This window comes from Haemaphysalis longicornis, unplaced genomic scaffold, assembly GCF_048455015.1.
Source record: "Haemaphysalis longicornis isolate Haplotype H1 unplaced genomic scaffold, Haemaphysalis longicornis Haplotype H1 scaffold_8, whole genome shotgun sequence".
In the NCBI taxonomy this organism is placed as follows: Eukaryota; Metazoa; Arthropoda; class Arachnida; order Ixodida; family Ixodidae; genus Haemaphysalis; species Haemaphysalis longicornis.
In genome coordinates this window covers 160860134-161004312 of record NW_027526445.1, presented here as the reverse complement: position 1 = coordinate 161004312, position 144179 = coordinate 160860134, and the positions used below count along the sequence as shown (strand labels likewise).

Here is a 144179-nt window from a genome sequence, read left to right as displayed (position 1 = left end):
GCACAGCCCAAATTTTAAAGCGGGCTTTTTTTACGTTTCACCTATGCACAAAATCCACACTCATAGGGCGGGCACAGAGATATGTGTATGAGCGACTTTGGCTGCAAAGGTTAATTGTGCGACAATCCGCCTCTTTCACAACCCCACTGCGCATGCGCAATCCCCTAGCGGCCAAGTCCCTAAGCAGTCCAGTAGGGGCAGCAGACGACATTCCCCACAGCTCCCGCACAAGCGGGAAGGGGTCGTGGTTGTATTTACATCGTTTGATTTTTTGTGTGTGCTCGTTGTGCGCGGAACAATGCCCACAACTTGTGCTGCGTTCCGCTGTAACTCGGAGTGCCGAAAAAGGAACGGTGTCGGCTTCTATCGCTTCCCGTCGGCCGCACGCGATCGGCTACGGCGGCTTGCGTCGCTCGCGTCGGCTCGGATATTTGATCGCTGATATCTGTGCAACTGCGAAGGACAATCCGCAACACCACTTTTCACTACACTATCATCCCCTTTCTCGCATGTGGAACTCTATTTAAGTTATAACTGCCGTTTGAGCGATCGGTGACCAAGACATCTGCGTAGCCTGTTTCGATGCTTCCGCGCAGGTATCGCCATCTCTCGGCCGCTCGGCGCACCACGCGCGCGCCGCGGCGACCGGTCAGCGTAGGCTTGCATCGCGGCAGATATATCTGATCGCCGCTTTTAAAATAAGCCCTGACAACAATCCCTAGCACATTTTTTCACCACACTAACAACTACTTTCTTGCATGTGGAACTTTTTAGCGATCAGATTGATTCAGAAGAGCAGCGACAAGCGCGGTTGCTACCTTGGTCTGCGCCGGTTCGAGCCGCTGAGTGTGCCGAGCTGGTAGGCGCGGCCGGCGTGTGCGCGGACTGTTTCCGAAGGCAGAAAACGCTTCACGATTGCTTGCTTTATCCATTTCTTGCGAACAAACGCGCAGAATCTACAAATTCAGCTCAGCGATCATCGTAGTGGACCATGGAGCAAAAACAGTGGGCGGGGCAACGCCGCCGACGCATCTCATGCGCGCATCGGGCCGTCTCAAATTCACGCGTACGACTAGTCGTGGCGACAGTCGTAACGATCAGTCGCATGCGAATCGCGTGTACCAATCGTACATGTGTCCAGCGCTTAAAGGCATTTTGCGAACTGCCGGCCTTTGTTGAGCTGGCGATCGCACTTCATGCCAGACGACTCCAAGTACTGCTCGCTCTGCTACTCGGACGGCACACGGATCTGTCCGAGATTTCTCTGTCAGCCCTCATTCAGTGATAAGAAGCGGCCTGGTATTATGTGATGACCAGGGGCTGTCATCTTAAGGCGTTATAACACCAACACAGAAGAAAAACTTCGGCTGCTCCTCGCCGTAATGTGGGATTGCCGTGCATACAACGAGAACGCAGCCGGAGGAAACGCCGGCAAACCCTACAGCTTCAACTTCCGCTAGGCACGCTAGGTGGCAGCACACCGCAATGAAAGAGGTGGATTGATAGCGTCCTCGATAAACACGCACCGGTGTTGCCCCCAAAACCGGCGCGGTGCACAGTGCCCCACGACGGTGCGTACCGGCACGGAGCGTTGATCGAGGACAAACGGGGCGGTTCTACACAGGCGCCATCTCTTAATCTAAGAAATCAACTCATAAAACGTTCACAAGTAACAATACAGCACTGTAATGAGACACAGCGCTATTTGAAAGTGGTATTTATTGAACGCCAGTGATTATATGTACGCACAACTTAAATCCGTCACACATACGGAACAACGTACCGCCACCGCTTCCACTAAACAGCTACATACAAGCTGCTTCTAATCTTCGTTTGAGCCATAATGCGAGTGCCTGTTTTGTTCCGCCCTTCCGTTACAGCAAAACAAGTAGGTCTTCATCGTCTGGGCACTCCGGTAACAGTTCATGATAATTCGATCGAACGAAACGAATGCCAATCCCCAACTTTCTGGCAATGCATGCAGCCGTCTTTGAAGTACACAAAGTTCGCGTCCTCATTTACAATCACTGGCCGTTGTTACCGCCCGTTAGGAGACTGTCGCATCGTTGCCCGATGAATTCACAAGCACGCCATCCTTGTCAGCAACAATACACAGCTCCGTCCGCCTTGACACGAGTGCGGCGATGCGCCGTCGCTGCAGCAGACGGCGGAGGAAGCTCCTTCGCCGGCATCGTCCGCGATGCATCTCGGGACTGCACGCTGGCGCACCGTCGACTCTCTCGGTGCGCGGCGGTGCAACCAAAAATTGCCCCGCGACGGTGCACCCCGGTTTATCGAGGACGGACGGTGCACACCGGTGCGGTTTATCGAGGATGAAAAGGCGCACCGGTGTGCCCCGGTGAGCACCGGTGCGGTTAATCGAGGATGCAATGAGAGTTTTAGCATAGCGGCTAGCGGAGGCTCACGCTACGGTGGCGGGTTACCGGGACCCGACCGCGCATGCGCGCGCAGGGAGGGAGAGGGGTTGCTATTTTGTGGAGAGAAGGCGCGGGCATGGCGAAGGCCGGCCGGCGGAACTAATCCCCCCACCGGAACAAATTTTCACCTTCCCAGACGGGCCCCGCTACGCGCCGCCGTAGCGTTAGGGGATGGTACCCGGTATGGTAAAACTCTCTAATAGGACATGTATCACCCTATTTCATCATGGGATCCCCCACCACTTTTGTAAGCCTAGAAGGAATCTTCGGCAAACTACCGGTCGAGTACCCCTGGCAGAAAAAAATCAGGGGTATTATGTGTCCCCATAGTATGTCAGACATAACACGCATAGCATCCAGAGCACATTTAAAATGCGCGATAACTCACGTTGGAATGCGCATCTCTAAGAAAAGGATGCACTACATTTGACCTCAAAATCCACTGTGAGGAGTGTCACGTACTTCTTCTAGTTACTTTACGCTGGACTTACAAACGTCTAGAAATGTCTGGGGCTGTCTATACATTGTTCCAGTGAACAGTTCTAGCTCATAATGTGCATTATTCAAACGCCATTACAAATCAAATGATACCATAGTTGACTGCTTCGACGGCTACTCAGTCGCGTGGAGATTTACCTCAGTCGGCCACATAGATAGTTAGCAGTCGCATTTTAAATACGGTAACATGGAGGTACTGCTTCCGAACCCTTTCGAGCAGCCTCACCAGGTTCGCCGAAACCACTGTGAAAATCGCCTTACAGCATCCACAGTTCTGTCTGCTAGGATAATTCCAAGTTTCATCGATCACACAAAAATAGGTTATGGCTGACTAGAAATGATACAGTTTAGTTTCTTGAGCTACTTTGGTTCATACCTTGATAAAAATTGGAAAAACCCATAAACCGTTTTTGTGTATATCCTACATCGTAATTACTTCAGTTTATTAAACTGCGAAACAAAGGAACGTCGAAACGTCAGCTTTGATGGATGTATTCATGTTATCAATGAATTAGTGGACCGCTATTTTTGCCGTTTGGTTTTGATACCTTCGAAGCGGTTAATAAACGCTCCAAAAGCAAAATATATAGTGGTTTCACCTAACCAATCACCCGTGTGGTTTTTCTTTTTGAACCGTTGAATCTATAAGAAACATGCTAACTGCCCCAAGCACGCACACACACCGACACATTGGTCACAAAAAAGCTGCTATGCTCGACTAGCTGGTTGTCCTTGGCGGGTACCGAAGTGCTATAACGAGGTGTGAACTGAACAGTTGCGGGATTTGGTGATAGGGCTTAGGGGGTTGTGGCAGCTAAATAGGATACGATTCACTGCAATGTGATCGGAAGCCTGTTTCAGCAGGGGACAAGTTTTCCCTGCACAAGGCAAGCAAAATAGCCCGTACACCATCTTGAGCTAAGAGAAAGCACCCACGTTGGTTGGCCTTTTTTCCGGGTGTATTTACTTTATTGCTTTCCCGCTGCGACCTTTTAATACCGAAGAATAAAAAAAGGCTATGAGCCCAACGCAGCCACAGTTCGCTTTGTGTGGCAGCGTAGCACCATAGACAACACTGAGAATTCAGCGGTGGTAACACTGGTGGTGAACGCGACGACACCATTAGAAAGGAAGCAGGTCGTAGCAACGCCGTTGCGGTTGCACGTTTTCGCCCACGGCTTCACGAGTCTGTTGCCCCATCGCCGTAGCCACATTACTCTCCTAAAGGGGTGTTTTGCGCTACCTTTCGAAGAATGACGCTGGTCAAATCGCTTCCTCTTATCTACCCCGCTGCACAACGGCTAGTCTGGGGCGAGTCGAGACGTGCCCATCTTTTCTCCTATTTCTTCTGTGTTTGTTCCTTCCTCTGAGTTCCTCTCAAGATGACATCCTCTGCTCGCTGCTGACGCACGCGTGCGACCTATCGCTCCCGCATTCATCGACGGAGAAATTAAGCGCCGCAAGTACAGAGGCGGTGAATCACAAACATGACCTCTGGCAGAGACATCAAGATCAGTTTCATTATGCATGCTTTCGTCATTTTCGCGAGTAGTTTTGAAAGTTTGAACATACGCAAAGTGAGCGCTCAGCAGAGACGGACCCTTCATGGCCCGTTCATAGCGGCCAGCCGCCGCTACCACGGGGCAAGGGCGCATCGATCAAACAGAATTAAAACTCGACAACCAAACAAGGAGGCAGCTCTAAGGCTATTCTTTATTAGCAACAAGTCCTACCTTTGCTTGCTGCTTTTTGTCAACACTGACGATGGCGTAACGCAGGACTCCACGCTGACGTATGATCGCTCGTACTCGTAGGACCTTTCAGTGGTCGATCGCGAAGAATAAAAATCCTAAATATGCCGGTCTTCTGTCTAAGGAAGGGCGGCAAAGTTATTTTCCCATCCTGCAGTGGGAAACACCACTTCGCGGAACGCGTATGCAAATACGTGCACGGTGAACGGTAGCTACTCCATAGAAACTCTGTACTCGCAGCGTTTTCGCTTCCTTTCTAATGGCGGCGCAGCGGGTGCACAGTGTGGCCAGAGTGGCTTGCTGCTTTTCCGCCAACGATTTGGCCATTTTGCAAAGGGCCGCATATCCGGTGTGTCGCATCGTTTTCAATGTCAGGGCGGTGCCCGGCAGTGTTCCCCTAACTGCGCAGAGTGATTCCCCTAGCGCTGATTTATCGAAGCAAAAAGCAGTCGCGGAGCGAGCGATAACGGCAGGTGTGCTGCACTGCTAGGCCGCACCTGCGCGGTGCGCGGTCTCGACAGCAGGCGCCGCGCAAGCAGACGGCGCAGCGGTATAGTTTTGGCCACCGCTCCCGTGGTCCGTTTACTTGAGCTCAGGGCTGTACGTCTATTTCTTCCTTTCGTTTTTTTTTTTTTTTCGCTAGGCACAAGTTAGTTTGACCAGCTACTTATCTGCTCTAACGTCGTTTCGACTGTTACTTCGCTTTAATTTCTTCGCCTTACGGCGCGAATTAAGCCAGTAAGCAAACTAGAACATGCCATAACCACGCCAGAATCAAGGTTCTCTACACAGCTAGTGTGCACCCGCTCTACTGCCGGGCCGTTGCATTCAGGTGTCAGGCGACACATATTACTCTTCAACTGAAACGTTTCCAGTTCACTGTTCTGTGATTGTTGTAAAGCGCGCACATTAGCATCTCCAACTTCGCATTCTGGTCCAATCTGTCACCCGGACATGTGCTACGAACAAGGAAACAAGAACGACAGCAACTTTTGTTCTAGCGCTCGTAATGCGCCGGAATAGCACAGACGGTAGAACATCGGGCAGCTGCTGGAGAGACCCGGCTTCAAACCCCACTTTACCACAAATGTGTACTTTCTTTACTTACCCTGTACCGCTGTGGACATTTTCTTCCGCGTGCAACAACAACGGCGCTTCTTCGCAAACTGGAACACGTAACGCTTTCGCCTAATATACGTAGTGTTCATTCTGTTCGTTAGGGACACATGCTTGGACGAAAAGCTATATTGCACACAGAGACTAAAAGACTAAAGTATGTGCGCGGCACCGCTCCTGTCCCCTCTTTTTAACCTGTCCCCCTCTCTTCAATCCCCTGAATCCCCTTTCCCAGTGCCGAGTAGCAATCCGGGCCGTAAGCCTGGAAAACCTCTCGGCATTTCCTTTCGCTTTTCTCCTGCTCCTCTTCGTTAAGGGTGAAATGCTTTTTGCAACGGCATAGGGTATCTTGATAACCAAAAACATCTTCAGACCGCGACACGAAAAGACCTCCCGATTTCCTCAAAATTAGAGAGTTCTAGCTCACTATTTTTGACCGTTCGCTCCGCTATCGGCAACCCGGTCAGCGTGACAAAAGCGCCACCAATAGAAGCACTTTTAGCTAAGCGGTAGCGGTATCGCTCTCGACGAAGAATAATTTGCGTGCGTAAATGAAAACTTCAACTAACGGAAATTAAGTATTGACATTTTATTCCCTCAAATAAAGCAAAATGCCTTGCGTATTGCCTTATTTTACCCATTTTATATACTTCACTCGCTGACACGGTATAATGGTACTCAATATATATAAAAGAAACCGTTCAGTTTTCGCATAGCCAAGACGAGGCCGTATTTTACGGAGCTGCATAAGAGTAGGCCCGCGCATCAGTCGACGATTTTCGCTTGCGTTTTAAACGACGTTGGGGTGAGGGAAACCTTTGCCTATACAGAAGCGCTTTCCCGCTCAGTCATTCATGTTTCAATTGAAATCGCTGATGTTTCAATGAGCTGGCCTCGCTGGGACCAACCGTCTTGAAATTCGGCGCGGAACCGTAAGCTGTCGTGGCAGTCCACTCAGTGAGACTGGCGAGCGATGCGTGCGGGGTCTCTCTCCTGTTATGTCCCTTGTGCCGGAGTGCACCAAGCATGTTAAGTGGCACTTCCGCTTGCTATCGGAGCGGTGCGAAGCGTATAAAAGGGTCAGCTAAAATTATTTATTTTGTCGCGTATAAGGAAAGCTAAAGGTATAAAGGTCATAAAGAAAGCTAAAGTATAAAGGTCATGCATTCATGCGAGGAGGTTTAGGTGCATGTCGTAGTGCAGTGTACTGTGTGTACTGTTTCTGTATGCAGTACACATCACGTTCAAACGTTTTATTTTGGTTTTACAACAATACCCGCCGTTACCAGCTGCAGCTGCGCACATGAAGGCATTAGGAAAGTTCATTCAACTTCAGGCACTTCACAACGTCCGTCGCGAAGTGGCTGCAACACTTGTAGTCCTCTACAGGCCCCATTGGTTCGAAGCGGCAACCCTTAGGAAGGGCGGCTTCCACTCTTGTAAAGGCGTTTTGCGGCAAGTTCGCGCTGGTGACTGCCAGCCACCGCAGATTTGGTGTCATCTTAAGCAACTGGAAAACCGATATTTCTGTAACCCGAGTGTTCCTCATACATAGACGAGTGATCTTCAATGTACCGCGGCAACCAACGTGCTTTCGAACAGAGCTGAACGCTCGGCCGCAAATTTTTGTGCTGCCGACAAAGAGGTACTTGAGGTTGGAAGCTTTAAGGAGGATAACCTCCAATCCGTTCTCACTCATGCGCGTTCTTTCAAGGTCAAGAACAAATAGGAATCCCAGAAGAGGAAAAATGTCGCGTAATCCTTTGTCTTTCACACTCCACCAAGCTTCAAGGCCGAGCGCCCGCAGAGAAGGCCACTGGTCGAGACTTCCCAGATCAATGTGTGACGGGGGACTCCAGAATTCACCAAGGTCTAGGAGCTGCAACGCAGGCAGGGCTGCTCGGCCTTCACCGGTGCGAAAGAACTGGGCCGGATGAAAATTACACTGTCGCAGAAATAGGTGCGTAAGCGTAGGCGGCAGCTGGGTGATTGACATCCGAGTAATTCTCTTGTTGTGGAAGAGGTCTACATGCTTGAACTCCAGCACCTGCCAGAACACAAAGAAGAGAAAGACGAGTAATTGAAAACAAAATGGTCGGTTAAAATCCCTCACGACATCATTGGTATTAACAAATAATTCAATGGGCAGTGCTTATTCATTTTAAAAACACACAAGACACTTAGAAACTTAGGTACATACTGGAAAACATACAGGACACTTAGGAACCCTTAAAGCGGTTACCTGAAAACTTTACATCAGTTAACTAACCGTTCTGCAGCCTCCACCCCGATCTTTATTAATCGCATATATAAAAATACCTGGCACACGGGAAGTCCCCTCCGTTGCTAAGAGGAACGACTTGAGCAAACGGCTCAAACAGTAGGACCAAAACACCGTACCTACCGTGCTTTGCGTTCTTTACGTTTCAGTGGGGCCGTTTGCCCGCTTCAGTAGCGGCAGTTATCTGTTGCTCCTTGTGTTGTGCACCAGTGTCAGATTTTCGCCCATGCCATTGTCATTTAATTCTCTCTAATCGCATACTCGGCCCTCGAGTAGCTCCAGGTAAGGTTTTACAAAATGTTTAATGGGTGTCGGTACGCGCCAACAGTCCACACAAAGAGCTCCAGAAAAAGGAATGGGCGAGGCACGCAAGGACTTGACACGAAAGGAGGCACGCAAGGACCCTAGCATCATAGACAGCAGTTGTGCGAATGCAGTGCCGCCGCCTCCAGTGCGGCCTTGGGGGCTCGCTCGGCTTACATTGCCTTTTTCCGTATGCGTGATGCCGCTTTTGGTTTTCTCCCTGTCAGTCCGGAGATCAAAAGCGAAAATTATTGACCAAGTTCCTATCTATTGCTTGGGGAAACAAAATTCATGTTTAGCTGTATTTGAGTTCGCAATATGATGGAGGGCAGCCCGGCATCGCTATAATGTATTATACGGTTACGGGTGACCGAGGACGGCACACCGTCAATGATATCGCTATGAAATTCCCTGCGAAAGATACATGCTTTCAATGGACGGCAATCTGGTACGGGTCGGATGCAGAATGCTCCAAAAAAATACACTCAGTCGCTTGAAGTATTTTAGTGCCGTCCAAAATTACTTACCGTCAGGAACGGGCACTGGTGGGTCAGGCACTTGAAGATCTTCGGCTTGTACTCCCAGAGTCTGCGGTTGAAATGCCCCCCGTCACCTCGAATTCTAATAGCCCGGACATTGGCGTCGGCGTGTGTTTGTAGGAGACTCCACAACTTCGGCACCGTGAGCTCCACTGACGAAGCATCGATTTTTCGTCTGACTGCCGGTTCGCTTGCCAAACGCCGCCAGTGTCTGCAGACCCTGTGAGTTACGAAGAGACGCGTTAGGGCAAAGAATGGCAGAAGACAGTTAACTTAGGACGTCACTCTTAAATTTGAAAGCTGGTTGAATCCTGACTGACCCCGGCGAAGGGAGGATATAGAGATGAGGAAACAACTCTTTTTGCGCACAGCTGCAGTTCACATTATTGTTTGTGCCATCATCCTTTGCCCTTCGCTGTTTCAATTCAAGGCCGCGCCCGGCTGGGTTATCGGTGCTCTAAGCGAAGCGAGTTTCCTTCTTTCTATCTTGTAACTGCCACGCTAACTATCTTCTTTCATGGGAAGAACATATCACCCTGTCGGGACTAGATTAGAATATTCGTGTTTAATTGCCAATGTTTTCGGTCTAATGTGATAGTTCCAGAAAGAATAATTCGGAAAGATAAATGTTCGCAAAGCAAATGCCGCAGTACTGATTTTGCCGACAATCGCCAATGCACGTCACTCCGTTGGCTGCTTCTTCGACGCTCGTGCATTTTGTTAAGTTGTTTGCTGGACACAGGCGTTGACGACGTGACGATATTTCTTGCTGCAGTGTAAACATGACAAATATCCCAGCTTGGAGGCTTACCGGAAGCGCGATACCAAGTGGCGCAGAGGGAGCAATACGTCCCGCTTAGGTCCGCTCACGGGATGTTAAAAATATAATGCCTCAGTATCGTGAAGTCGCCTGCGCGAAGCATCTTCAGCCTAGTTTGATTCACAAGTCTATATAGGACTAGTATGAGTTTACTTTCGCGACCTTTGACTACCGAACAGCCAGACGTATCCCTCTAGTAGCAGCGGCGGCACCTTTGCCTAGCGAACAAAAAAAAAAAAAAAGGTGCCGCCTAGCACGGCTTCAGCTGGAAGCGGCAGCATTTCATTTAATTGTTTAAATGCTTTATTATTTTTATGTGAACTCAATGAGGAAATTTTTTCAACGGTTTATGTGCCACACTCTCCTACCAAATGAGAATGCTGTTGATATAAAATGACCTTGTATCAACATATTTTTGTAATGCCACTTGAATTGCACCCAAACATTACTTCTCAGCCTTGTATTTCTGTGTGGTAGTGGTGCCGCCTTTTAAGGGACTCTGTGCGAAGCGCCGTGCAGGCATACAAGGGTCTTAATGGGGCCATGCAGACAAAAGTTTGTTGTAATGAAAGGACAGATGTTCAAACAAACGTTAGCGCGCTGTTGAGTCTGCACCCGACTGCGGAACGCCTTTGTACCTTCAGTCCTCCTAGATGGCGCCACCATACTGCGCTGGACGCTATTCGCATTTGCTTTGTTTCTTACCGTATTTGCACGTGGCTGGTTTTTTTACGGTAGGAAGTTTTTCTCTCTTGAAACAATGGGAATGCTCGACAAACAGGGTCACGTAACGCAATGCCACTTGCGCAAACTGCCAGTGTCGTGGGAGGCAACCCCGTAGCGCAGGGCTGCTATAGTGCGAGCAGTACGAACAGCAGTACGCACTGGTTCTTCTATGCTCATGAGTACTTTTGTAACTTCTATTGTTCACCCCGCCGTTCTCACTACTATAAAATGAATATGCATTACATTTACGCGAAAACAGGCTGTTCTGAAAGATTACAAGTCCTGCCTAACTTGCTTTTGCTTTAGCCAGCCTCAGCTAATCGCCCAGCCGTGCATATTTCGCCATAGGTTTAAAGCGAAAATGAGCTACTGGGTCGCATGGACATTTTGTTTTTTCTTTATTATATAGCTCCTTTGAGCGAAGTTTACGTTAGAAGTGGCGTTACTGTGATTCTTACGAGGCAATCTTTAGAATGAACCAAAGTGTGTTTTGTCTGCATGGCCCGTTAGGAGGTTTTCAATTAAAGTGCCCTGAGACATCACACATCGACATAAGATTTCCTGTGGTCTCCCTAAAAGGTCTCCCAAAAAAATCCTTTGTTCCTAGAAGTGAAGCCAACTTTAAGGGCCCAATGTATGAAGCTTTCAATAAGGTACACTTGAACCATGTTAAAACGACACGAATTATTGGCTATAGCGAACTAAACACGAGCTGTCGTTGGTCGCGGTTTATTTCAATGACACTTATTCTTTTATAACGAAACTAAAACCGTGGGAGCTGCGCGCGATATCGGACATAACGAAAAATATTTGACCAGGAGGCTAAGAATCCACTTGGAAAAACCATGCTGCATCCGAAACTGCAGAAGTCAGTTTGTGTTAAATTCAATTTTTTGGCTTTATATTTTGAGCATCCCCAAATGCTCATAAACACTCTGAACATGACGTTCTTGAAACCACTATGTATGGAGTTACAGCGAGTTTTCTAGCCCTAACCCTGTTATTCAGAAACGGATACTAAATTGTATTTGTTCTGGAATCAATAATTGTTTACACAGTGCTATTTCGAATATTTTTATTGTCTACGGTCTGTACCGTTATTGACAGATATTTCTGCTCTTGTGTTCACAATTATTAATCTTATAAAATGTAAATCGACCATAAGCTCAGTGAATGTTCTTTATGTTGGTCGGTCATCACTTTTCAACTTTGGGAGGGTCTGAAGTCAGCATGTACTTTATTTGTCATTTGTTCAAATATCTGTACGCATTTAAAAACAAGTAAATCAAAACTTGACGTTAATATTGTCGTTAATGTGGGAGTTACATTGATTTTTCCAACCTTTGCCCTTTGCCCTCGTTTCACGTACCCGAAAATACATTAATTTCCATAATCCGTCCCATTTCTATGAAACGATACCTATTGTTAAGGTTTATTACCGTATTCTGTCGTAAATGCTGCTAACTTGTAAACTTGTCGGCTTTTGTGCATTTTCATTTCCTACAAAACCTATAACAGGCTTTTTCGACATGGTAAAAAAGCGCACTAAAACGAGGACACAAGAAAAAGGCGGTGACACGGGACGAGCGCTAGTCCCGTGTCACCGCCTTTTTCTTGTGTGCTCGTTTTAGTGCGCTTTTTTACCATGTCGAAGTCCCATCACCAACTAGCCCAAATTTCTGCCCTGAATAGACTATAACAGGCGCGACAAGGATGTCGAAATATGGATTAACTTTATTCGCATTAGTCAGACTGGTTTTCATTCTTTGCAAAGAGTAAACTACAACATTTATTTTGCTTCGCACTATGTAGTAATACGTAGTTCAACCTTCAGAAACAAGTTAAAGGAAAAATTACGTTTCAATTGTGATTACCTTGGCAGTTCTAGCTGTAGGCCTTGAAATCGTATTGCCAATATGAAACAAAACGGCGCCAGTTCCAGAAAAAAATTGTAGATTAACAAACTTCCCCAAATTTCTTATTCCTACAGAGGACCAAGCCATATTCTTGAAGAATATTAGCATAATATCTGTGGTTTTCCTTATCATTCTCGCCGTTTCGAACCATTATTTACTTTTCTCTCAAAACAAGATTTTGTAACAACTCGGGTTACGCGAACCTTCATAACTCTTTTAAAAATTTTGTGACTTGTGATGACACTTAGGGTCGTATTCTGAGTCCCTCCTCCACTCCATTTGCCCATCCACTCGACTGAGAGGAGGATTCCGCAATGCTTATGCATGGGGAAATCAAAATCAAGAAAACCCTCCACTGGATGCTCGAGTGGAGGAAAGACCCAGAATACCAGGGTTAGCTATCATTGCGTGACTTATCTATGATTGCTGGCGTGACTTTACTCGGTGACAACTTAAGACCGGCACCAGAAGTTGCCGCTGTGCCTTATCACCGTAGCCGGATGTTTCTCTGCGCGGCGCAAGTAGGGCGTTACTGGGAATATTTTGAACATGGCCTGAGCCGTTCCCGTGATTTTTTTTTTACTTAATATGCATATAAACGACTCCAGTGACGACAAACAAACTGCGTGAGACAAGGCAGACGATATCACGCATTCATAGCAAACCCCTTTCAAAATGCGCGCGCACTGACGTCACGGGTCCAGAGCTTTGACGGAGTGATACACTATATGAGGTGGTGCCGTTCTTGAGTTGTAACCGAGTATAGCAATCTGACGCATATTTCCGCAAAAAATAACTTTTAGAAATAAAGAATAACGCTTCTTCGTATTTTGAGAAGTTCGTCAAGCTTTCGAAATCCATTCTAATAAAACAGAAAAAGGCCGTTAAAATCCTGGATTCTGAATTAAAGCAAACGTTTTCTTATATGGCCTACCACCTTAAAGATCAAAGAATATATCTTGCATTCATTTTTTTATTACACGGAACCTTTTTGCCCGGCCGGATTTTGTTTTCAATAGACATATAAACAACAGCTTGTTAAGAATTTATTCCGCTATTCAGCTGCCGGGCCCATATATTCTATAAACCTCGGGTGGCCGCACATACCTGAAATCGAATCATTAATATCGTTCTTGTTATAGCTGTCTCCGCGATGGTTCGAGGTCTTTTCGGCACAGGGCGTTTCGGTACGGTCTTTTCGGGACAAGGGCGTTTCGTTACAGGACATTTCGGTACATGGTGTTTCGGTACAGGTCGTATCGGTACAAAAACGAATTCCAGCGAGCGTTTGAGGCAGCAAAATTCGCCTGCATTTCTAACATGGGAGTTACAAGCACGCAAATCGAACCTGTTTTAAGTGCAATGCACTTCTTAAGCGACCCTGAACCTGCGTCCACCGGCGATGTCCGCGCACGTGGAGATGGGCGCGCGCAGCCTGGCCGCTGACATGGCACATACCCACGTGGGGGATTGGCCAGGAATCTCCTCGTCTTCCTTGGAAACGGGGGGAGATGGGCGCGCGCTGCCTGGCCGCTGACATGGCACATACCCACGTGGGGGATTGGCCAAGAATCGGGCGTGAGAAGGGCTAATGCACCTGCTTAAAGGAGTACTGACACGAAATTTCAAAGCTGAGATCCGCTCTAGCAATCAAGTACAACGACAACACAAATAGGTGTCTGTGAATAAATGCATCTTTCTTTCTTTGTAGTTGTGTGTGTGTGTGTGTGATCTCTCTTTCGCGAACATTACCGAACCGCGCAAATTCAACTCGTGCATTCGCACTTTCACATTCTTCCCCTCGGGGATATGCGTGGAATTTTTTTTATAACGGTTGTTGCTCGTATTTCTTCGTTATTTTAGGAGAGTAAAAATGTATGTGGCCTTGCCAAGAAATGCCTATCTATTTGCGTAACAGTAGACAGAAAAATTATGCCTCATTCATTAATTCGTCTCTTTAGCGACAGTATCATCATGTATTTTCTCTCGCTATTTTTATCAATAATCAGCGAAAGTAACTAGTTTTCGCACTTTTCAGAAACTACAAAAACAGCTGCGTAATTAAGAGCCAGCGCAGGGGCAATGCAACCTGTATCTTTCCAACGTAATGACAAATCAGATCTTACAATATTTTGGCATTCCGTATTTGTGGGCGTTGCTTTCTTCTGATAACGCCATGCACGCGCCGAGTCATTATCAATTCCTTACTGAAGGCACCTGTTGTAGATTGTGGCACGCTTTCGTTCCGGCCTTATCGTCGTTAGCAGTTACTAGCGTCACTAAATAAAGGCTTTTAGAGTATCGGCACTCTTTTCTCTCATTGTTATGTGCCGCCAGGATTTTCATTGGTCGGTCGGCACCACGTGATATTTGTTTACACATGGGCGCAGCCATTTTGTTTTTGGGCGGCTCTGCTCTCTCTCTCTCCCTGCTGCGTCGACGCTAGACCGGCCCGACACACTCTGCCCGTCACAACCGGCGGCGATTTCGTTGGGAGAGACGGCAACACTGCAAGCCAGAAACAAAATGGCCCCCATACGCTTCCGGGTGCACGAAGTGGCGGTACTCTTAAGCGTAGCTTATTTAGTGACGCTAAGGCAACCCATTCGGGGGGCCAAGGCATAGTTTTTTTTTTTCGAAGAATGTGCCGAAGCGGAAGCGATCGTGCGCGCGACGACGTGGATAGGAAACGCGGGGATGTAGATGAAAAATCATTCCCCAAAAGAGGACGAATAAACGAGTATTTCTGTATTTTTCTTGTAACGTGCGCTGCCCCATCGGCTTCGCCGAAGAGGAATTTGTTCCCTGGTAGTCAATGCCAATGCTTTCCCCATTTTTTTATTATTTTGTAGGAATTTCAATAGGTGCGCAATTTTTTTTTGGCTATACTTCAAACTTCGGTCTTCGTGGCCCTTATGTTACTTACTCGACTGGAAGCCTCGTACCCGGAAGAGCACAAAGACTTGCAAGGCGGAAAATCAACGAACAATCACTCTGTTCAAATTGTTTCGGCAGCACTGAGAATAAAGGACTGTGGTCGTTAATTCGAATAATGAAATTTAAAAAGTTCAACTAAAGCAAATTTTCACCGTTAAAATCATGGGGATGGCTGTTCTAGGTGGGCAGTTTTTCTGTAGCGGAGGGGAGAGGTGTAGCGAACGTTTAGAAAATACTGAAAAGGGAAGCTTCTTGCCATGATTTGTGAAAATTTCTTGATTTACTTTTTGAGGGGATTGACAGATTCGTGGCCTTGACGGGCCCCGATATGTTTGAAGTACCCGCGAATGTATGATGCGAGCTAATCAACACAGCCACAACACATTAATCAACAACGGGTTTATAAAATGCTACCTACAAACGTATTCAATCTCTGCAATAACTTTGGTCGGGCGGGTGAATTGAGGGATATGCAGACCGGCAGACAAACTTACATACAGAGAGGCCAAATTTTCCGCGTTTAATGAGCCCAAGAAAGATTAACGTACTTAAAAAAAATGCTGATGGTGGGGAGCTGCAGGTGCCATTTATCTCGGATAGACCCGACTAAATTATGACAAGTATAATTTCTGGTAGAACCGTCTGAAAATCACAAGCGACCAGTAATTGTAAAAAAATATATGTAGGTTGCACAAAACATTGCAGATAGCTTGGATTATTGTAAAAGCACCTTTCCAACTTCCACTTCACAAAAAACAGTAAACCCAGCATAGTAACTGCTAGCGTCACTAAATAAGCTACGCTTAAGAGTACCGCCACTTCGTGCACCCGGAAGCGTATGGGGGCCATTTTGTTTCTGGCTTGCAGTGTTGCCGTCTCTCCCAACGAAATCGCCGCCGGTTGTGACGGGCAGAGTGTGTCGGGCCGGTCTAGCGTCGACGCAGCAGGGAGAGAGAGAGAGCAGAGCCGCCCAAAAACAAAATGGCTGCGCCCATGTGTAAACAAATGTCACGTGGTGCCGACCGACCAATGAAAATCCTGGCGGCACATAACAATGAGAGAAAAGAGTGCCGATACTCTAAAAGCCTTTATTTAGTGACGCTAGGTTGCCTTGGCTAGCTGAAGCTGCAGCGCGTTATTAGCGGCAGAATGGCAGAGGGGGCGCGATCTAAGGGCGAGCGTTTCAGGCAACCTTCCGCGAAGCAGCCCCGTGTCGAAAGGAATTCGGGGAAGATAGGTACCCCCAGGCCGTACGTTCATCAGGACTCTGCAGACCCTTCGGCCCAAAATCTCGGTCCAGAAAAAAGAAATTACGGGTTTTACGGAGATTTCAGTGCACGAACATATAAGTTTGTTCTTATTTTGATTTTGTTTCGGCAGTATCTTTAGGGTCTATTTTTTTTAAAGACGGTATCTGTGCTCTTATTTGTGATTAATTGAACCACTATTTGTGAATCCACATACTTCTTAAGCGATTTCTCCTGATATATATTTTTAAGATAGTTCCTCGATCCGGTTTCTTTTTTTTTTCTGATACATGTTCTTTGAATCGATTATTCAATTACTTAAAGACATTTTTTCTAATTTTCTTTCTGACTAGTGAAGTTCTTTGCTGCTGGATTGCTTAGTGCGTAATACGTATCACGCACTAAACGCCCTTCCGTGCTGTTAAACTAAGTAAACACCTACCTCCTAAATAAGAATGAAATGGTTTAACAGTGCAGTTAGAAACAAATTATCGGTCGGAATAGTAGCGTTAATGGGTTACACTGGATTTTTCACTTACATCACCCCACGCGATTTGAGTTGCAGTGGCTGATTATATCCTGCAGCATGCCCACGTATAATGTCGCACCGACACCTGCTTCTTGGAGCATCATTTCAATAGGTGATATTGTGCGGCTCAAAGAAGTACTGATTATGGGGTGCTGCAGCTAGCATTGGTCTCAGACCACGACCATATTATGGGAATTGTGCTCTGCGGCAAAACGCGAAGAATTACAGATGAGCAGTCTTTGCGATGATGAATAACTGCGTGCATGCAGCAGAAAACATTGCAGAGTGCTTTCAACGTCATTACATAGCATTTCCAACTTTTGATTCACAAACACAATAAACCCGGTGAAGTCCCTTCTAACTACGAATAAGGCGGGACGGAAGCGTGCGGCAAGATACAATAGGAGCATGCAGTAATCCATTGCTAATAATGTATTAAGTACCTGCGTTATCAGAAGAGAGCAACGCACACAAATGCAGAATGCCAAGAAATTGCAACCTCTGCGTCATTACGCTATAAAAGCACAGGTTCCTTTCCCCGTGCGGTGGCACGGGGAAAGGAACCAGTGGGAAAGGAAAGGATTTACGCCGCCGTTGTCGTAGGGACTCAGCAAAGAGCAAAAATATGATAGTGGAAAATAAAAAAAACAATTGATAGAAAGTCGTCAAAAAACGAGTGAAAGAGACGTACAGTCTGTGATTTGTTATATAAAATACTGGGTTCCCAGACAGTTTATCGAACGCCATTTTATCGAACGCCGTTTTATCGAAAAAATGCCCGTTTTATCGAACGCCGTTTTATCGAATGCCGTTTTATCGAAAGTGCGGTTTTGCGGCTTGCATTGTAATTTTCGGGGTTTATTTTGTTTAACTGGCCATCGCATTAACCTAACCTGCAGTAACCTTCCTCCTACATTGTCTCTGCCGTGCATTAAATAAAAAGCTATCTATATATGTTGACGCGCCTTTACACTGCTTTCGATAACCTTTGTTTTATTAAATTATTTTTATTTTTTGAGTCTTTATTGATTTCACTCAAGCATGTATGACCCCCTTGTTTATATTACAGAATTCGCCCCTATAGTACCAACCCGAACCCCGTGCGCAATATTCCTTAGATGTGTAACGGCGTGTTTAGGTTAGTGTTGAAAAATATATCCCTTGCGCCATGGTTCATCATTACGTGATCCAGAGTCTTGTACCCCACAATTGTTCTAGTCACGTGGTTTACCCGCGACTCCTACTCGGACCTTGGGGTCACACTGTTTGCATCTGGAGAAATGTTGGGCCAAGAACTTCTGAAAGATTAGTGCTATGTGACTGGAACAGGGGGGTTCCGACAGTGATAGTGAGACCCCAACAGAGGTGGTGGAGTCTAGGAGAATCGTCACAAGGGAACCTGTCACAGCCAACTCGTCATAGGTGAACTCGTCAAGTAGGACAAGTCGTCAGAGGTCATCTCGCAATAGGAAAACTCGTAAGCTAGTACAGCTGGACAATTGCCCATCCCACCACAATTTACGTTTTTTTGTTAATCATGCTCAAATAAAAAATACAGGATTTCGTATAATTTTCTACTTTTGCGTCAACACTCTTAGCCCCTCTTTTGATTCACCAACCTTACGTTTTCGTGGTGGCCTTGGAGGAACACGCCCGACCAGGCAGCGCATTTTGTTGGTTTTTTGTGTGCCTTGTTCAGGTATAATCGCACGGGCCATAGTATTGCTCGTTCTCATTTTTTAATTTTTCCATTTTTATTTAAGGGAATCGGGTCACGACGCTGTATTTTGAGTAGGCCTTCATGATTTCTCCATTTTCGGTGTTTACTATTTTGAACTTACTGTTTTTATGCCTTATGATAAAAAGGCAAGAGCATGCACCCCAGCAGACATGCTGGGGTGCAACCAGAGGGAGATGAAAACGAACCAACCTGCAGTACGGTGACAATTTTGTACCTAACGTTTTTCTCGTTAGTTCATGCAAGGCAACGAGAACAGTAGTACAAGGCTTGGTAACCTCTTAGCAATTGAACTCAGATCCCATTAAGAATTAGGAATGCAGAAATCGGGAGAGACTTTTGCTAGCGTTCCAGTTAGGTTTTTGACATTGGACCCTCAAGCGCCAAGAAGTGCTTTACTTATGTACAACATACGCGGCGAAATAATTAGATTATGTGTCGACACAAAAGCGGTTTTACCCGCCGCGGTGGCTCAGTGGCTAAGGCGTTGCGCTGCTGAGCACGAGGTCGCGGGTTCGATACCCGGCCGCGGCGGCCGCTTTTCTGATGGAGGCGAAAAGCAAAAACGCCCGTGTGTACGAGATTTCGGCGCACGTTAAAGATCCCCAGGCGGTCGAAATTAATCCGGAGCCCTCCACTACGGCGCGCCTCATCGCCTGCATTGCGTCGGCGCGTTAAACCCCACAATCAATCAATCAAATCAACAAAAGCGGTTTATACAAAAAGGTACGAAGCATATCGAGGCATTTTAATCAATACGCCACAATGCCGTGATATGCTTCGGATGAGAGGGGATAGAGACACAAGGATATTCATTATGGCAGTACCAGTTGCGCAATGAACACAGCAAAAAATTCTGGTGACATATTTCGCGCATCACAAAAACAAACAAAAAAACACGCAGGAAATAAAAGTCAACTAGAAGACAGACTATAAATGTTTTTAAATAGGCCTGCTGTGGAGACAAGATTTGCAAATTACATAGCGAGGAGGAAATTAAAAAAACGTACCGCAAATTCTGTTACTCGAAAAGGCCGAGAAAAACACTTTCGATAAAACGGCTTCGATAAAACGTCCGTCGATAAAACGGCGTTCGATAAAACGACTTCGATAAAACGGCGTTCGATCAAACGGCGTTCGATAAACTGTCCGGATCCCAAAATACTGGTGATAATAGGTTGCTAAAAAACAAAATGAACAATTCGGTTTTATAAATGCTACAAATATCCCAGCAAATATTTAACACATAAACGGACGTTTTTTTCTGGCGAGGCCATATAACCTTCTCCTTTGGTAAAATAACGCACAATTGCTAACATAACGCGCGAAGCCTAAAGCGCTCGCCAGAATTCGTCTTTGTACCAAAACACCCGTGCCCCGAAAGGGCCGTGTCCCGAACTGCCCGGGTCAGAATGGTCCGTGCACCAAAAAGACGGTACCGAAACGTCGTGTACCGAACAGACCAAAGCCCCTCCGCAACATCCACGTAAAACAAAGAATACCCAACTTCCTCGTCAGACGACCGCGTAAAGTCACTCGTGACTAGTGCGACGCTGAGTGGGCGAATTCTCAACACTTGCACAAAGACAATCCCACGCCATTCACTTATTTCTATATAGGGAAACTTACCTTCTGCAGATACAGATTTCCTTGAATGTCAGCATACTGAACACAAGCAGCAGCACGCAGTCGGGTAGGTCTGGCAAGGCCATGGTTCCTTCACAAAGACTGCCTCAAAGTGAAATGAAGCGCCTCTGTTTCTGAAGTTCTCAAGCGGCCAGTCAATCACAAGACTGTTGAAGTGATGATACGTTGCCACGGAAACAAGGCAGACAGTGTCACAGCGAAAGGGGGAGCGGTGGCCGGTTGGCCGAGACAAATGCACCTGCTAGTGAGTCAGTGTTATCGCTCCCACATCCGGAGATCGGACGTCCCAAATTGTCCTGGCGTCCTTTGTGGAGGACCATCAGCATAGCTTGACCCCAAAGCGTTTTTTTACTATCTTCGGCATCCCCCCTTCCCCCCCCCCCCCCCCTGCACGAGAAGCAGGGACTTGCCTAGCCCCTCTCGACGGCTTCCCCAGTGGGCGCAGTTTTCCCTGTTGAAATTCGCCGAAGCAAGAAGGAAAGAAAAAGAGGGGGGCCGTAGCAAAATGACTCTTCATGGGTTCCAAGAAAAGTAATTGTCCTCTCCAGTCGCACGGCCGGACTCGACTCCATTTCCGAGGTCCGTGGCATGCGCTATCACCAAGCCGTACATCTGAAACTATCTTCGTTCGCTCCTCCAGCACCAAACATTCCTTGAAATTGTAGAATAAGTGGAACCAAAATCAATTTGGAGGGCACAAGGTCACGAGAACCGGAGGGGACTGTTGCTATCTTAAAACAGTGTCTGGAAGACCAGTTTCGACAAGGAGTAAGGGAGGGCGACAGCGCCATGAATAGATATATCATTCAAGAAAAAAGAAAGAAAACAAGTGGCCTATGTCAAAAAATTAAAAAAAAAAACCAGAAGCTTGCGTGCTGAAAACACGTGACATGCCGAAGAGCACAAATTGGGAAAGGGATGAAGACGAAATAACCGGATGGGGAGTACTTTGCAACTCTTTTTTTTCTTTTTAGTTTTAATTAGGTAGGTCATTGGGAACAGTAGGACAGGGACTGGTAACCCACTGGAAATAAACACCGTGCCGATAAAGAGCTGGTAATGCAGAAATCGTAGGAGACTTTTACTGGCTGTCCAGTTTTTTTTTTCACATTGGATGAAGATGATCTTATTTGATTAATTTCGGGGTTAACGCGCCAAATCAAGACCTCGGCTATGAAGCCCACCGTAGTTTTGGGCTGCGGATCAATTGTGACCACGTGGGGATCTTTGACATTCACTGCTATCTCGACACTTGGGGGTTTTAGTTTTGTGCCTTCTTCTGAAAAGTGGCCAGCGCGGCCGGTGACGAACCCGCGACCTTAGACTCAGCAGAATAACGTAGAGACACTAACTAACAGCGCCTTAGCTGCTGTGCCTCCGCGGCGAGGTCGCACAAGCGCCAAGAAGCGCCTCATATACAGACGCGGCAACATGATTATGTGCCGATACAAAACCGTAGTATGGAAAACCAAGAAGCATATCACGGCATTCTAGCTACAATGACGTGGTATGCTGCAGATCATAGGGGGGGGGGGGGGGGGCGCAATTTTGAGACGGAGGTTTAGCGGGCGATTTCTTCGCTTGGCTACACTGAAAGCCGCCATGCCTGTGGCCACTGTGCTAGCGCATGCGCTGTGCTCCCGCATCTCTAAAAAAAAAAAAAAAAACGACCTGTGTTTTGTTTATCGTCTGCCGCGTTTCAACCCAATTATTGGTAGTGGCGTCAACAGCTATATTATTAATCGCATTCACATTGTGTGGTGGCGCTCTACCTGCCCTCATTAACTTCGCATCACCGAAGGATGAAACGCGGCAGCGAACGGCGCGCAAAAGTCCGACACTGCAGTTGGCTGCCGCCGTGGATGTCGACGCAAGGGTTCCCAGACAGTTTATCGAACGCCGTTTTATCGAACGCCGTCTTATCGAAAAAATGCCCGTTTTATCGAACGCCGTTTTATCGAATGCCGTTTTATCGAACCACCTACGTCCGTTTTATCGAAAGTGCGGGTTTGCGGCTTTCATTGTAATTTTCGGTGTTTATATTGTTTAACTGGCCATCGCATTAACCTAAACTGCAGTAACCTTCATTCTACATTGTCTCTGTCGTGCATTACATTTTACCGTGTTTTCGTGTTTACCGTGCGCCTTTACCGTGTTTTCGATCACCTTTGTTTTATTAAATTATTTTTAATTTTTGAGTCTATTGAATTCACTCAAGCCTGTATGACCTCCTTGTTTATATTACAGAATTTGCCCCTATAGTACCAACCCTAACCCCGATACGCAATATTCCTTAGATGTGTATCGGCGTGTTTAGGTTAGTGGTGCCAAATATATCCCTTGCGCCATGGTTCATCATTACGTCATCCAGAGTCTTGTCCCCCCTAATTGTTCTAGTCACGTGGTTTACACGCGACTCCTACTTGGACATTAGGGTCACATTGTTTGCATCTGGAGAAATATTGGGCCAAGAACTTCTGAAAGATTAGTGCTATACGACTGGAACAGGGGCGTTCCGACCGTGATAGTGAGACCCCAACAGAGGTGGTGGAGTCTAGGAGAACTCGTCACAAGGGAACCCGTCACAGCCAACTCATCATAGATGAACTCGTCAAGTAGGACAAGTCGTCAGAGGTCATCTCGCACTAGGAAAACTCGTAAGCTAGTACAACTGGACAATTGCCCATCCCGTCACAATTTACGTTTTTTGTTAATCATGCTCAAATAAAAAAAAAATACAGGATTTCGTATACTTTTCTACTTTTGCGTCAACACTCTTCGCCCCTATTTCGATTCACCAACCTTACGTTTTCGTGGTGGCCTTAAAGGAACGCGCCCGACCAGGAAACGCATTTCGTTGGTTTTTGTGTACTTTGTTCAGGTAATCGCATGGGCCATAGTATTGCTCGTCCCCATTTTTTTTATTTTTCCATTTTCATTTACAGGTAATCGGGTCATGGCGTTGTATTTTGAGTAGACCTTCATGATTTCTCTATTTTTCGTGTTTACTATTTTGATCTTAGTGTTTTTATGCTTTATGATAAAAAGGCAAAAGTATGCACCCCAGCAGACATGGTGGGGTGCAACCGGAGGAAGATGAAAACGAACCAACCTGCAGTACGGTTACAATTTTGTAACTAACGTTTTTCTCGTTAGTTCATGCAAGGCATGGAGAACAGTTGTACAAGGCTTGGTAGCCTCTTAGCAATTGAACTAAGTAATTAAAAATTAGGAATGCAGAAATCAGGAGAGACTTTTGCTAGCGTTCAAGTTAAGCTTTTGACATTGGACCCTCAAGCGCCAAGAAGTGCCTTTTTTATGTACAACATACACGGCGAAATAATTAGATTATATGTCGACACAAAAGTGGTGTATACAAAAAGGTACGAAGCATATCGAGGCATTTTAATCAATACGCCACAATGACGTGATATGCTTCGGATCAGAGGGGATAGAGACACAAGGAGATTCGTTATGGCAGTACCAATTGCGCAATGAACGCAACAAAAAATTCTGGTGACATTTTTCGCGCATCACAAAAACAAAAAATTACAAATTTGCAAATTACATAGCAAGGAGGAAATTAAAAAAAACGTACTGGAAATTCTGTTACTCGAAAAGGCCGAGAAGAATACTTTCGATAAAACGGCTTCGATAAAACGTCCGTCGATGAAACGGTGTTCGATAAAACGGCGTTCGATAAAACGACTTCGATAAAACGGCGTTCGATAAAACGGCGTTCGATAAACTGTCCCGATCCCCGACGCAAGTGCTCCCGGACCGTATCCACTACTTTGTCTGGTAAGTGACCTCTAATACGTGGTTCAGCACAAAAACTGAATAATTTCTGTTTCACGCGTACGCCGATTTAGCGATGGTAGCGAATGCGAGGCCTCTTCCCAAGCCGGGCTGTCTCCCGAGCGCTAACGGATCAGAAGCGCCCTTTAAACAAATCCCTGGAGTTTGGCATCCGTACGGCAACATTTTCGGAATTTGCCTTCGAGCGATCTCTTTTCCGCGAGCATACGCATGACTTCGTCTAGCGCGACGCAGTCGCACGCGTACAGGTGCCGTCATAAGTAATTGGAGCACGGGAACTGTGGCCGAACTGTATCGGAGCGCCGTGTAGCTGCACCGGCGGTAAATGAAAGGACGAGAACACGCATGCGCGCCTGCAGACGGCGAAAGCCCATCTATAACTCTCAAACCACTTTTTAAATTTGGCTTCGAGCATTGCTCGCAGCATAGTGCTCTCGACGACGGCGCTGATAGCAGAGACGATTCTGGCAGCGTCTCTGGTGCACTTCCAGCTGCCGGAGAAGCGGCACGCTGTCACAGGAATTTGTAGCGAGTTTTTTTTTTCAAATATTTTTACGTGTGTACGCTATCAGCGCCATCACAGAGACCAGTATGCTGAGAGCGAACAATGCTTGAAGCCAGGTTAAAAATTCCCCCGCCTTCCCGCGAGGGGAACACGAGTAAATGCAGAGCATTGGGGCCTCAGTACTGATTTAAGGCAGTGTTGCTTCCATCGCTTCTTCCGTGATGCTGGAGTAGCAGACACGAGTAAACGTGGGCACGAGCGTCAACCAAGGAAGGAGCAACGCAGTGACTGAAACACGAGCGACCGCTAGCCGCTATATTTGCAGCGCGCGCAGTAGAGGGAGAGCAGTACGGGAGAGCGAACGGGCTGACTACGACGCATGCGCGCGCCAGCTGCTGTTGAGAGAGAGGAGGGAAGGAGAGGCGCTCCTGCTGCGGACGCGAAACTGTTGACACCGTCCGACGCAGGAACAGGCGAGGCTAAGAAATGCTCTGCATTTAAAAAAGCGGTTTGAGAGGTACAGATGCGGTATCTATAGCAGCATCGCTCACACTTTCAGCGCAGAAGAGCTGCTGGAGAAGCGTCGCAATCGTGTGCGCGTGTCATGGCGCCAACGGAATAGCCACCCCGCAATGCAGGCTGCAGATGCCGGAACACACCCCGTGCGTGTGCAATATCCAGCTCCCCTTGCGCCTTCGTCAAACGGTGTTCGCCTTGCCAGTGCAAAAGAACGTCTACGGCGCACCGCTCGCGCTCTCATACCCCCGCGCGGTACAGATCTCCCTGGCGAGTTGTCTCGCCAAGATGAGGTCCTGCTCAGACGTCTTCGCCTGGGAGTCGCCCTCACGCCAGCTGTGACGAGGTCCTGGCCTCCTCAATACCATGCCCCGTTCAACTCCACCTGCCCCTTTTGCCCCGCTCCAGTTGACCAGGCTACAGCAGAGCACCTGGTGTGGAGTTGCCCTGCTCTGCGAAGCCTACGCGCTGTGCACATCGCCACCTGCGGCCCGCGCCCCGGACGTCCGCCAGACTTCATGGCGTGGATACAAGGACCACATCATGGCCCCCTGCTCCGATTCCTTCGGGAATCCGGCGTGTATCTATACATTTAGTTTCCCCTTATGCTGATTAGCAAACTTCCGCAATAAAAAAAAAATCGCAGGGATCTAAGTGATGATTTTTCTTTTCTTATATTTTTAGGTGGGTCTGCTATCAGCGCCATCGCCGAGACTAATATTCTGCGAACAGCGCTCGAAGCCGCGTTAAAAGAAGTGGGTTGAGAAGTATATATGGGCTGTCACCGTCGGCCGGCGCGCATGCGTGTTCTGCTCCTTTCGTTTACCGCCTGTGCAGCTGCACGGCGCTCCTATGCGGTTCGGCCACAGGTCCCGTGCTCCAATTACTTTTGACGGCACCTGTACGTAAGCTCTAACGTTTTCACCGCTCTACCTACTCGTGCACGCCCCGTGTGGCAACATGTTTTGTTCGGGTCTAGGCCCACTCGTCACAAGTCCACTCGTCATAGGCGAACTCGTCACAGGTAAACTGGTCAGGAATGCCAACTCGTCACAGGGCATTTCGTACGAGGAATTCTCGTATCACCGGAATATTCGTCACACGGAAAACTCACATTACGAGCTTGTTTTCTAAAGCGCTGTTTCCAGCTGCTATAGATACGTCGCCCATTTTAAAATGATGTAGGCGAGCGAGTGTTCTATTAACGCAGGAAGTGAGGTAAATATGCCGCCATACCGAGGTATATTAAAATGATTATAGCCTGCAAATTTGTATTACATGGCATGCAAAAAAAAAAAATAAACAAATTGTTATAAATGACGCAGTGAACAGGTTGTACATGAAATAAAAAAAATGTTTATTGCAGTCTCTTTGTACTGTGGTACTATTTGTACTACTGCACTGTTGTCTCGTTGTGCAGGCGTCTTCAACGCGGGGTTGCGACGTTGTTCACTTCATCAGTACCGGAAGCGGATCCAGGGCCGTACCCAGAAATTTTTTTCGGGGGGGGGGGTTATGAATTTTGGGAAGGGGGTAGTTTTGCTGAAAGCAAGAGTAGTATTGTTTACGTGCTACCTGGAAAAGATTTCGGGAGGGGTTTGAACCCCCAAACCCCCCCTCTGGGTACGGCCCTGGTTGCGCGCAATATTCCGAAGCGTATTGACTGTGGCTCAGCCGTCGTGATCAGCCAGGATTCTTGCGATGCAATCGTTGACATCTTGGTATTTGCGAGCGAGCCGTGGGGGGTGCCGTCCGGCGATGATTACTACCACCACCGTGAAAAGCGACAACGGAACAGGTTAACAAAAGGCCCCACAAGATTTTTTGGCTTGGGCTGGCCGGAATACGTATTGAGTGCAGTGAAATAAAGATTATTATTATTTAAAAAAACAATTGCCCGCCGCGGTGGCGCAGCTGGATATGACGCTGTGCTATTGAGCCCAAAGAAGCGCGTTCGGTTCCCGGTAGTGACGGACGCTTTTCTCATGTAGGTGAAAAGCGGAAACGTCCGTGTGTTCTATATTTCTACACACGCATATTAAACATCCCCAGGTGGTCAAAATGATTTCGGAGCCCTCCACTACGGCACGCCTCATCACTTGTGTAGCGTCGGCGCGTTAAAACCCCACAATCAATCAAATAAACAAATAAACAATTTGAAAACTAATGCAATGTCTGGTGGTGTGTCATTCAGTGTTTACATAGAAAGAAATCCTCCAGCTTAGCTATGTTCAAGCCTTGCGCGAGTTGGTGCAAGCTTCGCAAATTTTTATTTTTTTTTATTCGCAGACTGAAAGTGGGCGTGCGGGTTGTATGCAAGGGCAGGTTATACGCGCGAAAATACGGACGTACACCACCCCAACACCGCTGACGATCAGCACTTGAAGAAGTGCAAATCGCGCTGACCTCTCCCCCCCTCCCCAGCAAAAAGAAACAAAAAAACAGCTCTTTATTTAAGCACACCTGCTGTTCACACAGACCTCCGCACGCCCTCCCAAACAGCCGTAACGAATTTACCATTGTCGAAACCAGCCTCAGACCGGCTTTAAACGCCAATTTCCGGTCAGGGCTTCTAGGCTTTTGTTCACGCGGCCGCGGTGTAACGAAATCCATGTGACGAGAAGGCACCTCGCACGAGAGTACCTATCTCGAGATGGCACTGTACGAAAAGGCCGGTGTGACGAGTTGTCCTACGACGAGTTTTCCGGTGACGAGTAGGCTTGTGACGAGTGGGCTCGTTCCCGTTTTGTTCAAATAAATTGGAATGACAGCTTAGGTGGGCACCTATGCGCCACCACCAGCTTCGCAGTCACCAGTCGTGGTTGCACGCTGGATGCTTGTCGGTTGTTTTTACGAGGGATAAAAAACAGGCGCGCTCCTGTTTTTTTATTTATCTAAATCACAGCAGTAACGATGCCTACTGTTCTGGAGATTTTCTTCAGACTCCAATTCCAGAGAAAATCTGCTGTGGTGCAGTGACCAACCAATTCTGCTGGTGTCGTGTAAATTCAATTCGCCAGTCTTCATGCAGAAAAATTACTGAAACCTAGATTTCGGAAGTACCTTACATTTGAAGAATGAAAAAAAATTGTGCGTTTTAATTAGCAAACATAGTGGAGTGACGTTATTTCCATCTTTGCCCCGTTCCTTTTATCTGCGCTATTTTTACTGTGCAGCCCAACAAACTGCTTCCCTCAAGGTGGCACGGGCGGCACATTGGCACTGGGTTACTCGTGCGCTAAATGTTTCACACTTAGCCAAACAACTCACCTCTGATATTAGAGCGCGGCGGCTGGCGATCAGCTGATCTGAACCGCTGATCAGCCGATCAGCTGAGCGCGGCGGCTGGCGATTGCACTGCACTCAACAGTACTTGGCGTCGAGTTATTACTTTGCGTTCAGTGGGCAACAGTTTAGAAATGATGCAGTTCCTGCTGACAAGCGACCAATGCGCTAACGTTGCAACCTTTGCGCCACGGCCGACTCGCACTGGCTCGTAGGTGTGCGCAGAGCCTCGGATTGAATTGCAGATAAGGTTGTCACACTCATGAGGGGAACCATGACTTTTCGCGTAACCAACGCTATCGCGGTGCAACTGACTATCGAGTCACTCGCACACGCCTTGCACGAAAACACAAGCGACCGCGACCTGCTTGGCCGCCATGAAGGCATGGCGGAGAAGATGGGCGCCTGACCTGCGGGCCGTGCGCACAACGTCGCCTAGCAACAGAGGCTTGGCCACGGATATGGCGGCGGACTCATGGTTGCCTACATAAATTCCACGCCATTGAATACGGGCTATAGCAATTCTGCCTGTGCAATGTACAGAACAAAAATTTATGGAGAGAAACATTGCGTATCACAAAAAAATAAAACGCACGCAGGAAATAAAAAGGCGGCCTTTATTTATAAGTACTACAAGTTTCAGTAAATAATAAAGAGCCGCTGTGGACACAAGCTTTTGAATTACGTAGCATGGAGGAAACTAAAAAGTCTGCCGCAGATTTTCTTAAATGAAATGGTTGACAAAAACAATTTCGATAAAACGACTTCGATAAAACGGCGTTCGGTGGGATACGGCCCGTTCGTCCCATGGCGTTTCGTCATAGGCCGGTTCGTAATAGGCCGTTTGGTCACATATGGTCATTCGTCATAGGCTGGTGCAACAAGTGGGAAATATTTTTTTTTGTACGCATGTGGGTCTCACTGAAGTCTGTAGAAAGGTTCGACTCAAAAGAGAGAAGCGAAGCGCAGGAGGATCCGGACAGTTTATCGAACGCCGTTTTATCGACGGACGTTTCATCGAAGCCCCTATATCGAAAGTGTTTTTCCCGGCATTTTCGTGTAAGACAACTTGCAGTAGGTCTTTTAGTTTCCTCTTCGCTTTGTAATTTGCAAATCTTTCCACAGCGAGTCTATTTAACAGAGTTTGTAGTCTTTATAACAGTTATTTATGTCGTTCGTACATTTTGTTTTCGTGATGAGCGAAATTTGTCTCCACAAATTTTGTTCTGTTCGATGCGCTGGTGGTACCGCCATAACAAATCCCCTTGTATCTCTCTCCAGGATCTATTGTTTTAAAGACAGCATCTGAGCTCTTATCAAATAAAAAAAAAGAACAAACTGATATGTTGATACACCGAAAACTCCTTAACCCCGTAAATTTTTTATTCTGTACCAAAATTTTGGACCGAAGGGGCTGAGGAATCCCGATGGACGTTCGCCGTAGGGGTCAGTCACCTGTCTTCCCCGAATTTCTCTGGACGCTCTGGAAGTGGGGGAGGAGAGAGAGAGACAGAGAAATGAACTTTATTGAAAATGTCCTGCAGAGGTGGTTGGGGAACCACGCAGGGTCGCCCGCCACCCGACTTTGTTTATGGCGTCTTCGTGATGTTGCCTCCCCAGCCTACGCTGGACCAGCCCGCAGATGGCCGTTGGGGACGTGTCCTCGACCACCCGCAGGCTCAGTCTCTCGCGCTTGCCGGGAGAGAGCCACCTCGAGCCGCTGGACTGCCAGTAGCTGACTTGCTAGTTCGTGTGAATGCACTGCTCTTTCTATGTCTTCTGGCAGCCGTCCAGGGAATGCTGCCGCTTCTGTGGGGTGTAGTTCACAGTTCCACAAGATGTGGGTCAGGGTCGTCTTAGAGTTTTTGCACACACTGCACACGTCGCTGCGGAACACTTCCGGGCACACGTGGCGCGCGAGCGCCGGAGTCAGCACTGATCGCGTCTGTATCTGCCTATAAAGCACTGCTTGTTCTCGCGTGAGTTTAGGGTGGGGTGGGGGCATGGTACGACGACCGTACCTGTACCACCCCAGCACTTCTGCATACTCTTGTATGGGATCGTTTTCTTCGTCGTCTCGGTCGCCTGTGTCGGCGTTCACTGCACCCCACCTTTCACAGTCTTCGCAGTCCGCCCCAGCCGTTGAGACGAGGGAGGTGGTGGTCGTCGCGCATCTGGTGAGAGTTCGCGCGGCGGCGTCCGCCGTCTCGTTACGGTTGGGGTTGCTGCTACTGCACCCGTTGCTGTCTGTGGTAGTGTGTGCCGGGAACTACCTGAGATGGGTGGTGGGCACTGCGTCGCGCACTGGTTTACGCACTTCACTGCACCGTATCACTTTCACTGCTTCGCTGCACACCGTGTTTGTTGCGTAGTTCTTGATGGCTGAGCGCGAGTCACTCAGGATTGTGGAGCATCGGGGATCCGTGAGTGCCAATGCTATGGCCATCTCTTCCGCCTGGCTTGCCGACGATGCTCGGACGCTGCAGGCGTTGCAGATTTAACCGGTGGTGGCCTTGACCACCACGGCCACGTAGGTGTCTTGTATATGTGGGTATTTTGCTGCGTCGACGAAGAGGGCCCCGGTGTCGGCAGCGTATGTGTCTGTAAGGGTCTTTGCTCGTGCTGCGCGTCTTCCCGGGTTGTTGGCCGGGTTGACGTTCCTGGGCATTGGTGAGACTTGGAGTCGTCGCCTGGCGCCTTCCGGTAGGGAGGGGGCTGCTTGTGTTTGCGGTGTTTCTGCCTCTGAGAAGCCCAGTCTGGTGAGAATGTTCCTCCCCGTCTTAGTCCTCCTGAGGCGTTCTATTTGGGCTGTCCGCTGGGCCTCCGCAATTTCTTCTAGGGTGTTGTGGACGCCCAGCTCAAGTAGTTTGGCCGTGCTGGCGCAATTGAGGAGTCCCAGGGCAGCCTTGTAGGTCTTGCGTATCGCAGCGTTGATTTTGTCTCGTTCGTGGGCCTTCCAGCCGTGAAAGGCCCCGATGTAAGACACGTGGCTTGTTGCAAATGATTGGACCAGCCGGAGGAGACTTGCCTCTTTTATGCCTCGATGCCGGTTGGCCACGCGCTTGATGAGGCGTGTAGCCGCCCCCAGTTTGGTCACCAGTCTGTCGACTGTGGTTCCGTTACCTCTGCTTGCTTCGAGGAACATTCCGAGCACTCGGAGCATCGTGACTCTTGGGATGACGGTGCCATCGCTTCTGTGTATTGTGATCTTTTCTGCGCCTTGGGCGGCTTGTTTCCGGTATCTTCCCGGTGGTGGGATGATGAGGAGTTGTGACTTCTGTGGTGAACATTTAAGGCCCGTGTCTGCAAGGTGGCTTTCAATGGTGTTGATGGCTGCTTGTAGCGTTTCTTCTATGTGGCCGTCGCTGCCCCCGGAGACCCACAGCGTGATGTCGTCCGCATATATAGTGTAGCGGACTTGCGGGACCTCCGAGAGCAGGCGGTTGGCCACTCCAATCATGACCAAATTGAAGAGTAATGGCGATATTACTGAGCCTTGTGGAGTTCCTATGCTGCCCAGCGCTCGTTCTTGGAGTTGCAGGTTTCCCGCCTGGATCTTGACGGTTCGACTGGACAGGAAGTCCCGGATGTAGTTGTAGGTGCGTTGGCCCATTCCTAACCGAGAGACCTGCTTCAAGATGGCCGAGTGGTTCACCTTGTCGAAGGCGCTCTGGAGGTCGAGGCCGAGCACTGCTCTGTTGTCTCTGGTGGGGACTGTCGTGTCGAGGACTTCGTGTTGTAGTAACAGCATAGCATCTTGGGTACTGAGCTTCTCCCGGAACCCTAGCATGGTGTCCGGATAGAGGCCTTCTCGCTCGAGGTAACGTTGCCACCTGTTTCGTAGTACGTGCTCGAGCACCTCTCCCACGCATGACGTTAGTGAGATTGGGCGGAGGTGGTCTATGCTGGGGGGTTTGCCGGATTTGGGTATGAGCACCGTGCGGGCCGTTTTCCACTGCGACGGTAGCTTGCCAGTTTGCCAGCAGCGGTTGTAGTATTTCGTTAGGGCCGTGATGACCCCATCGTTCAGATTTCGTAAGGCTTTGTTGGAGATCTGGTCGGGACCGGCGGCGGACTTACAGTTGAGTTCCTGTAGCACGGCCCGGACTTCCCACTCCTCGATGTCTTTATCCAGGTTTGGATTGTCGGTTCCTTGGTAATCTTCGTGCTTTTCTGCAGGGGTACTGGGCAGATATTTTGCATTGATGCGCTTGCCTGTCTCTTCTTCTCCCAACTCCTTTAGTGCTGCGTGCATGGTTTGGGAGAGCCTGTGTTGTTGGCAACCCCTCGTCGATGTCTCGTCCAGGAGGTGGCGGAGGAGCTTCCATGTCTGGCCCTTGTGTAGTTGACCGTCGGCGGCGCTGCACATGGCGTACCACTGTTGGGTACACAGTTCTTGACTGTACTTTTCGATGGCTCGTCCTATCTCGGCCACTTTCTTTCGGAGCTTGCGGTTACGTCTCTGTCGTTTCCATCGGCGTTGTAGCGATTTGCGAGCTTCGATCATGTGGGCTAATTTGCTGTCGACTTGGATGATGTCCTCGTCGGTGTCGATTTCGGTGGTGGCTTCAGTCGCCGCTTGCTTGACGGCTGACGTCCACTCTTCGATGTCTGTGATGTCGTGCAGTTGATAGGAATCTTCTAGGGTCTTGCGGAATTGTGTCCAGTTGGTGAGTTTGTGCTGGCGGCGTGGTGCGGTTGTATGGTGTACACTTGTTGGGATTACGACTTCCAGGATGTAGTGGTCGCTTCCCAGGTTGCAGCCCGTACTGGTCCACGTGACGTCTCCTTTTGTCTTGGTTCACAGTCGGATGAATGTCAAGTCCGGGTTCGTGTCTTTTGTCGTGGAGGTCCCGATGCGGGTGGGGGTTTCTGGGTCCGAGTAGAGGGTGTATCCTGCAGCGTTGGCTTCGTCGAGAAGATCTCTCCCTTTGGTGGTTGTGCGGCTGTATCCCAGCTCTTTGTGCGGGGCGTTGAAGTCGCCCCCGATAACTATTGTTTCGTTTGCTGCCGTGCGTGTCCTTTGTGTAACAGGGCTTTGAACTTTTGTTGCCGGTGCGTTGGATTGCTGTAAATGTTGACGAGCAGGAGGGTTTCCTGTCGTTTCTTGCCGACCACCACCTCGGTCGCACAGTGTTCTATGGTGCTGCGGTCGAGGAAGTGGTCATGCTTGATGAATGTGAGTCCCTTTTTCACGAAAGTACACACTCCCTGCGCTGTCCCCTTGCCACAGTCTCTCGCGCTCGGAGGGCTGGCGTGCGCTCGGTAACCAGGCAGGGTCGGTGTACTCTCCGTGTGGGTCTCCTGTACCATGATGATATCGGGAGGTGAGTCGATGCTTTGTAGGTGTTGTTGGAGGACCGCCTTTCGGCAGCGAAACCCGTTGGCATTCCACTGCCATATTTTCAGGCCTGTGTTTGCGGGTGTTCGGGCCATGTTGATGCTTGCGGGGAGGTGGTGGGGTTGCGCTTTTCTGTTGCGTCATCTTCACGGCCTAGCTTGCGATATAGAAAGTCTTGGAGCGCGTCCAGGCGGCGCTCTATGGTGGTGAAGCGGGCATTCACTCGGTGCTCGAAGGCCTCCATTCTTTTTTCGAGGCGATCAATTCTCTCGGTGCACCTACGTAGGCGCACAGCAGAGCTTATCCCGCTGGTTGAGCGGGGTTCGGTATCATCCTTGGCAGGCTGGGGGGGTTCGTCGTCTTGTTCTTCCATGCTCTCCTCGGGGGAGGTTGGGCGGGGTGCAGGCTTTGCTTCTTGTTTGGGGGCATGCTTGCTCGTTTGTGAGACTTGGAAGGTAGGCTGGGGACTTGCTTGTGTTCTCGCTGTGTGCTGTGGGGGTTTTTGATGCCGCGGCGTGAGGGACTGGGGCCGGGGAACTCTCCCTTGTTCCCACTCCGGTTGCGGAGCGGTTGCTGCTGCCTTCGGTTGCTCCCGCTGCTGCTGCGGTGGGTTGCGAAGGTGCCGTAACGCCTCTTCGCGGCGCTGATCCAGACGTCTGATCTCTGCCTTGAGTTCGGCGTTCTCTTCTTGTAAGGCTTGCATCGCGGTCTTGTGCTGCTTTGGCGGGCTGGCGCCTTGCTTGGGGTTCATAACTACGTCCGACCACTTAACCCTTTCACAGGAGCGAGACGCTTTGCGACCGTTTCTGCTACCGCGCTGAGCGCTTCTGCTGCGGCTTTCGCGCCTGTCGGAGGCCGAGCGATCCTGGTGGGCGGGGTTTCGCCGCGTGCAGCTGCGGCTCCTCTCCCGTTGACCTTGAGTTTCGAGAGGTGGGAAATTGGCAGGGTTTCTGCTCGGTGCACGTGCGCTCTGCGGTGGGGGTGGCTGCGCGCGTTCCCAACGTCGTTTCTTGACTAAGTATGGCATTTTGAATCGGTTTGAGCAGCCGGGTGCCCCTGTGGGGTGTGGGCCACTACACAGCTTGCAGTGAGGCTTGCATTCTTCTTCGTGATTCTCTCCTGGATTGGGCTTTCCGCATGCGAAGCATATTTTCGTTTGAGGATAAGGGCATACGTCTTGACGATGCCCGATTTTGCCGCATTGTCGGCATACCTGATGATGTTGGCGGTACAGGCTGCAGCGGAGTAAGACCGCGTCGTATTTCACCGTTGCCGGGACTTTGTGACCTTGAAACAGGACGATGACGGCATGCGAGTCTCCTATTCGGTGTGCGTCGATCGCCATGGGGTTGTATTGATTCACTACGTTAGCTCTTATTTCTTCCAGCGTGTCTGCTGCCGCGATATTGTAGATTACGCCTTTGGCTGTGCCGTTGGGCGTCGCGTGGTAAGCGTTTACTTCGTAGCTTTGGTCCCCTATGTTGAGCGTTCGGAGTTGGGCGTATTTCACCGCTCTCTGTTCGCTTGGGGTGCTCAACACTATGATATTTTGTGCCGCGTTAGCACATACAGTATCTTGCAGGGTTTCGTCTCTCGCTATGCCTGTAGCCGCCATTATGGCCGTCATTAGAGTTGTGGCTTCCACGCGGCCGGTGTTGAGCCCGCCTCTAGGTCGTACTATAATCTTGTGCTCGTCACTAGGAATGTTGGTAGGCATACGAGCCGCCTTCGTCATAGTAGCAGTTACTCTTCTCACAAAGTGGGCTTTCGAGGAACGAGGTTCGTGCCTTTTGGCGGGAGACTCACCGGTTGCACGTGGCGGTTGAGGATCCCCATATGTCGTCGGGCGCCGCGCGGCGAGGGTCCACCCCGCGGTGTCGCATTCTTGTAGGTCTTCACCGGCGACCGCGATTACGGTGCGGCCGTCTCGCTGGTCCAGGTGCATGCGGAAATTCTGGGGCTCTGCTTGTTCTCGGTCTGGCGCATGATCCGTGTGCAAGGCGCTTGCTTGCAGCGGAGTTTGCCTAAAACGCTCGCCCTTGGATCGGGCCACCGCAGCCATTCGTGCCGCTAATTACGCGCTGCAGCTTCAGCTAGCCAAGACAACCATTGGGGGGGCCAAGGCATGTCTTTTTTTGTTTTTTTGCAGAATGCGTTGAAGCGGGCGACAACTGGATGGGAAACGCCAGGGTGAAAATAAAAAATCCTTCCCCGCGAGGCGACGAACAGTATTTCTGTATTTTTTGTATTTTTGTATTTCAAACTTCGGTCTTCATGGTCCTCATTTTAATTTGTTGATTGGAAGCCTCGTACCCGGAAAAGCGCAAAGACGTGCAAGGCGGAAAATCAACAAACAATCAGTCCCTCCAAAGTTTTCAGCAACACTGATAATAAAAGATTGGATAATTGGAAAAGATTGAATAATGAAGTTTTAAAATGTTCAACGAAATTAAATTTTGAAAAGCCAGCACACAAATTTCGACCGTTAACATCACAGGGGTGGTTATTCTAGTTGGGTAGTTTTTCTGTCGCTGTGAGGGGAGGGGGAGCGAAGGTTTAAAAAAATAAAAAGAGCAGCTTTTTGCCATGATTTGTGAAAATTACGTGATTAACTGTTGAAGGGGGGGGGGGGGGTTATAACAAGAGCGGACTGACATATACGCGGCCTTTACAGGCCCCGAGACGTTTGAAGTACCCGCGAATGTATGATGCGAGCTATTCAACACAGTCACAACGCGTTAATCAACAGCGCGTTTATAAAATGCTACCTATAAACATATCGTTCAACCTCTGCAATAACTTTGGCCGGGCGGCTGAATCGAGGGACATGCAGAGAAGCAGACAAACTGACGCACCGAGAGGCCAAATTTTCCGTGTTTAATGAGCCCAAGAAAGACTACCGTCTTTAAAAAATACTGTTGATGGGGACTTGCAGGTGCCATTTATATCTGATAAGAATAAATCATGGCCAAATGATGACGAGTATATTTTCCGCCAGAACCGTCTGGAAATCACATGCGACCAGTACTTGCAATGAACATATCTAGGTATGTTGCAGAAAATATTGCAGATAGTTTTGAATATTATACAAGAGCCTTTTCAACTTCCAATGCACAAAAAACAGTAAACCCCGCATAGTACTGCTAACGACGATAAGCCCGGGACGAAAGCGTGCGACAATGTACAACAGGTGCCTTCGGTAATGAATTGATAATGAATCGGTATTTGCATTGCGTTATCAGGAGAAAGCAACGCCCGCAAATACGGAACGCCAAAAATAATATTAGATCGTCTTGATCATTACATTGGAAAGATACAGGTTCCATTGGGTTTCAGACAGTTTATCGAACGCCGTTTTACCGAAAAAATGCCCGTTTTATCGAACGCCGTTTTATCAAATGCCGTTTTATTTGTGACGAGTTTATTTGGAGATCAAAATGAGCATTTATATGTCTGCCTTTTGCTCTGAAAAGAATTGATTTCGTTTTGTTGGCGTTTATCTTTAAGCCATTTTTCACGCACCACACTTACACTTTCATTAGCACAGTGTTCGCAAGCATGATTAAGTTGTTGGGATTTTTGGATTTAAATAGTAATGTGGTGTCATCTGCGTATATAATATATTTGGTATCACGATCAATGTTAACAAGATCGTTTATGTACAGCATGAATAGAAGGGGACCCAAAATAGTTCCTTGGGAGACACGAACATTTACTCGTTTGAGTTGTGAAGAAGTGCCATTTATATGTGTTAGTTGATGTTTGTTGCCTAAATACGATATAATCGGTTCTTGGGTGACTCCACAAATACCATAGTGTGTCATTTTATTAACTAGTAATTGGTGATTGATGCTGTCGAAGGCCTTGCTGCAATCTATTAACACCCCAAGAGTAAGAAGACGCTCTTCAAAGCATTTTAAAATAAATTCTTTTTGCTCCAGCAACGCGAGCTCTACAGACCAGTGTTTCTAAAACCATATTGACTTGTTGTCAATAGCTTATTATATTCAAGGACATCATATATACGCTAAAAAATAATCTTCTGGAGTCTTTTGGAAAATCAAGGCATTATGGACATCGGCCTGTAATTGGATATGTTTGTTTCATCACCCTTTTTAAAAAGCGCAAGAACTTTGACAAGTTGCATTTTTCGCGGAATAGACCGGTAGACAGACACAGGTTATATATGTGCGTTAGAACGGGGACTATAATATCGATCACAAATTTCACCAGTTTCATTTGAATGTTATCTGTCACATGTTCTGACATTTTTAGACCAAAAACACATTTATTATTTATTTTTCTGTAGTAGGTGCCAAACAAATTGTACTGTTACTAGTATGCCTGACATACTCGCACGCGTCATTATTTACAATGGCATCACTAGATTGAGTTATATGGTCATTGAAGGCATCAGGAACTAAATTTGCGGGAATATCTACTCCGTCCTTAATTAATTTATCTATCGACAATCCTGTTGCAGTTCGATTTATTAACCTGTTAAGTGTTTTCCAAATTTTTCGCGTATCATTTTGACATGAGTGAAGCGAATCAAGATAGTATTGAGTTCTAGCTTTTCGAAGTTCATTGTTGAATTTATTTCTGAATTACTTACAATTCAACAGATCTGTAGGGTCCCGAGTGCGGATGAACTCATTATATAACTTCTGTTTCGTTTTGATTTTTAAAAATAAGTCTATGGTAATCCATGGCTTCCGTATCTTAGAAGGATGAGGGGGATGTTCTATGAAGAGAAAATTATTTTCATAGATCGCTTTAAAGGCCGTTAAAAACATTTGATATGCTGAATAGGCTTGTTGCTGACTGAAAGTTTCCTTCTAGTCGAATTTCTCTAATTCAACCCGGAAGGTGAACAATCTGTTCTGAATAATGACTTGCGTCATTGGTTTGCTTTTCCTCATTTTTTATTGTTTTAATCCCGTCGTTTCAAACTAACAAAGATTGGCATGTGATCGCTTAAAGCATCAGAGAAAACGGCTGCTTTGGTATGTTCTAGGGAGTACTTTGTAATAAAAAGGTCAATGCAAGTGCTTGTGTGACACGTTATTCTGGTTGGGGCCAAGATCGTGTTGAAATAACCACGTGAATTCAGTAATATTTCAAAACGAATGCTTTACTGCTGTATCCTCGAGTATGTTAATGTTATAATGGCCACCCCAGACGGCAGTGTATTGATTATCGTGGGCATATTGAAAAAATTCTTCTACAAAAAAAAAATAACCGCTCAAAATTCCCGTTTGGTGGTCGGTAAAAAACAGAGTATACAGTTCTGGCACACAAAACAGATACCACTTCATAATCACTTGAAATGCAACTGTACTGGTCAATAATGCTCGCATACAAATTTCCCTTTACGAATAACGGAACACCACCGCCCCGCGATGCTGTTCTGGATTTCACGAAATATTGATAATTGGCCAAAACCCAAGGCGTCCTGGCTTGATCATACCATGTCTCAGACGGGAACCGGCCCACTCGTCGCAGCCAACTCGTCCTAGGAAAACTGGTCATAGGGAAACTGGTCAAATAGGGCATCTCGTTCTAGGTGATCCCGTACTAGGAAAAGTGGTAGCACTGACCTTCTCGTGCTAGGAAAAGTCGTCGCGCTGTTCCATTTTTGGCCGATGTCGAGGAAATGGGGAGAGGAAGTTAGTGGCTTCTAATCTTATAATTACTCCCAGGTTGACCTCTTCAGAGTTTGGGGGGTCCTCTTCTGCTTTTGTTAGTTTGCAGGCGGTGGTTGAAATGGTTTGTCTATTTTAACACATGTTCCTCTGTCCCCTTCTTATTTACCTTCTTGTTGCAAAAAAAAAATCACATTTTTTTACTGGGTAAGGGGTTACTTTTCAGGTTTATTTTTTTCTTCTCCTTCCGGAAAATATTCGTCACACCACTTTTTCTGTGGAAGGGGGGCGACTTCTTCTTTCTTTGGCGTTTTCTTTTCTTTATTTCTTTTTGCGTTATCGTTTGAAGCTTTTTGCCTGCTTGTGTATATATCTGTAAATAGGGCAAAATGTGGGCCTCGTGTTTGTTTGCAGGTGGTGGTTGAAATTGGCTTTTCGGTTTCAGCACAACTTCCGGTTTCTTTTTTTGCTTTTCTTCTCCTTCTAAAAAATATTCGTCACACTTTTTTGTGTGAGTGTGTGTGTGTGGGGGGGGGGGGAGGGGGGGTGTCAACTTTTAAGTCCAGCCTTGACTTTCGCTCCTATATATAGGTGATATGAAGACTAACAAAACGAAAGTTACCCAGCTTGACAATCATCGTTTGTCAGCAGGCATGAAAACAAAAGATCAAAATACTAAAAAGCGAAAACCCAGAACGAAATCGTTAATCCCTATACAGCGCCGTCACTTAATTACCAAAAATTTTAAAAAATGTATTAGAAAAAACAGAAAGGGCAAACTAAATCTAACATAAGACTCACGTAATTAGCTGCACAAAGAAAAAAAAAAGATACGCTGTCTGGCTGGCGGGTTCCTCGAAGGCGACAAAGGAAACATTAATGGTGGTGCATTGAAGGAGGAGTGTAGGAATGTTTACGCATAAGATGAGAATTGTACAAGCTTCTATGCTCTTTCATTTGAACATGGGACTTTAATTTGAACATGATAGACGAAAAACGTAAATTGTGACGAGTTGGCCGAGTGTCCAGTTGCCCTAGGTTACGAGTTTCCCTAGTGCGAGATGGCCTATGACGACTTGCCCTATGTGACGAATTCACCTATGACGAGTTGGCTGCGACGAGTTCACTTTTGACGAGTTCTCCTAGACCCGTCTCAGACAGCGCAATGAAATCAAATTCAACGGTTAGGCTACTGAAAAACGCGTCTAGTTCATCGGTTTTGTTTTTCGCTGACTGACAATTGATATGAATACATGTTGTCGCTTTCTCATGTTGGGATCCAACAAATGACTGAAATGCTGCGGGAGACACCGAGTCTGCACATGACATCACAGATGGAAGCTGTTTACCGTGCGTTCTTACTCATCCTACAGTAATCTGTCAAGGTCAGCAAGGTTTCTTATGACGCATGCGGAGCCCCATTCCTACCTCTTGAAGAATATTTTGCCAGCACGGTGCCAGCAGAACCGCAAGTAATTCTGTTCTGCCCAATCTTTCGCAGTCTTTAGAAGTCACCTGTTGTGTGCCGTCAGGTTTTCATTCATTTAGTGACGAGGCATCACATCCGGCAGACATTTGCTTTGTTCAAGCCACTCGTCTCGGGTTAGCCGACTCGTGAAGCGACAAATGACGCCTGGTATTCTATCATTTTTGGATGGAAGTCGATGCGTGGTGGACGGGATCCGGACAGTTTATCGAACGCCGTTTTATCGAACCCCGTTTAATCGAAGCCGTTTTTTTTAAACTGTTTTTTTTTTCGGCCTTTTCTTGTAACAAAATTTCCTCCTCGCTGTGTAATTTGCAAATCTTGTCTCCGAAGCGACCCTATTTAACAGAATTTGCAGTCTTTGTACTAGTTTGCCTTTATTTTCAGAGAGCTTTTTTTTTTGTTTTTGTGATGCGGGAAATTTGTCTCCACAATTTTTTTGTTCTGTTCATTGCGCAGGTGGTACTGCCATAACAAATCTCCTTGTGTCTGTAGTCCCCACTCTGACCCGAAGCATATCACAGCATTGTGGCGTATAGACTAGAATGTCTCGATTGGGGGTCTAGGAGAACTCGTCAAAAGTGAACTCGTCACAGCCAACCCGTTATAGGTGAACTCATCACGTAGGACAAGTCGTCGTAGGCCATCTCGCTCTAGGGAAACTCGTAACCTAGGGCAACTGGACACTCGGCCATCTCGTCGCAACTTATGTTTTTCGTCTATCATGTTATCTACTTATCCATGAACATTCTTACACTCCTCCTTACCAACTTTAATGTTTCCTTTGTGGCCTTCGAGGAACACGCCATACCAGACGGTGTCTTTCTAATTTTTTTTGCCTTGTATAGCTAATCACGTGAGTCTTTTTTATCAGATTTCGTTTGCCGGTTCTGGTTTTTTCTTGAAATTTTTATTTTTAGGTAATTGGGTGACGGCGGTGTATTCGGTATGCCTTTGCGATTTGGCTCGGCATTTTTGGTTTTATATTTTGATCTTTGCTTTTTTTTTTACTGACCAGCGGATCATCGCTTAACATTCGTTCCATTATTTTCTTTGTTACTATGACCTATATATGGGAGCGAAAGCCATGGCTGGACTTAGTGGACCAACCCTCACCGCCCCCCCCCCCCTTCCCACACACAGATTTTGGAAGGAGAAGAAAAGTAAGCAAAAGAAACCAGAATTTATGCAAACAAACAAGAGGCGAACACACGAACTACGAGAGGTCAACGTGGGTTAAACTGTCAGGTTGAAGCCAGTCAAGTGCCCCTCTCATTTCCCCGCCGCGATATACATAAAAAAGGAACCCTAGAAGATAGACTAAAGTGAGAAAATATGATATCTGGGTCAAAATACCTACAATAACAAAAGCTGAACAATAACAAAATCGGAAGACAGGACAAAAAAGGTGGCCCCACTACCCCGTAAAAAAATGTGAGCATTTTTTTTGCAACAAGATGGGAAATGAGAAAAGGAGAGGAACTTGTGTTAAAAACACCATTTCAACCACCACCTGGAAACAAACAAAAGGAGAGGACCCACGAACACTAATGAGGTCAACCTGGCAATAATTATCAGGGTAGAAGCCACTAACTTCCTTCCCGCTTCTCCTCGACATCCACCAAAAGTGGAACTGCGAGGCGACATTTCCAAGAACGAGAAGGTCGCCCTACCACTTTTCCTAGAACGAGATCACATAGAACGAGATGCCCTCTATGCACAGTTTCACTATGACCAGATTTCCGAGGATCAGTGGGCCTGTTCCCGTCTCGATATCGTACTTTCTTGTATACACCCCTTTCGTGTCGACACACAATCTAATTATTTCGCCGCGTATGTTCTATTTCAGTAAGGCACTTTTTGGAGCTTGTGAGTCCAAAGTCAAAAAGACTCACTGGAACGCCAGAAAAAGTCTTTCCGGAATTCCGCCTTCCTAATTCTCAATGGGCCCTGAGTTCAGTTGCTAAGAGGTTACCAAGCCTTGTCCTACTGTTCTCGATGCCTTGCTTAGAACTAAGGAGAAAAAGTTAGTTACAAAATTAGTCACTATACTACAGGTTGGTTCGTTTTCATCTCTCTCCCGCTTCGTGCACCTCAGTATGTCTGGGGTTTTTAGCCCACTCTCTTTTACCTTTTTATCATAAGGTATAAAAAACATTAAGATCAAAATAGTAAACACCAAAAAGAGAGAAATCGCGAAGGTCTACTCAACAGAGCGCCGTCACCCGATTACCTGGAAAAAAAGAAAGTAAAATTGAAAAAAATTGACAACGAGCAAACAAAATCTAATATGGCCCGTGTGATTTGCTGAACGAAGCACACAATAACCAACAAATTGCCGTTAGGTCTGGCGTGTTCCTCCAAGGCCACCAAGAAAACGTAAGGTTGGTGAATCGAAGGAGGGGCGTAACATTGCCGACGCATAAGTAGAAAATTATACGAAACCCTGTATTTTTTATTTGAGCATGATCAACAGATGCTATGACGACCTGTACTACTTAACGAGTTCGCCTATGACGAGTTGGCCGTTACGAGTTCTCTTAGACTCTACCACCTCTATTGGGGCCTCGCTTAATTTTACTGCCGGAACTATCCTCCCCCTGTTCTATTTATATAGCAGTAATCTTTCCGAAGTTCCTGGCACGATATTTTTCCAGATACAAACAATGTTACCACATTGTCCGAGTAGGAGTCGTGTGCAAACCACGTGAAAAATTGGGGAAGGACAATACTGGATCACGTAATGATGAACCATGGCGCCGGGCATTTGGCAACAACAACCTTAATACACAAGGAATATTGCGCACGGTTTCGCTATAATAGTTACTACTATAGTTGCGAATTTTGTAATATAAACAAGGGGAACATACATACTTGAGTGCAATCAAGGAATAGAGAAAAATTTAAAAAAAAATTCCCCCGCACCTCCCCTAGGGGGATTGTGAGGATGCAGAAATGCGAACGTCGAACGCAACGTCCTCGGGTACTATGCGAGGAAGGCACCGCACAACCTTCGATACGTCGATGGGCACGTTCACCGCCTGTCCCTTGATTCCAAACTGCCCGCTGCCTCGAGTCAGCCGCCTGATGCTCATGAAGGGGAGTCTAGGCGCGATGAGCCGCTCTTCGACCGGGTTCAGATCGGGAAGATGCGCCGGCCGAGGAGGATAACGGTAGCCAAAACTCACGCAGCCCTCCTCTTCGCAGCTTTGTCTTCTTCTCCTTCTTCTTCAGCGGTTCCCCTACGGGAAGATGACGATGGTGGTTGAACGCGAAGCTATTTCGTGATGGATTGTTTGGTTGGCCAATCCCTAGGGGCATCATGCCACAATCATCATCAGACGCGCTGCGCACGCCGGCCAAGGGACGCACTACAACCCCCGACTATAATGCATTTCTACATAAAATCGAATAAAACAAAGGTGATCAAAAACAAAGGAAAGACACGTCAACATATATATGCAAGTTTTTGTATGCACTGCACCGCAGAGACAATGTAGAATAAACTAACTGCAAGTTAGGTTAACGCGATAGCCAGTTAAACAAAATAAACACCAAAAATTACAATCAAAGGCGCAAAACATAAGTTTCGATAAAACGGACGTTGATGGTTCGATAAAACGGCGTTCGATAAAACGCCGTTCGATAAACTGTCTGGGAACCATGGCGGACATATCTTGCTTTGTCAAAGCGTCAATGTTTAGTGCGCTGGCGATGACATTCACCTTACTCAGCAGACATTCATTTTTTTCTTGGGGGATGCCATGTATCTCTATGTTGAGCTTTCTACTCTGATATTCAAGATCGTTTATGGTAGTAGAAAGTTTGTGAAGTTCAGCCTCAGCAACCATTGTTTCTAGTTTCGCGACCCGGCATTTCCGAGCCTTAACCTTAGAGGCTTGCCTGGCTTGTTCTGCAAATACAGTCATACTTTTCTGACATCATGCTTATCAATTTTTCTATCTCGTGAACGGTAGTTTTTAGTGGCAGCCATTCATCAAGCTTCCGGCTTATGTCCGCGAGTAGAACAACAACAGGATCCGAAGGTTCTTTCGGTGAGGCAGCGTCTGCAATGTCCACGCATTTCTCACATTTCCATGTTTTTTTGTGCTCATCTCCTTTAGTTCTGAAACTGCTAACTGATATCCCGGAACACGTTCCTAGGTGGTACAGGTCGAGGCACTCACAACACTTTATCGTGCATTCCTCTGAAGGAATACTGACCTGACACTTAGTACATGAGTTCATACTCAGCAATGCAGTTTGTTACACTATTTGCGCATCAGTGCAAAGTTGAGCAGACAAGGCCAAGGTGCAGGAAAAACCAAGGTGCAAGAAAAAACCACTGGCAAAGCTCAAAAGGATGAACTCGTGGTATGAATGCATTCTCTCCTGGCGGGGTGGGAGAGGGGTGGCGGCCCGCTTGGTGATAGCGCCTTCCACTGACCGCGGAAAGAAAGTCGAGGCTTGCCGTGGGCCTGCAGACGACAATTACTTTTCTTGGAGCCCATGAAGAGTCATTTTGTTAGGGCCCACCTTTTTTCTTTCCTTCCTGCTTCGGCGAATTTCAAGCGCGAAAACCGTGACCACTGGGGGAAGCCATCGAGAGGGGCTGGACAGTGTGTGAAGTCCCTGCTTCTTGTGCAGGGGGGGTTGCGGAATATAGTAAAAAAACGTTTTTGGGTCATGCTAAGGCCGTGCTCCTCGACAAAGGACGCCAGGACACTTTCGGCCCTCCGATCTCCCGATGTGGGGGTGATAACACTGATTCACTAGCACATGCATTTGTCTCGGCCAACCGGCCACCACTCCCCCTGTCGCTGTGACACTGTCTGCCTTGTTTCCGTGGCAACGTATCATTGCTTCAACAGTCTTGTGATTGACTTGCTGCTTGAGAGCTTCAGAAAGAGAGGCGCTTCATTTCACTTTGAGGCAGTCTTCGTGAAGGAAGCATGGCCTTGCCAGACCTACCCGACTGCGTGCTGCTGCTTGTGTTCAGTATGCTGACATTCAAGGAAATCTGTATCTGCAGAAGGTAAGTTTCCCGATATAGAAATAAGTTAATGGCGTGGGATTGTCTTTGTGCAAGTGTTGGGAATTCGCCCACTCAGCGCCGCACTTGTCACGAGTGACTTTACGCGGTTGTCTGCCGAGGAAATTGAGTATTCTTTGTTTCACGTGGATATCGCGGAGCGGCTCCGGTCTTTTCGGTACAGGGCGTTTCAGTACAGTCATTTCGGTGCACGGACCAATCGGGACCCGGGTGTTTCGGTACCAAGACGAATTCGGGCGAGCACTTTATGCTGCGCGCGTTAAGTTCGTGTTCGCAATTGTGCGTTATTTTAGGAAACGTCCGTTTATGCGTTAAATATTAGCTGGGATATTTGTAGCACTTATAAAACCGAATTGTTCGTTATTTTGTTGTTTAGCAACTTATTATCACCAGTATGTTTTGTAACAAATCAGTCACAGTATCTTGTTTTTCACTCGTTTTTTGACGATTTATTATCAATTGCTATTTTTTTTATTTTAAACTATTATACTTTTGCTCTTTGCGGAGTCCCTACGACAACGGCTGCGTAAATCAGTACCGCCGCGCAGGGAAAGGAACCTGTGCATTTATAGCGTAATGACGCAGAGGGTGCAATTTCTTGGCATTCGGCATTTGAGCGCTTTGCTGTGTTTTGACAACTCAAGTACTTGAGACGTTGTTAGCAATGTATTACTGCATGCCCCTATTGTACCTTGCCGCACGCTTCCATCCCGCCTTACTCGTAGTTAGAAGGGACTGCGTCGGGTTTATTGCGTTTGTGAATCAAATGTTGGAAATGCTGTGTAATGACGTTGAAAGCACTCTGCAATGTTTTCTGCAGCATGCACGCAATTATCCATCTTCCCAAGGACTGCTTATCTGTAATTCTTCGCGTTTTGCCGCAGAGGATAATTCCCATAACATGGTAGTGATCTGAGACCAATGTCACCCTGCAGCTCCCCATCATCAGTACTTTTTTGAGCCGCACAATATCACCCATTAAAGTGATGTTCCAACAAGCAGGTGTCGGCGCGACATTATACGTGGTATATATATAAAAAACTAGTTCTGAATGCAACAGGCATGCTGCAGGTTATAATGATCCGCAGCAACTCAAATGGCGTGGGGCGATGTACGTGAAAAATCCAGTGTAACATTTTAGCGCTACTATTCCGACCGATAATTTGTTTGTAACTGCACTGTTAAACGATTTCATTGTTATTTATAAAATAGGTGTTTAGTTAGTTCAACAGCACGGAAGGTCGTTTAGTGCGTAATAAATATTTCCCGCAGCACTCATGCACTTGAAGCAGCGTTTCCGAATAGCAGCGACTTTGGATCGGGGCTCATTGGTACCTCTGAAGATCACATACCTCAGTTTTGTCAAAAAGAACTTCGCTACTCAGAAAAAAAAAAATTAAAACGATGTCGTTAAGTAATTCAATAATAGATTCAAAGAACATTTATGCCAAAAGTGAACAAATGAAAGATGATCGAGGGACTATCTTCAACAAATATATTAAGAGAAATCACTCGAAAAGTATGCGGATTCATAAATACGGGCTAAATGCTCACAAATAAGATCACAGATGCCGTCTTTCAAGAATAGATCGTAAAGATGCTGTCCAAAGATACATCAAAACAAGAACAAACTGATATGTTCGTTTACTGAGAAATCCTTAAAACCCGTAATTTTTTTTATTCTGGACCGTGATTTTGGGCCGAAGGGTATGCAGAGTCCGGATGAACGTTCGCCCTGGGGGTCAGGTACCTGTCTTCCCCGAATGGACCTGTTTCCAGTACCGGTCCCTATAGCGGCCGCCACGGCGAACTAAAAATGGCAGTAAGGCACACCCCCGAGGAAGTTTGGCTTTCGGAGAACTCGTGCACAAAATAAAAAACTCCCAAGCATTTCCCCGAGGGTGAACATGGTTAAGTGCGAATGCACGGGGTGATGCTATGAGGGGGAGTAAAGTTAAAATCCGTTGGCATTCGCCCGTGAGCGCGCGCGAGCCGACCCACGGAGGTCTGGCAGTTTATCGCTGCATATATAGGGGGGTACGCCGCGCCGAGCGCGCCGAGCCAGGTGGCTGAGAGAGGAGGTGAGCGCAAGGGGAGAGGGACAGCGGCGCACGGCAGCTGCAGCCGAGCGAGGGGGAGAGGAGAGAGTGTGACGTCACGGTGGAGAGAGAGGCGCGCGGCAGCTGCTGGGGAGAGAAGGCGCGCTGTGACGTCATACCATGACGTCATGGCGCGAGGAGCGGTGCGGGGAGCGGCGCGCACCCGTGCAGCCACGGCGAGGAGGCGGAGCGAGCGCGGTCACGTGGTGAAGTGACGTCACCGCGCCGTTGCTACCGATGCTCCTCTCCGCTCGACGCCGTTGCTAGGGAGAGGAGGACTGCGGACGCCGCCGCCGCCGCCGGCGGTGGAAGGTTTGGGGTCGCTTATAAAGTGCATTCGCACTTAATATCCTGGTCCTGCAGCCCCTCCCGCACTGACCCGTAACCCGCACCTTTCACATGAATGTCACGGTAGCAGGCGAACGTTCTAGTGACTAATCTGCCGTTTTCGAAGCGCCCCCCGCCTTTTTTTTTTCATTTTCGTAACCCCCTCACCGGCAGCCATGTGCTGGCAGCGTGGTCAGTCTGAAGTGCCCTCGCCCCTTTTCTTAGAAAGCAATTATTGTATGCACATACGAACCTACTGCCAGGGGTCCAAAGAGAAAAAAAAAAGAAAACGTGCAGATTATAGCCGCTCCCTAAGCGGAAAACCGAGGGGCGCGCGTTTGTTTATTTTGCCCGAGGCGCCTGCCAAGAATGGCGGACCGGCAGCCCGCGCATGCGCAGATCGCTACAGGAAAAAGGTTCATTCCTTTCGACACGCGGCTGCTTTCGCGGGAGCTCGCCTGAAACGCTCGCGGACCGGCACCGATAACCCTTGGATCGGGCCCCTGCTGCCATTCGCGCCGCTAATTACGGGCTGCAACTTCAGCTAGCCAGGGCACCCCATTCGGGTGGCCAAGGCATGTTTTTTTTCTCGCAGTATGCGCGGAAGGGAAAGCGAAAACGCGGGCGACGACGTGGATGGGAAACGCGGGGATGTACATGAAAAATCATTCCCCGAAAGTGGACGAATATACGAGTATTTCTGTATTTTTGTGTAGCGTGCGCTGCCCCATCGGCTTCGCCGAAGAGGAATTCGTATCCTGGTAGTCAATGCCAATGCTTTCCCCATTTTTTTATTATTTTGTAGGAATGTAAATAGGTGCGCATAAACGTTTTTGCTATACTTCAAACTTCGGTCTTCGTGGCCCTCGTGTTACTTTGTCAAAGGGAAGCCTCGTACCCGGAAGAGCGCAAAGACGTTCAAGGCGAAAACTCAGTGAACAAAGTAAACTAAGAAAATGTGATCTCTGGGTCAAAAAAAGTAAAATACCAAAAGCAGCGAAACTGTAGACAGGACGAAAGGGTGGCCCCCTATCCCATTATTAAAAGAACATTTTTTTGGAGGGGGGGGGAAGGGGCAAGAAGGGAAAATAGAAAGGGACAGAGGAACTCGTGTTAAAATGGAAAAACCATTTTCACCACCACCTACAAACAAACAAAGGGAGAGGACACCAAGAAGACTGACGAGGTCAACCTGGGTGTAATTATCAGAGTAGATGCCACTAACTCCCTCCCCGCTTCTCCCCGACGGCCACGAAAAATGGAACTGGGAGACGTCATTTCCGAGAACGAGATGCCCTTTGACCAGTTTCCCAACGACCAGTTTTCCTAGGACGTGTTGGTTGTGACGAGTGGGCCTGTTCTCTGGAAAGATACAGTTTCCATTGCCCGTGCGGTGGCTCTTAATTACGCAGCTGCATTGTTGTTTCTGGAAAGTGGAAAACTACTTACTTTCGCTGATTGTTGATAAAATAAGCGAGTATTGCTCTCCCAATGCCACTTGGTACCGCGCTTCTGGTAAGCCTCCAGGAGGGATTCTTAAAACGATTACACACGAGCAAGAAATATCGTCACGTAGTCAACATCTTTGCTCTACAAAAACCTGAAAAAACAACACAGGAGCGTCGAAGAAACAACCAACGGAGGGACGTGAATTGACGGTTGCCGGTGAAACCTATACCGCGGCATTAGCTTTGCGAGCACTTATTTTTTTGAGTTACTCTTTCTGAAACTATCAAATTACACCGATAACACTTGCAATTAAAGACGAATATTCTAATCTAGTCACGACAGGGCGATATATTCTTCCTATCACACGAGATGGTTTGCGTGGCACTTAGAAGATAGAATGAATGAAACTCGCTTCGTCTAGAGCACCGATAACCCAGCTGGGGCGAGGCGATTCTCTGAAAACAAAACACATGAGTTAGCAACACAAAAAGATTGTTCGCGGCCTTCGATTAAAAGAGGGAAGGGCAAAGGATGATGGCACAAACAATACTGCGAACGGCAGCTGTGAGCAAAAAGAGTTGTTTCCTCATCTCTATATCCTCCCTTCCCCGGGATCTTTCACGATTAAAACAGCTTTGAAATTTAAGAGTGACGTCCTAAGTTAACTGTCTTCTGCCATTCTTTGCCCTAACGCGTCTCTTCGTAACTCACAGGGTCTGCAGACACTGGCGGCGCTTGGCAAGCGAACCGGCAGTCAGACGAAAAATCGATGCTTCGACGGTGGAGCTCACGGTGCCGAAGTTGTGGAGTCTCCTAGAAACACACGCCGACGCCAATGTCCGGGCTATTAGAATTCGAGGTTGCTTGGGCCATTTCAACCGCAGACTCTGGGAGTACAAGCCGAAGATCTTCAAGTGCTTGACCCACCAGTGCCCGTTCCTGACGGTAAGTAATTTTGGACGGCACTAAAATACTTCAAGCGACTGAGTGTATTTTTTTGGAGCATTCTGCATCCGACCCGTACCAGATTGCCGTCCATTGAAAGCATGTATCTTTCGCAGGGAATTGCATAGCGATATCATTGACGGTGTGCATTCCTCGGTCACCCGTAACCGTAAAATACATTATAGCGATGCCGGGCTGCCCTCCCTCATAGTGCAAACTCAAATACAGTTAAACGTGAATTTTGTTTCCCCAAGCAATAGATAGGAACTTGGTCAATAATTTTCGCTTTTGATTCCCGGACAGACAGGGAGAAAACCAGAAGCGGCATCACGCATACGGAAAAGGGCAATGTAAGCCGAGCGAGCCCATGGCCGCACTGGAGGCGGCGGAACTGCATTCGCGCCACTGCCGTCTATGATGCTAGGGTCCTTGCGTGCCTCCTTTCGTGTCAAGTCCTTGCGTGCCTTTCCCATTCCTTTTTCTGGAGCTCTTTGCGTGGACTGTTGGCGCGTACCGACACCCATTAAACATTTTGTAAAACGTTACCTGGACGTACTGTAGGGCCGAGTATGCGATTAGAGAGAATTAAATGACAATGGCATGGGCGAAAATCTGACACTGGTGCACAACACAAGGAACAGCAGATAACTGCCAATACTGAAGCGGGCAAACGGCACCACTGAAATGTAAAGAACGCAAAGCACGGTAGGTACGGTGTTTTGGTCCCACTGGTTGAGCCGTTTGCTCAAGTCGTTCCTCTTAGCACCGGAGGGGACTTTGCGTATGCCACGTGGGCTTTCTATACACGATTAATAAATATCGGTGTGGAGGCTGTGGAGTGGTGAGTTAACTGATGTAGTTTTCAGGTAACTGCTTTGAGGGTTCATTTTGCGACTCCAACCATATTTCCAAACTTCTGTGCCCCACCTCTGAGGAGCATTTTTCGTGCAAATAGCCATATTTTCCTCGATCCTTCCCTAAACTTCGATAATCGATAAGCAGTGCAGTCAGGGTCCCATTACACGACCGTCATCGTGTGATTCCGTTACGCCTCATTGCGAACGTTCTGCCATAATGATCGTGCAAGAGAAGACATCTGGGCGAAAACTTTAAAGGAGCAGTGACACCAATTTGCGGCGTGAATATTATTGCACAGTTCGCTTCCTTCACTCAACAGAATAGCGTTGCTGAAATATGAGCGGCCTACGACGCGAAGAACATAGTTCATTGGATCTCATTTAATTTCGCCGACGGAGCAGAGCGCGGAGCGGCACTCAGCAAATGGACATCAGCGTGACATCCCCCCGTAAAGCCAAAAGAAGTGACGCGCAAGTCCTCGTCAAAAACTCGTGACGTCACTTCACGCGCGTAGCACCACGAGCCGCGAGTGGGCGCAACACCCTCTCAAGCGCACGCCTGGAGACGTCGGCACTAAGCGGTGAGAAGAGGCCGGGATTCTGCAATGTGCGCCGTTCGGGATGAAAGCGCGGGAATTTGAAACAAACGATTTTCAGGCCGTTCAATGTAAGTAACTATCGCCCTCTGAAGTATTTGAAGTGCCGTTTCACGTTCACCAGAACATTAAGCATCGATAAACGCAATAAAAAAATAACATAAAATTTTCGTGTCAGTGCTCCTTTAAAGGGGTCCTGAAATACCTTCCGCCGATGCATGGATCTACATGTAACCAAATAAGACAATGTATTAGCAATCTCCTCCCGCAAGAATTTTGTTAAACCGATGAGTATTAGCTGAGAAATCGTAAATCAAAAACCGCGCATTATCGTCGCGCCGTGTTTCCTTCTCTTTTCAACTGTTGACGGCGCGCGAGCAGTGCCTCCCATGATGCTGCGCTAGTCAGCGGTGACGTACTTCCGCATTACGCTCCTCCGACTGCCGTCTGCTACGGGCAAGTTTTGTTGACACCATGAATTCCGCACTCCGCTCAAGGATGGATAAGCGAACGAAAAATCTGGCCGCATGTGTGCGGTGGCCTGGCCTTGCCCTTTCGCGGTGTGCGTTGCTGCAGTGCAGCACGTGACTTTTAATCGGCGGCGAACTCGCAGCCGCTGGGGAGGATCTTGCGCTCGGTCCCTTTCATGCACCGCGCACTGTTTATCCAAAAAGCGCCGTATCAGATGTGGCCCCGCTGGTGCCGGGTCTTATTTTGCGGTGGTGGTAATTCCTGCCGGCGCCATGTGAAAAAGACATTTTAAGCCGATACAGAACCCGTGCACAAAACGCTTCAATCATGTGACCAGTTCAGCTTGGGGCGACGCGTGGTGGAGAGCGGCAACGTTGGCTAAACATGCTCCGGCGCGGCTCTGAGCTTTCTAGCGCTGGAGCGAGCGCCTTTCTTTGACGATCTCAAACATCGGTTGCCTTGGCAACAAGGCACAAACCGCCCCAGAGGTCAGTTACGGTTGCGTGATCCCGGTTCAGCTTGGGGCCCCACCTCGCGGCATATGGGCACTGCAGGCATACTACTCACTCTCATTTGGAAGTGCGAGATGCGTTTGGCATTACAGGAGGCGATGGTGTGTGTGTTGTGGACGCCTTTGTTTCGCGATTAAATGCGACGTTGTACTTCTGCGGGTGGATAGTGCTTCCCATGGCCTGGATTATCTTTCTCGAGCGACGTACGACTCAACCTCGCATGGGGTATGTGCAGTGTGCGTGGCTAAAAGCCATCTCGGCTTGCGCGCCAGAGTTAAGTGACTTGCTGTTCGTCCCCGCAAACCGCGCGCGAGGTGAGTGCCGAATTTACGAGGGGCAGGAGGAGGCAGCCCATCGTCTGTCAATCGCGGTTCAGACTTGCAACGCATGTTGTGACGTTGTGTTCGTTCGAAACGCATCTCTGGATTGTTTGGAAGTTGAATAAAATGTATGCGTCAAACCTGGGCATTCGGCTCAGGGCGTTCTCTGCGATTGCACGAAAGAAGTTCCACGGGGCTTCAACGCTTTCTTTATGGGACGTACTCCGGTAAGAGAATATCCATGTCGTGTTATGGCCGTGTTGCATTCAATACGAACGGTTAAGCGTTTGTTTACACTTGTTTCGTTTGTCGTAAAATGTCCAAGCACTCCGGCACTACGCTGGCAGATCAGCCGGCGAGTCGACGCTGAGCAGACGACTCATCTCTTTGCCGGAAGTGCGTGAAAAAGCCGCCCAATAGCAGGATGTCTAGCTCATGACGAACATCGGGGAATCGATGATGTAGACATGTGAAGATGGCGGCGTCCAAAAACACGAAGGAAAGGGTGAGAAAAAAGCGACAAACTTTGCAACAAAAGTGTGAGCTTTCCGCTGCGCGTAAAAGAGTAATACTTGGCCCAGATGACCTTGACGACCCAATCTAACGATTGCGCTACTTCATTTAGTGTGCTCAAAATGCCTTTCAGGGGCCCTTTAAGGAGTTCAATTACGGTTAGCGCTAAAAAGGCTCTTAGGGACATAAACAGCACTCCTTCACCAGAGAGGCATTTGGCCACCTGGCGTAGTAGTTGGCGGCCACCTCCCATGAGTTACGACCTCAACTCCCGGCCCTCAGTTCCCAGAAGCTGTAGAGAACCTGTTCACGGAAGTGATCACAACAGCGATACAGGAGAGTGTGCTAAGAATGTCTGGGTCCGGACAGGTTGCCATTGAAACTTGACTTTGGCAACACTCAACGCACGCACTCTGTCTATTGAGGAATCTTAGCTCTGCTACTAGAGGAGCTCTCTGACATTAGGTGGGATATTATAGGGTTACTTGAAGTGACAAGGACAGGAGAACGGTTGATGAAGCTCACTAACGAGCTCATCCTATGCAACAGTGCGCCCCAAGAGAAAAATAACTCGCGGTTGGATTTTTAATCCCCAGAGTAATGGCAGAAAACTTGTGGTGTTTTTCAGCATTAGCGAGAGAGTAGCGGCTTTGGTAATTAAGCTAAACATGCGATACTGGTTAAATTTAGTACAGGCCTTTGCGTCAACAACCAGCTACGATGATGAAGCCGTATGTAGCTCCTACGGCGAAGTCGAATCAGCAATGAAGGCAACAACGCAGGTCGCGATTGTGACGTGAAGAGTTTCGCGCAAAGGTCGGTAAAAAGCAAATTACAGAAATATGAGTGGGACGTTTTGCAATAGCCAATCGGAACACTCGAAACGACACACTGGTTTGATTTGCTGAGAAAAATAATCTGAGGTAATGAAAACATACTTCTACAAACGAATGATTAGGAAACGGACATAAAAGGTCCCGATGGTACAACCGAAAACGAAATTGACTTCATTCTATGTGACAACACGGGTGTCGTGCAGGACGTAGAGGCTCTAAATAAGGTTTCGAGCAGCTATCGCAGGGTGGTTAGATGCAGGCTAAGGCTGAATCTCAAAAGAGAAAGAACAACATGCGTGAATACTAATAAACTCCTCAGGAAATCAGTCAGAGCCAGAGCGCCGGAGTTTGAAGTAACTCTTGAAAACAAATTCTGTCTTTTGAAGGAGCAGAAAGAGGTCAGTGTAGACACACCAACTGACAAACTAACTTCGGCACTCACTGAAGCAGCAGTACTGTGAGAGAAGCAACATGTGAAGAACATACGGGAAATCTAACAAAGACAATGAAGAAATTACTTGCCAAATGTAAGAACGCAAACGTGTAAATTACGGTGGATCAAATTAAATTACCCGAGGGGTGAAAACTGATTAACAGAAATGAAACAAAAGACTTTCGTCCGTATAACATGGCAGGGATCAAGGAAATACTTCTAATAGGGGGAAGCTTCAAAGCAACGAAGAGAAAGCTAGCCATCGGCACAGAGAGATGTACGCACTCAGAGATGAGCGGAAAACCATTACGGAGACGTTGGATGAAATAACTAAGGTAGCAGAACGATTCTACACCAGGGTGTATGCCAGCGACTTTGAACCAGGGGAAGCTGCTGAGCATACAGCTCAACTTATGATATCCCACTACAAACACAAGAGAAATTTGCAAACGATCTCAAAGACATGGAAATGGGAAAAGCTGCACGTACGACGGCATAACCGCAGATCTTCTGAAGGAGGGAGGAGATGTTGCCCTGGAAAAGCTTGCTGTAGCATTTCCGGAATTCTTGAAGATTCAAAAAGTGCCCATACGTTGGAAACGCGCCAACAATATTCTGATTCATAAGGAGGGACATCCCAATTGCCTGAAGAATTACGGAACGATCAGCCTACTCGAAGTTGTTTACAAGCTGCTTACAAAAGTTATAGTTAGCCGCATAGGTTACAGCCTGGAATCCCATCAACCCGGAGATTGGCCTGGGTTTAGAAAAGGGTACTCAGCTATGATCACATTCATGTCGTCAACCAAGTGATGGAAAAATCCGCATAGTACACCGGACCCCTTTACATGCCATTAATAGATAACAAGAAAGCATTTGATTCCCTACTCACCGCAGCCGTTTTAGAAGCTATTAAAATACTTTGAAATAGAGGAAAAATACATAAGCTTTCAAGAAGACATATATAAGGGATGGGAAGGATAACCGCTTACAAGCAGAGCGATACATTTCCGAACCGAAGATAGTGAGACAGGGAGATACTATCTCTCCAAATGTATTCACAGAATGTCTGGGGGGTGGGGGGGTATTTAGAAAGCTTGAATGGAACAACATAGGATTAAGGATAAACGTGAAATACGTGACCGATTTGATGTTTGCGGAAGCATAGTCTTGTTGAGTGTGACTGCCGAACACATGCAAAGAATGTTTGAGGAACTACAATAAGAAAGCACTTCCATGGGTCTAAAAATAAACATGAGTAAATCATAAGTAATGAGGAATAAGCATGCCAAGAAAGTCTTCTTCAGCTGATAAAATAAACTGCTAGAAAAAGCAACAGAATTTAATTACCTCGGATAGATGGTAAGTGCTGACCCCAACCACGAGAGAGTAATACGGCGCAGAAATGGTATGGATCGACCAGATTTAGGGGAAACCCCCAAGGTGGAGTAAGTTTCTGTAAAGGAAAGGTTGACATCCACCTAAATGCAGCCATACGGCTACAAAGGAAAGCTATACAGCTTTCTCGGAAACTTCGCAGTTGAAGAAAAATTCGTCCTGGTCCAGGACGAATCCTGGACCAGGACGAATTTTTCTTCAACTGCGAAGTTTCCGAGAAAGCTGTATAGCTTTCCTTTGTAGCCGTATGGCTGCATTTAGGTGGATGTCAACCTCCTGGACCAGGACGAATTTTTCTTCAACTGCGAAGTTTCCGAGAAAGCTGTATAGCTTTCCTTTGTAGCCGTATGGCTGCATTTAGGTGGATGTCAACCTTTCCTTTACAGAAATGGTATGGGTTGGGGAGCACTCGACAAGCACACCCAAGTAATAAAAAGTAAGCTTCCCCGCTTACTAAAATGAAAAATCTACAGCCAGTGCATACTGACGGTTATGGCACACGGAGCTGGAACTTGGCGCCTTATTAAACACCTAGAAAGCTAACTTAGATCGGCTCAACGGGCCAAGGAACGAATAATGTCAGGAATAACACTCATGACAAGAAACGAGCTACCTTGAGCAGAGACCAAACTAGAGCTGACGATATCATACTTCAAATAGAGAAAAAGAAATGGACTTGGACAGGCAACGTATTGACACGAACGGACATAAGGTCGACAATTAGGGTAACAGAATGGATACCAAAAGAGGGTATAGAAGAAGGGTAAGGCCAATAAGATGATTGAGGGATGAAATACGAAGTTTGGCGGTAAACTGGGCTCGAGTAGCGCAGCACATCAGCATTTGGAGGTTAGTGGGCGAGGCCTTCGTCCTGCAGTGGCCTGAGCAGGCTGATGATGATGATGATGATGATGAATATTGTAATGAGTGGGATGGTGATGGTGAGAGTAGTAATATGCGATCCTGCCGCATGCTTGCAAAGTCCAGTCAACCGAGAAAGGTCATTATGCGGCGAATTCCGTTGTAATAGCTATGGTGTCACATGATCAATTAATATGAAATCACCTCATGTAATGTTTGCCGATTCGGAGAAGAAATATTGCTACTTCGTGCCTACGTGACACACAGCATCACCAGCCCCATCATAATTTTGAAAGCAATATCAGTTCATCTTCGCTGCAGTGACAACAGAGCCACCTTTTACCTACGCTGTGTACACTAGCGTGATAAAGGTTTTGGTGGCTAAAGTTAGCCATATTGTATGTTTAATACAATAGCCACTCTTTGAGTAATTGGAGCACGAGGCCATATTGTCTACCCGGTATCTGTGAGAGCACACTTGGTTAACGGCCATGGTGCGGTGCGATAGAGCCGACGTACACGAAACGTACTTTTTTGCGGGTCTTGGAAGGTCCCAAAAAGTTAAAGTTGATGCTTGGGCGAGTTGGTGTCCCATAATCTTTAATTCACAGCGCAAACAAGAAACGACGACGATAAGGAGAGCAGCGCCTGTGTGTCGTGCTCTCTCTATCGTCCTCGTTCCTTGTTTGCGCTGTGAATTCAAGAGTATGGTCCCAGCAAGTGTTCTGCCATGATGTGTTCGAAGGGAGCGCGCAGGAAAGGCACGTCGATGTACAATAGCCTGGCTACTTAGGTAGCCCGACCATTGTCCCAGCTGGCTGAAGTGCCACCTCCAGGTGAATTCATCGAACCAAGACCTTACCTTCACGGTAACATCCGCCAGGGAGGTCTGTACGGCCGTAGGAGCCAAGTGGGCACGCAGTGTGCCGAAAACGTTTCTCAGAACTGGTGAGGCGAATAACGAAAGTACCATTACATGTGTACCCTGCAATAATTAGCGTGTTTCTAATGCATCCGCTGAGGGCTAAATAGCCATTGTGGCGCATAATGGTTTTTATTTAGCAAGGAGAACTACAAGCTTGATGCTATCGGTTTGGGCATGAATGACGGTGGTGTCTAAGCACGAAATGAAGGGGACACACTACTGCTCGTCTAGTTATGAAATCCAGTGTGATGACTACAGGCAGGATTTTCGGGCATTAAAAAGGGCGTTTTAAGTTCCCCAAATATTCAGGCGTCCAAGGTTGGAAGTATAGGCGCCATAAATTTCTGCTTTTAATTTGAATTTAATCATTTGAAACGACGATATGCGCGACCGGGAAAACCAAATATTTGCTCATGATGGCACAAAGGCACTAACATTAAATAATAGCCATTAAATTGTCGCTAAAGCTGCTGGACTCTAATGGCGATCCATTGGCTTTATTCAACGTACGCACTGCTCACATTAATGTTCAATGGCTTCTGTCGCTTGCTCGAGCGTCATATACACTGAGAGTCATGAAACAGAATACAGTATAGCCCACTTATAGCGAACCAGGTTTTAACGATATAGCGGCTATAACGAAGAAATCTTCGTTTCCCGTTACCATTGGTATACATAGATTTTCTGTCCAGATATAGCGAAAAGCGGATATAACGAAGTGATTTCGGTTTCCCGCTGTGTTCGTTATAAGCGGGCTCGCCTGTACTTCAGATTCGAACTGATTAAAAAAAGCGCTAGTTTAAAGTGCCCGGCGCAATTTCATTGCGACTTCACACAACATTACAGGAATAATAAACGTAATAAAGACGGAGATTTCCCAAGAAATTTACATGCTGTTACAAGCGGACTTTAGGTACCAGTCTAAGAGTTCTATGACGTACAATAATAATATTCCAATTGTTTAGGCACGTGGTCCCAACACTGCCTAATACACTTCGACAATTTTGATTAACATTTTTAAAAGGTGTTTTGAGGCCAAAGCGACGTTTGACAGAAAAGCGAGCTTTAAAACTCGTCAGTCGTGTGAAATGTACAGAGTAAGGAACTGCAGTTGCGCAATGATGTTTCGCCATTGACTTTGCATTATAGAAATGATCAAAATAAGAGGCATGATCGATAGAAATGATGCTCTATTGTTGCGTTGAAAACAGAATTAAAAATGATTACGGTTCTAGGAAACAGGGCGGCTTGATGGGTCTCTTGAATGAATCCGCGAGGGCCTCGATTGATCCAATTAGTGGTGTCGTCGGCGTACAGAAAGTATTAAATTTCGCAGAAGGGTTCTAGAGCGCAGTGGATGCGGAGCAGAACAAGGTTGAATAATGTAGGAGAGGGGACCACTCCCTGAGGGATACCTCTGTGGATGAGGTACTGCGTCAAGCTTCTGGTTGCCAATTTGTATCGTCGCGATGCAGGAATAAAGAAAGTCTGGCGTAACAGTACATCTTTGAGTCGGAATTTGTATCTGCTTGATCTTAAAAGATAGCGTCATCATCCACATTATCAAATGCCTTCATGAGGTCTACAGCTAGGATGGGTTTGAGCGTAGCTGAGCCGGGAGGCTGGAGAGTACGCTCGTATATGTGAATCACTGTGTCATGACTTGATAGCTGTGAGCGATATCCAATCACAGAGTAAGGAAGCGCTTGGGTACCCTCTAGATGTTGCTGAATTTGGTGTAACGCCATGCGCTCCGTATTTTTGCCTACGGGAGAGGTCAGCCTAATTGGTGGATATTAGGGCTATCGAGTTTTGCCAGGCTTCAAAATGAAGATCATGTGGCCTTTATTCCACAATTCGCAGAATGGTATTTGTCCTATTCAAGTGAGGTTGATGGCATGTAAGAGATGGTGTTGGTCAGCATCTGACATATTCCGAAGTAGGTCGGTACTTACCGATTCAGGACCAGAAGATTTGTTGCCTCTGTGAATACGGAGGGCGATGCGAAGCTCAGCCAAGGTGAATTCCTAATTGAGTTCGGCTTTTGGAGAGCCATGATATTTAGGATAGCGAAGTTGACACGCAGAAGGGATGTAAAGTAAATTCATGGTGGCCAGTAGAATGGTTGGGTCTTTGTGTTGACTGGTGAGGTAATGAATCTTCTGGGTGGCATAATCTTTGTAGAGCCAGGATTCATTAAAGCTTTAAGGATAGACCATGTCTTGCTAGTGCTCACGGTGTTCTGAAGTTCATCACACATGGTAGTGCAGTGTTCTCTGGGGGGTAGTTCGAGTATTCTTGTGTTGTTTAAGTTGATTGCTTGTGGCACAGAGCCTGGAGTTTGTTTGGCAGCCAGTCCTCCGCTTCAGAAGGAAGGCGCGGGCTTTCCACCAGTGTTACACGTGTGGGAACAGGTGAAAAATCAGCCCCATAAGCGCTGTGGGCACAAGCCGAAGCTGGGCACGCTGGTTTAGCTAAGAAACTTTTAGCCAAAAAAGGATGAGAGGGGGCTACCAAAAATTACTCCCACCTCCCCTCGCGAGAACCTCTGTGTAGATGCGACGCATAGGGGGTTCCGTTGTTGTTTTTATTAGGTGGATTCTTCCATCGCGTGAAACGTGCCGTGAACCCCCTGCCGCGGCTATGATGCAACACTATCCACTTTAATCCAATCCAAGCCAATCCAATCGAATACAATTCAATGCTCCTCGTGAGAGAGTGTTCGCTATCGGAGAGGGGAGGGGGTGAGCCACGGAGAGCGCAGCTCACGCGTCGAGGGGAATGGGGGAGGGGTGTGGACGGACAACAACGCCGTATGGAAGGACAAGGCGAGTGAATGAGATGCCGTCGCATCTAAAACTACCGGGAGGCCGTTACAAGAAAGTGCTTGTGCCCGCCGCGGCCCGCGGGTGCGGGCATTTGCGCATAGCTGCCCGAAGAACTCTTCGCTGCCTACCGTTGAGCTGTTCTTCGCGCGACCGCTACCTAAGACCTTAGCTGGAGGGCCACCAGCGCGCTAGTTTGCTACTCCAAGCTTCTGCCTCCTTACCTCGAGTATCCCAACGGCAAAAGTCTCCTTTTGGGCCAGTGGCGTCTCCGGGGCTCAGAAGAAATTCGGTGCTGCGTCGTCACCGACACCACTTCGTAGAATCGGTGCGCTTATTGGACATTCGGAGTGCGTTTGATCTAACCTTAATGTTGCCTCTCTCGTTTAGTTTTGTCTAGCGTGCGTGAGCTTATACACACTGTTTTTTTTTAGGGGGGGGGGGGGACTATATTTTTTTCTGTCCCTAGTGAATACATTACACTTCGAATTTTTTATACTCCACGCATTAAACCACTTCTTCGAATCTTTGTCCCGCGGGTCACGCCGGCTTAAAAACACCCTTCCCCACAGTTACCCTAAAAACCGCATTCCTCTCTTTCAACAACAGCGATGGGTTACCCCCGCTTGTGCCGATAATGACAGAAAAAATGTAGAAGGAGGTCTTAAGTGTCTTGCATGTTTTTAAAAGGAATAAGCGCTCGACATCGAACTATTTGTTAATGCCAATGCTGTCGTGGGAGATATTAACCGACAATTTTGTCTTTAATCACTCTTCTATCTCTTCCCTTTGTTTTGGCAGGTGCTGGAGTTCAAGGATGTATTTTTCCACCACAACAAGAAAATTACTCGGATGTCAATCACCCAGCTGCCGCCTACGCTTACTCACCTATCTCTGCGAGAGTGCTATTTTCATCCAGCTCAGTTCTTCCGCACCGGTGAAGGCCGAACAGCCCTGCCTGCGTTGCAGCTCTTGGACCTTGGTGATTTCTGTTGTCCCCTGACTTATGTTGAACTGGGAAGACTCGACCAGTGGCCTTCTCTGCGGGCGCTCGGCCTTGAAGCTTGGTGCAGTGTGAAAGACAAAGGATTACGCAACATTTTTCCTCTTCTGGGATTCCTATTTGTTCTTGACCTTGAAGAAACGCGCATGAGTGACAACGTATTGGAGGTTATCCTCCTTAATGCTTCAAACCTCAAGTACCTGTTTGTCGGCGACACAAAAATTAGCGGCCGAGCGTTCAGCTCTGTCCGAAAGCAGGTTGGTTGCCGAGGTACATTGAAGATCACTCATCTATGTATGAGGAACACTCGGGTTACAGAAATATCGGTTTTCCAGTTGCTTAAGATGACACCAAATCTGCGGTGGCTGGCAGTCACCAGCGCGAACTTGCCGCAAAACGCCTTGACAAGAGTTGAAGCCGCCCTTCCTAAGTGTTGCCGCTTCGAACCAATGTGGCCTGTAGAGGACTACAAGTGTTGCAGCCACTTCGCGACGGACGTTGTGAAGTGCCTGAAGTTGAATGAACTTGCCTAATCCCTTCATGTGCGCAGCTGCAGCTGGTAACGGCGGGTATTGTTGTAAAACCAAAATAAAACGTTCAAACGTGATGTCTACTGGATACAGAAACAGTAGACACAGTATACTGTACTGCGAAATGCACCCAAACCTCCTCGCGTGAATGCATGACCTTTAATCTGTCAGCTTTCTTTATACGCGACAAAATAGAGAATTTTAGCTGACCCTTTTATACGGTTCGCACCGCTCCGATAGCAAGCGGAAGTGCCACTTAGCATGCTTGGCGCACTCCGGCACAAGGGACATTACCGGAGAGGGACCCCGCACGGATCGCTCGCCAGTCTCACTGAGCGGGCTGTCTCGACAGCTTCCGGTTCCGCGCCGCATTTCAAGACGGTTGGCACCAGCGAGGCCAGCTCGTTGAAACATGAGCGATTTCAATTGAAACATGAATGACTGAATGGCGAAAGCGCTTCCGTATAGGCAAAGGTTTCCCACACCCCAACGTCGTTTAAAACGCAAGCGAAAAGCGTCGACTGATGCGCGGGCCTACTCTTATGCAGTTCCGTAAAATACGGCCTCGTTTTGGCTATTCCAAAGCTGAACGGTTTCTTTTAAATATATTGAGTACTATTATACCGTGTCAGCGACTGAAGTATATAAAATAGGTAAAATAAGGCAATACACAAGGCATTTTGCTTTATTTGAGGTAATAAAATATCAATGCTTATTGTCTTTTGGATGAAATTTTCGTTCACGCACGCAAATGATTCGCTGTCAAGAGCGATACCGTCACCGATTAGCTAAAAGTGCTTCTATTGCGGGCGCTTTTGTCGCGCTGGGCGAGCGGCTGGTAGCGGAGCGGACGGTCAAAAACAGTGAGCTATTATTCTCTAATTTTGACGAAACCGGGAGGTCTTTTTGTGTCACTGTCTGTGGATGCTTTTAGTTATCGAGAGACTCTATGCAGTTGCAGAAGGCCTTTCATCCTTACCGAAGCGGAGGAGGAGGACTTGGAGGAGAAAAACGAACGGAAACGCCGAGAACATATTGGGTCTATTCGATTCAGCCTGCACCTCTTGAACCAGTTCACAGCGGTGCAAAGTGGGTTCCGCCATCGGCGGAACCAGCCCTGCACTTTTTTCGTCTGCTTCTGCACCTCCTCGGCAGGGAGTGCAGGCAAAGCCGTGAACCCGTCCTGCACCCGTCGGCACCACCGGTGAATCGAACGGCGCGGTTCAGGTGCCGCGAGCTGCACCGCTGAAACGAACGGCGAAGTGCGGCAACGCCTGAACTGGTTCACGCGGTGCAGGTGAAACGAATAGACCCATTATACAGGCTTAGAGCCCGGATTGCTACTCGGCACTGGAAAAGGGGTATTCAGGGGATGAAAGACAGGGCTGGCGAAAAAGAGGGGAATGGAGTGGGGCCGCGCCCGCACTTTAGTCCCGTTTGTGGGCACCACAGCCTTTCATCCAAGCATGTGTCCCTAACGAACAGAATGAACAATACGTATATTAGGCGAAAGCCTTAAGTGTTCCAGTTTGCGAAGAGGCTCCGTTGTTGCACGCTGAAGAAAATGCCACAGCAGTACAGGGTAAGTAAACAAAAAACACATTTGTGATAAAGTGGGGTTGGAAGCCGGGCCTCCCCAGCAGCTGGCCGATGTTCTACCGTCTGTGCTATTCCGGCGCATTATGAGCACGAGAACAAAAGTTGCCGTTGTTCTTGTTTCCTTGTTTGTAGCTGGTGACAGATTTGAGCAGAATAGGACGTTTGATCGGCTAATGTGCGCGCTTTACAACAATCACAGCACAGTGAATTGGAAACGTGGAAGTTGAAGAGTAATACGTGCCGCCTGACACCTGAATGCGACGGCTTGTGGGTAGAGCGGGTGCACACTAGCTCTCTACAAACCTTGATTCCGGCGTGGTGATAACGTCTTTTATGTTGCTTACTGACCTTATTGGAGCAGGAAATTGAAGCGAAGAAACAGACGAAAACACGGCAGAGCAGAAAAAAAGTCACTCGAACTAACTTGCCCCAAAAGAAAGAAAAAAAAAAACCAAATGAGGAAAGAGACGTACAGTCTTTGTCAAAATTTTGTTGGCCACGACGACCGTGGCTGGAGTAGGCGAGGGGCCGGACAGGGGTGCTGCGGTTGCCGCTGTCGGCTGGTTGCACGGCTAAAGAGACTGAGGGGAACTTTCGCGCCTCCCTTCGTAGTATGGCTTGCACAGTGTAGCGGGGCCGCTTTCTTGGAGCAGGCTCACTTCACTTCAGCGCAGGCACTTTGCGCAGCCCTTGTCGTTCCGGGTACAATGCAAGTTCCGCTCGCTCTCTTTAGCCACGCAACCAGCCGATGGCGGCAAGCGCAGCGCCCCTGCTCGGCCGTGTGTCTGCTCCAGCCGCGGTTGCCGTGGCTCACAAAAATTTGAAAAAGACTATATACGATGTAGCCTAAAGCAGGGCTTTCGGTGTTCATTGCGGGTGAAAAACAATAGCGCATAATGATGCCCATTTCCCACGAGAGGTGTTGTCGGGTTTAACGTGTTCCTATGTCATTTATTTGCACTGAGGGAATGAAGACCGCGTAGTCATGAGCAAATGAAGCGCGGACGCAATACACTGAACTTTCGTAAAGACGAAGGCGAACGGACCATGATAATTCGTTCGTCTTACCAGAATCCTTTCTGAAACAAGAATCGGCTACACGCCCAGGCTATGGAAATATCTTGCTTCAAAACGGCGGAGGAGACTTTATGAAAAACCAAAGAAACGTTCCCACGTTGTTCGGCCTAAGCGAAAATTCGTCTTGACGGGAGTGCACTGGACAAGTAACATCAAACACACAAAATGAAATAATAATGTACTTGCAGCACAAATATTGCCAAGCTTATGGCACATTTGAAGAGTCTTGTTACCGCAGTTTGATAATATAAATAGAGCCATGCCTGCATATCACTTGAATTCAAAGCAATTACGCTTGTGAGGGGTTCTGGTTCACATTTTCGACTTCGCGTTTCGTTTGCCCTAATCTATACATAAGCTTCTAACTTCTAACTATTTTGCCAGATAAAATATGTCGGTTGTAAAACCCATTCATGCCAAGGCTGATTTATTGGGGCTGTACTAAGACGTTCACAAAAAAAGGTAGATATGCGCCACTCTCATCTCTTCTGCCGAACGTATACAGTCGTCCATAGTCTTATATGAAGCAATGCTTTGGCTACTTATCGTCTCCTCCTTTTGGTGTACAGTAATTTGGTCAGAACTGCTGCGGTTCCTTCACATCTCAAGGCCACTTATGGCCTCGCCATGCGTTTGAACAAGTTTTCGGAAGAATTTTCCAGATCTTCGTGGTGGAAATGAAATCAGCCGTTCCGGCTAAGCATTTAAACGGCTGTCCATCAGCGCCTTCAGGTTACCTTGGTGCGCATTTTAACCACTGATAGGTTTTCTTCGCATGCCCTTTTAACAGGAACAATAGAATTGAAACACATTCCAACCATGAAGTTAACCCCACCCACTAAGACTGATTAGCCCAGTGTTATGACGTTCGGCGCTATGGTGAATAGTACAAGGCTCGCAGTTTTGCACTGTGTGCTGCCAATTACAGCAATTTTCTGAGGGATTGGAGCAGGAAGAGAAGTTCGGTAAATCGAAGGAATCAATTAGGGGAACTTGAATTGAATTTTGTTTTACTGCCTATAACGGTTCATTTAGGTTAAAGTGAAGATTGCTGCAACGTCCTTCGTTTGCGGGGGCCGTAAAACGAACCAATCGAATCAAATGACTGGTGAAACACCGCGCAGGTTGCCCATGTTCTTGGTTCTGATACCTCGCTCATTTGTCCGCCGTTAGTGAAATAGCTGTCTTTACAGGGCTGTAACGAATTACTAAATTTTATGAGAACGATGGCCCAGGTTCCAAGAGCAAAAAAGGTAGGAGTTGATGGCAAACTTGCAGAGGAATTGAATATTCATCATACACAACACACATCCTATAAAAAAAAACAGCAGGATTAAGCTCTGAACGCTCAGGATCAGCTGTTTGTGGACTCTGGAACGCGCAGCTGTTCGGAGCTTACAACTTGTGGAGATGGGAAGTCATGGTGTTTATCTCAAGGTCTATTACGCAGGTATGTAAAAGTGTTTCTGAATTGCATTACGTAACTATGTGCCGAGCAGTAAAGACAGGTAGCACATTTTTTGGGGGGTTTATCACGATGTTTATTTAAATACCACCTTTGCGTCTCCGCAAAACCACCATCAACGAAAAAAATTAGCAGTGGCTTAGCTCGGCTATGCCAGGATATACGTAGCGTGAGGTAAGGTTCAGCTGGTTATTCTTAGGTTGTCTAGGATTAGCTGATCATCACGGTTACTGCTGCTAAAACTATTTCAATCCAATCCAATCCAGTCTCGTCCAGTCACTGCTCCTCACGCATGCGCACCACAACTCTCCAGGAGCCACGCGAAACGGCGATCAAGCGGCGTCGGCGCAGATTCAGACTTGGCTACTGCGTAACGGAGGCGCACAGCTAGGCACGCGCCGGCCCCAGTGCGTCTGCCGCGGCTATGACGTCACTCCTCTGGAATGCGCAGACCGGCGAATGTGAAGACCCAATTCTCTACACACCCGTACGCTAATTGGATTGGATTTCCAATCCAATCTTTTTTAGTCAGTCCAATCCAATCCCATGCTCCTCGCGCTTGTGCAGCACGGCCCTTCAAGGTCCACGCGAAACTGCTCAACCTCGGCCAGTATAGCTTACGCTACAAAAGCTCCAGGGTAGGCCACAAGTAGACGCTTGCGGACGCCATCGCGGTGCCGATCGCGCGCAGTGTTGGCGGCACGGCCAGGGGATCGACTCCCAGCGCTGTTCACAGCGCAGTTTTGGGAACGCGACGTTCCCTTTTCCTGTGCGCCCTCTCACTTTGCGCGTTCCCACTCCCCGCAGGCTGCACTACGTCACCCCCACGCTGGGAAATAACCAGATCTTTCCTTTCATTATGCGCCCTCACACTTGCCGCTTTTGCATGGTAATGGTGATGGTTCTTGTGTGGGATCAGGCGCTGTTAGCCTGGCTGTATATGCGGGCAATACCTCCGCCCGAGCTCCTCCTAATTAGTCAATGTTTGGGTCCTTTAACCACGAGTTTGGCAGTTCCGTCTTCTGAAGGAAACTTAGTACAAGGCGCGACACGTCTCTCCCCGCCATCCAATGTCCCCTTGGAAAGACGATGTGGTCCACAGTGTTGAGTGGGGCTGCCAACTTTCGAATTGCTGACAACATTGCAGCCCGCTCGACACCATGCTCTGGGCAACACAGTACATGGTGGTGTACATGCCCTATCACTGGACATGACGAACACAGAGGCGATAGCACGAGGCCCACCTTGAATAGCCATGCTGTGGTCTTCGCTGGGCCCGTTCGGATGCGGAACAGCAATGTTGCCTCCGATCTCATAAGTCCCTTTGTGACGCAAGGCCTACTTTACGCCGACTCTCCGAGAGTGTGTGTACATGCTCATCACGTGCTACTTCGATGAAAGAGACCCAGAAATTTCCTTTGGTATTTGAGCAAAGCAGTATATGTCCAACCACCCCAGTTTTTATTCGGGTGTCATCGATTTACTCGGCGCCACTCCGGGGGTCCTCCTCACCACCGCTGACACCTCTTTCACAACTCTTTTACCCCTCGCCTCCACCGATGCCCATTTGGCTAATTGCGCAGTCGGCAGATAACGGCGGTAGTGCGTTTATTAGATGATTGCGAAAAATAAACAGAAGCACAGATGGGCGTAAAATGCACTGACAGTTACTACACTCCCTAATATAAAATTTGTGCGCAGCGCGAGCTGCAGTCTTCTCGGTCATGTCGCATTTCTGCTGCGTCTCAGGAAGTGTTCGCGTGATCAGCGAACGTGCTCTCGCAGGTCCATGAAGCACGGTCGGGGCCGTTTCCATCCCCGCAACGTATGCTTCGGTCGGTAGTCAAAGCGTGGTTGGTGGTAATTTGCCGGTGCCGCCAAGCCCCACGAGGTGGTTGCTTAACTTCGGCTGAGCTTGGAAGTGAGAGGGACGCTAATACGCGTTTCCTGAGCTTGTACCTATAGTAATAAGCTTCGGTTGAACGAATCAATCGGTAAATACTAAAAGCTTCCGGCTAAGCTAAGAGACTGCCGCAGACTCTCCGGGCAATACATCTCGGCCGCCTGCCTGTATGCGCAGCCGGACACCGCAGGCGCGCGCGAGCTCATTTTGTTGAAGACGTGCATGACGTAGCTTTGGCCGCACCTTCTCCAGGCCTCGCGGCTGCAGCTTGAGTTGAAGAAAAGTGGCCATTCGGTGTACGGCACGGGCAGGAAAAGGTGGTGGGGGAGGACCTGCGTGGGCACATGTCGTTTGTACTTCACTAGGACTGCATAGTTAGGGATTACGACTCTGCAGTCAGGGAAAGGTGGACAAAAGGTTGTGAAAGAAAACGCTGTCAAGAAATGACTTGTAGCCAAAATTCGCAAAAAGAAGCATCATGGATTTTTAAACTCAGCACATTTTTGCGTCATTTTGAGAGTTCTGACTCTATTATGATTCAAAGTGATGCCTTGCCAGTTTTATCCACATAAAGGAAAGCCAGCAGTCTATTAGCCAAAGACAAACATTGGGTGGCCTTTTGGCTGCTCTTTTCTTCTTTTTTATAAAAGGACTATGTAAAAAGTTTTGTTCCAGAACAAATTAGCGAAAAACAATCGTCCAGAGTGGGAACCGAACCCATGCTTTCTGATTAGTTGTCCGAAGCATGGCCAACGCCTCCATTCCTGCAATCTTGGTGCCAGATGAAGCACATAAAGTGTATCCCGTGAGTCGATTGCTCTGTTAATTCCTTCCTGGTTCACCTAGCACCATCAAGTGGTTAGCTGCGACCACTGCTGCAATCTTCTTGATCACCTGCTAAAACGACCTTTCTGTTGGGACTGTTGGGCTAATATATAGCGTCGTGGGTTCAAACCTACCGGATGCTTTTTTTTTGAAAAAAAAAAGCTTCATAACATCAGTTTTGCGCATTCGTTTCGTAAATAAGGCGTAAATAGCAACTTTTAGGTTGGTTTTGGTTCGAATGGGAACCTATCTCTACATTTAATTGGGGTTAAGCAGGCAGAGGAATTCTAGTCTTGCATTAAATTGACTTGGATACAGAATGTCGCGCTGAGCATGCGTACACAAATATGATGCTAACAACTGCTATGGTAAACTGCTAGCTTCTCGGACAATCTCCAGACTAGTAGTGAGGGTAAAATTGTGCGTGAGTGCCTACCGGCGTGCTGACCGAGAGCGCGTCACTCTATTTTCACGATAGTTAAGAACAACAAAGTGCGGGGTAAAAACAAGGAAGTAAGCCCATACCGTAAGTGCATCAGTCCCACCACACCACTGTCCTACGACGACATTAATATTTCGGCACCCACATAGGGCCAGCACTTCTACTCGCAGTAGTTCGGGACCGATGGTCGCCCATTTGTTGGGTTTGTAGACACGGGATGCACGTTGCATCAGCGCCAGCAAGAACGGGTGACCGGCTCGGAAGCCCAAGAAGCCGTTGCTCACCATGTCGCCATTTTTCTGTAATATAAAAGAAAACAAAACCAAAGAAATTTTCTCTGGGTTTCCACAGAAATACGGTTCCTTTGTGTGGGCTCTAGTCAATAACACGCTCCAGCTGCAAGAGGTACTTGACTTGTTTCATTAAAGCTTGAGCGTAATCGCTTCTAACAATTGTAGCAGCGAATTTACTCGAGGTTCATTACACTGATTGGTAGTGTGCCCTATATAATTGCATTTTGCGGATTAAGTGATATCACACTTGCTAAGTGGGTGATTCATAATTATTTCCAACAATTCTAAACAGAGGAAGGATAATATACTAAGCAATTTACTTTAAAAAACCCAAATAATTACGGAAACGGGGAATTCCTGCGTTTCCCCAAAGTAACGGGGGAAAAACCCATTTTCCCTTTTACTTTTCTTCCGTGCGGTTGCTTGGTCGCGATTTCAAAAAAATGATCTAACTGCAGGAGGTATGTCCAGCTCTACAAATTAGTGCCTATACAGACTTTAACGTGAACAGATGGAACGCTGTCAGCCGCATTTCCGCATCCGATACCACGTCCATGCCTGTCTTCGCAGTTATCATATCTATAAGGCTTATTTTTCCTGCGATGCCACTTCACCTGCTTTTGTCCAGGTATTTTTAGTGTGCTGGGATCAGCACTGCATAGGCCAACCGCGGAGCGCTGGCAAGAAAAAATTGTCGTTGGACTGGACTGACAGCGGCGGGATACGATTGCCTTTGAACGCTAAAGATATTTAAAGCGCGCCAAAGTAAAGGGAAGCTTGCTGTGCCACACATAATGGCGAAATACGCTAAACCTATTGCAGGAGAGAGAACTTTAAACAATGGCAGGGCAGGAAATGACTATGGGTTTACACAAAGGCATATCAAGCCCTTAAAAAACAATTCCCGTAGTTGTAATTGAATCTGGGTCCTTGGCATTATGAAGCCGACGTCTATCCGATTGCGCTATTCCGACACGTTCGAAGAACTAGGTCGACCATAACATTTACTACATAGTCACTAAGCGAAAATGTTCACATACGGCTGCTAACATGTCTGCCTTAGCCAGTGCTTACATTATATACATACATACACATACACGCATACATACATACAAACGTGCACACATACATACATACATACATACATACATACATACATACATACATACATACATACATACATACATACATACATACATACACACATACATACATGGAGCAATAAAACTTGGAAAACGGTAGCCAACACAAGAAAACTGAACAAGGTAGCGACCGCGGATGTTGCCAACGTTTCTGCAGAGACTTGCCTTCTTCGGGCCTTAACGAAGGAAGCCTGTTTGCTGAAACGTTGGCAACTATCGTGGTCGCTACCTTGTTCAAAGTTTTCTTACATACATACTTACATAACTACATACATACGTACATACGTACATACACACACATACATACATACATACATACATACATACGTACGTACGTACGTACGTACATACATACATACATACATACATACATACATACATACATACATACATACATACATACATACATACATACATACATACATACATACATACATACATACAGACATACAGACATACATACAGACAGACATGCAGACAGACAGACAGACAGACCATAATTTTCGCGTTGCAGTCGTTTCCCAAGGAAGACTCTCGTCTTTAAAACTTCTTAAATCAATCATTTGGCCATTGCATCAGCGCATTGGCACGCCGATTGTTTGCATGCACCTTTGAATGGGAACATCTCTGGTTTGTTGGGCTAATCCTGAGGAAGAGGCAAATGCACCAACCATGGGCTTTTATTAAAGCGGTCGCAACTTTTCGGAGCCTAGTCGGGTCCTGTATCAAGGGTGACTGTTTTCGACCACAAGCAGCAATCTTATTAGGTGGGTAGTTGTTTTTTTCGTTTTCTTTTGCTCTTTTCTTGGCCTTGCTCATCGGAGGCCATGGGCGTCATTCAGAAGTGTGTACCAGGTGCTTGGACGGGGGGCATCGAGGCACGACGTTTAAGTCCCGCAGGGCTTGGTATAGAGGAGGAGGTTCTTGAAGAGTGAGATACTGCCGGGTGGCGCTTACGTAACATTTTGCCAGCGCTGCCGCTTCTTGGCCGAAGTCAAGGTGCAGAGATTTCAATGTGAATTCTGTCTGGTTGGGTAAACTTGAGGAAGAGGCAGGCACTAACCAATGACGTTTATTCAAAGTGGTCCCAACGTTTCGAGGCCTACTCAATTCCTTCATCACGGGTGGCTGTTTTCGTTCATAAGCTGAAGTTACATAAGGTGGCTTCTTTTTGTGTTTTTTACTATTTTCCTGCCCTTGCGTTCCAAAGGCCCTGGGCGTCCTTCAGGAGTGTGGATGCCCTTGGTTGCTGTCTTTGCCTCTTTCTCGAATAAGTAGTTGCTTAGAAAAACTAGCTACGTGCTCACCGTAGGTGACTGCGAGACAAAAGGCAACGTGAGAAAAGCGAGCGATCGCATGACAACCACGTCGAGGTCGAGGTAGATTCCGCCGCGATTGAAGATCTCGGCCAGTCGGAGTGCGTCCGCCAGATGCTCGATGGGATGGGCGCTCTTGTTTAGCGCTCCCGACTCGTACCACGACTCCATGGGTGTGCCCCGGAACGCCTTTGCCGGCTGTTTACGGCGGGAAAAAAAGCGTGACAGTGGGATTTATTGGTTACTCTGGATTTGAACGATCAATAAAATAAATCGAAATTGCACTTTCCCATCTCTCACGCCATAAACTTTCTTCGTAAGCCCATGACCCACGTGAACAGACCAGTAAAAAAGAACCAGCCGTGTATAGAAGTGTGCTGGACTGCAAAACAAATCAATCGAGGGTAGCACTCCTGCCGCTTCGAGTTAATGCCCGTATACTCCTTACATCCGTTGTTGAGTATTTCGCTGCCAATTGAACACTTTTATTTCGTTCAGATGTACTTCAGTTTAGTTTCACAATCTTTAATTGAGATTTAGTTGGAATTTACTGCAACTTTATCCCTGTGACTTGTTTGCAAACGCTTCCTGCACTGCGCACAAGCGACAAATGCGATGTCCTTTCACGCGCTTTTCTATTTAGCAACTCATAAACGGAAACGAACCCTTTAGGGCTCTCTGGCCTCGAGGCAGAGTCCTGGATACTGGCGCTGACGGTCTGGGATCAAGTCCCAGCAAACCTTACCACCCTGCTTATTTTCATCGCTTGAACATTTCCTAAGATCAATTGTGTTCGTTGTTTTCGTTATTAAGGGTAACTTGGTATCCATTAGGTCATGTGAGGTTGTGGGCGCAGCCTATGACCCCGTTGGTTTAAAGTTCTGCATCTCGCAAACTGAGGCGACAACTCACGACATGCGGGGCGCGCTGGGTTCAGCATTATACGTGTCCTGAAGTTCACCAGTGAGACAGGACTGTACAGCGCGGCTAACTTGACCAGGCATATATACCGCAAGTTCGCTGTGTAGGTTGACCGTATTTTTCGGCGGTGGTCAACAGTTGTTGACCCACGATTGCTCGAAGGGTGACTCACCAGTAGGCCATTATTGGGTCATCTGAGATGGAACCACAATGATTAACCAATAACTCACCAGGGTGGGTGAAAAAATGGATGCGGAAGGAGAAGGACGAACACTTGCGAAACAGTTTGAAAAATTCCTGATTGATTGTAGGGCTTAACGCGCCGACGCAACGCAGGCGATGAGGGGCGCCGTAGTTGAGGGCTCCGGATTAATTTGGACCAGCTAGGGATCTTTAACGTGCGCCGAAATCTCGTACTACACGGGCGTTTTTGCTTTTCGCCTCCATCAGAAAAGCCACTACCACTGCCGGGAATGTAGAAAACTTCCTCAAGCTCTCACCACCACTACACACGTGGCGACGGCGACGATGTTACTAGTGATACACTATTGAGTCCATGAATAAAGTTTATACCTCCGAAATTTCACTGCCAAACACCAAGGTGTAGCGGTACATGGTTAGTTAAAGGAATGATGAAATATTTTGAGAATCGATAACACCAGGCTATGAATATATATATATATATATATATATATATATATATATATATATATATATATATATATATATATATATATATATATATATATATATATTTGACGAAACAATCAAGAGAGAAAGGAAATCTTTTTTACCCCCAGGATCACCCTCTGTTAACCTAAATAAGTGGCTAGAGCGCTTTTTTTACAGCGTAGCTGGTGCAGGTCGAACCTTTTCATCCTCTAGGGCGTACGTCACGCAGTGGTAGGGGTAGTTTCCCAGACTCTCCAGCGGCCTCTATCTGTGTGTCTCAGAACCGTCTGGGCGGCAGTCCCCAGACCCACCGATAGAGTTTGCCGTGGTCTCGCAGGGGCGGGTCCCTCCCGATTTCTCTTGGGAGGGAGACGGGGGAGAGGGAAGGTGCCTGCCATCGCTGACTTATACCACCGATTTCCTTGCACGAACCGTAGAATTTGTGCGGGGACGGCACGGACGTATTCGGACGAACGCCCGTTTAGGTTAGAGCCCACACAAAAGAACCCCAGCTGCGCTGTTGCAGCAGATTTCGCGCTGTGTGGAACTAGGTACAATTCTACAGCGGAGCTGTATGTGGCGCTTGGTTCCAACAGATTATCTCCGGCAACAGAGGGATGTACGCAAGAATCGCATTCGAGCATAGCGCCACTTTTCGGCGCTGACTCAAATCCCCGAGATCGTCCAACTATGCGCCAAACGTTCAGGGTGAGGGGAAACAATGACAAAAGTAAGTAATGAACCTGGGCCTTCATATTTTCATAATGCGTATAGTGCCCCTTAAAAAAGTCCTTTTCTGCAATGCATTTGCGTTTATTGATTGATTGATTGATTGAAGGGTTTAACGCGCCGACGCAACGCAGGCGATGAGGCGCGCCGCAGTGGAGGGCTCCGGATTAATTTTGACCACCTGGGGATCTTTATTGTGCGCCCAAATCTCGTACACACGGGCGTTTTTGCTTTCCGCCTCCATCAGAAAAGCGGCCGCCGCGGCCGGGAATCGAACCCGCGACCTCGTGCTCAGCAGCGCAACGCCTTAGCCACTGAGCCACCGCGGCGGGTCAAGCATTTGCGTTTAGAGGTGAGGTCTACTTTCACGGTATTGGAGCATGCTTAGTCTTTGTAAGCTGGCTTTTGTGCATTGCGTGCTGCACAGTTCGCATAGCTGTTGATTGATTGTAGGGTTTAACGTGCCGACGCAACGCAGGCGACGAGGCACGCCTTAGTGGAGGGCTCCTGATTAATTTTGACCACTTGGGGATGTTTAACCTGCGCCGAAATCTCGTACACAAGGGCGTTTTTGCTTTTCGCCTCGATCAGAAAAATTACGCCCAGCTCCCCTAGCGTGGGTTTCCCTCGGCGTTTCCGTTGGGTTGATTCTCCCATCGCGTGAAACGTGCCATAAACGCGTACGATGCATTTCCGTCTACTACGGGGTTCCCGCATCCTATGCACGTCGCTTTGCAGCGTCATCGTCGGTGGTGCTAGAAGTTCTGTTATTGGGCTGGCCGGTGCTTGTTGCGGTTGCGCTGACCATCGCGATAGCAGGCTTGTTAGTCTCCATTCAAAGCAGCGTTGAACATCGGAGCACCGGCGCTGGAACGACAGAGTGGAGCGGCGCAGGTACCGCGTTGTATACCGCCGCATAACGGTGAGGGGAATGAGAGAGAGCAGCGCATGCGCATTCGTTAACCGAGCGCTAGCGCGCGCCGACGCACAGCTGGCATTGCGAGGAGCGAGCGCTAACCCGCAGATAACGCTGCGGTGAGAGCGGCGGAGAGCGCATGCGCAGCTGGCGCGGACAACGACGACGCCGGGTGGATGGAGGGATGCATGCATGCATGGACAAGGCGGGTGAATGAGATGCGCCGCATCTAAAAGCGGCCGCGTGGGCGGGAATTGAACCCGCGTCCTCGTGCTCAGCAGCACAACGCCTTAGCCACTGAGGCAGCACGGCGGAAGTAGCATAGCTGTTATGGAGGGACTACGATTACAGGAAAAGGATTCCGCTCTTGTGCTATCGAATGCGTTCTGAAATAAAGATATGGCAATTAGCCGCAATAAGGGCTCTACCATTAAGCTGACTTTAATTTACTCGTTACAATTGATTAGTTTATAGCGAAGTTGTCAATGTAGAATTACTGTCTGCTGTCGTGTACGGTCATGTACTCAGAGACAATGGTTCAAGAAGACGCCTGTAACTGTTGTTTCACTACAACAATCCGGAAAAACATTCTATGAGAATTAGCCGGTAAGACGACTCTAACTTTAGACAACCATAGCCCTATTCATGACGCACGAAATTACCCGCGAACTCTAAATTTGCCGGAAGTCTTTGTTGATTGGCTTTGAATATTTATCACGTGCTTCCGGTTGACAAAGCGGTTGTGTGTGTTTTCGTCATTTTGACGTTTCATGACGTTTACTGGCAGCAGTTCTGAAGTTTGCCTTATTTCTCATTACTGAAAGCGCACAACTCTTGGCCGGCAATGAAAAACTAGACTAAATGCCGCGAACATAACAACCTAGGCCTGTTTTTGCTGTTCAACAACAATACGGCTTGTATGTCATGCCCGCTCTGTGATTGGCTGAGAAGGTGTGACATGATTTAAGCAGTTGGCAGAAACAGTCGTGTCCCATATTGCCAACTTCAGCTTACGTAAAAGAGACGTGATGTTACGCAGCAGCTGAACATGGCAGCTCCTGTCGCCGTGAAGTAGGGCAAAATATTTCACCGATTTTCGGCGCCGTGAAATACCCGTGAATTTGCAGCAGGCGCAGTTTCGATTGAAGCGCGGTTTAACGGTGTTTTGTACCGAAAGAAATAATAGCTTTGACTATTTACAAGTTTTCGATCACGGAGCAAACAAATAACGTGCCGTATTTTGTTTTTATGTTTGGCAATAAAATAAAAATTATTTGTTGTCGTAACAGCAACATAAGATGTCAGTACAGGCCTCTCCATGACAAAGAGAACCCAATGCATGGCATTTGTCCCAACTCCTCCTAGTAAGCTGCTGGGTCACATGATTGAACTCAAGAGAAAAATGGCAAACAAAACTGACTGATTTATTTATTACTGTGCTGATTGAAGTCGAGCTTGACGAATGAGTGAAACGGCAGCATTGGTACGCGCGGTGGTTATCAGGCGTAGCGCTTCGCGGCGCTAATGCGTGATACAACCGCTGGCAACGGCCGTCTTTTTCTGTGATCACACCATGAACTTGTAACATAGCAGCAGACGATAGCGTGGCAGCGGTGGCGGCCGGGAAGGTGATAACGCAACGAAGCTTGCATTGAAGCAGACAGCTCAATTATGTTATTAAAAACGATTGAAATAAAAAAATGAATAACGTAAAAAAATTCTGTGATGTTCTTTAGCTTCAGATTTGCCTTTCCCTCGCTTTTGGATCAACGTTACTCGATCGTTTTGTGGTATTCACGCCAATTTTGACCTATAGAAATGTGTTTTTCTTGTCAGCCTCAGCTACCGTCCTAATTTTTATTGAGCATGCCAACTGTTTTGTTATATTGTATGCACAATATTTGATACCTTGGTTTTGACTGCTATGAGTGAAGCATGAAATTACACTGCATGTCGTCATACCTATACCTGCATCACGTCCCTGATTGCGTACGTTGTGCTAACGCGAAAAACATTTCGAATTAACTGTAAATTCATGCAGTCGAGAATAGGCCCCCAAGCTTCGCTGGTCATCCTTAACAAAGTCGGAGGGAATTGAATTTTATTTTTAAGCCTCGAGCCTAACCATTGTTTTTTCTTGTAGTCGTCGCAGACACCACAAAAAAAGGAAGGTTTCACTTCCTCAAGTTGGCAGTAGCAGCGATTGAAGAGACTCTGCTAAATTCTCGATAAATGCTTTTGTTAGAGAGTTTTAGCTGACCGTTTCCGACGCTCCGCTATGCTGCCGACGTCCCGCTCAGCACAACGGGAGCATCAGCAGCAGAAAGGCTTTTAGCTAAGCGATAACCGCATCGTCCACGGCGGGAATGATTCGCGTGACTGGTCGTTTCGCCTGCGTGTGTAAACCAAAACTTCATCCTAATGGAAGCGTAAGAATTTGTATTTGGTCGTCCAAGCAAAGCAAATTACAGTGTTTCTTGGCCTCAATTAACCTTTTTTGTATAACGTAGACGCTGACAAGGTATAATTTTTCTAAATAACAAAAAAATAAACCGATAACCTTAGCATTAGCCAAGCCAAGGCTGTCTTTCTCGGCGCTGCATATAAGCAGCCCCGCGCTTCGGTCCATGTTTTTCGCTTCCGTTCTAAAGCTCGTTGCTGTGTGTGGCACCTTTGCCTATTCGGAAGCGCTTTCGCGATTTCGTCGCTCGTGTTTCAACTGAAGAAACGGAGTTCGCCGTAGCGCGCTTGCATCGCGGAGGCAGCCATGTTAAAACTCCCAACGGTAGCGTAAGCTGCATGCGCGACGGTCCGCTAAGAGGCCACTGTTAGCGGAGCGGGGCCCCGCTCCGGTATCACCGCTAGCGCGCTAGCAGGCTACGCATGCGCAATGGCGCTCTCGCTTGCTATCGGAGCGGAGTGGACCCTCATAAACGGTCAGTTAAAACTTTCTATTATTTCCTGCGCGTCTGGAAGCACTGCCAGAGCTATAGTTGTCGTCAGCCCGTAGCTGCACTGATTTATTTGCTCGTCGCACGAGTGGTGCCTTCCGTTGCTACTTCGCTCTTGTGGCATTTGTTAAAGTGGCTATCGAACGCGCTTATTGCTGCAAGTGAAAGAAGGTAGCCAATAGCCGCCAAAGCACTCTAATCACGCAATGCGTGCTGTAGCAGAACGCCAAGACGCGGAAATAAATTTTTTGCAAGTTTCCATGTTACCGGATGGCACAGAGAAGTACCCAACAGTCCACGAGTGAAGACTGCTTTTTATCATTGTAGGCGAAAACACGTCTTTTTTTTCTAACGACCGAACATAAGGGAAGGGATTTTTTCCCCGCACACTCAAAAACTGAAAAAGACACTGGCGGCATTCCGTTCATTCATCACTTCCGAGTGATGGTCCCACTGATGCTTTTTCAGCCCCCTCTCGCGGGGTCCCTGGCAGCGACAGGTACTACGACCTCAGCCTCAGGAAACGTGACATCTTTCAGCTCGCCCCACACTCTAAACTCTCTATCACATCAACGTAGTCCGCAATGAAGCGTCTTCCAAAACGGCCGCCATGAGGGTTTTCAATTGATCTTACCCGACTTAACTCCACACTCGGTTATTTCCCTCCTTTCCCGAATTGATGCAGTTTTATGTGTAGACCACGGCTGCATTACTTTGGCGGTGGCTCAGTCCCCAAGCTGATGCGGTGGCTCGAAGTTCTAATTATCCTTGGCGGAGGCCTCCCACGCTCGCCTTAACGGCAATATTATACATAGCCTTCTACGGGAGCGCAGGTGGATAAAAACGCAGAGTTTGAATTATCTACAAATTCGAGGGATTGAAATTCGAAGTTATAAGCTTTCACTGTACTTTATTCCTCTTTAATCCTATCTCCCATAACTTTCACCTTAAGGTTTCACCGGCCTCCTGACTTAAGCCAACAAAGTTTGTGAAAAAGACACTACACGCCTACCCCTTCAAAAGCACCTACCTTGATCTCATACATCACGACGTTTGGAAGAGCCCGTAGTACACGTACAAAAGGATTCTCCGTGTTTGATCGCGGTCCGTGCTTGTCAGGTACAGAGAGGAGGTGCACAGTCCACGAAGGGTGGAGTCGTGCCGCTGACTCTACGGCACATGCCTGGCGAGCAGAGAGTTGGCCGCGACCTCCGGTCTCGATGAAAACGATGCGGGGAACACCGCTGGGTTTCTCCTGCAAAGGAAAACCTGCCGTTCCCAGGCATACAGGGAGAAAGTTAGAATCAGTGGCGGTCTATTTTGATTGACAAATAATGCAAGAATGGATCACATCATCGTCCTCATCGTCTTCATCATCGTCGTCGTCGTATTTAGGCCCACGGCAGTGTGAAGGCCTCTCCCATTGAGCGCCACCTGCTCATTCGTGCTCTGCCCGAGTCTATTCTTTGCCTTCGGATATTCCTATTTCACCCTTCCATCGAGCTAATGGTCGTCCGCTTCTTCTAGCCCCGTCTTTCGCTTTAACTAGTTTGCATTGGTGATTCACATATTTTCATTTGCCTGCTGTTAGGCAGAGGTATTCATAACTACGCAAAGAACACAATTTATCCGTAAACCACAGTTATTTGATCTTCCCATCGCCTACTTTGCATATTTTTCTGCTTCCACATCAGTTGCCGCAATCTATGCGCCCCTACTGTGAAACTTACTAAACCTTGCCTGTCGTCACGCCGAGTTGAAACATTCCGGGTAGACGGATAATGGCAAGTCAAAGTACAGGTTCAATGGTCTGACACAGTTGAAATCCTTCCGCGAATAGCTCAAGTAGATAGGTAGACGGTTGTGCGGCGAACGGAACGTACCCCTTAAACGCCACAGCCCATCGACGAACTACGCTACAGCCTTCTAAAGTTGACTCATAATTTCATTCTGGAAGGAGCCTACAGCACCTAACACAACACGTCATACACACCACCATTTACGCCAGGGTAGCTGTTGCCATGTTTTTTGGGTCGATTAACACGCTTGAACTAAGGGCCGCTAACTTCGCGAAGTTAAGTACAACTGCTAAGGTCATGACCTTTGCTTTGCAAAGGTCATGCTTTGCTTTGGTTTGCTTTGCTTTGGGGTTTTGCTTTGCAAAGCAAAACCCCAACGCTGTCCGCTGGTACACTGTCCACAAGTGTCTGCAGCTTTGCTGAACAATAATCGACTACTCGAATACTACTTCGATGCTCGCGATTTTGCGCTGCAGGAAATTCTAACCTACCCCTCAGTGAAGCACCAACGACTTATAGTTAGGGCCCGCAGCAGTGTACGATCGCTGCTTGTAGATTGCCTGGAGCACTTTGATTGCCAGTAGCGCTTGGCATCTTATGCAGCGGGGCTAGCGGGTGAGAAACGCTGCGTTTTGATTGGATAAAGTTCTTGAAATAATGACAACGTTGTTAAAGCTAGCATAAAAAGCACAAACAAGCTTTGAAGATAGGGCTAGGCCAAGGAAGAGCCAATGGGCTGGCAATTGGTGGGAGCCGAATAAAAAGCTTCCGTTATACGTGTTTTGGTTGTAACTTACTTTGACATTTCCAGTCAACGACGACAAAAATATACAATGTTGCACTTATAAAAGCCCATAGGGAGTCAGTCCATGGCGTGACTCAACATACAACACCAGCATACTGACTTGCTCAGACTCTGGCCCCACCGGTCACTCCACCAAACACCCGCCCGGAGTCTTCGCTACAGCATAGTTTGAAATGTTTTCCGCGTAGTTCCAGCCAAGCTGCCAGTGCCATCGAAAGAAAGAGAGTGATTACGCACATGATCTGATGTTCGATGGTAGCACAAATCAGCTGTAAAACAAGGAGAAACATTACCCGACAGGGTAGTTCTGTCGCTGAGGAGTGTGCAGCTGAGCCCAAGAACGCGAGTTTCAAGCGGGCCGCAGCAAAATTATTGTGATGGACCCTGAGATGTAAACGGCTGTGTGCCGATTGCAGCGCGCGTAAGAGATCTCCGGAGCGTCTCAAGTATTCTATAGTGCTGCAGTACTGGCCTACCCGTTTAGCTTAACAACGTGCGGTTCTAGCTCCTTGTTTCTCCATGATAAACCCAAGTAAGCGCGAAAATATTCTGGCGTTGGACGTGAAAATACTCCCAGTGCTGCTTCGCCGCGTTGATCTGCTTCGCGGTGCTGCTTCGCCACGTTGAATGTTGTCATGGTCAAGTTCCAACGGCGGCCTGTCCGGACCCAGACAGTCTTGGGAGATGGCGGTCAACTACTATACCAGGGTGGCCAAATCATATCTGGTGACTGAGAGCTGTTTATGTGACTAAGACGCTTCAAGAGCCTTCAGAGAGGAAAATTTGAGAATAGGCAATCGCAACAGCCGAGGAGATACAGTGATGAGATTTGCCGAAAGAAATAATTTGAGGTTGATGAGCCAATTCTTCTACAAAATAAAGAATAGAAAATAGACACTGAAAAGTACCTATGGTAACAGAAAAAACGAAATTGACTTCATTTTAAGCCACAACCCGGTGTCGTGCGAAATGTGCAGGGGCAAAGAACATTTGGGGAAGCAACTATAGGATGGTTTGATACATGCAATGGCTGAATCGCAAAAGAGAAAGAAGCAAACTCGTAAAAACAAGGAAACATCGCATGGGGTCAGTCAGAACCAGATTGCAGGAGTTTAAAATAACTCTTCAAAACAAATTCGTGCTTCTGAACGAGCAGAACGAGGTCAGCGCAAATAGGCTAACTGACAACCTAACATCGGCACTCAGTGATCAACACCAGCTGTGGGAGATGCAACGTATAGCGAACAAAGTAGAAAACTAACTAAGAAAGCGGAGTGATTGTCAAACGTAAGAACATGAACGTGTCAAGTACAGCGGATCGGATTAAAATAGCCGAGTTTTCAAATCTGATTCACTGAAGTAAAGCAAACGACAAATGTTCACATAACATAGCAGTGATCCAGGAAAGAGGAAACGCTGCAAATGGGGGAAAGATTGAAAGCAACTAAGAGAAGGCTAGGCGACGGCAAAGACAGGATCTACGCAATCAAATATGAGCAAGGTAACATAACACGTCACTTGGAGGAGATAATAAATGTATGAGAAATATTCTACGCCAGTCTGTATGCCAGTGAGGTTAAACTAAGGGAAACTATTCAGAGTACAAGCTCAACTTGCCATGTCCCTATAGTAAATAAAGAGGAAGTTTAAAAGGCTATGAAATGCATGAAAATAGGAAAAGATGTAGACGACGACAGCGTAACTGTGGATCTTTTGAAGGAGGGGGAGATACTGTCCTGAAAATCTTGGCGTGCTATTTTTGTAATGCTTGAATACTCAAAAAGTGCCCATAGCCTAGAAAAACGCCAACATCATACTGATTCAATAGACGGTAGATCCCAAGGATTTCAGAAATTACGAACCCATCAGCATACCCTCAATTGCTTAGAACGTGTTTTCCAAAGTTATAGTTAGCCGCATAAGTGAACACGTCGTTTTCAAACAATTCAGAGACCAGGTTGGGTTTAGAAAATGGTACTCGACAATAGATCACATCCCTATCGTCAATCAACGGATAGAAAAATCCGCAAAGTACAATAAACCACGTAACATGGGAATTATAGACTATGAGAAAGTATTTTATACCGTACTTACTGCAGCCGTGCTAGGAGCACTAAAAGACCAGTGAATAGAGCACAACAACGCAAGAATTCTAGAATACATATACAGTCAATTCTTGTTGCTACGTACCCCACGTTAACGCATTTCTCGCACTTGCGAGCATTTTCAAAATCCCGGCCACATTGCTCATATTATCAATGTAAAAATATTTTAGAAGTATGAATTTTAATATAGCGCATGTTTCAGAATAACGCACGTAATGTATTTTCTCGTTTACAGCAGAGGAACATCAGCATTACGAATTCGGGTAAAGTAACAGCAGCGCAACTCTCGCGTTTCTGTGTGTGTCCCCCCAAGTGAAGTAGCTATCATCATCACCATGTTAGGTGCTAATTGCTAGCGTTACCGCAAAGCTGTAGTTTAATGTGCAGTAGCCTAGCCATCGTAGCCACCTTTGCCCCCTTTTTTTGTTCGTTCCTTGGAGTGTAAGTCGGTGGCCGGTCGGAGGTTCGGTTGTTTCTCACGCTATTCACGTGTGTGGGCAGGGATTTCATTGTGGTGAGTGATCCTGCTTCGAAGTTTATGCGAGATACAACAGTAAATGCAGCTTGCGACACAGCTAAGAAGAAGAGACAAGCGCCATCGTCCCAACGCGAACGAAGACATTTGTGGGTAACAGAACAAAGAAGATGGCACAACTAAGGCGTGTGTTTCGTCGCCTCTTTTACCTTTGTCTCTGTCTAATGTTCGCTAGTACAAATATTTCCTTAGAATTAGATGGGTCAGTGCCAAAAATTGATGTTTAACTGCACACGAACAAAATCCACACTTTCATCGCTTGTTACGATGATGTACGCGATGAGGTATTTGGCAGAGTGGAATCCGTCGTACGTGCTGCATTCGCGAGAAGAAAGTAACTGATTTCTTGAAAATAAAGCAGCTTTGATGTAAATGCAATGTTTACATTAGACAATTTGCTTATGTTAACACGCGTACGCTTCGAAGGTACGTCATTTCACTCGTAGGTGTGAGCACTGGCATATTTCCGCAAGTTTTTGATTGCATCGATATTTTAAAATAACGTATGGTTTTGTGTGCTCCCGCAACATTCGTTATATAGAGGTTTGACTGTACTTGGAATGCACAGGCAGGATAACCGTCCGCAAGCAAAGCGATAAATTTCCGATCCCAAACGGTGTAGGACATGGAGATACCATCTCACCGGACCTATTCAGAGCATGTCTGGAGGGCGTATTTAAAAAGCTTGACGGCGAAAACTTAGGATTAAGGATAAACAGGGAACGTGAGTTTCTGACGTTTGATGACGACACAGTCTTGTTAAGGGTGAGTACAGAACACGTGCGAACAACTCTCGAAGAACTACAATAAGAAAGCACGGCCATGGGTCTAAAAATACGAATAATTTTAAAGTAATGAGTTATAAGCATGCCAAAAAACATCCTCTGCAGCTCAGGAAAGAATAAACTAGTAGAAGTAAAGAGAACTAGCTCGGACAGGTGTTTAGTGCTCATACCAACCACGTGAGAGAAATCCTACGCTGAATAGGTATGGGTTGGGGAGCACTCGGAAAGCACTCCCGAATAATGAAAAGTAAGCTCTGTGCCTAAAAAGAAAATGTACAACCAGTGCATGCTGCCGGTGATTACATACGAAAATGAAACTTCGCAGCTCACTGAACAGCTAGCAAGCAGTCAGGCGGCTCAACGGGCCATGAAATGAATGTTAAGAGTCACACTCAGTGACAGTAAACGGGCTACCTGGATCAGAGAACAAACTAGAGTAACAGATATATTAGTTCAAATAAAAAAGAAATTTACCTGGGCTGACCATGTGGGGAGAGAAACCGCCATCTGGGGGACAATTGCGGTAACAGAGTGGATACCAAGAGATTGATCTAGAAGTAGGGGAAGGCCATGACCCGATGGAGGGATGAACTAAAGAATTTTATGGGCTAACTGTGGACTCGAGCTGCGCAGGACCGGACTGGTTGGAGGTCAGCGGTAGAGGCCTTCGTCCTTCAGTGGACCTGTGTAGGCTGCTGATGATGAAAACATCACATATTAACATAATAATTGCCCCAAATTAATCAAGACTCCATCAAGTGTCTCTTTATAGGCATAGTAAACGGCTACGGCTCCATCTGCTTGACTATTTTCGTTATCAACGGCAGGCTAACACTTAAACTAGCCAAGACGAGGTGCCACAGCCCTTTTAGTTTTATAGTACGAGCAACGCAGCCTGTATCAGGCCATGATATACAGGCGGCGTTGGTTACTACATGTAAAAACATTGTAGAAAACCACATATACACAAGCTTTTTCAAGAATTACAGAAGGGTAACGCGGGAAAATCCTTTATCCGCCCTTCCGGCAGCTTTCAAGTTGAGTCAAACGGCTTTAATTCTTGTTACCAAATTGCCTTTTATAATTTCTCCATCGCGTTGGCCACCTTCTCTTCTTCAGGTGACATCTTTCGGTAGGAAGTTTCTTCCTTGAGTGATCTACATGATATCAGCATTATGACGTATCCATCCAGCCTAACGCCACCTTGTTCTCTTAATGTCAGTTGCAATGCTTTCCACGCAAGTTTTCCCGTAATCCTTTACTTTAACATTTTAGCCAGCTTTACAGGACCGGGGTAATTGGTAATAATGGGATAGGCCTTTGCCCTTCAGTGGGCGTAGATAGGCTGGTGATGATGATTTTCAGGCCAATGGGAACAACTTATCTAACGAGTAAAGTCGAGTATAAATTTTAAGATTTCTCTTGAAGTAAGTATCAGTGGAGCATAAAGTGATTTTCAATGCTAGGGTACGGTAATTTGGTAAATGAAGAGTATACAGCGAAATGACATTGTTAAACTTGGTATACTTTCGAGCCCCTATTACAAATTTTTATGAAGCCTCTGATAAATACCTGCAAGAGAAATAAGCCGCTGAAGAACGTCGTTGTTTTGTTGATCGACGGCAGGTCAAGCATGATCGGCAGGTCATTAGGACAACGTAGGCCGTGGTTCTACTGTCCCTTGTTAAAGCAATCCGCATTATCAGCAACCTATCCTGCGCGGCTATAACAAGGTTTTATATCCTCGAGCCTGTGGCAGCAGAAGTCGTTGGCTAGTATTACGCAGCTTTGAAAAGGGCGTCTCGAGTGAAGTCATCGAATAGCGTGACGTTGTTAGCGACATCAACTCTATGTAGTAGGACCGCAGTCCAGAAAGTACGCCGCCAAAGGCGTTGTTTCTGGCAGTATCGTACTCCACAAATAAAGTGTAACGAAAAGAAAACTTTTTTATAAATACGTTTCCTTCAAAATTACAACAGCAAGTCTTTGGTCGTCGAACTGTTTACATCAATCGCACATTAGCCTCAAATATACCCAGGCTATAAAAACGAGGGGGTAGTGCGGCACGGACTGGTACATTCGTTGTGCCCTTTCAAGCAACAAACGGTAGGATGATGTCTGCAAATAAAAGCAATCGCATCAGAAAATAACAAATCCCTTCCATCCTGAAACAAGGGCGCCCGCGAAGCTTACTACCTTAGCGAAAGCGAAAACGACCAAAATGGAACCGCAATGACGCAAAATCGAAACGCAATAACCGAAATGAAAACGCAAAGCCATAGATCGGCAAAAAGGAAACCTTTTCATTTCACCGAGATTTTCCCGCAAGAAAAGTTTTGGTATACGGAATTGTAGATGATTTTTTCGGAACGCAGTGTCTAGAGTACCGTTCGACGGCACTCAAGCTGATCGTTGCAGGCATGGCTAGAGTGCCGTCCGAAGACATTCGAATATGTAACACTAGGCTAGCACCGGCCGAACAGTCTGTCATTGTAGTGTAGAGGATCTGTCTAAGCTTCTCGATCCAATAGTCGGTGGTTCGAGACGGGCTCTTGCCTCGGTTCTTGTTTTTTTTTTTTTTCATTTTTCATTATGTAATTAAAGTGTAATTTTTAAATGATTTCTTTGTGTGCGTTAGGTTATCTTATGTTACGTTTAGGCTGGGTTGCCTAGCTTTACGTTATCTAGGGCGATGTATTGCCAGACGCGGCAATTTCGCCATAGAACGCCGGTGGACGTCGATATAGTGGACTGCTTATAATACCGTCGGACGGCACTCCAGACACGGCCTTTTCGGAATTCTATGGAACGCTTATTATCTTCAATGGCCACCCACCCTTTCGTGGAGCGAACAGTGCGCGGCCTTCTCATGCCGCGTTTGGTGGTGAGCTGCCCGGCGAGAGTGAGCGACCACATCTGCAATGTGGCGGGATGTAGCTTGACACTTTTGCGCGTGTGCCCACGCCAAATATGAATGGCGATCTCCAACTATCCATCTACCAGATCCAACAAGGGCACAGTCAATACTTCATCCCTGGGCAATCCCTCTGAGTGGTTACGTTCCAGACACTTGAAGGGCATCACTACCTCCACCATCATCATGAAAATCATCATGGCCATTTTCATAACGTAGATAAAGTTAGCTTTACCACGAGGCGTTTTGGCAAACGCGGCACCACCGACGGCGCACGTCAGACAGCAGAAGCTTGGCTTCAAAACTTATGCGCCAGAGGACTGACTTATGGAGCAGGAACTAGAGTACCTGGGAGCAAATTTCAGATGAAAACTTGCCTTCCCGAACACCATTAGAAAGCATGACAGGAGTGACCCTCGATGAAGGGAAACGCGCGTTTTGTATTTGGCGGTGACTTCATGTAGAAGCCATGATAGCCGAAATTTAGTAAACGAAAGGAGCTTATGCAGGACATGAAATACAAAGAAAACAGGTGGACCAAGACGATGACACAGTGGCTATCTCGAGACAGGGGTAGAAAAGGGGCATACGATCAACCCGATATAGGGATGACGCAAGAAGAATCATGGAAAGAGCTGTTACGCGAAATCGCAATATGGAATTTGCTAAATTTCACCAGATAGGCATTCGTTTTATAGTTTCCGCAAATGTTATGGTAACTGTGAGAATGAAATAATCCCCCTGGTGCACTGACGGAGAAAAAAATGAAAGGGGGCGCCGCTTCCGACAATAATGAAAATTGCTTACTTTTTATATGCTCCCCGGAGTACCCTTCACCTATTGGCCAGCCGTATTCCTTCACGGTGAAGTAGCACGAGACGACAAACAGGGATAGCGTCAGGGGAAGGATGAACCTGCGGTTAGTAAAAAGAAATATCCACGGTGCCTGTCTGTTTTAAAGAGAATGGAAGCAAATGACAAACGTTCCACTGCGTGCGCCGTTGGGTGACTTTGTAAAAACACCAAAAAGAGCTTGAAAGATTTATACTTTGTTTTCTCGCTATGAATGGTAACTACAGGCCAGAACTTTCGGTATGAAAGATCAATATTTTAGGCGCCCATAACAGCCACCGAAAAGTGCCATTTAGTCATATCTAGGCGCAAACACCCTATTGAGGCATATATAGGCTGAATTCATATTTAGTTCTCCGGCATATTTCAGGGCAAAAGTTCGACTTGCAGTAAAATAACCTGACAAATCGTGGGAAAGTAATATTATTTGCTTCGTGAAAATAAGCTGCACAAGACTTGCTATTTTAAAATTTACGCGAAATTCATGGTGATTCGACACCAAAAGAAAGGCTTGAAAGCCATGACGAAACAAACCAATCTCAATGATTTGCTGCTCTAATAAGTTGTACCTCATTTTCCAAGATCTTTTCCAAGATGGCGCCCAGTAAGGATGCGTGTGTTCTGTGCTCGTGCGTCTTCTACGGGAAACAGAAATTTCTTCGTTGCGGTGAGTGCAACAGGCGTGCTCACGCAAAGTGCATAACGTTGCCGGACGAGGACCTACAGTCTATTAAGTCAGGCGCGCGTCCTTTTGTGTGCAATGCCTGCAAGTCTGCCTCGTCGCCGTGTGTGCTGGCTAGCCCTAACGACGACTACGGCGGCGTTGCTTCGGCGGCGACCCTTTCGTCGAGCCCTCCCCGCACAGCCCCCGCCACCCAACCTGTTGACCTTGCGGCCGAGCTGTTGTCAATGCGCGCCCTTCTCGTGGACGCCCTGGAAGGAATTTCCTTCCTCTCCGATCAGGTTACCAGGTTGGGAGAGGACAATGAGCGGCTGCGCCGGGACAACGCGACAAAGGCTGAAGCTCACGCCGATGTCGTGAAGACCGTGCGGCAGGAGGTGCGTGCACTGCGCACAGATTTGACTCGGTTGAGGGGAGACCCTCCTTCCTCCTCTCGGCTAGCCGAGTTCCCGCCGCTTCCAACCGCGCCGTCCGCGGAAACAATACCCCCCACTCCGCTGTTGCAGAGCGCTTCGCATGCCGCATCGCCTCTCTCGGCCGACCCCAGCTCGAAGGTGGTTTCTTCGAAATCCCATCGCCTGGACCATCCGCCCCTGCACCTACCCCTGCAGCAACGCACTCTCAAGAACTCCGTACCGCGTCCCCTGGCTGTTGGTGTATCTGAGGGATCTGGTCTTGTGGCTGTCAGCCGTCGCAAGCCCCCAAAAGCTGTGTTTGTAACAAAACTGGTTCCGTCTACAACTTCAGCTCAAGTTTTCGAGCACCTGTCCGGTGTGGGGGCCGCCCCGATTGTGTGCAAACGTTTAAAGACGAGGCATGACTCTTACGCCTCTTTCTACGTCGCTGTTGACGACGCGTGTTTTGAGCGGCTCAGAGACCCTGCGCTGTGGCCTCGGCACTGTCTTTTCAAGCCCTTCCGGGGTGAATTGCATGAAAAAATGATTCATGCAGAGCAGCAATGACTTGATGATGATGGCAGGTAATAGTAGCTTTGATTGCTTTTATCAGAACGTCCGTGGACTGCGCACAAAGTCAGCTGAATTCTTCTCAAATGTCGTTTCTTCTTGCTGGCCTATAATTATTCTAACAGAAACTTGGTTGTGCCCGGACATAAGTTCCAATACCTTGTTCCCTCCGCATTACCAAGTTTTCCGGCATGACCGTGACCTGTTGCACGATAAACAACGGGGCGGTGGTGTGCTTATTGCCCTACATGACTCCATCAAGTGTAAACGCCGCCTTGACCTTGAATTAGAGAGTGAGTGTATTTGGTTAGAGGTGTTTTGTGATCGGGGTGAACGGCTCTTAGTGTGTACATACTACATTTCCCCCGAGACACATGCCAGTGAGTTCAGAAATATCCTTAACACAATCGAAACTACAGTAATATCTCACAGTGATCACCATTTCCTTGTCACTGGGGGCTTTAACGCACCGGGGATTTCTTGGGAGACTCAGCGGGTCAGTCAGGCGTCTCACCCAATATCTCCGAAGTGTGACTTTCTATTTGATTTTATTTCCTTTACTTCCTTGCAGCAGTGCAACCTCATTAGGAATTCATGTGGACCCGATTTGGGTGGACCACGAAACAACCCGAACGCGTTTTGCCTGTCGCAAAATCCCACTCTCAAAATAAACTGGTTATTTCCCCTGGTGTTCAAAATCCCTCCTCTCATATGCACATGTTAGCAGTTGCCCCCTCTCGTGTCCCCTCGACTTTCTCCCTCTCCTCATCGAAAACGAAGGTTGGGTCGGCTTTTGTTGCCCCCAAGACGAACAAAGGGGCAGTGGCTGACGCGGGGTGTAGAATTTTACAATGCGTGCGCGGGGATGTACAATGAGCGCGCCCCTGCTGTACTGGTAGGGGGGATCGCCCTGCCTTTCCCTCCATCTTAAGCCGCAGAGACACCGGAAACGCAGGCGTCAAAGAGTGCCGTGCAGATGAAGAGCAGAAGGGCCGAAATAATTACCAACAATAGTGCCAAAAGAAAGGAGGAGTAATAACAAACTTATCATACCATGCAATTGCAACATTAAGGATGAAATGCCGTAATATTTATTTATTTACATCCCCTTCTCACTCACCCCCACTTATCAATCAATCAATCAATCAATCAATCAATCAATCAATCAATCAATCAATCAATCAATCAATCAATCAATCAATCAATCAATCAATCAATCAATCAACCTTTTATTTAGTCATCTTTTCATAAAAGAGTGCTGGGACAAGAACAAAAAGCCGCAGTACAGCAGCTTGACGAGGTCCTTGCCCCGTTGTCTTGGCAACGGGTACAGCGTATGGACTCTCTTTCATAGATATAAGAAATACAGTTTTAAACTTAGGTTATTAAAGTCTTTTATTTATTTATTTATTTATTTATTTATTTATTTATTTATTTAAAGTTCTAGACAACACCGCAAGGGCCTCCTCGAGGGATGCACTGTGTACATGAATATAAGGCATACAAAAGACAACATATAGGAAGGGAAATAGTAATTCAAAAAAGGGTAAAAATAAATGTGTAGATATATATCAAACAGGCTAGTGATTAAAGAAGGCAAAACATTTTCTGAACAATAAGATCTCGGAGGTCGTAAGGAGAGTATGCAGTAATGTACTTTCTTTTTCACTTTGGCGCAGAAACACAACAACAGAGGGAGAAGTGCATGTGCGACCTCCCTACAACATGTGCATTCAAAAAGTCAAGTTTTCAAGGAGAGTTTAAGAAGAGCCATGTCATTGCAAAAACTTTCGATGCAAGATAAAAACAGACTGTTATAGGCATGTTGGCATCGGTCAGCTGGCGCCTGGCTCAGTGCTCTGTCAACATGAAAGCAGCCGTGCGGCCGCAGTGGTCTGCTTGGAACTCGCAGGTGAACAGGGCTTACAAGGCAAGGGCAGTCAAACTTGGAATGAACGCAGTCAAAAAAAAAAAACAGGTCACGCCTGGAGCTTGAGAAGCCCCCCGTGTAGATAATAACTCACTGGTGAGTAAAGGTAAAATACGGTTCTAGTGAAGCGCTTCTGAATCCTTTCTAGACGAAGAGACGACGAAGGGCTTAGACAATTCCAAATGGCACTGGAAAAGTCGAGCTTCAGTAAAATTATGGTGCAGTAGAGGGAGACAAAGCATGGTCGGTCGGTGAATTCACTGGTGGCCCGGGAAATTGCGCCAAGCGTTCAGACACAGGAGTTGGTCAGGTGGTTCACGTGTGGGTTGAAAAGTAGTTTTGCGTCCAATATTACACCCAAATCACGCACTAAAGTAGCGCGTCTTGCGGGTACACCCAGCAGGGAGTGTGGGAAAATGAGCGTGGGAATATGTTATCAAGATAGTTTTGGAGAGATTGGGCTTCAAATAGTTGCTGTCGCACCATGCCGAAACTGCGTTGATGTCATTTTGCAGTAGGACGTGATCGTACAGTGAATAAACCGCGCGATAGAGTTTCATATCAGCGGCATACTGAGAGAGCGTACAGTGCCTAATAACAGGGTGGATGTCATTAACAAAATTGTTAAAGAAAAAAGGGCCCAGTGTCGAACCTTGAGGTACCGCTGATATCATCGCCAAAGGACGGGAGGTGACGCCTTCATAACAGACACAATTGGACCTGCCTTTTAAATAACTTCCGAACCAATGACAGAACTCACTGGATAGACCGTATGCGGATAATTTGTGAACCCCGCCGCGGTGGCTCAGTGGCTAAGGCGTTGCGCTGCTGCGCACGAGGTCGCGGGTTCGATTCCCGGCCGCGGCGGCCGCTTTTCTGATGGAGGCGAAAAGCAAAAACGCCCGTGTGTACGAGATTTCGGCGCACGTTAAAGATCCCCAGGTGGTCAAAATTAATCCGGAGCCCGGTACGGCGCGCCTCATCGCCTGCGTTGCGTCGGCGCGTTAAACCCTACAATCAATCAATCAATAGGACAATTTGCGAATCAGTAATACGGGGCAGTCACAGGAATGACTTGAACGGGAAAGGACTCGCTCTAAAAGTGTCACCGGTGCCATGAGCATTATTGACTGATTGAAGTTTTTATTCGAGCCAGGAGGGCGTGTGCTGTACGGTGGGGAGAGCGCAAGCGCTCATTGAGGCATCGCCCCGTTCACCGGATGTCCTTTCTTTTGCACTTCAGAGAAACGCAATACACGACCGCGAACATCGAAACACCCTCAAGGGCACGCCCACGTCATATTTATCATCGCATTGTAGGAGTTGCGGATGCTATCCCTTGTTTAATGCTACTACTGCTTTAATGACTCACAAAGATAGGAGAACAAGGGAGATACCTGAAGCCTTTTATATAAAAAATAATTCAGAAGATTGTATTAGTTGCCCGTCCATATCGCTACTGGATTGCGGAGTAGCCTATCTGGACAGTTGTTGAATGAGTGGCTGTTCTGTGCACATGTGAGACATACGTCAAGATTGTTATGATCACGGACGCTCTTGTATACTTTTTCACGGTGTAATAAATATTTCAGTTGTTAGTCAGCGCTCGCGTTGTTGTCCTCTTCCTTTTGTCCTTGTTTTTTGCGCGCTGTTTCACCACTATGAATCTGTACCAACTGGCCCAGTTCACGACAATTTTGAACTTTTCCTATAAAACGACTTTCGATGAACTGCCCGGACTATCTAGGGGTTTTAAGTTAATCCGTAGCTCGACCAGGAACTGTTTCCGAGCGTAACGTCCTTACATTTTAAAATAGATCGTGGACACATTCAACAAAGACCGAAGGTATTTAATACTACGAAGAGAGTAATGGTATTTAAGCTCGAATAACCTGACTTTTTCAGGTGACTTCGAATGGCAGTTCTCGTTAAACAGCCTCAAATCATTATAGAAAGGCTGACGAAGAGGGGTCTAGGACATTTCGGTAAAGGACGTTTAGGTGGGGACATTTCGGTGAGCGGGTGTTTCGGTGCACGGACAGTTCGGTGTACGGACATTTCAGTGTGCAAACTTTTAGGCGACCGATATATCCGGTGCTTCCCTGTTTCAGACAGCCGTTATATTTTTATTTCCGCTTAACGTGGGTGTAGACAACAATCTGGAGCAGCACTTTTATTTTTTGAGTGATGCCATGTTTGATCTTTGCCAGGTATTTTTAAAAATTCAATATTTATATATTTTTGTTTAATATCTCGTCCTGGGGACACCTGTTATGCAGCCAACTGATTGAATTCTTTTACGGCAGGTTGTTAATTTATATCCGCCCTTTTTGGTGGCATGCAAATCAGATAAGACAATTGACTGGTGTTTACGATGGTCTAACGCCTTCATTATGTATTTTTTTAAAATTACATACAGTAAAAATTACATAAATTACATGCACACTCTCAATATCCAAAACATAACAAGCATACGGTAGCCCCCGAAAATGCAGTAAATCTTATGAAGAGCATTACGGGGACTCTGGTATTACGTAGGCTGGGCTGTCATGCTAAAAAGAATTAGCGAACACTCTTCCCTCCAGCTTTTTTTTTTTTTACGGACACGTCTAGATTATTGTCGTGGAGGAGGAACGGGCCTTTCTGAAAACATATTTGGAAACATATTTGCAAGTTAATGGGGGAAAGAACAGGGTAAAAATTAACGAAGTACACAATAAGCGTTTCGAATTTTTTTACTGAAGTGAGCACGCATACGGGCTATATACAGAAAGAGTTTACAAATTGTTCCAAATGAGATTTTCCACAACTTCTGGCATGCGCATCTTGGGGAAATTTTTGTCACGATGGGTGGGCGTTCGTTCTACTTCCGGAACTGCTGTGTTGCTTGCTTCCGTGTTCTCCTCAGTTAATCCATAGAAATTTAGTTGCTTATGACTCACAGGATAGTTTTTTTCTAGGCATGTTGGAGAGTAACTGGCCTGCCATGCGGCCACATGTGCCTCAGGACCTAGCAATGAGCCCGAATTTAGTACGGGTCATCAACGTGTAAGTTCCATGCTCGACTGTAGTGTTTAACGCGCCGACGCAACGCATATGCTGAGGAGCGCCGTAGTGGAAGGCTCCGGATTAATTTTGACCACCTGGGGACCTTTAACGTGCGCCGAAATCTCGTACACACGGGCGATTCTGCTTTTCGCCTCCTTGCTGTTATAGAAAACCTATAAAAAATAACTCACTAGACTCTAGCCGTGTTAACTTTCCTGCCTTCCTTCTACATGCTTCTTTACTTCCTTCCTAAGTATCCCTTTTCTTTACGGGGCCTAACACTGACGACCCGGCCGGACTGAAGCATTTAAACACTTCATTCTTCTGCTGCAGTTCTTTTTTCTTTACTTGCAGGCTGGGAGGCACGACCGTCTTTGACCCCAGGCGGACAGAGCTCGCACAATGCCAGGCGGGGCTCCCCTGCTCGCTCCCCTCTCCAGCTCAGGAAGAGGGCTTCCGCGGCCGGGGGATGCGCAACACGGGGGAAGAGAGACAGGGATTATGGGCAGTGGGATTTCGAGACACGGGGGGAGCGGGGCGGGAAAACTGCGACGGGGGAAATGCGACATGGGGAAACGTGCTACACCCTTAGATTTGTGTCTGACTAGCTTGGAAGCTGTCGACGTCTCGCGCAGTCATACTAACCTTGTAAAACCGGACAAGTTTCATCCGTCATTACATATTTCATTGCATAACGTATCTCTCCTCCATTACAGTCCCCCTGTTTGCAAACCAGGAAGCAGTAGTTATGACTTTGCTCGTGGTGACTACATTGGTTTATTTCACTTTCTTAGTAACACTGATTGGTCACCAATAGCTAACCTCAACGACGTTGATGAACAGACCGATTTTTTTACTGAAGTTGTTCACGATGGCTTGAGGAGCTTTGTTCCCCGAAAATTTGAAAGAAAGGCAATTTTCCGCGTTGGTTTTCTGCTGAACTTAAACGAGCGTTGGGGAGGAAAAATCGAGCGCACAAGCAAGCTAAGAAAACGGGGCAGGAAAGGTGGCAGAATGAGTTTCGTCAACTCAGATCTCTTTGTAAATGTCTGGTTAGGCGCGATAGGTCGAATTACATTGCCGCGGTTGAGGCTGATGCAACACGCAATGCAAAAGCTTTCTGGGGCCACGTCCGTTCTCAAACATGTAAAAATTCACCTGGGAACATTAACCTCATCGATGAACGAGGAGAGAGCATATCGAACGTTGCCAATGCCTTTGCGCGACAATTCCGTTCCACTTATGGCAACAAAAGTGCAGCTTGCCCCCCTCCACAATCTCTAGGTTACTGTAAAAACTCAGAAGTGCTGGTTTCGGAAAGTCTCGTTTTCAAAGCTCTGAAACAATTGAAATCGTCATTTTAATGCGGCCCTGACGGCATTCCTTCTGCCGTACTGAAAGCGTTTGGTGATATCCTAGTTCCAGTATTGACGTGTATATTTCAAACTTCTCTCAAGTCTGGCAAGTTCCCCGCTCGTTGGAAGAATGCAAGGGTTGTTCCTGTATTTAAGACAGGTTCTAAATTGGACCCCACGAACTACCGACCGATATCTATTCTATGTGCTGCTTCTAAATTGTTTGAGTCAATACTGCATAAACTACTCACATTCAGTATAAATACCACATTAATACCTGAACAGCATGGTTTTTTCGCGGGCCGATCGACCACTACAAATCTCGTCAACTTCAAGCTGCATGCTTCGGAAGCTGTGCAAGGGAGAGGTCAACTTGATGTAGTCTACTTTGATTTAAGCAATGCTTTTGATGTCGTCTGCCACGAGCTCTTAGCCAAAAAACTATCTGAGCTTGATATACAACCATCCCTGATATCTCTTATATGCAATTATCTATGTGATAGGTCATGTTTCGTGCATGTAAATGGACAGTCTTCTCTTTCCTATGAGGTCGCCAGTGGTGTCCCTCAGGGCTCAGTTCTCGGGCCACTTCTCTTCTCAATCTTTATAAATGATGTCGCGACAATATTTAATGATTGTAAATTTCTTTTATATGCCGATGATGTAAAAATATTTAAATCTGTTTCCAACTCTGCCAGCTGTTCCGCTCTCCAGAGAGCAATCTCGTCCTTCTCGCATTGGTGCTCATGCAACAAACTCCTCATTAATACATCTAAAACTAAGATAATGACATACACAAGAAAGACTAACAACATCTTGTTTCCCTATAACATCAACGGTGAATTACTCCCACGTGTGGTAGAGGTTAATGACCTAGGCGTCACTTTCGACAGTAAACTGAGCTTCTCTCCACATATTCAGGTAATTACTCGTAGAGCTCTTCGATCGCTTGGCGTTGTCTGTCGCGTGTCCAAGGAGTTCAAGGAGCCGATTTCTCTTCTCAAGCTCTACACAACTATATGTCGTCCTCAGCTTGAATATGCATCTGTTGTCTGGAACAGCAGGAGCAAAACAAACCGTAAGCTTGTAGAAAGGGCCCAAAATAAGTTCATATCTATCTTCAACCATCGCTTTGGCGATAGTAGTAATTATAACCCTGGATCGCCCTCTTCATTGACGCTATCATGCTTAACTTCCAGGCGGAACAAGGCTGATATTCTCTTCCTCTTTAAAATTATGCACGGCATAGTAGTGTCTTGTGGTGAGCTGCTGCAGCATGTTCGTCTTTATGTGCCGCAAAAGTGGACCAGGAAACATGATACCTTTTGCAACCCCAATTGTCTGCGTGTCTTGTGCCCTGTGTGCCGACTGCAATGCACGTACAATCGGTACTCGGATTACCTTGATATATTTAATGATTGCCCTACTCTGTTTCGCAAACATGTCTGTGAGTTTGTATTGGCGTAACTGCCAACTTTTCTTATTCTGAATTTATCTTTTATCCTTGAGTTCATGCACTTAAATGACTTTCATTCCGTAACTTCAACATAAGCTATCCTTTCGTTTTTTTTTTTGTATTTTGTATTTTATTTTGTTTTTGAAAGATGTGTACATTATGTTTCGTGTGTTTCTGTTTCCGTGCGCCAGCACAAAGGCCGACCCCGGCTGTTCCTGGGCACGCAAATAAATGATTGATTGATTGATTGATTGATTGATTGATTGAATTTAGTCAATAATTGCGGGCGAAAATAACAGCGTTCAACGTCCGCCGAAGTTGGGGGAGCAGGCTTGTACTTCGGGACGCTCGATGACCAAATTCTATGTAGAATATTAGAATGTTTGCTCCTCACAACCTTGGGCAGTTATATTGGCAGACAGAATCCAGGAATGTTATGTCAGGATGATTTAAGCAATCGGTCCTTCGGGGATGGTGGCGTATCTGTCCTGGACCTCCAAAATGAGCTCAGCATTCTTAGACGGAGTGACACCACCTGCTGAAATTCTTTCTGCTAAGAATGCAAAATAAGCACATGAATATAACACGTGACGTTGAAGTGTAGCGGGGTGTAAATACTTTGGCTTCTAACGTTTTGTCGACTGCAGAGCTGTTACTACCACCCGAGTGTTTTCGTTGTTGGTTTCTGCCCTAAGGTGAGTTCCAGAAGGTGTAACAACAGCTCTGGTGCAAGAGGCGCAATCGGCAACGGCCCCTTGAAGACCTTTCGGACCAGAAAGATATTAACGGCAACTTTACAGAGCAGAACGACCTTGTCAGCTCTTCACAACATCGATGAATACCGTGGCTGGTACAGTGAAGTGCAATAATGCTGTACAAAATAATGAGCCTTTTTGTCATGCAGACTACCATTCAGCAACTGTGCAGTATACACCGATTATCAACATTAGACAGCACGCAAGGTTATTTATAACTAATTCCCTTAATCATCATCATAATCATCATCATCATCACCAGCCTATCTACGCCCACTGCAGGGCAAAGGCCTCTCCCATTATTCTCCAAATAACTCGGTCCTGTGCCAACTGTGACCAATTTATCCCCGCAAACTTCTTGATCTCATCTGCCCATCTACCTTTCTGCCGCCCCCTGCAACGCTTGCCTTCTCTAGGGATCCACTCTGTTACCCTTAATGACCAGCGGTTATCTTGCCTTCGCATTACATATGCGAATTCCCTTAATGCTACACTTCAAATGCCCTTGAAGAGAACCCGGCACGGCAGATGACGACTGTCACGACTACACTACTTGTGAAGTGCTGAGGTCCTCATTCTGAGAAGCTCTGTTTCTTGTTGCTTCTTCGTTGTACACGTGCTGCATCTTGCCGGTCGGCGCTGCACCCGTGGTTGGCGGCTGACAGTGCACGTGTTCGTGGCGTCCCCTTCAAAGTTTGACGTCTCAGATTTCCATGTGGTTTCCCCCGAAGAGGTGCCATTGACCTTGAGGGGCATGTGCGCGGCTGTGCCATGCGTGAAACGTTTTGCGATTTTCCGTAATTTTTAATTTTTTTATATTGTAGTTTTTCAAAATTCCGTCGGCCAAATATCTCCATTTACGTTATTATAACGATTACACCTGGAACTTAGCAGAAATCGGCTATATTCTTGAAATGCAGGGCGTTACATGTATTGCCGTCTTCCGTAATTATTTTATATTTTCCTTATTCTTTTCTTAGTTTTTTTTATTTCGTACGGCCAATTGCCTCCATTTACGCTATTATAACGATTATACTTTAAACGTTTGCAAAATCGGCATTATTCTTGAAATGCCACGCGTTATATGTTTTAGGGGCGAAGCTCCTAAAGCCATGGGTCTGTCCATCCCTTGCGACTCGTGGTACGTGACCGCCGCATGCTTTCGGAGATGTCGCAAAGTGGGCCGCGTTGCACGCGCAAGATCCGGCTGCAACCGGCAGCGCAAACTCGGCACCGGGAGCGCGAGCTTGTCTGTGTTCGCCAACAGAGGCGCGAGCGCACGTGCATTGCCAGGGGGAGATCACGCAAGAGATCACGCCACGAACGCAGGCAGTCGTTCACGGAGATCGAACGAGACGCAAGGACCTTTGCTCGTTTCCTCTCGTCTTGTTCGGGCACAAGTTCGCCCTAAATAAAAGTTCTTTCTTTACCGTTGTGTCCCATCCTACGTGACAAATTGTGGTCGAGGTGCGGGGTAGTCTTCGATGGCGCGGGGTCTTTCACCAGGTCTGGGCCTGGGAGCATTGACTCCGAAAATAAAAGTTGATTTGTACAATGTACGCACACAGTCTTACGTCTTTCTTAATGATGTAATGGGCGAACTTTCACGGGAGAGTTACGGTTACCGATGATCTCCCCCTCTCGAGCTTCGCCCCACTTATCATCATTCATTCCGTGGATATGGCGTGATTTTTTTTATATTTTCTGTAATTTTTAAAATATTGTTATTATTTTTTACTTCCCCGAAATTTAGTCAGACAAATTATATCATAACAACACTTCTTGAGCTAGTTGGTACATGCTTATTGGAATGAACAAAAGGGGCGCTAAGCAGACGAAGACGAAGTAGACACACACACCACATGCGGGTGCCAACTTCCAACTGTTTACTCCTGAAAACCACGTTTACTCATACGCAGGCCAATGGGGCAACGGTCATATTACTGTCGCATAATGGCCGCCATGACAGCAGTCATAGTTGAATTAACCCAGGCGGACCAACAGCTTCCGCTCACTGAGTTGCCAGAGTCACTGTTAAGTATTATAGTGACGCTGGCTAGTTAGTGAGCGGAAGGGGTTTGGCCGGTTGCATCGAATCAAGACATACTACTCCAATCCAGTGCAGGAATCCTCGCTGGTGTCGTTTCGCAACTGTTAGTGATAAGTCTGCACTGGATTGGAGCAGTGTGTCTTGATTTGACGCAACCGGCCAAACCACTTCCGCTAACTAACTAGCCAGCGTCACTATACATAATTAACAGTGACTCTGGCTACTCGGTGAGCTGAAGCGGTTGGTTTGTTTGGGTAAAATCAACTGTGACTGCTCCCAAGGCGGCCATTATACGACAGTAATTAGATCCTTGCTAGCCAATAGTACAGATTGAAGAATTTTGCCGGGACTTAACATTTGCTGACGGCTCACATATAAAAATTCCCCCACATTTCCCCGAAGGGGAGCATGAGGAAGTGCGAATGCACGGGTGATGCTATGAGGGGGAGTTTGTTGAAATGTGGTGGCATTTGCCCGTTAGTTACATTAACACCCACGCGTGATCACTTTCGGGCCGCGACAGCCTCGCCTTTAAACCCTCGCGCAGCGCGACGGCAGGCGAACGAAGCGGGAGAGAAGGCGAGAGCGCGCAATGGCAGGCGAGTGAAAGGGGAGAGGAGAAGAGAACGCGCAACGGCAGGCGAGCGAAGGTGGAGAGGGAGGCGAGAACGCGCAAACGGCCGGCGAGCGAAGGGGAGACGGAGGCGAGAGCGCGCAAACGGCAGGCGAGCGAAGGGGAGAGGAGGCGAGAGCGCGTGACGTCACGGCGAGCGGAAAGGGAGAGGAGGCGAGAGCGTGCGACGTCACGTGGCGTACTACGTCATGGCGCCGTTGCTACGCACGCTCTCCCCTCCTCTCCGCGCCGTTGCTAAGGGCGAGGAGGCGCGCGTGCGATAACACCTGCGGCTGAAGACGGACGGCGGCAGAAGCGTGACTCAGGGTAGCGTAAGAAGTGCATTCGCACTTAAAAATCGTAACCGCAATTGACATGTCTGCACACACGCATTACTGATACTATGGACACCGAGCCATGGCGACAAATGCACGTTTTACACTGGGTGATTATACTCTATCTTTAATAAAAGACAGCTCTTAATCACTAAGTGCTAGTGACGGCGTGCTGACACCGTCATCCCCCACTCTTTTGATGCAGTAAACCTCGATAATCTTGTGGAGTTGGTGACTGTATGTGGAGTGTGTGTCTACTTCGTCTTCGTATGCTTAGCGCACCTTTTATTCTTTTGAATTATCTCAGTTTACGTTATTATAACTATTAAAATTGTAACTTTCCCGGATGCTGCATTATTGTTGAAATGCAGGGCGTAACCCGATTCGCCAGTTTCCGTAATTATTTTATATTTTTCTTACTTTTTTTATTTTAACACGAAAGTGTTTTATTTTCGAGTACACGATGATTTCACTCACGTCATATCCGTCACAGATGTGACGCCAGTACAACGAAGCAAGCGGCCTGTAAAGCATGCACCCCTGCACACAGTGTCTTCTTGTGGGGAAGCAACCTTTAGTACTCAAGAGTACGTTATACTTAGGGTTGTTCGTTTTCAGGTTTTATATTTTAGGACGAAAGTATTTTATGTCTCGATACCCCAAGATTTCCCTGACGTCATATCCGTCGCGGAAATGACAGCAGTACACCTTTGGCAAAGCGACCCGGCAGCAGGACGTCGCCCGCCAAGCATACCCACGAAACCGTCGCCAACCCGCAAATTATGCTCAGCTAAAGGTTTCGCTGCACATTTCCCTTTTGTGTTTTATTGAATCCTATGACAGAGGAATCAACCACAGTTCTTTATCGATTTCGTTCGACCAATTCTACACATTTACGCTGTTACAACGATTGTAGGTAAACTTTCGCGAGACTTCCATTATTATGGAAATGCCATTTTTCCGTAATTTTTTTGTGTCTTATCTTTTACTTTCTCAAAATTTTGTCGTCCCATTATCTATATTTACGTTATTATAACGATCACATTAGGACCTTTCCCGAAATCTGCAAATTTGTGGAAATGCAGGGCGTAGCATGGTTCGCCAGTTGCCGTATTATTTTATAGTTTGTTTGTTGTTTTTCAAAACTTTTATTGGACCAATTATCGCTATTTACGTATTGCAACGATGGCAGGTGGAAATTTCGAGAAATTTGCAGTATTGTGGAAGTGCCATGCGTATACGTTTAGCCATTTCCCGTATATTTTAAGTATTTTTTTTACTTTTTAGTTTTTCGATATTTCGTCTAACCAATTACCTTCATTTGCGTTATTATATCGATTAAATTTGAAACTTTCGCGAAATCTGCATTATTATGGAAATACAGGGCGTGACGCGGTTCGCCAGTTCCCGTAATTATTTTGTTTTTCTTATTTTTTAGTTTTTCAAAATTTTGTTCGACCATTATCGCCATTTACGCTATTATAACGATTACACGTTGAACTTCTGCGAAATCTGCGTTATTGTGGAAATGCAGGGCATTACAAGCTTCGCCATTTTCAGTAATGGTTTTGTATATTACTTATTTTTTAGTTTTTCAGTATTTCGTACGACCATTATCTCCATTTACGGTACTATAGACACCTTCGCTGTTTGTAAACTAACATGAATGCGCCAAACGGTTCGCCCCAGAAGACTTCCGGTGCGGCACTTCCGGTAATGGTTTCTAATGGTCGCAGCGGTCGCGGCGGTGTTTGCCTGGTGTGATTGAGTTTGTTGCTGCATTATTTCTGCCGCATACCTTAAGATGTGTTTAGAGCGATGTCTAGCGACTACATGACTACTACTGTGACAACACTATTAAAAAAGTCGTAATAATGAACACCACTTTTTTACATAAAAAGGGGTGTGTACGGAACGCCATTTCACATAAACGGAACCTACGCTTTATCACACGTATTTTAAGCTGCCTAAAACGGGCTAGTTGACACACTCAAACGTTTGGCACACAACATAACGATAAATTGCTTTTTACTGCGCCTGTGTCACAATGGGCAGTTTTGATAGAGATCGGCGCCGATCGGAATCGGTCGCGATCTAAGGTGTTCAGTGTGACTGAGATAACAAAACGTTCTCATGTGAAGACGTCAGGTGCGGCTGAGTTGCGAGGACAACTATGATTTACTGACGAGTGCACTATTCATGAATCTAACTTTCAAGTTAACCTTCCTACATGCAACCCGCGCTCACACCGAAAGGTAAATTAGCTGGAATGCGACGATTTCCATTGGCGGCAACACGACAAACTACGAGTCAGTTGCTCGCACCGATGAAAACCCACTCGCAGGCGTCACTCTCATAAAAAATTCCCCCGCATTTCCCCGAGGGGGAGAATGTGAAAGTGCGAATGCACGGTTGTCGGCCCGCTTGCGGCGCTTGCGCTCGGCCCCCGCAGCCCACCGCCTCGCCGCCTTCTCTTCCATCTCTTCCATCGGGTTTGTAGTATCACGTGTACACCACGCAGTTATCAAGCCGCTATAACGCCGCTGAGTCGCCAACGCACGCCGATGACGACGTAGTTTGAATGCGTTAAAGATATAAGGCGCGTCACTAACACTCATATCACCGTCGCGTCCGTGGCTTGGTCGGTAGAGCGTCGCGCTGCGGCCGCAAAGTCCTCGGATCGAAACCTGGCGCCGGATGCTGTTTCTTTTTTAAATATAGAGGAGCACTGCGGACGCCGACGCCGCCGCCGCCGGCGGTGGATGGTTTGGGGTCGCTTATAAAGTGCATTCGCACTTAAAAGCAAATGTAACGGCGCCACTGTAATTCGCAACAAAGCGTGGGCAACGCGACGTACGCTGTGTGGCGATTCATGCGGAGCGCAGCTACTTTGGTGTCCCGAGTGTTGTTTCGAACAGTACACATCACTGATCAATAAGCCTGTAACCACAAGAAACACCTTTACAATGTATTCTCGGCGTTAGCCAGCTTTGCTATCCAACTAAAGCGTCACCGCGGTTACTGTTATGGGTGGAACACGACGGCGTCCGACGTGTTCCTTGTAACTGGGGACCTCAGACTAACGTCTGAGTTCGCCTCTGTGCAATTGAAGCATTCGTGGGGCTAAGAAAAATCGAGCGCTACAAACGAGGACAGAAAAAACGAACAACGACGAGACAGATGCGCTACTAACAACTGATTTATTCCAAGGAAAGACAGGGATATAAGTAGCTTGTCTACAAACGCACAAACATACACAAAGGATAATAGATGTAAAAAAGATACTATAAAAACAAAATAGCCACAGCGGCAGACCACAATCACACCTTTTTATCACATATTGTCTAGGATCCGTGTCTCCTTCGAAAATAGTGATAGCGATGCTTCAGTGATACAGCCTGCGCTGTTTTTTCGGATAAAATACGCTTCGCGCAGTTCTCGCGCCACGTAGGGCTTTGCTTGCCTTTGATGAAGTGGGCACAACAAATCTGTACGCTCTTTTGGTAGTCCAGTTTTTCCGCTTGATCGCTGCAACCCAGGCGCTCCTTCTGCCTTCATCTCTCGGGAAACAGAACGTTCTGACTTCCGATAGTAAATTTGTTCCAGAACGCAGACTGCATCCCGGCACAACACAGCAGTGTCCGAGTCGTGAGCGCTTCATCGGAATAATTTTATGCGCCAAAAACATCGAAACACAAGCAGCCGCCGCCACCACCGCAGGCTGAAACCCCGGTAAAACAATGTAGACAGTAAGCTTTCTAGGGCACGTTACCGGTGAACACACAATGTTGCCAGAGAACGGCGAGCGCTGGCGAAACCGTGTATAGCGATTACAGGCGAAACTTCTGCGGTATCCGAATTTTTGTGGAAATTCAGGGCGTTACAGGGTGATGGCTTGGGGGTATATGGCAAAGAATACTGCGCATTCAAAAGCATCTCTCACATTTTGTTGGAGGTCTGTGTGCTGCAGTACTAAGCAGCAATTACTAGCAATGCGAGCCTTCTTTCTATGCTTTTGTAAGCAGTCTCGAAAAAACATCTCTCACTGTTTCTTGAAGCTCTCTGTTGCAGTAGCAAGCCGTAAATCCTTGCAATGCCAGCCGTGTTTAAAACACTTTGAAATAATACTCGAAAAAACATCTTGCAAGTAATTGTCACTCGTTACTGCAGCAGAGAGATTCAGCAAAACTCAGAGGTGTTTTTTTTTACGGAATGCTCTGAAGTTTTTAAAAAGAGACGGGTATTGATTGTAATTTCCGCCTATTCAGCAGAGAGCGCTGCAAAAAAAGTGAAGGATGTTTTGTTTTTTGTATACTCTCAAAGTGTTTGAAAGGCAGCTGGAATTGCTGGTACATGCTGTTTATTACTGCAGCATACAGCTCGAACAAGAAGTGACAGATGTTCCAAGTGTATTTTTATGAATAGTCATAAGCGTTCGCAGGGAAGGCGCAAAAAAGTTACACCCCAGCATAGTGTCGCAATCGCAGCGCTGTCAGATATTTTGTTGTAGTACCTAAACAACCAACGCACAATAGATCTAAAGTTGTAGCGTAATCAAATTTATTTCCCTTAATGGGTCTTTTCAACGCCACGTTTCTAGTTGGTTTTTCTGCGTGCAATGCTGGAACAGCTTGCGCCTCTGTAGCGTGAAAAGATAATAGACTGTTGTGTATGTTTCTGGAATGAGGTTTACTCAAATTCTGTGCGCCGCAGCCATAAAGCGACTGCGGTTTCTGTTAAATGTCCTTGCGTTGGAAGAACACTGTTTATGTGTAGCGCAACACATGGCCGTGACAGTCTTTGAGGTATGCATGCAAAAAGACGCTGTACCTGTAGGGATATTTTTTCTAGAAGTGTGAGAAAATTGTAACACAACTTCTCTTGGTGGGCGCCTTCTGTTGACTATCCCGAAGGACGTGTCGCAAACGACAGGAGGCATAACCAATAGCGGAACAGGGTCAGTCGCGCAAGTTTTGTAGGCGTGAATGAACACAACTGCAAGTTGTTCTGCTCGTCCTTCTATTTCGAAATTAAAAGGGATGGAAAACGCTCCCCTAGCCCCGAAGCAAAGTAGAAAATAGATAAAATAAACTCACGTAGCTTGACATCGTAAGGATTCTCTCTTTTTGGTGAGCCGTTATCTTCGCAGTGTTCATTGTGTTTTGTCTCGGTTATGCGCGCACACAATTGGCGACAGGTCGGTTGGATTCAGAGAAAGAAAAGCTTGTTTTTGCTGGGCAAGGTTCTCGGCACATGTGAATTTGCTGTCTTTTTTTCCGCACATCGCAGTAAATATAAGTGCCACTGAAAGCGTTCCAACCATGTTACAGAGACAAATATGGACTCTTGACCAGAAAATCACGTGGCTTTACACAATGTCACCATGAGCTGCTGCTTTAGTAATGTTTTTTTTTAACCCTTTCCATACCTCTCTTCGACACATGCACACGCAGTCTGACAAAACGAACACACTGATATAGCGCGACACGCGTGAATGCTATTTTAGATGCAGAGCATCTGATTCACTCGCCTTGTCCCTCCGGCGTCGTCGTCGTCGGCGGCGGCGTTGTCCGCCCCTCACCCATTCTCCTCGCCGCGCCAGCTGCGCTCTCCGCCGCTCACCCCCTCTCCTCTCCGATAGCGAACACTCTCTCGCGAGGGGCATTGGATTGGATTCGATTGGATTGACTTGGATTGGATTGGATTGGATTGGCTTGGCTTGGCTTGGCTTGGATTGAATTTATATTGGATTGGATTAAAGTGGATTGTGTTGGATTGTGTTGCGTCATAGCCGCGGCAGACGCTCTGGGGCCGGCGCATGTGCAGTACTCTCTCTTGCGCGGTTTCCTCCCCTTCGGGCGCGCTGCGCATATAACCGGTGTGCCGTTCTCCGGCGAAGCAACATCCACGCTTGGCTCAAACACCTAGAGTCCACGCCGCTTTACAAGTACGCCAACGTCGTCATCGACTGGGACCGGCTTACGCAGTCCCCTCAACGTTATGCGCGCTATAAAACGCGGTCCCTTCGCCGCTCCGCCTATGCGTCGCATCTACACAGGGGTTCCCGCGAGGGGAGGTGGGAGTTTTTTTTATTTTGGTTGTAAAACGTCGGGTGGCCCTCGCGGCCTTCATTGCGGTCGGCGCCGTGTTTACAAATCCAGTCACGTACAGTCGCGATCAATTTCAAGTGATTGCTCAAACGGCGACCAAAACGAATTGTAGCGTCACGTTGCGTCGTCATGTTCATTGACCAAGAAAACGTCGCATCTGTTCCCTTTTCTTCATTCGCCCTACTTGAAGCAGCTGTCGGTCATTCTTTGCAAGTCGTAGGATCTGGTTATATCGCTACGTGCAGTTTACGCGTTTCCTCTCTTGTTTAAATCATGAGTCCAGTGCATGCCGTCTGTAGAACGCAGTAACGCTGCTATCAGCACCTGTGAGGGCACAGCAATATGGCGCGCTTCTTGATTTCGCAATAAAAAATGTTTTCAGCTTTTGTCCCGGAAGTCATTGTGGGACAAGCTGCGACAATGAGGCGCCCACATGATTGCCATGAAAACCAAACTAGCACTGACAAAGAGTGCCGAGTTAGTCACGGGGTTGGCGGGTGTAGCCCGGAAAAGCCTACAAAGTGGAGAAGGCAGCCGAATATTTTTATCCTTGAAGTTCTTGAACCTGACCCTATGCCGATTGAAAGGCATAGAGCCCGGTCCGTGCTTCCGCGATCACCTCTAAATTGTTGGCGACTGTGCAGTCTCTGCTGAATGCCGAAAACGCCTGAGCACATGCCCTACCTAGATCTGCCACGCACCCGCTATGGTGGAGTCCAAAAAGTTATAGTCGCGTGAGTAGAACGCATGAGAACCATCGCCAGTTATTCACTGAAATTCATACAACGCGGCAAGACACGGTTCTTAATATTGTTCTGAACCCTCACTTTTCTGAAACTCTTGGCAAGAAAAAAATGATTCTTGAATGACCCCGCCTCCCCCCCCCCCCCCCCCAAAATACAAAGCAGGCGATAAATAATGCAATCAGTTGGCTGCGTGATAAAAAGTGGTAGTGCGAGCTTCGTCAATAATTCTCTTCTACCCAACATGGACACCGTACGCTTATGCTGCCATAGGTGATTAATGCAAACAGGTTACGGGAGGACGCTGATACAACCACGTTCACACTTCTAAAAATGCCATGCATCTGTAACTAGCAACCTTAATAGCGCGATAACGATCCCCATGCAGCAGAAAAAAATATTTCTTACAGGAATCAAGATCCTGCTGACGATTCCTGCCGATACGCGTTGGCGAAAAACTGGGCTATTAGTAGCAATTCTTTGCCAGCGGCTTCTTTACCAAAGCGTAAAACGAGCAGGCTATGAGTCAGACTTGTCAATATTGAAATTAAAGTAATTAAATTACAGTAATAAATTACTTTCTGCTGTAATGAGTAATGTAATGATATAATTTTGGGTATTGGTAATTTCGTAATGTAGCAAATTACTTCCGGCAAGTAATTACTTCAAAATTACTCATTACTACGATATAGGCTCCCCACTTCTCTTACGGCATAAAAAGTTAACCAAGTAGAGTTCCAATGCCCGGAGAGTCTGGGCAATGGAACTCTACGAACGCGAAGTAAAGAACGCTTCGTTGAGAGCTCTGCCTGCTTTCTCGTGCCTCTTCGTTCCCTTTTCATGCCTGTCAAAGTAATTTCAAAGTAATTTCTTTACTTTAGGAAATTAATAGTAATGTAATGTCATTACTTTCGGATACTTGATATGTCTAATGTAATTTAATTATATTTTAGAAAATTCCAGGGAAGTAATCAATAATGCCATTTAATTACTTTTTAGAAGTAATTTTCCATCTCTGCTATGAGTTATTTTATATTTTGCACTAACAGATATCAACCTCGTTGAAAGTAGAGGGGATGTAGAATTGTTCCTGAAGATACTTTTCTCACTTTTTTGCACATATGCAATGAACAGTCTTGCAGGGCGAAGCCAGAGCCTCTCAAGCCTTCATACCAAAAGCCATTCAATCAACCAGCCTTTCAGGTGACCCTGATGCTGACGTTGTTAGTCACATACGCTTATTTCCGTCTCTCATTTCGGCGCATGACTGAGTGATAAGACTAAGCCGTGGGCATGAAATTTATAACCTGATAAATCCCGCTATTCTTCGTGGTTTTTATCTCCATGCTACGCCGCTTTGTCAACCTAAAGCACGTTCAGTTCCCTTACATACCGTATCGTGGGCGGTAAGCAAATAGCGGATAGACCTGGTTAAGGACAAAGCCAAACTTTTGTATAGAACGCACCAACGCAACAGTTGGCCTATATATGATTTGCGCTGTAGTGAATGGCTCCGGCGCCGTTTTGACGCCACCGATTTTCGTAACGTCCTACGGCAGAACGTCGTAGATGGGCCGTTTAGCATATTTTTATTGATAAGTACAGCTATAAAGCAACAGGCCGTAGAAACGGTTACCTCCCCAGTATCCCCGGCATGACTTATTTGGTTCGGAAACCACTGTGAGTTGAAAACGTCCAGCAAAAATTGTGATCACGCAAGACGTGTCTCAAAAGATTCCGCCTACCGCGCAGTATGTCGGCCAGACGATATAAACGGGAGAGGTTAAATCTCTTTCTTTCCCGCTCAAAAACACCCCCCTTCCGAGAATTAAGCAAACATTACGTGAAAGGAATGTCTGCAACACAGCAACTGACTTGGACGTGAAGAATGTAAAATATTTCAGAACTGATAAATTCATGTTGCTTCCCATATATTTAAAGCTTATAGTTTATTTTGCTCGGCAGCCTGGCAGGACAATGTACTAAACTAGAAGCTGCACACGAATCACGTGTTTGAGCTCTATAATAATGGTTTCAAAAATACTTTGCAATACACTCAACAACTCTTCAGTAATAACTTCTGTAGAACTGCCACGACCCCGGAAGCTGCTCTCGGAAGCGCTTACTTTGTGATTTGATAAAGGGGCCGACGCTCCACAGCTAACCAAGCATGCCGCATAAACACTCCTGCGGGGGCGGCTCGCCAGCTGCTCTCACCTTTTGCCTCCACCCTGCATGACCGCTGTTGCCGGAAGACTGCTTTCGTGCGCTTGCTTTGAACAATGGAAGATGCGGGATTTGCTTTTTCTTCCGAAATGCACGTTCCGTGTATTTCCGATTGTCTACCGCAAGTGATAAACGACACACGACCGCTGCCTTTGAGCGAAAAATGTGGCAACGAAAGGGCTGTGCCGCAATCACTTGAGCCACTCGGCCACGTATAGGCGCAGTATATAGCGCTGTTCGTTGCGCAGTGCACGTATAGCGGAGTCCACGTATAGCGGAGTCCGTTGGGCAGCTAGCCCAAGCAAAATACGCGCAAGTTCCGACCTTGGCCTTGCAGGTTAATTGCGCGTTATCGTAATCTCTGGCTGTGGAATATTCGCAAAAGATTATGTATTGACTTTTACCTGCTAGGTTTTTATTTTCCTTATCCCACCAGTTAGTGCTGACGCGTGGCGAGATAAGCTGCTAACAGAAAGAACACAAAAGCTGAGTCTTTTGCAAAAGTTGACACTCTTGGAGGTGAGCGGTGCAAGAGCGAATACCATTTGCAAAGGATATGGGCCTGAGACGGTAAGCTAATGCTGAACGATACGTAGAACAGTCCTTGTCAAACTGTTCCAGGCAAGCTTGAAAGTGCGCCGGTCACAAAAAATTTCATGTACGAACTTACGTGCCGAGCGAGTCTGGAATGTTGTATGCCGGAAAGATGGAGAAAAAACCTTTATTTTTTTGCTGCCATGAAATAACTTTGTCCCATGTAAAGTTAAACCTTATTTCTTGAATTATTTGCGGTCCAGTGTGTATAGGTTTGGAATGTAAAATTTTGACAGAGGGTGTACATGTCTGCAAATGTCCAAAAACCAGCTTTTATGACTACGCCCCCTGAAGTGTTCTGCAATGCTGTCGATTGGTAGTTGAGTGCGTAGCGCTTCCATCACCACGCAAAATATTTTGCTTTAGTTGGCAAACCGTTGCATCACAGGCCAAGACTATGCCAGAGCAGTATGAGTTGGTACGAACACACTGAGAGCCTAGAAGTCGTACTCCATGTGCAAATATGTGTATTAAAAAAGAGCTCTCAGAGCCAGGAATTCAACAAACTTAAATACGTAGTGTGTAGAGTGCCTTACGATGGCAATTAAGCTCAGCGCTACAGCCACGGCTGGAGGGCGGCCCGACGACATTCCAATATTTAAGTCAGGGCTGACATAGCCCGGAGCGTTCACCTTTATGGTGTATACGTTCCGTCTTAGCTACCTTTTAGTAAGGGTGGTGGTGTGAGTCTGGCTCCTGCCTCCTTTAATCTTTTACATGTTTAAGCTTTAATTAAAATATCCATGGCTTACGTAAGATTTTGATGTTTTAATGATTGTTTTTTTGTGATTGGTAGGCTATGTTAAGTTAGTTTACGCTAAAATACATGGAAGGTGAAGTAGTGCCAGACGCGGCATTTTTTTTATCGAAACGCCCACGAGCGTCGCTTTAGTGGCGTGCTTGTAGTACAGTCAGAGGCACTCTAGACACAACTATTTAAACACTTCATATTACTATTTCGAGAAATACATGCAGCTAATGCCCCATGGCGTGACTGCCCATCGACGACGATGATCGATTGGCTGGTTTGCAACCAGTGCGAGCTTTCTCATGGTTACCTTATACATACTGTAAACAGATTGTGCACATCTACCATAATCCGTCAAATTGAGGTGAGAGTATGTTTGTCCCTAGTATTATTACCCCATTGCTTTCAAAACATCTCGCGTATCTCAGTGAGGCGCCAATAGAACGATATATATGACAAAAAGCGAGAAGAGCTTATCAAACGTCGAAACATTTATTTCTTTTATTGCAGCGCAGCTTAGCATACAATAGCTGTAAGTTTACAAATAAGGCATTAATTTAGAGTTTTAGAATGAGGAATACGGCCTAGCTGAACACGCGGTGTCATAAAATGGGTGTATCGAGTGGGGCGGGGGAATCTATACTACCAGGAGACCACGAAGATAAACCCCAAATGGACAGTTAGTAAAAAAGGGCATCGTAGCAGCTGACGTCGCTGCAAATGTCTTGGAAAAATGATATACATTTGCCACCCTGCCATGTTACTGCGTCTCCTATCTCTCCTATCTGCTATCTCCAATCTCCAATCGTCGGGCTCTTCTCCAGTCTTCTGCTTCCTGGCTTGGTGAATGCAATAGAGGGTAATTCAATTTGCTTTTATGCCCACCGCTTCTCCGCCATCTTTTGGGACAGCACACGTCATTTCATTTATAGTTGGTTTGTTAAAATTGGAACCGTACACACTTGAATATTTTGCATTGTTCGTTTTTATTTTAGCGCTCTTCTAGGCTGCTTTTTGAATTTTCGGTTTTTGTTTGCTAACTTAAAAGGAACCCAAAATTTAGGTCGAAATAAAAGAAAACTGGTGCTTTCGGTTACGTACTCATTGTGTTTTCCCAATAATTTGTGATTTCATTTTCGCTCTCTAATGACGAGGTGTATGAGCCCTGCCAGCAGTTGTACGTAATTATGTAACTTTCCTACATTTCCACCTCGTGTTCGAGAATTCTTTAGCAGGCAGGCAGGCAGGGGAAAATATTCGCCTTCAGTTTGCCCAATAAAAGCTAGTTTTTTAAAAGTTGTGGTGTGGGTCATACTCCGACGATCCTCCTCACGCGGCTGCCGTGTAGACAGCGCCGGCGTGAGAGGCGGGCAAGAGACAAAGGCAACCGACGCCAACCTCCAAGGTGTTTATTCCCATAATCCTCCCCTAATTGCCCTGTGTTCTCGGTCATCGACGGGTCCCCCGTTGCTCGAGCGGCCGGAGTCGTTCTACTCCGCCGCTACCGGTGGACGATGGTCGGTCCAGGCTCGACGGGGAAGGTGCCGGGTCGCTCCGCCGCCGTACGCCGTCTTGTCCTCGCTCGGAGCGGCCGCCCGCCGCCGCCGAGCGCCACAGAAGTCCTCGCTCTCCGTAGCCGCGTCACCGCCGAAGCGACTCCAAGCTCCCCGCTCCCACGCGCGCCGATGGCGCAATCTCGCGACGCGCAAGTGAACCCCTCTTCTCGCCGTATTGTTGCGCAATCCCGCGCAAGCCGCGCGCCCCTCCGAGCGCTGCCGCGTACCGACTCGGGATCGCGGGCATCTACAATTCCCACAAGGTTAGAAGCGTGTTGTTATCTGCGTGTGTTTGTAACACCAGACCAACAATGTGTCGCTTTACACTGCATGCCTGCATTCCGAACGAGACTCACCACGATGCATAGCTTGCACGTCCATCCCCTGTATGGGAAACGCATGCGGCGCGACGCCAACGTCACTGCGGCGAGATGGGTAACATCAAAAGCCAGGGAGTCAGGGAACGGGATGAATGTGTTTGTGCGATAAAAAAGAGGGAAAAATGTCAGAAAGAACTTTATTTTTCCAGAAAAAAAATTTGGTTCAGGGCATCATAAAATTTGGGTCACCGTAAAATTTGGGCCCCGAAGCTACACATGGGCTGTGGGGGGGGGGGGGGGGGGGGGGGGGGGGAGCGTTGTGGAAGGTCAGTATTAACTTCGACCCCAGTGGGTATTCCACGTGCGCCGAAGTCTCAACACACGGGCGTTTTGGTATTTCGCCACAATAAGACGAGAAGCCACAGCAGGCGCATCTAATCTGCGTCCTTGCGCTCAGCAGAAGAACGCCTTAACCAAGCCACCGCAGCTGATTTTATTTTTCCCGCTTTGATGAGACAAGTTGCTGCTGAGAGCACAGCTGAAGGAATATGAAGGAATGAAGGCGAATGAATAAAAAAGGAAGCCTGAAACCTTATGAAGGGCCTAAGGGCGATTTCGATGAAGAGGGTTGCTGTATGCCTCCATGGCACTAGACTTGGGCGGTTGCAGTGTGCTGTCATAACGTCAAATGTAAATGGTATTTTGTCTTTTGCAACAATAAGACCCAAGCTAAGTCTCCTAAATTTTGCTCAAACCAGTAGGTGGAGCTGGGAGTACTTTTTCCTCCTCCACTGCAAGGTCGACCTGAGCTGGTCGAAATGCGTATCACTGAACACTCGCTCGAAGTATTATCGCGGCATTTTTATTTTTTGCGCTCTAGTTGCCTAATATTTCGAGTGGTCATCCCTCCGACTGTAAATCTTCCGAAATAAGAATACTCACTTGTTGGGCTTTACTTCGGTTAATACATCCTTACAAACTGCAGGCTACGAATCAACTGCCATGACTACCCCCATTGCCTGCTTAGCCAAATGAAGAAAACAGCTCACTGTTATCATTTGCAAACCTAGATATGGCGAGGAAAGCATCTGTCTGGCGTGGTTTTGGAAAAGACTGCGCACGGAGTGTTTCAGGAAAGTTAGACAACGAGATTTATGGTTCAGCTTATTGTCGGTTGCGCTGAAGCGATCACACAGACATCCCAATTAGCATCGTCCCAATTTCCCAATTTCCATCGAGTCCCAATGTCCATCGTCCAAAGTTACATCGTCCCAATTTCTATCTAGACCATAACGAGACTGAGCGGCCAAGAGCCAGCGAAGCAGCCGTCAACTTCTCGCTTACTCACGTACGATCGAGGCGGCGAGGTTCAACTGCAACCCCTCTTCGCAGCGGATCCCGTGGTGTCACGTCCAACCTGTCGAAATTGCCCTCCTGTCGCTCATGGTCGTTGTAACGCGATGGAAGACCTTGCGGGAGGGCATACTGAAGCTTTCGTTTTACAGAAAATCTCCTGATTCTGGTTAATTTTAAAATATTTTTTGAAGGCCGGTGATGTGACAAAGTTTACGAGTAAACCACCGGGAACATATAGCCAAAAATGCAGAGTGCAGAGCCAGCAAGCAAAAGAAATTTATGCAATTACACTATGGTGATATACCCGCCGTGGTGGCTCAGTGGCTAAGGCGTTGCGCTGCTGAGCACGAGGTCGCGGGTTCGATTCCCGGCCGCGGCGGCCGCTTTTCTGATGGAGGCAAAGAGCAAAAACGCCCGTGTGTACGAGATTTCGGCGCACGATAAAGATCCCCAGGTGGTCAAAATTAATCCGGAGCCCTCCACTACGGCGCGCCTCATCGCCTGCGTTGCGTCGGCGCGTTAAACCCTACAATCAATTAATACGCCATGGTGATATGAACAACACTAACATCTGTTGATATACTGTTTTGGAATTATTTTTCTCCGGGGGCACAAACTTATTTAGCACACCGTAAAGCGGAGGGATTAAAATGAGTGGAAGAATCCGGGGCACAAAAATGCGCCATGTCAAAACATGTGGGAATTGTTCTGGGGCACATGACCATTCAGACGTCTTAGTAGGACATTGTCATTCTTTCATTGTCTGTGTGCACAAGTCACGTGTGTGTCTGGAGGTGCAACAGCCTATATTTCTGTATTGCTCTTTAAATTTCTTGTGAAATATACGATACACATGTAATGTGTATCCAGCCACATAGGCCCTAAAACAGGACACACATGGAAAAAAATCGCAGCTTTAACAGGTTATAGGTGGATTGTGACGTTTGCTACTGAGAAGTAGAGAGACCTGGATTGAAAACCCAAAATTTTCGAACTTCCAACAACACTTTTTTCATTCTGCTCGGCCAATTGTAACGCATAATATAATATGTTTTGATACCACAGACATGTTTTGATACCAGTAGACAAGCACAGAAAAAAAGGCCCTCTACTAGCATGATACAGCGGTTGTGACAAAATGACCAGACAGGCACTTATGCACAGTTTGGCTGTGTCAGCCGTTTCATCATTGTGTTTTGTAGATATAATGATATGATTCTTCGCAAAAAAATATGCTGCCGGTGAGCTCCTGTTGCGTCGTTTTAAGTGCGGAGCACTTTAGGGTACTGGCTTGCTTTCGTAGCTCGTAGGTGATCACGGCATCACGCACGCAAACAGAGGCTCTGAAAGGAAAACCGCTTCCGCTGGTTGGGATTGAACCTGGGCTCTCCGCGTTACGAAGCTAATGTCTACCCCATTGCACCAAAAAACTTTTGAAATAACAAAATGAGCTAATTGGAACTGCTTTTTTCTTAAAAGAGTACTGAATGTAGACAGAAGTCAAATAACCTTATTCATGATCCATCCAACAAAGCTCATCAGTACACCATTAGCCGCAACAAATAAAATGCCCTGCGGAGTTTCTTTAAGCCTGATCAGTGGTTCTAATCTTCCGGTCTTCTGGTTACGGTAAGTCCCGTCACTGTTCTGACTGCTAATATTTGGTTGCTACCTCTAACGTCACAGAGCCCTTGCCACATCATATTATGTGCAGTACGCAGATCATTTGAAATGTACTCCATAAATCCTTCTTGATGGCTGCAGTGTCTCCCTTGACCAAAATTGAAGCAAGGCGTGGACTCCTGAACCTCTCGAGTAAACAAAGCTGTATGCCACATTTATGTTCGAAGTAAAGCGCAATGCCGCTTCGAGCTGGTTACATGAATAAAACAAATTATTCGTCAGCTGATACCACAACTTCCTTTTTTCCGTTTTCTTTCCTTTCATTGTAGGATGTGCATGGGAACCCGCTTTCACTTCTGAAGAGCAAGGCACTGCTACTGCCTTCACAAAACTGTCGTCTCAAGCTCCTCTGAAAGTTGGCAAAACTGTTCAAATTTAAGCTGGAGTACTTGCAAAGAAATTTGTTTACACTTAGGTGGTTCGAAGGTGAATTCCTTCCCCGTATTACCCTAACTGGGGTTGCTAGAGCGCCTGGTTACAGCCTATGGAGACTAGAGCCAGTTGCCTATGAAGAGCCCACGTCAGTGGAGTCGATATGTTAAAAACAACACAAGCACTGATAATTACATGCCAAGCTGTACAACAGTGTGCGTTACTTAGAGAAAATACCTTATTGAATAGCTTCAGTCGACTCTTGTTAACTCAACCCTTGCAGGACTGCAAGCTATGGTCGAATATGCCGAGGTATTGAAATTTTGATTATTGGCTGGATATAGTTGACTGTTTGCTTTTTGGCTTAAAGCCACACATAACTTCGTCAGCAAAGGCCCCAATTTTTACACGATGTCACAGCATCAGGCTACAACAAATACCAAGAATAAGAAGTCAATTTAACAGTTACAGCCTAACTATCCGAAGCGGTTTCACAATTCGCTCAATCATTACGCCTCGCAGGATGATTACTTTAAGCTCTGCTGTACAACGTGCATATGTCAGAACATGACTTACCGGCCAGGTAGCGGTAAGATTACCCAATAGGTTGGGGTTAGGCATACAAGCTGTTGTTTTTTTCTACAGCAATATGCGAATGCGTGCCGCAACCTTTGTGTTGCTACATTATGCAAATGTAAAAGTAATGAAAGTAACTTATACTTAGGTGAAACATGTCAATGAAACTGGCTCCTTCTGTTACATATCAGTGCGAAACAATTATAAATAGACGACCTATTTATTTCAAACCACTTCAAGTGGCCATAACGTGACAAATTACAGTAGTTATACCGAACAAATCGAAGGCAGGTATGATACTAGTGAGCAAAACAAAACCGGACGGCATCTTGGAACTACTCCCAGTGACACACATTGTACTAAAATTACTGAAGCCATTACTATTCCAATGTGGTATGGTAGGCTGTTAAAATTCTACGCTGAATGTCACCTATTCACCCGCCATTTCACTCTGGAATTCACTGACCCCTGATATTAAATCGTCTAATTCACTTCGGGTTTTTAAATCTAAATTAAAAACTTTCTTCTTAGGCCCTTCTGTTTGATTTAATTGTAACTGCAGTATTATGTATTTTTGTTGATGTGGCAGTCATATCCCGATTTTTGAATAGATTGGAGTGGTATTTATTGTTTTTAGTGCTCCTGCTTCTTAGTGTAGTATGTTTTTCTTTGGTTTTGGTATTCAACGTTCTCTGTTTTATGCTGACAATTTATTTAATGACATTGTACTCTAGAGTTGCTTGATGTTTATTCATTTTTTAAAATTTTACAATCATTAGGGGAGATCCCACCTGCGGTCCTTACCTTGGGACCTCCCAGTGCCTCTGTACCCATTGTTTCATGTTCACTCTTGGCCAATAAAACTCGATTCAATTCAATTCAACTTCGCCGCTGGTGATGAAGGACCGACACTCCTTATTGCCGATACTACAGAAATTGGCGAGCTGAACGTCCACACCTCAAATGCACGGTGGTACCGCTTTCCGCAACCATCCGCAATACAGCCTTCGTAAGGGCGACCGAGCCCATTACATAACTGACGCAGTTCGACAGCACACAATGCAACGCACAATCTAAAAATCTGTGAAGGCTTAAGTAAACATGTGTCGAGGATTTTTTTCCAATCTCGCTTTCGGTTAGAGTCAAGCCATATGCTGATGCTCCGCTTCTAAGCGCACCTCGCGTTATGAATACGAGTGGAAAAGCAACAAACAAAAACCGAAAATATTATTATTGCCCCTTTCGCTTTCGATTCAGATTGCTGTGCGCTTTGCGCTGCCACCAGATAAATATTCATAAGGCTACAGCGAATCTCCCTCGCAGGCCGAACAGTGGCAGTTAAAGCTGTACGACTTACCTGTAGCAGTTTATGAGAGCCGCAGAAACGTGCTTGTACTGGTCCGAGAGCCTTGATGCGCACGAGCACTGCCCCAAGCAGCAGAAGTGCCAGTGGCCAGTGTGTCCGAGCTTGGCAATAAATCGGCCGCCATTATTGGCCGTTTTTAGAAAAAGTGACAAGCCAACAATTTGCCAAACTCTAGAAGGCCAATATTGGACAAAGCATGGCCAAGCATATTCCCACGATAATGCCTGCGCGTGGACCCGTGGTATTTTCATGCACATGTCGGGCTTTCTCGCCAGTCCGTACAACCAATGCACATTTTATGCATTTACTCGCTGCCCGGTTTCTGCTCTATGCGTGTCATTCTACAAAACAATTATTTAGAGCGCCTGCATTAAATAATTTTTTGTACAGTGACATGTACAACAGAAATCAAGCCAATAGGCTTAATAAACGAACTTCATCAACTTTGGGAAGCAGTTACGTGACTTCCTAAAAACAATTCAGCACCATATTATAGCAGATCTCTTTGCTTACTTTTTATTATTTAGATTAAAGTTACTACAAGAAACCTGACTTAACCGTACAAGAATACGAAATAAAGCTCAGTACAGCATGTTGTTGGGCTAGGTGGTGCATGATTTCAAGGGTTGAAAAAACTGCGCTTAAAAGACAAAACAACAAGGAAGGTACTGTCCTGTCCCTTCCTTGTGGTCTTGTCTTTTACACGCAGTTTTTTCACCCCTTGAATTACGAAATAGTTTGTTCAAACCTTAAACCGAAAGCAAAACACAAACACAATAGTCGACAAAAAATGAAACAGCTCGTGAAGCGCGAGCCACTCCATGCTTTATTTAGCTGCTTGAGATGCCAACAAAACAGAAGCATTCCGGTAAATAAAACCACAGCTCTTTTCATCATTAAATCGCTGATCTCCCTAGATCCCTATATCCAGTACAACCTAACTACTGTAGAGTAGTCCATCTTAAAAGACTGGTTCTCTCTGCTGCATCCGGCAGTTGTCCACGGGAAATACGTTAAGTTGTAGCACCTGTAATAAGTAAAAAAAATCGTTCACTACATTGGGAAATGCACGCTGCTCACTAAGTACAGCACCAAGCATCATCCTTAACGCATGCACGTGTGAAAATATTCAGCCTAATCTTTTAACTTAGCACTCGCTTTCAAACCTGAAACGCACGTCAATTACTGCTATTAGTCGGCTCGTTCTTACAAAAACTCCGGAATTTCACCGAAAATGTCCTCCACACTATGGCAGTCGCACGAAGCAGTAGGAAAAAAAAGTTTAGGAGACAAAACAACACGCCAGCGCTGCCATGAAATTTGGTTGTGCCTACCGTAGTCCCACAAACAATTATTCGCAACAGACAGAACTGTCGCACTGTCAATTGTTTTATCGGCGTGTTTTGTTTTCCAACAATGCAGGATCAGACACTACAAGGCAACACACTACAAAATAGGTTGGAAACGCACGAACTTTCCCATGTTTTTCGCATGGCATCATTGTCAGCAGGAGCTAGATGAGGTCCCTTGTGACCTTTTATTGCGGTGTACTATTTAAGGGGTTACCAAATACATCAATGATTCCGAGTGACGCGACTGACCTGATTCGGTATGAACCTGGTTGCGGTGATGCTGTCACCGTCGCTTATTTCTGCCACGTTCAACACGAAAGAAGTGAACGGAACCAATGGAGAATCCCAGCGGCAGTGTAATTTCTTTGTTCCGTGGCGATATCTCTACGTAGCGCACTAAAAAGCACGTCAGCTCGTTCAGACAACACAAAGCCGGAAAGATGATAGCTAGGACTGGCGTCACAGTTTACGCGAAAATGAGCTCGAGCTGTCCCATACCTTGCACAGGAAAATGAAATGCTGACTCTCGTTTTCAGCCGACGGCCGCAGTAGGCAAACGATGTTACTTCACCAGTCAGGTGTACTTCAAACAGAGCCACCGATACCTAAAACGAACCTCACAGGCACCCATAGGACTACTACGGTGGTTTAAATGCCACAAAAGAGACGCAGATGTCGCAGCGACTCCTCCGTCCACCAGCGCAGCCGCGGAGAAAAAGAAGGCGGAAGGGCAAAACGCACAAGTAGTCCGACAGGCACAGACTTAAGACACACGTTGCGTTAAGACACACAAATGAACCATTCCCACGGAACGTGTCACACTATTTCGCACCCTGTTTTGAATACGCTGCACTCTAGTTTCAGTAGGCTTTGTTTTATGGCATGCTGCTGTGGCTCTTTAGGTGACGACTTTTTGCTGCGTTGTTGCCTGTTCACAGCGCAAACCGTCATGGCAAGGCCCACGGCTAGGTCTTGGCCAAAAATCACGTTTATCCGTCTGCTAAAGCTTGGCCTTTGATGGGCGTTCCGTGTGATGCTACTTCCGGTCACCGTTTTCTTGGTGCTCAATCAATCTTTCAGCCGAGGCACCGAGGTGTGGTTGATAGCTGGGAAGCCAACGGGGAACTCAGAAAAAAGGGCAGAAAAAGGGAGCAACTTTCACTGTTCGTCCCTTGAGCCGCGCAGTTCCTCCCTCCGACCAACTGGGTAGCCCCTCAGCCAGACAGGTATCGGGCGAGGAGCAACGTTGCTCCTCCACGAACAGGTCCCTCTCACCCTCCACGATGAGGAACATGACTGCTCAGCGGTGCCGCACAAGCGCCAGCCAGCGGCATCAACCACTCGCCACCATTCGTCACCGTGTTTTGATTTACGGAAACTAAGTACACCCGGGTTTCGTAATGCCTGAATGACTGTCGAAACCTCAGCTGCCATTCAGGCATTATGGAACCAGGGTGTAGACGATCACTGTGTAAGAATACTACAGGTTATTTACGATGTGTACGCAGCTACCATCATCATCCATAAGGAGAGCGGTAAAATACCTATAAGGCAGGGCGTCCGGCAAAGAGGCACACTCTCTACAATGTTATTCACAGCATGTTTACAAGAAGTATTCAGAACATTGGATTGGGGACAGGTGGGGGTAACGGTTAATGGACAATACCTCAGTAACCTCAGATTCGCTGATGATGTTGCCTTGCTAATTAACTCGGGAGACGAATTGCAAAGCATGCTTACCGCACTGGACAAACACAGCAGAAGCGTGGGCCAGAAAATTAATATGCAGAAAACTAAAGTAATGATCAATAACCTCGGGAGAGCACAGCGGTTTGAGATAGGTGGTGTTGAAGAACCGAGGCGAGGACCGCGGGACGTGGGTGAATCTTTATTGGCGGATGGAACTCCACAATGATGGTGATATTGGGGAGCACCTACCAATAGCCACCTCTTCTTTCTCTGATATTTCCAACATCCTCCCGGGCGCGCGATTAGCACAGGAAGATGCTGAAATTAAAGTTTTCAGCGGTCGTTTGGCGTTACTGCCTTTGCCTCACCCAACAAGCGGAGGTTCAAGTTCGTTAAACAGCCCATGATACAAAAGCGATGTCCTGCCCGTTACACCGCCCCGTGCTAGTCCGTACTTTTGGTGCGTCGGTGGTACCTGCGCTGTGTGGAGTCGGGCCCGGACAAACGGCTTGTCTTGACTGTCGTCTGTCCTAGATGACTTGCCAGTGGTCGTCCAGGCATCTCGTGACATGTGCGTCGTATCACTTCTCTTGGAGAATATCTGGTACCGGTTAGGTCTTGTGATGCCGGAAGCGATCCTATTACACGGGGCTTTTCCTTTCTTCCTCGTTATCCCGATGAGTCGGCAGTTTTTCATGCACATCCGTGGAGCCGTCTTTGTGGTACTTGTACCTGCTTTTTGTGGGTCCACCTTGATTCGCTTTTTCTGTTTTGACACCGGGGTCTTAAGATCTCCAGGTTGTGCCTTGGCCAACACAATCCCCATGGGAGCTGTGCTGCTGTGATGACATCTATCTGGTGTCTCCATCGGTAAGCCTAGGTGTCGCTTTTTCTGTTCTGACACCGGGGTCGTAAGATCTCCAGTTTGTGCCTTGGCCAACACAATCCCCGTGGGAGCTGTGCTGCTGTGATGACATCTATCTGGTTTCTCCATCGGTGAGCGTAGGTTTCCCTTAGGGTGTCGATATTTATGATGTGGTAATTTGTTAACTGTAGTTTTTGTAGGCCTTCATTAAGTCGTTCCTTGCGCGCTGATCTCCCCGCCTCGGAAAGACTGCACGAACAAGAAGACTGGTCAGATGCCCCCACTGCATTGCCGCTAATCTTATGTCTAGTTCGGTAAACTTCATCGTTGGGAGCGAAATTGTCTGAGCAATCAACAGAAGTGGCTGGCTCTACTTCGTCAGTTGATGCGATAATTTCTTGTAAGAAAGCAGCTGTTTGGGTGACTCTTGGTTCCTGATGAGCTGCTTTCAAAGGCATCATGAAATCACTGCTTCTGTTTAGAAGGTGGCCGTTCTGCAAAGCCGATTCGTTGATGTTTACGGTAACGTCCTCTTCTTCCGGGGCTATTTTTACAGTGTCATCGGTAGAGTGACTTTGCAATTCCGGGAACAATCGGTCCATTCTAAATTTTGCCAGCGGGATAGAATCTTCGATTTCATATGATGGTTCACATTCTTTCTCTAAATCATCCAGTTCGACGAGCTCTTCAATTTCATGTCCAGTTTGTTCAGTTTCATATTTTTCTAATAAACTTTTTTTGAGGAAAATTAGCCCACTGAATGATGATGTCTCGTCAGCCATCCGTGATTTTATGTCGTCGATGAGTGCTTTGATGTCCTGTCGGATTAGGCTTCTTCTTTGGCAAAGGGCGTGCAGGTTCATCCTCGACGTCGTTAATGTCTGCGTGGTCGTCGAGAAGGATCACTCCCGGTGGAAGGTCAAAGCCGTTGTCGTCTTACAGTGATCTCCGCGAGACGTTCGCGAAGAATCGGTAAATCCTTGAGAGCGTGGGGTCCGATACACGTTTGGCGCGTCCCCGGTACAGTTTTGGCGTATCCTCAAGTCCTTGGGTTTTCTCCGCGGACGCTTTCGGTGAATGGTCAGGAGCAGCAGTTTAGTCCCATCGTTGCGGCCACTCACGTCACCGTTTTGGAGCGGTCCGCACACAGTTCTTTAACTGTGTTATCTTTTGATCCCGGTCACGGCACCATTTTGTTGAAGAACCGAGGCGAGGACTGCTGTACGTGGGTGAATCTTTAATGGCGGATGGAACACCACAATGATGGTGATGTAGGGGGGCACCTGCCGATAGCCGCCTCTTCTTTCTCTAATATTTGCAACAGGTGGCGAGGCAGTGGAACTGGTGCGCGATTACATCTGCTTAGGCCAAGTTGTGACCCCACATCCCAACCATGAGGCAGAGATAATTAGAAAGATAAGAATGGGGTGGACTGCGTTCGGCAGGCATTCTCAGATATTAAACGGCAGCCTACCATTGTCCCGGAAGAAGGAAGTATATGACAGCTCCACTTTTACCGGTACTCACCTACGTGGCCGAAACTTGGAGGCTCACCAAGAGGATTCAACCTAAATTGAGGACGGCTCAGCGAGCAATGGAACGGAAGATGATAGGTGTAACATTAAGGGACAAAAAAGAGCGGAGTGGGTCAGGAAACAATTAAGAAATCAAGAGGAAGAAATGGATGTGGGCAGGGCATGTAATGCGAACGCAAGATAACCGTTAGTCATTAAGGGTAACAGAGTGGATCCCTAGAGAAGGCAAGCGTGCCATGGGGTGGAAGAATGTTAGATGGGCAGATGACATCCATAAGTCTGCGGGGATGAATTGGTCGCAGTTAGCGCAGGAACGGGATAATTGGAGATTAATGGGAGAGGCCTTTGCCATTTAGTGGGCGTAGATAGGCTGGTAATGAAGTGGCACATGTATGAAATAAGCGAATTTGTGCGTAAACATTTCACTACAGACTGCTTCACGCGCGGCACTCATCGCATATCGGCCGCTATACTAAGCCTATTCCGGCCGGTGGGGATGTCTTTGCCACTCTCAGCGATTCAAAACAACAGTCTCCGGCTCTGCGTGACGTCCGACCGTACCTCTCCGAGAAACACGTCAATCACCCGAGGCAGCTACCGCTCCCTGCGCGCGCTGATCCTCGCCCACTTGTAGTAACCAACAAAACTTGGCGGGGGGGGGGGGGGGGGGGGGGGTGCGGGGGGGGGGGGGGCTAGTTGGTTCATGATTCTTAAAGATTTCTAGCCCAAAAAACCAAAGACGGTACACAAGAAAGGAAATGGGACAAGCGCTAACTTTCAACTACACTTTACTCACCGCCGGTGCTCGTAAACATAGAAACAACTGGAGCATGCGCAGCATTCGCCACAGTAGGGTATCACAAGTACGCAGATGTGTCAGTCACCGAAGCGCTCGAAAAAAGATTTTCCGGAGTTAAAAACGACCACCGACGTATCACTCCTACAATTCTCGACCTATTGCTTGATATAAAAAGCTTCCAAGAGTTCCCGTGCCGTCGCATCTCTGCTCGTAGCAAGAATCCTAATCTCCCCCAGAAGTGGCTCACACTTGCAGGCATTGCAATGCGCGGGCAAATGCGCATTTCATTTGTTTTTTGCCGACAATTAATGTTTCGAGCGTTTCAGGGATTGACACATTTGCGTACTTGCGACACTCTACCGTGGCGCTTGCTGCGCATGCTCCAGTTGTTTCTATATTTACCAGCTCCGGCGGTGAATAAAGTTTAGTTGAAAATTAGCGCTTGTCCTGTCTCCTTTCTTGTGTACCGTCTTTGTCTTTTTTGCGCTAAACATTTTTGTAGTAACCAGTTCCAGTTTTCTGTACTCTTTGATTACTTTTTGTAAGTATCATATAAAAAAAGAATATATGTGGAATCGTTAACAACCTAATGTTGACCGTTATTGTATTTTAGAAATATTATGTACAGTTTCGTAAACATGCAATGAGTGGCACGCCTCCCCCCGGCGTCCGCATGTGACAAATGACAGCTAAATCCCGAATTTTTTTTGGCCTACCAAAAAATGTTTTTTTTTAATCTTTTCGAAGCTATCAGAACTCATGCAAAAAATATGAAGATACAACGTACAGCAGATTAGCCATGAGAACCATGTCCAGTGTACTGGACACTGGGAATTGTTTATTGCCAAAGAAGTTGAATGTAATCTACAATGCTGATTGAAAAGTATTGCTTTGGGCCATCTAGGGACCTTAGTTCGCTTTAAAATCACAAAAACAGTTGTCACCCAGCTTTAGAAAAAAAGAGGAAGTTGCACTTGAAGCGCGCAATTTGCTGAGAAGTCTTGAATCATTGTCTTTGTGCTGGTGAAAACATGCAAACTTTAGGTCAACTCTGGGGTTCACTTGTCGTGGAAACCACGAAAACAGTTCTTGCCTGCTTTCAGGCAGGGAAACACCTTGCACTTAGAGCATTGAACTTGCGACTTGGCCTTGCAACACGAGAGCCGGCACCTAAGAGAGTTTGTCATTAGTTGTGGAACCGGCCAATGACCTCCTTGGTAACAACGAGCGACTGGTCCGGGAATTTTGATGGCAGCCCTGTGGTGGTATTCAGAATGACCACTAGCATCCGCAGATGGCATTCCACGGCGTTTTCTTTCTTGGAAGCCTCTGATAAGAGCTTCCGCTACCTGCATCCTGAAGTCTAGCCGATGCAGCACTTGGCTCTTTGTGTAGCCTGCCTTTTTGATGTCTTCTTTGTAATTGAGGCAACTGTTTACCAACGCGAGATCAGTGAAGCGAAAAATGATCTTAACAGACCATTTTTTCTTCTTCATTCTTATGCGGTAGAGGCTGATCAGGAAGTCGTTAACGTCTACTCCTCCCTTGTGATTGTTGTAGAAACGGACGCTCGCTGGCCTTTCTACTTGAACATATTTTTTTTTTCTTCTTGTCACATCGCTTTCTGGAGTCCACTGGTTCAGTTCCACAACACAAGGACAGCAGCGTAACCTACCTCGTGTTCATTCATTTACCCACAACCATTTTAAAATCAGCGCGCACCTTCTCGTGGCTTGATCCGCGCCCATCAGCAAGCAGCTCTTTAGCGGACTTCCGGGTTGCCCTTATTCGGTTCTTCATAACAGTACCGTCACCGAACATCCCTTGCTTCAGAAGACGCTCAATTAGCGGCACCGACGTGAAAAACCTGTCAAAGCACAAGACGCAGTCCTCCCAACGAGGCATTGTTTCCACAAGCCGTATGACAATCCCTCCGGCTATTCCAAGGTCCTTGTGCTCTGAGGGAATTGGTGTTGTGGCACCCTGGTAAATTTCAAAGTCCAGTACCCTCCCTAGACAGTCGGCAAGCACAAAGTTCTTCAGCCCAGTCGGGTTTGGCTTGCCCCGAACGTGCTGACGCAGTTGTATTCTTCCTGTAAATGGAATCATTTGGTTATCCACACAGGCCTCGGAATTTGCAGGCAGGCTTTCCTCACGCAATCAACAAGCGGCTGAACCTTCCAGCATCGGTTGTTGTCATCTTGGTCGCTGTCATTTTTGCAGACGTGCAAGGCGTTTCTGAGTCGGAAGAATCGATCTGGCAGCATGGCATCCGCAATCAATGATAGTCGGATCGCTGCTGCCCAATACATACGCTCTTGAGGAAACTTCAGCCTGCCCATTACAATGTGGATGCCGGAGAGAGCTTCGGCCTCCTTAGCTGTCATACATAGCGTGGTTCCATTTGTCTTCTTGCAGGTACAAATCCCAAACGTCGTCTTCAAAGAACTCCTTAAAATATGTCAAAGGCGTCTGAGGTTCCTGACAGGCTAGGGAAGCTGTAGAATTTTCGACGTCAATTGCAGCCGAAAATGCTTGCACTTTCCAGGACTGTGCAACTTTTTGGCGTCTACCTTCCGCTAAAAACGTTTCCCTAAACTTCTTGTTTTTTTACATTTTTATCTTCACTGGAACTATCTTCGGTTTCTTCGCTATGACGCGCCGATCCGGTTGAAATTATTCTGCTTCGTCGCCTGAGTCTGAATCCACATCAAGGTCTGACTCGTCTCCAAACAAAAGCTTGGATTTCGTCATCAGTCAGCGCTTTTTTTTTGCAAATAAAACAACCGAAGTGTGTTCAAACTTAGTTTTTTCAAGAAAGAACAATATATTTAAGAAATGTTTCTGTTTTTTAGAAGTTAGTATTTTCTGGGTCGCGTATTAAAAACCAAACGTAATACTCCATTCACGGATATTTTTCAACGACACGAAAGAATTTTTTCCCAGTGTCCAGTGCACTGGACATAAAATATTGTCGGGTTGCGCACAAACTACCCTTAATTGAGGCAATCTTCGAATAACATCATTACGAGTGGAGTCTAGTTAACACGAACAAATTTAGCTATTTCAATTAAGTGAAGATAACTCTTTATAAAAAATTACTTGAGCACGTTGCACGTGGCGGCCTGCCGCTGGAAGACGTCATTACTCTGTGATGCGCCCTCAAGCCTATAAAGCCAAGACAGGAACTATTTTAATCGAAATATTCCTTCTGTCTTGGGAAAGCTTGAAAAATGGCTTCGGTTTCGCTGTGGCCGATTTTTAGTTGTAATAATCGCTTTTTTTGGATGTCGAGTTTAGTTGGCCCGGGGTCGAAATGGGATATATATATGAAGGCGAATGTTTGATTCTAATGCTGCGTTTGTTTGCGTTTCTGTCGTTTGTGCTGCGGTGTACATGTGGTGTGTTCCTAACGTTGTGGTGATGGCGTATCCTTGCAGAGTTGTGCGTGTAAAGGCATGGCTCTGCGAAGTAGCCTCTTGGGCCGAAAAGGCTCTTCGGGTCGACCCGGGCTTTTTTCTTCAAGACTATTTTAGAGCACGCATATTGGACCTTCTATTAGGCTCTTGTGTATAACAATCAATTGAGGGCACAATCTACGAACTATGGGCTTTTTAACTAAACAAATGCTTTCAGCGCACTCAACCGTGCCCTCAGCGATCCTCGTGGTGCTCGAAACTGCCCCTCAAGGTATTCGAACACGCTCACAGAATTAAGCATGTTCGAACCCCTTAGGAGGTGCTTGCAATACGCGTAACCTGCTGGCGATGAGATATACATAATCAGAAGCAAAAACGGGCGCCGCACTGAGCGGGCTTGTTTACCGGTGGCCATTTTGGTTGCAGGGAGCAACGTTGCTTCCTCGTTAAAGGCGCAACGTTGCTCCTTTTGGGGACGAACATATGATACATCGCAGTTGGTCCTTGTAGGGAGCAACTACCACACCCTTTTTTCTTAGAGTGGGACCCATGGAGTTTCCATTGATTGATTGTAGGGTTTAACGCGCCGACGCAACGCAGGCGATGAGGCGCGCCGTAGTGGAGGGCTCCGGGTTAATTTTGACCACCTGGGGATCTTTCACGTGTGCCGAAATCTCGTACACGCGGGCGTTTTTGCTTTTCGCCTCCATCGGAAAAGCGGCCGCCGCGGCCGGAAATCGAACCCGTGACCTCCATGGAGTTTCCAAACATTGGTATTCAGCCTCTGCTGCTTGGGGCCCTTCCTTAATTTTTGGCTCGCTATAGGTAGCTCATCTTGAGCGAAATGTGATGCGGTATCTCAATCACCCCCCCGTTTGCACGCACATAGCGACGATGTCGGCAGTTTCGGTCCTTTCGGTGCTCCGATATTTGACCGCAATCAAGATACGGTAGTCGGCTGATATCATGCGCTCTTCCTCTCTAAAACAACGGCAATCAACGCTGCAGTTAAAGAATCTCAGAACGGCAGTCAGCGAAACTGCGACGGGAGGACCTATTTTCCGACGTCATATTGATCGTGTTGACTCATGTAGGTAGACTGCGTCGCGGAACTTGGAATTGCAAAATACGTAGTATTCGCTGGCGTCGCACGGAGGCGGGCAGCCATATGTGTGCGCCTCCGAGCGTCACGCCGCCAAATCACGTGTCACTGGTTACGTCGGGTTCCACGAGATGGCGGTCCTTTTCCGTGCTGGCACCCGAGAAAGAACAGCACATAGCAACAGCTGTTCGATGTTCGTAAGTGTGCCCCACTGAACGCAAAGTGATGCCTCTATGCCAAATACTGTTCCGTGAAGCACCTTACGATCTACCAATCGCCAGATACGATTGAAATAAAAGCATGGCTAGGTAGAGCGGCAACAATTTCGGATCGTACGTGCGCGTGCAAGTGCGTCGTGATGGACCATGTTGGCGCGTATTCCAGTGGAAGCCGATCGCTCCTTCAAGGTCTGTGCCCTGTTCAGGGACAAAAAGAGAAACATTGCTGCAGAACATTTTGCCGTGCTGTAGCCAAAATGAAGTGATTTGGTTAAAGCGCGCTTGGGATTCGCCAGCGCCTATGCCGACTGCTTAGTGAAAGCACGGCATGGCTCGGGAGACGGCCTCGCATGCACTAGCTGCTACGCTATCATCATATATAAATCGGCGTACGCGTGAAACAATTTTAAACTCTACTATTTGGGTCTCCCGCACAACCACGCATTATAGGGCACTTGTCTTCACATCAGTGGTTGTAGGCGACTGCAGCGTCGGCCATTGGTGGGTCGTGTCGATTTCTCTCGAAGCCACGGTTACTATCTCTGGTGATACGTAGTTATCTATGACAAGGTAAGCGTCACCGTATAAGGTGAGTGGGAATAATTATATATCTGTTGACACCACCGCCAAGAATCAGGTTGAAACGGGGCAGACGATGCACGCCGGTGTTTTTTTTTTTCCTGCGGGGTGCGGGCGCAGTGGCATAGGCCGCGGCGTGTCGGTGCTGAAGCGGCATATACACGGCGGTTTTCACTGTTACCCAGCGAAGAAACCGCCTGCTGAACTTTTCAGTGAATACCATCTATATAGGGGATTCTGCTGGTGAGAAGTGGTCAGAGTTTTTGCTAGTGTTTCTGCCTTTCTTCTCTAATCTTTTTTGTTTTTGTATCCGTTTTGAGATGTGGTGTAAAAATGCATAATTTTGATTTCGTTGCTTGATTACTACTACTTTTATTATTTTTAATCTCTTGAGGTGTTTTGTTTTCTTTGTATTTTCTATTTTCTTGGACCAGACATCTGCGTTTATGCTATTATAACAAAACATTTTCGTATCTCCCCCAGTTATGCACTTTTCAACAATTGCAGAGGTCACGAGTTGGTCCGTTTTAACAACATTTAAGGCGAGACCCTCCGGTGCCCCTTCATTCGAAAACCAACAACGTTGCAAACCAATATACGTGATGTAACACTGCTCTGGCGCTCGGAATTGTGTCACGGCTACCCGATGAAAACCGAGAGGGAGTGGCTGTGCTTGAATGTCGACGGAGATGGGCATAGCGCTGTGGGTGCTGCAGCGCCTGAGCTGCCAGAAGCTCTCAGAAGGTGGGCAAAAAGACGTGCCGGGCCACCTTTTCAGTCGCGTTCCAGGGGATATTATTTTAAAGGACCACTGAACATTGCCAATAAAGGCTTCCGCAACCGTGCAACTTATTGTTTTTTTCTAGCTCAAGGCCGCACTGCGGGAGTTGCTCGTTCCAGCAGATTCCTTCTTCAGGTACCTGCTTCGCCCAAATTGCTTCTTTGTTTTTATCCTTGATTTTACTTAGGTTTTCTTGAAGAAGGCCACCAAATGCGTTTGCTGCTGCAACTGAAAGGAAGATGGCAAATATCGGCGTAGCGCTTGAATCCTAAAACCTTATCAGAAAATATCCCGATAAATGTCGCAAAGTAACTAGAGGGTAACATTTGGCTTGACTAATTCATGCCCTCGGGTTATCTACACTTGAGCTGCCTCTGGACTACGTTGTAAACGCATTTCGAATTCAACTAAAGGTTGAAAACGGTATTAGGGCCCCTTTAATGTCACCGAGAACTTCCATTCACAATTTTCACCAATTGGATTTGAACGTGTTAGCCACCGCATTTGATATGCCGCGAAAAAGCCGCGAGCGCCATGCCAAAACGAAGTGCTTCGCCTTCCCATGAACATACGCTAGTATTTTAATCGTAACATTGGTTTCTCACCCGGGAATTTGTGGATATCGTCCCGAATTTATCTATGCTAAATTTTTTTCCAGGGGAAAAAACCCTAGCTTGTACCTTCGTTTATACCCTAGTGTGTACCCTATATAATAGTAAAACTGGAGGCAAAGTATGGACGGGATGATCCTTTGGTTTATACGCGTTAACTTGGCTCAGTGGACAGGTGGTGTTGGGCATGTTTCAGGTAAAACGTCGAGGCAGCACCGAACGTTGAAGTGCGTGGAATTACGTATTGCAGGACGTAATCCGTATTGCTCTCCTCGATTACAATGAGTATTGCAATAGGCATTCAGGGGTTGTTACAAAAATTAGCGCGAAGAACCGGCGCCATCTGAAGATACAGCAAAAAAATGGAGAAAAATCAGGAGAAACTCCCTTTAGCGAAGGTGGATGACGAGTGATGCCGTGTAAGACACACCGCACACACAGGGTTAGCGGATGTACACGTACTAACTTTTCTCATCATTTGCTATGACTGCGGCTCTTCGATGATTTAATGAAACGCAGAAAGACTAGAGTTTTATTCTACCAGAAAAATAAGATGCGGTCGTTTTCCATGCCGCATAGGCCGATGCACTGACGTAAGGCAGGAACGTTGAACATTGCTTGCTGAAATTCTTCTGGTTCTTCTAGTGTCCATAAAACAATGTTATACTATAATACATATACAAATGGGCCAGCTCAGTAACTTAACCAGACTAGCTGATTATGTCTTATCTAAGCGTCTACCCCAAGCACTGGGGTACTTCATCAGTTTGTCACGTATTCAAGCAATACCGCTACAAAATGGACCACCGTGTTCTAGACGTTTTTTTTTGTTGTTGTTTACGGCCACCCTCCACCTCCCGCTCGCGATGAGTTCGTTTTCTCCGCTAGTAAACGTTCCTGACTAATTTTTCCCCCGTCTTGCCCACTGCCGCACCCTTGCACCGTTAAGCACCGGCAGGGAGACCGGAAGCGTCGTCATAATACCAGCCATAGGACTCTTTTTTTTAAGACCTGGCGACGAAGTCTTACTGGCGTCTGCTTTCCTGGAACTGGAATTATGAGAATTCTTTCGTGCTCGTTGCATCGCCCCTAACACTGTGCTTGAGCAAGGCAATCGAGTAAACCACCGGGGGGCTTCTAATTGCCTCGAACCCTAACGTAGGAGCCGACCGAGGACCTGAAACTTTCCAAGTCGCGCGCCTCACTCAAACCATTTAATAACCAGCCGTAATCTCTTCAGCTCCTGGAGTGACCGCTTACATCTAGAAGAAAATAGTGCGAGCACCAGCATCTTCCTTCATTCCCTACTACTACTGAACTGGTCATTCCCGCTTTGCAAATCATCGTTGCCGCTACTCATGATCATCTATATTGATATGATGATGTTATGAACGCTGGCCGCCCCTCGAAACATCGAATCACATCCATAACACCGCAGATCAAAGGAGATTGTTCTGGGCTGTTGACGTTAGTTAGAAACGCTCTCTCTGTCACAACAGAAACACGTGCGGCATAAAAACAAAGAACGGAACACGAGCTTCCTTGGCACACAGATACCACAGATAATAGAGCCCGGCGCAGCAGGGCGGCAAAAACAAAACATAAATAAACAAACCCAATGCATGGTTCGCGGCAATATATACAGAATAATAAAAGTAACATTTTGAGTAACACGCGAGAGTAATCAGTTAGGAAGCAAACAAGCGCTAAACATATCCTAGCAAAAATGAACGGAGAAGTGGAATAGGTATGGTGATGTAATGAAAACAGACCACGCGTGGACCACCAGCATAACGCAATGGCTACGTAGAGGCGGGGCTAAATGTAATGACTAGATATTACTCGCTGGAATGCGACATAAGAAAATTTGTTAGCCATCAATAGGTTAGGGAAATATGTGATAAGAGCAGTTGGAAGCCTATAGGGAAAGCCCAAGACCTGTGCTGGGCCTGATACGCTCACAGCAATCGCTATGATGACATATAGGTAACCAAAAGCAAAAGTATCTCATGTATCTTTACCCTTGGCTCTTAATTATGCAGTAAGTGCGTGATAGTTCTCGTCACGTACACTCTAATGCAGACATACTGGTATTTTATGCACCACTCTTCGCTACTCGCGGGTGCGGCCTCTCAAGTGGGGGTCTCTGCTCGGTAGATTTGCTGGTCGCCCTCGTCCTCCTCCGCCTGCCGCTTACGGTGGTCGTGGTACATAAGGGGGTGGGGGTGGTCTGAAAGAAATTGTATAAATTGAAATTCATGTTATATGAGCGAATTCGGTACGTTGTCGGAAACATACACGGGTTTCAAGTTGTGCCTCCTCACGGATTTGGGGTCACATGAAATACGTACACTTTTTTTGTTTCTTACTGATATCTTCTTGTAATATTTTTTTTATGTCGCGCTTGTCCGGTTGGAGGACTTTGCCGTCTTGATTACCACAGGAATGGAGCTTAAAAGGGTTAAGCAGTCCCGGCTTCCCTAAGAAAATTCATCGACATTTCAGAAACCATAGCCCGACTAATATTTGGCCCAGCCTTATGCGGTGAGAGGCAACTTTTTCCGCTGTCGAAAATAGAGGTAATGTTGAGGACATATTTTTCATCGCGGGTTTGGATTTTTTACAAAGGAGTAATAAATATGAACAACAAGACATATTTTCGGAGTACCTGTGTTTCTACACGCCGCATAAAAGTGGGCCGCCCAATATCAAAATTTTGTTCCCGAAATTCTTCCCGTTTGGGACCTTTGACCGCATACATGCCGGTGAAATTCTTTTGAGGCCTTCATTTTTACTGTTACGATTCGCAGTTCGACAACGTCCGCTATGAAATTGCGCCCTCTGGTTGGTGTCTCCATCATTCCTAATCAGCAGCATTAATTATTAGGCTCAACCATTGTCCACAAACACGCTGTGGTCTTGCTATGTTAGTACGCGGCTCGCCGGACTTTTAAGGTTGTGCAAGATGCCCGCAGGAGAACGAAAAAAATTTATATCACTCATGTGTGCACGACCGCTTTGATAGCAACTACGCGTTGCAACACAATCTCTTGCAAGTGGGGTTCAACGCTTCTCAGCGTGCGGAGAATAAAAAGGTACCGATGGCGTAGGTCGATGAGGTGCATATTTTGCTTTTAGATGCAAAGCTTCTCTTGCTCGGGCTATGTCCGTCGATGTCCATCCGCATCTCTCCCCCTCTCCCCACCAGCTGGGCGATAACGCCGCTCTCCTCTCCCTCTCTCCACGCCAGCTGTGCGATTGGCGGTGAGCGCGAACACAGGCGGCGCTGCGAAGCGCGCCTCCGTGACGTCAGCTTAGGGATTCTCGCATTTGTCGTCTGCTTCACTCAGGATCGCTCTCCCTGCTGTTTCTTTGCGCTCGGTCAACGTATGATGCTTGTCCGCACCAGAATTGGCGTGTGGGTAACTTTTTATCATCATAATAGGCTTAAAATCGCATACACTAGCTCATGGTGTCAATTAAAGTATAGTTTTGGATACCGCTACGGGAGAAACATTGCCGGCGCCACCCCATTCCTTGCGAAGCCGGTCCTGTGCGGAGCGTGAAGAGTCGGAGCTAGGCGTCAGCTTCTCATGTAAGCATTCGAACAAAAGGAACAGTCAGCTGCTAATAACCGACAAAAGCGAAAATGGAAGACCAAAACAAATTCTAGGCCTTCAGGGCTGTCGGCTGTGGCAGAAGGCATCACGATTCCCGGTAATCATATGTAAGGTAAAACAGTTTTTGCAACCTTGCCGAACGCTCGAACGCGTTTTGTCACATCACTTTACGTTGTCAAGGCATGAAAGTTCGCCGCCATGCACTATAGACTGCAAAAACTGTAGGTTGAGTTCCAAATAACCCAGTGTATATATACGCGCGTGCTGATTCTATACCAGGCATGTAACCAGTATGGAGGTTTATTAAGCAAAACGAGTCACGTCTTCGTTAAATTTATAGTAGCACATATATGTTTGTTAAGACCTGGAGGGATATTTCGGAACATTTTGCACAGCCATATCATCCCGATATTCGGATATGCGTTATAGGAAAACTGCACTCAAGAGGAGGAAGAAAAAGGGGAGGAGGGGAAGACTTTGACAATTAAATCGATCTGGTTAGTGGGCCGGGTCCTCAGTCCAGGACAAGAGAGTAAAAGTAATTTTCTTCAAATCATAGAAGTAGAATAGGATTTGTTCTTCGCGCCTGGAAGGGTTGAAAAGCAATAAAGAGCTACTTAGAATTCTTCTTCCGTTTAGAGTCTTGTAATATATGCAGGTATACTATTTATTACGTTAGTTAGCGAATATATCATGCCTTCAACACCGTAATCATGTCATTATTGTTCGAGTTGAGATTCAGTTCGTTATGATAACGATATAATTACGGTAGAAATTCGGAGCACAAAAGCCGCCTTCGAGTACTGTAGACCACGTTGTTTACAGCGCGATCGCGGTGGCGTAGCACAAACCCTCTCATTGTATTTGCATGTGAATAAACAAAGCACGCTGCGGATGTGCACCTTCTTGCACGCAGCCGTAATGGAGGCCAATTTGTGAAGAAGGGAATGTATGCCATACAAAATAAAGGAAATTTCCACACGACCTTTGTGAGGCTCCCAAACATCCCGAAACCTCCTAATAAGAAGTTGGTGACGGCGCAGAAAAATTAATGCGTTGGGCAGAAAAAAAAGCAAGAAACATTAATCCGATACAAGACAACAACGAAAGAAATAGAAGAAAGCCGCTTTATTTCCTGCTGTGCGATGTGCGTGTAGGGGCCGCTGCTTGGTACGTAGCATTAGACTGTTGAGTCTTCATAACAGCATCTAAAAAATACTGCAGGGAAGCCTAAGCATTTTGAATACTTATCGAGGAGCTCTGATCGCTGATCCTCGCGAATAAGCAAGAAAGGACGAGTTACACACGATCTTCTGACCGATACTCTGAAGAAAGTTGTTCTCTATCTCTTCGTGTGTTGCAAACTTGTGGGGGATACAGCTTCAAATTATTCAGATGCGTCAGAAGCTGGCAAAATAACTGAGTCGCTAGAAATACGCTTTTTAACGCACTACAGCAACGAAGCGGGCGATTTCTAGCCCAGGCACTGTTGCCCCTCACAAGCGGGGTGTAGCAGACGACAGCGGCGCGAATCCCTAAGCCGACGTCAGAGCCAGGGGGCGCCACTCAAAGATCTCACCGCCAATAGCGCGCGCGCTGCTCCTCCTCTCCGCGCGCCACTCCCTCAGTTGCTGCTTGTCCGATGAACTGAATGGACGCCAACAATTCTGTCGGCGAACTGGCTGGCAAACCTCCAACCAGCGCCAGCCAGCTCACTCCCCGAACCGCGAGCACCTCTGAAGACAAGGCTGCGCAGAGGAGAGCTCGAGATACAGAACGCAAACGTCGACGCCGAGCAGCGGATCCAGATGGCGTTCGGTAACGCGATGCCGCTTCGAAACATCGACGTCGAGCAGCGGATGCCAAACGTCGAGAAAGTGAAGCCGCTTCAAAACGCCAGCGTCGAGCAGCTGATCCCACACTGCGAGAAAGCGAAGCCGCTTCGGCACGCTTTGCATCGCCACATAGTTGCCTTCGGGGAGATGGTGTAATTTTTGTTTCACCCAACGATGGCTTGCTTGCGTAGTAATGCTGTTTACTTTATTTTAACAGTGGAGCTGTTGTAGCTGCTGGCCGTAATGTGTGGTGCATAACGCGTTGGAAATACAATAAAACAATGCCGAGCGCTCTTCAGCCCGTGCCTCGCGGCAACCGCCGGGCGTCCTGAGCCCGCCTAGTGGTTTTAGCAAAAAAGAAAAAACAAAACAAAAAAAAAACAGGCAAAAACTTCCAAGCATTTCCCCGAGGGTGAACATGGTTAAGTGCGAATGCACGGGGTGATGCTATGAGGCGGAGTAAAGTTAAAATCCGTTGGCATTCGCCCGTGAGCGCGCGCGAGCCGACCCACGGAGGTCTGGCAGTTTATCGCTGCATATATAGGGGGGTACGCCGCGCCGAGCGCGCCGAGCCAGGTGGCTGAGAGAGGAGGCGAGCGCAAGGGGAGAGGGACAGCGGCGCACGGCAGCTGCAGCCGAGCGAGGGGGAGAGGAGAGAGTGTGACGTCACGGTGGAGAGAGAGGCGCGCGGCAGCTGCTGGGGAGAGGAGGCGCGCTGTGACGTCATACCATGACGTCACGGCGCGAGGAGCGGTGCGGGGAGCGGCGCGCACCCGCGCAGCCACGGCGAGGAGGCGGAGCGAGCGCGGTCACGTGGTGAAGTGACGTCACCGCGCCGTTGCTACCGACGCTCCTCTCCGCTCCACGCCGTTGCTAGGGAGAGGAGGACTGCGGACGCCGCCGCCGCCGCCGGCGGCGGTGGAAGGTTTGGGGTCGCTTATAAAGTGCATTCGCACTGAAAACCCCAGGACCACCTCGCGTTGCCTAGTGACCAACAATGCCGCAGCTGGCGCTACACCTGCCCAACGGAACCTCGACGCCACTACAGGAACGCGGCGCATGTGTCATGAACGTACGCGCCGCTGCTTCGCCCCAGCTGTTGTCAAGAGGTACCGCGCATGCAATACTTGGCATGAGGACATCGATGCACATGACTGCTACTAGCACAGTGCAAAGCGACGACAGACCATGTGAATAAAAAATTTCAAACGTACACAAATGCGCGGTGATGCGTCCTTCAGTGCTCACGTAGAAAGCACTACTGTAGCTTCGCTATGGTCCAAGGCTTACGCAACGTAGTGCAAATTTCGCCAGTTTTTTAATATTCAACTCTGAGCCCTAGTGACGACGATGCGCTTGTCCGGAGTGACGCAACTTCGAAATCTTGCCGCTGCATATTTTGCGTGTTGTTGATTGCATGGCAGCATCACGGTGCAAAACTGAAGGAAGGCAGGAATAACATTTTTTTCGAGGGAAAGGCGAAAAGAAAGGACAGTGAGTGGTGGCCTCAGTCCAGGCCGCCTTCAGTGCCCCCAGCAGCCCGCACCCGGGAGATCAGGTACTCCTGATCCTCGAGCTTGAAGCTAGTAAGCCTATGCTTCCAGTGCTCCAATGTACGTGGTGCAATTGCGTTGGGATGTTTGACGCACTCCCACACGAAGAATATTTTTCTCATATGTGGGTGGGGAAAAGGACAGGGGAACGGCTTCCGACTTGAGTCGCCATATAAAGTGTTTTTTTGCGGCTTCCTGAACCAAGGACGCCACCCACTTTCCTTTGTTTCTTTTTTTCCCAATAAACAATTTTGCCTTCTCCTCCTGCTTCTCTCCCTCTCCTTCGCGGAGCATGAACAAAAGACATTTCAGGAGGACCCGTGTGTTCAGAGTACGGGGATGGTATTTTTTTAGCTTCATCTTTGGCATACCACTTGCGAAGGAGACAGCTTACACAGCTGCTTGCGTTGCATACGCGTACGTTCGCGGAGTAATGGTTCTGCTGAGTAATATCAGCAATTCAGAACGGCCTTCCCTAGCTGACTCGTACGCTAATTTGAAGCAGGTGTACCACACTATTTGATTTATTGCCAATAGACCCTATGCAAAATGCGCCCCGCCATCTCACGTCGACTCCGGTAACTAGGTCCGCCATTTTGGTACGGTCGTTTGAAACCGAAACCAATTAGCAAAACATGGAAGGCGGGCATTGACCGCTCTTGGTGATGGACTACAATGCCGGAGCATTGCTTCGTGCCGCAGAGCACGCAATGCGGAAATACCGGTTCAAATGGAGAAAAGGTACGTGAAGTTCCACGCTTTTGAACGAACTTTGTGACGCGAACTGTGCCGGCGCGAGCAACCTTTGTGACACGCTAGGCGCGGTGCGCTTGGAGCGAATATTTGTCGTTAGTTTGCTAAGCGCGGGGTTCCGCAGTCGCTGTCCGTATGAAAAATACAGCTGCGTTGGAGTTCTCTTGTCCAGCCTTTGTATTCTAAATGAAGCCTGAGCGTGCGCCGCCTATTCACGCGACTGACAGCGGCGCTCGACCGGGAAAATAGTATCACACGTTGCCAAAATTAGGCTGTTTCTTTACTCGTCCCTGTGGCTCTGCGCCCGCTTCATTTCATTGTTAAATGGTACCGCTTAGCCCCTACACGAGCCTTTATCTTACCTATGGCTGTAAACAAACTTTTCTTGCCGCACTACGCCGTCACGGCGCGGTTGAAAATTTCCTGTGGCGGGCGCGCACGGTATGGGAGTGTGTTGTTGGTTTCTTTACGTTGCACTTAGCCGCATGTCGTTGCAGAAGTGGCGAACGCTGTTTTATGATGATCTAACGGTGGAAAATTTCGAGCTTTTGCACTTGGTTCCCGATTTTCCGGGCTGAAAGGTTTGTTGTTACGTCAAGTTAACTTTGTGCCCATTGTCATTCCAGCAACGATGTATTTACTGTCGAATATTTTGCGACCAAAATACACACTCCTAGTTTGTCACATGCTGCATGCATGCCTCCGACGAATGATAGTGGCCATTGATGTAGGTAGCTGAGACAATTTTCAAGTTTTATTCAAAAAGAAAACGGCCACAGTTGCATCAGGCTGCCGCGCATCAGCTTGAGAGCTTTTGCGTTTTTTGTATCCACAGTGAAAATCCCAGTAAATTAAACTACTTCGCTGATTTATAGCGCGTACAGTATAGCAAACTGTGGATATAAATGGAACAAAAAGAAGCATTCGCGCACCCCTGCATGTCGCGGTCTAGTAAACACGACGTTGCCCAGCCTCTGCGTGCTCTGCGTGCTCCTGAATGCTTGCTGGTAGCTCATAGGTGACCCTTCAGGTGTCATGCCAGTCCTTGTTTCAGTCACTAGCGGGGGAGGGGGGGGGGGGAGGAGTGGGAGGCCAGCACAACTGGGGCAAAAAACTCATTCCCAAGGCTACCAAGTTTTCTCCCAAGCGCCTGCACGACACTTTGTTGCTGCTCACATTGCTCCTGTACTCGACGTGCATCGAACAGACGCATTGGCAAGGGAAGGGAGGGGCCATTTTATCGCGGGCTTCTCCAGTCAATGTTTTGGACACTCGCTGGCTTGATGCCCTGCTGTCTCGGACGTCCCCACTGTTGTGGCAGCTCAGTACACGCAAGCTTTGGTGGCGCCTCTTAAAACCTTCGGCTTGCAAGAGGGCGAGTAGGTGCACATCAGCCAGGATGTGACTAAATGCTCCACTGCAACCCGCCGGGCACTCGCACGATGCCTCCCCAATCGCCCCACTGTCCGTCTCAAAGGTGAGGCACACAACATAGGGCCGGCCACTTTTCTTCTGGGAGCGAAAGCAGCTGCTGAGCCCATGGGTGAGGCCCAACCTGCAAGAACAGAGAGAGTATCAGTAAATAACACTCAGAGAAGAACAGGACTAGTCCGCTACAGTTTATGGTAAAGGGACAGAGCAGAAAGAAGTGGCCGCAAGGAACAGACTCAAAATGACCAGATTTTGTGTCTTCCTTAACACTGTTGCAAGGGCAATAATCTACACCTCAAACAGCAATGTCAAAATTGTTTGTCAAGTTCGAGCGTGCAAGTATCTCTGCATGCTTTGTTAATGCATTTTTCAAGAGAAGGAAGTTTAACATTTAAAAACCTCAGCGTGGGTGATGATACCAGTACCCGCATAATCGTGTTCGTCATAACTTAAGCAAGCAATAATATGATTCTCTGGAACTCACTCCCAGAATCTTTCGAGATAAACAGGTAAACATTCGGGCTATACCGATGACCCATCGAATTAAAAAAAATCTAGTTCAGTGAGTTCGAGCTAACGAGGTTTTACTGTATTATCTATTCATGCACACCAAAAACATGCGCTTTAGAAACAATCACAACCACCCCACCGCCAAAAAAGGAGGAGAAAGACACACAAACAGATTTTTGCGCAGAACATGCGCAATAAATAATGAAAACACACAAAAAAAGAAAATTCAAGGCGTATGTGCGCTTTTGTAGTTGACTTCGCCGCAAAGCACGATTGCTTTGCGGCAAACGCGCGGGCGGACGACCGTCACGGAAAACGGCCGCAACCTTTCCGTTAACATCTTCGCCAAAAATCATCCCGTAAATTCCATGTACAGCATTTGAAAATACCTAATACACCCACTAGCGGTACGGTCTGGCGATTGTCGCTCTCCTCTTTCAGGGTTACTGCAACAGGGTCGCCGCTACGCATTTGCGTGGTAAACAGCGGTGAACAAAGTGCTCTACAAATGCTCATACCGGTTAACTCGCGTCAAATAAAAACAAAGAAGGATTTACTTACTGCGAGTCGCACGTGTTTATCCGCACCGATGAAGGCGAGCAATGCCTGCCTCGGTGGCTAGGCGGCATGCCCTGCTCCGCTGCCGCTCGGATGGGTCTTTGGCGCGGCACCCCGAGTGGTATGAGTCTTCAGACACAGTCGGCAGCGCAGGCAAGTCCTTCGTCCACAATCCGCGGTCAAGAGCCGGAAAACACCGTCCAGTTTGAGCCATACCGCGTTACCGTCACCTACTCTTCCACAGTAAACAATACGAGACTTTCCGATCGGCGCCCGTACCAATATGGCCGACGGTCTCGTTTACATCAGTGTTGCTAGATCACCAAGCAATTTCGCATAGGGTCTATTGCGTATCAATCTTGCTATATGACACACGGCTTTTCAGAAATCGTAAAATGTAAGGTTTTTAATGCTTGGACCGAGTCCAGGCCAAAAAAATTATAAAAGGGGCAGACATAGGTAACTGTGTGAATAAGCATATTAAAATAAACATATGTCTACATACATTGCAGTTAATAAAAGTTTTTCAGACAGAACAATAGGTTACGTTTACTGTTTGTATTGAGTCTAATTTCCGGGAATTTCAAATGTGCACTACGGAAATTGATGCACAGTCGTCCTTCACACTGTTCCGATTTCATTCTCCTGGACAAGTAAGTGCAGGGTGTGCTGTAGGATGCATTTGCACAGCGTGAGGGGTATGAAAGGCATGCCCGCAAGTTTAGCTTGGTCTTCATAATTTGTGGTAAACAAAACAATTAAGGAACGACATCAGATTTTTGTATGCTTTTTTTCTTCTGTCTGTCTGTTTATCCTTCTTTTATTTTCTATCCCTTCGTGCTCTGTCTTTTTTTAATATTGCTTCTGGTTTATTTTCGTTGTTTTTATTTAAGTTCCGGGTGCATAGCTCAATTTGAGCCATTTAAAGCCATGTGACCAGCTTAAAGTTTGACGTCTTTAAAACATGGATAAATGATTAGTCGTCCATGACCATTGTAGTTCGCCTTCTCTTCTTTTTCTTTCATTTTTTTACTGCAAAGCAGTATAC

At 47.1% G+C, this 144179-nt stretch overlaps 1 protein-coding gene across 1 annotated transcript; it reads right to left on the bottom strand.

The window, feature by feature from the left end:
- Positions 1–67240: 67240 nt before the first annotated feature.
- Positions 67241–111440, bottom strand: LOC144149085 (lactosylceramide 4-alpha-galactosyltransferase-like). The gene is made up of 6 exons (XM_077680621.1): positions 111342–111440; positions 89038–89144; positions 80318–80556; positions 73090–73296; positions 70431–70646; positions 67241–69412 (listed from the first exon to the last, which is right to left on the bottom strand). Exons 1-6 carry the CDS (start codon positions 111359–111361, stop codon positions 69179–69181), a joined length of 1023 nt encoding a protein of 340 aa, XP_077536747.1. The 5' UTR covers positions 111362–111440; the 3' UTR covers positions 67241–69178.
- Positions 111441–144179: the final 32739 nt, after the last annotated feature.

What these genes read in the sequence shown, in the direction of transcription:
- LOC144149085 (XM_077680621.1), bottom strand. Translation starts at nt 111,361, where the DNA reads ATGCAGGGTGGAGGCAAAAG. An exon ending in CTCCGGGGAGCATATAAAAA is followed by an intron (nt 80,557 to 89,037) that starts GTAAGCAATTTT and finishes TGGGAACGGCAG; the next exon opens with GTTTTCCTTTGCAGGAGAAA. An exon ending in TCGTGATGTATGAGATCAAG is followed by an intron (nt 73,297 to 80,317) that starts GTAGGTGCTTTT and finishes CGCCGTAAACAG; the next exon opens with CCGGCAAAGGCGTTCCGGGG.